Source organism: Pungitius pungitius, chromosome 7, assembly GCF_949316345.1.
Source record: "Pungitius pungitius chromosome 7, fPunPun2.1, whole genome shotgun sequence".
Taxonomy (NCBI): domain Eukaryota; kingdom Metazoa; phylum Chordata; class Actinopteri; order Perciformes; family Gasterosteidae; genus Pungitius; species Pungitius pungitius.
The window spans coordinates 15,436,013-15,546,525 of record NC_084906.1 but is presented as its reverse complement, the minus strand read 5'-3'; the positions used below and the strand labels follow the sequence as shown (position 1 = coordinate 15,546,525).

The 110,513-nt window shown below is 42.0% G+C and overlaps 2 protein-coding genes across 6 annotated transcripts; one reads left to right on the top strand and one right to left on the bottom strand.

The window, feature by feature from the left end:
* Positions 1-25,648: 25,648 nt before the first annotated feature.
* pex5la (peroxisomal biogenesis factor 5-like a) lies at positions 25,649-80,800 on the top strand. 3 transcript variants are annotated; one of them, XM_037468921.2, is made up of 15 exons: positions 25,649-25,932; positions 52,147-52,251; positions 57,325-57,436; positions 59,694-59,903; positions 60,879-61,002; positions 61,316-61,409; positions 61,681-61,710; positions 63,631-63,726; positions 70,054-70,170; positions 71,740-71,883; positions 73,285-73,355; positions 75,008-75,226; positions 76,463-76,628; positions 78,693-78,850; positions 79,655-80,800. In XM_037468921.2, the coding sequence occupies exons 1-15, from the start codon at positions 25,912-25,914 to the stop codon at positions 79,854-79,856; spliced, it is 1,869 nt and encodes a 622-aa protein (XP_037324818.2). In that variant the 5' UTR covers positions 25,649-25,911; the 3' UTR covers positions 79,857-80,800. The 3 variants fall into 3 exon arrangements, with proteins under 3 accessions (XP_037324818.2, XP_037324820.2, XP_037324819.2); XM_037468923.2 differs by lacking the exon at positions 52,147-52,251; XM_037468922.2 differs by lacking the exon at positions 61,681-61,710.
* Positions 80,801-84,374: 3,574 nt separating this feature from the next.
* On the bottom strand, positions 84,375-109,984 carry usp13 (ubiquitin specific peptidase 13). Of its 3 annotated transcripts, none has more exons than XM_037468918.2 (21): positions 109,652-109,984; positions 107,627-107,752; positions 104,088-104,148; positions 101,215-101,336; positions 100,385-100,527; positions 100,112-100,296; positions 99,641-99,738; positions 99,359-99,549; positions 98,801-98,872; positions 97,904-97,997; positions 96,690-96,815; positions 95,228-95,381; positions 94,587-94,761; positions 94,382-94,470; positions 93,752-93,874; positions 91,430-91,453; positions 90,924-91,067; positions 89,058-89,227; positions 87,337-87,529; positions 86,851-86,935; positions 84,375-86,548 (listed from the first exon to the last, which is right to left on the bottom strand). In XM_037468918.2, the coding sequence occupies exons 1-21, from the start codon at positions 109,760-109,762 to the stop codon at positions 86,452-86,454; spliced, it is 2,583 nt and encodes an 860-aa protein (XP_037324815.2). In that variant the 5' UTR covers positions 109,763-109,984; the 3' UTR covers positions 84,375-86,451. The 3 variants fall into 3 exon arrangements, with proteins under 3 accessions (XP_037324815.2, XP_037324817.2, XP_037324814.2); XM_037468920.2 differs by having other exon boundaries at positions 97,925-97,997; XM_037468917.2 differs by having other exon boundaries at positions 97,892-97,997; positions 109,652-109,982.
* Between the last annotated feature and the right edge of the window lie 529 nt (positions 109,985-110,513).

Genomic DNA, 110,513 nt, shown 5'->3' with positions numbered 1-110,513 from the left:
AGAGAAAGTTGTGCTAGAAAAAGAGAGACTTGAAAATGAAAAACTGAATATTAAGTTGCAGAGAGAGAAATTAGAACTCGTGAAAGTGGGAAAAATGGATCAGAGGTTCTTGAGGGGTGAAGGTGGAGCTTCAAATTCAGAGAACAAGCATTTTGATTTGGTGGGAAATTTGCGCTTGATACCAAAGTTCAATGAGAGAGAGCCGGAAACGTTTTTTTCATTGTTCGAACGATTGGCGGATGCAAGAGGTTGGCCTGATGCTGATCGGACTGTCATGCTGCAATGCGTCCTTACTGGGAAGGCGCAAGAGGCTTATTCAGCGTTATCGGTAACTGATAGTTTAAGTTATACCACCGTTAAAGCTGCTGTTCTTAAAATGTATGAAATGGTGCCCGAGAGCTACCGTCAGCGTTTTAGAGATAGCAGAAAAGACCTAAAACAAACGTACTTGGAGTTTTCACGGGACTTGGTGCTCAACTTTAACCGTTGGCGAGGCGCTGCAGGTGGAACGACATATGAGACGTTATGTGACTTGGTGCTGTTAGAACAGTTTAAAAACGCTATTCCACATCGCATAGCAACGTTTCTCACCGAACAGCAGGTTAAAACTGTGGGGGAGGCGGCCGCCTTGGCTGATCAATATGCTTTGACTCACCGAGATTGGGTACCGCGAGGTGCGCAAAATACGCACCGGGGGGACACTGCACCCAGTCAATATAGTGCACCCAGCTATAATAATAACGCACCGTTCACCAGTAGGGTTAAAACGGAGGATGAGAAAGGTTGGGCTGCTCGTGACAGGGGAAAAACGTGTCATTTCTGTGGGAAGAAAGGTCATATCAAAACTGATTGTTATGCACTCCAACAGAGAAATAAAACAAACGTGAAATCGGCAGCATTTGTGGCACCTGCTGTGGCTGATGTCGGTTCTGGGGGTCCGTTACAGGTGAGCGATAGTAGTCTTGGTGGGGTAGATGTGGCTTACCGACCATTTGTGGAGAGGGGCTTTGTCTCTCTTGTCGGGTCCGGAGAAAAGGTGCCTGTGAACATCCTGCGAGACACGGCGGCGTTGGGCACATATGTTCTGCAGTCTATTCTGCCGTTTTCATCTAAATCAGCGACGGGGGATGCTATGTTGAGCCGTGGGATGGGCATGTCCATAATCTCTTCTCCTACACACAAAATTGAGCTAAACTGTGGCTTGGTCCATGGTGAGGTGGAGGTGGCATTGCGCAAGGAGTTTCCGATGGCGGGCATTGATGTACTCCTGGGAAATATGCATGCTGGTGGCCTCGTGTGGGCTAATGTGCCCCCAGCACCACTGGTGAGTCCTTGTCCAGTTGTCGGCAATGGTCCAGATGAGAGCGAGCGGAATTTTCCGCAGGTTTTTGCGGCAGCGGCTGTGACGCGCGCCAGGGCTCGTGAAATTGAGCGTAATGAAGTTGATACAGGTTCAAAATTTTCTTGGTCTGATGTGCCTATTTCTGTGTTGCGGGAAGAGCTGGTTGCAGAGCAACTCTCCGATCCATCCATCAACAGCCTGTTTGAAGGAATTCTGACAGGTAGTGAGGTGCAGGATAGTGCTAATGGGTACTTTCTTGATAATGGGTTGCTGGTGAGGAAGTGGGTGCCTTGCGGAGATTATGGGGTGGGGGAACCGGTGTTTCAGGTGGTGGTGCCAGCTAAATACAGGGATTTGGTTTTGAAACTTTCACATGACCAGTCAGGGCATTTAGGCGTAAGGAAAACATACTACTGCATTTTGCAATATTTTTTTTGGCCTAGGCTAAGACGGGATGTTGCGGCATATATTAAAACGTGTCACATCTGTCAAATGACGGGTAAACCAAATCAAGCGATTAAGCCTGCCCCATTACACCCCATACCTGCTATCGGACAGCCATTTGAACATATCATAATTGATTGTGTTGGTCCTCTTCCTCCATCGGCGTCTGGTGCTAAGTATCTGCTAACTGTGATGTGCCAGGCGACTAGGTATCCTTCTGCCTATCCGTTGCGTTCCATTACAACTAGAGCTGTGGTTAAAGCTCTGTCACAGTTCATCTCCATATTTGGCATTCCGCGGGTTCTCCAGAGCGACAGGGGTTCAAATTTCACTTCTCACATGTTTGCCCAGATTTTGAAACAACTCCGGGTAAGACATGCCAAGTCCTCGGCGTATCATGCTCAAAGTCAGGGGGCGCTAGAGAGGTTTCACCAGACCTTGAAATCGTTGCTGCGGGCATATTGTACAGAGTTGGGAAAAGATTGGGGGGATGGCTTGCCATGGTTAATGCTGGCTGCTCGTGAAGTAGTGCAGGAGAGTACCGGGTTTAGTCCAAATCAGTTGGTCTTTGGTCATTTAGTTCGTGGGCCGCTTGCACTGCTTCATGACAATTTTAAGGCGCCCGACCCTCCCAAAAATCTGATTGACTTTGTCAATGGGTTCAGGCAGAAGTTGTATGTGGCGGGTTCAATGGCTAAAGAGAACCTGGCAAGGGCTCAAGTGAAAATGAAGCGCTCTTATGATCAGCGGGCTGAACGAAGGGACTTCAGTCCGGGTGATCAGGTTCTGGTTCTTTTGCCAATTATCAACTCACCATTTCAAGCAAAGTTTACAGGTCCACATACTGTGGTTGAGAAACTTTCAGATGAAAATTATCTCATTGCAACTCCTAACCGTCGTAAACCTTCTCAGTTATTTCATGTGAACCTGTTAAAGCCATACTATGGTCGTGAGTCTGAGGAAATTCTGCCTGTGTGTTTGGCAGCCAGCATGGGTCCTGTCTCTAAAGTGGTTGGTGAGGGCAAGGACACCACCACATTTGATGACACATTGGTGTATGGGCGTTTGAAAAACACTGAGACCCTGGGCAGGTTAGATAACCTGTTGTGTCATCTCTCCATGTCGCAACGCGTAGAGTTGGTTGATTTGATTGCGGAATTCCCAACCTTATTTAGTGATGCACCTTCGCAAACTCATCTCATAGAGCATGATATTGCATTGACTGATTCAAAACCCATTCGACAGCGTTTTTATCGGGTCTCTGTAGACAAACAGCGGGTTTTGGATGCCGAGTGCCGATATATGTTGGAGAATGGTATTGCGGAGCCGACAATATCTAGCTGGGCTTCGCCATGCATTTTGGTTCCTAAGCCTGATGGGTCATTTCGTTTCTGTACAGATTTTCGGAAAGTTAACAACGTGACACAACCAGATGCCTTTCCGTTGCCTAGAATGGATGATTGTATTGATCAGGTTGGGTCGGCCAGATTTGTCAGCAAGTTTGATTTGTTGAAAGGATATTGGCAAGTCCCGCTTTCAAAGAGAGCTCGTGAGATTGCATCATTTATTATTCCATCTGGTCTTTATTCGTATAAAGTTATGCCATTTGGGTTGAGAAATGCACCGGCAACATTTCAACGCCTCATGAATAGGGTCGTGGGTGACCTGGAGGGCGTGGCCGTTTATTTGGATGATTGTGTAGTTTTCAGTGACACCTGGGAGTGTCACATTGCTCGTGTGCGCGCTCTCTTTCAGCGGTTGGCTGAAGCGCGGTTGACAGTGAATCTGGCAAAATGTGAATTTGCTCGTGCAACAGTCACATACCTTGGCCATGTGGTCGGTCAGGGTGAGGTCCGGCCGGTACAGGCAAAGGTCGCTGCTGTGGAGTCTTACCCTCCTCCTACTACTAAGAGGGAACTTATGCGCTTCTTGGGGTTAATTGGATACTATAGAAGTTTCTGCAAAAACTTTTCGTCTGTTGTCTGTCCTCTTACTGATCTTCTAAAGGACAAGGTCAAGTTTGTCTGGTCCTCCCGCTGTCAGCAAGCGTTCCAAAATGCTAAGATCTTGTTGTGTTCTGCTCCAGTGTTGGCAGCTCCTCGCATGGATCGACAGTTCAAGCTGCAGGTTGATGCGAGTCACTTTGGAGCAGGTGCAGTACTGTTGCAGGCTGACGGTGGAGGGGTGGACAGGCCGGTCTGTTTTTTTTCCAAAAAGTTTAATAAGCATCAGCTTAATTATTCTGTGATTGAGAAGGAAGCATTGGCACTGGTGTGGGCTTTGGGGCATTTTAGTGTGTATGTTGGGTCTGGGGTACCAGTTATAGTTTATACAGATCACAACCCACTTACATTTCTCAATTCACTTAAGTGTCCGAACCAAAGGCTTATTAGGTGGTCTTTGCTTCTGCAGTCCTTTGCTCTGGATATCAGGCACATTAAAGGGAGGGATAATGTGGTGGCAGATGCATTGTCTCGTGCTCCTGTTTAGAGCCCTATCTAATCTCTGATGTTCTTTTGTTTGTTTGTTTGTTTTTTGTAGAGACTGGCGGTGTGGCCCCTGGCCTGTTCTTCTCCTGACAGCCTTATTGCTAGCTGAAACATCAGGATCCAGCTGTCAAGGGGGGAGGAGAGTCCAGGTGGTGCAGGGCTAAGAGTGGTTACACTCTGAGGGTTAAACTTCTAGGAACGTCTAAAAGTATTTTAAGATTTAGTCAAAACTTAGTATGAGGTAATGTTAACATTGTAAATTTGATGGATGTGCACTTAATTGGTTATTTTTTAATTTTATGTTAATAGAAGTGATCACTCCGGTATTTTTGTTAGTATTGAGTGGGGAACTGTGGTTCGTAGTGAGACCACGACTTTAAGGGGGGGGGTGTGATGCCCCACACACATAATGAGTGTGTGTGGATGGTGCCTACCTAACTGTCTCCCTACAGGTGAGCCTGGGTGGGGCATTGTCCTGATGGCTAATGGAGAGCACCTGGGCCCGGTGTCTCTCCTGAGGTCTATATATGCCAGGCTCCTGCCAGTTGGAGGGGGGGACTCGAGAGGAGGCAGCCCCGGCCTTCGCTCCGGCAGTATTCTCCATGCGTTTTGAGTTGTGTTGAATTATTCTCTTCATGCATACACGCACCACACCATTTTGTCACACATCCACACTTACAACACTGACTTACTGACTACCCACCTCATAGGATCCTTATGGCTTTTGGATATATGATTTCAGTTTATTATTGAAGTTCTTTCTGTTAGGGTTATAATTTAATAAACATGTATTCCTTTCATCTTGTAAACTGTCTCCTGCTCCTAATGTTTTGGCATAGCTTGAGCCAGCTATGACACATAATATTGGACTAATATCAAATAGCATAATATAACATAATAACAAGTTTTCCCTTTGCATGATATTTATCAATGAATGAAGACATCCAACGAACTGAAAAACAAACAACAGTTCTTGGAGTCTGAGGTAACAGGGATACTCTCCACCAACGCTTCTCTCCAAGAGGAGCTGCAAGAGCAGCGGGCCAAAAACAACCAGTTGGCTGCAAAACACAAACTGCTAAAGATCGAAACAAAGGCTCTGGCTGCTCGACTTTAAAAAAAAGACGAGATGCCCTTTTGGGTATAACATAATGTAGGAGTAATATCATATAACATAATATAGGACTAATATACAACATACTATAGGGCTAATATCATATAACATAATGTAGGAGTAATATCATATAACATAATATAGGACTAAAATCAAATAGCATAATATAGGACTAATATCAAATAGCATAATATAGGACTAATATATAACATTATATAGGACTAATATCAAATAGCATAATATAGGACTAATATATAACATAATATAGGACTAATATCAAATAGCATACTATAACATAATAACAAGTTTTCCCTTTGCATGATATTTATCAATGAATGAGAAGGCGGGTCCTCAAAAGCAAAAAGTTAAATGTCTGGACTTGGCTTCAATTCGGCCGTGGGTTTTTCCCCTCTTTTCTGGGTTTCCCACATTTAAAAAAAAGAAGTCTCCCCCGTGAATCGCCACCTTAACGTGGTGGAGGAGTTTGCGTGGCTCCGTGATCTTGTGATCTGGTGTCTTAACAGGTCTTAAGAGAGTCCTGACTAGGAGCGATTCAAAAAAACATTCAAAATATCTGTATTTCCCAAAAAAACACAATCCAACACACAGAAAAGAAAGGTTCTTAAATGGCAGTGGGTTCTTAAGAACCATTTCATCTATTCGATGGTTCTACGCAGGTTTCGAAATGACTTAGGACTCTTGGGGGGTCCCCTAAAATGTAACTATGATAATACTGAAGAATACCTTGCTACACTATATACCAGAGGTGTGGACTCGAGTCATGTGACTTGGACTCGAGTCAGACTCGAGTCATGAATTTGATGACTTCAGACTCGACTCGACAAAACGTACAAAGACTTGCAACTCGACTAGGACTTTAACATCGATGACTCGTGACTTCACTTGGACTCGAGCCTTTTGACTCGAGAAGACTTGCTACTTCCCATGAACACTGGGGGAAAACATTTTCACACGGCCGCGCCGCTCTGTTTATCTGCATCTGTCAAAAAATGTGCGCCACCTGTATGCAGAGAGCGCTGCCTGCACGACATCCAATCACTGCAGTCCCACCTGGTTTTGATTCGACAGCATCTAAACAGGCACATTGCGAGACAACCAATGAAGCGCAACAACGCGCCAGTTGGAAAAATGATACGGAAGGTAGTTTAGTTTGGCTATAAAAATTATGAGGTAGTCGACAAAAAACGAGTTGCTATTTGCAAAACATGCGGGTCGAAGATTACAGACGGAGCTGCCACAACGTCCAACTTTGTTCGACACCTGAAGTTGCACAAAGAAAGGTAAGTTTTGAACGAATGCTGAGCACCTTATCGAATGTACCGTAACTCACAAGCATTTTACCGTATCAACGAGACAGCTCGTTCATGCTTACAAAAATCAGGATTTTTGAACCCGGATTCAGACTCTGATGGAAATCCTCGCCAACATTATGTCAACGTCCGTTTTAAAGTACTATAACACAGTCGATCCACCATTACCCTTCCCTTCCCTACGTAGTCTAGGTCTGTGAGGCAGCGCACCATCACCCAGGGTTCCCCGTCCCCACTATAATAAGAGGACTTGAAATTACTCGAAACTAAAATGGTAAGACTTTGGACTCGACTTGAGACTTGTTGGCTTTGACTTTTGACTCGACTTGGGACTTGCCTCATCTTTGACTCGACTTGACTCGGGACTCGAGGGCGACAACTTGAGACTTACTTGTGACTTGCATAACAATGACTTTGTCCCACCTTTGCTATATACTGAAGGCAAAATTATATTGACATATTTTGAAGGTGGGATAATGGTCTATTTTTTCTGTTTTTCATGGTTTGGGCTAGTCCCAGTATTGTAGTGGTGTCTGGAGGAGCGGATTGGCTATAATCAAACAGGTAACCCTGTAATTCTGGAGCAACAAAGTTACAGCACCTTATATAAATCCCTGACATGACAAAGTGGATAACAGGTCATTCTTTACTTGAGCAAGGAAGTTAACTAAGTTACCGTATTTTCGCGACTATAAGGCGCACTTAAAATCCTTTTTTTCTAAAAAAAACGACGCGTGCGCCTTGTAATCCGGAGCGCCGTATATATGGCTCAATTGGTTGATCCATACTGGTTAACGAGGATCCATTGGAGGGAAAGTCTGGTGCCCGCAGCCGCTGTAATTCCAGCTCCAACAGCGTATTGTAACGGACTGTGTTTTCATGTTCTGGAGCGGCGTTGCACTTTACAGAGTTTTGGGATGGTCAGTGAAGGGCGCACAATGTGACGTCACTCATCTTAGTGCCACCTATGGGGACGCGGGAATTGTTGTTGTTTTGGAGAGCGATGGTGTGTTTTTGTTCGGCGTAGGCTACGGCCGACAGTAGCCTGTTTCTCGACAATAAAACCAGAAGATAAGGACATTGTCCACAGATTCATTAGCGAGAGTCGCTACAGTACATTAAAGCTCGTAGTTGGATGTCGGGATTGCGCTGACGGTCCGCCGCGAGGCGCCACCGTCTGTTCCAGCGCTGCCTCTCGGTGCAAGATGCACCAAAGCATTTGCCAAGAATGTTTTCATTAACCAATAACGAAAGAGATATTGTTAATATCCACATTAACGTTTGAACAACGTTACCATGGGAGTGAAGAGTTTTCAGAACGCTTAATAACGTTTGATTTAGCACAGCCCGATCTAGTGGATGCATAACGCAGCCCCAGTAAAAACGTTTTACTGCAGTTACTTCTATGCGCCTTGTGATCCGGTGCGCTCTATATATGAAAATAGTTCTAAAATTGGCGATTTATTGAAGGTGCGCCTTGTAATTCAGTGCGCCGTATAGTCGCGAAAATACGGTACCTAAATCCACCAGGTGTACTCATTATGGCAGCACCATGCACCTTCAAAAGGTTTGATCAAATACAACTGGCATTTCTCATCCCTTATGTTAATGGGATTTGTAAAACAACTAGCCGCTGGATTGAATAATAATGATGTCTATAAAGACTGTACCTACATTAGATGCTTTACTTTGTTTTAAAGTAGTCAATCTATAACCTAAACTAAAATCTTTAGGGACACGTTTAAAAAAAAAAGTAAGATATTCTAACATGACCGAAAGCCATTTATGACAATAATCCAATAGTGACCACATTATTCGAAATCAACATGTTAAGTGACCAGGCACATATTTTATTTATTTGTTAACAACTTCATCAGGTCAGTGACCAATTGACCAATACATCTACAATTTCACCCAACAACAGCCATAATATAACAAAGGCACAATTTACCCTTGACACACCCCCATCACAACCACCCCCCCAAAAGAAAAAAAAGGAGGAACACAACATTTTCCGGGTGCTAACAGAAAAATGTTTTTATATATAGTATATATACAGTATATTATAGTTAGTGATATAATAACTGTTTATAATCCAGGATGTTGTTTCCTCAAACAACAGCCACAGACACAGAATCAAATTGCTTCCGGTGATATGACAGGATTGCTGCCTTCTGCTGCCGCAACAGAAAATCAACACTAAACTACAGCAGTGTGCTGCTCTCAGATGACCCGCAGGCTCACACCAAATAAAACCACAGGCCACCACAGTCAGCAATCAAGCTCAGACAAAATTCATGGTATGTTTCAACAGGGACACAAAACAAAATTGTTGAGCAATTAGCAAACTACAGACCCAGATTCTTACCCAGGATTTAAAGAACCTGACCAGAGAACTCTGGACTTTCATTTGAACGGTTAATCTTGCTGTGAGGTTTCATTGGAATCTTTCCATCCCATAACGTTCAAAGGTAGGTTTAACTACAACATCATCCATGAAAATATATACAATGCAATGGTGATGTCAAAGCTGCAAAACCAATTTGTTGCTAAAGAAATACATGGCATCTTTGGCAAAAGTTCTGCTTATTTTTTGCTGGTGAATTATGCTATTATGCCTTGACTCAAACTCAACTGAGACACAGAACAAAAGACTTCTTCTCTTGGATCATTGGACTCAGTCCAGCTGCCCTCGAGCCTCAAGAAGCCTCCTCCTGCTGCCATTAAAAATACAAATGTCAACACACACACAGAAAAATAATATATTATCTTAAAATAAATAAATAATATATATATATATAGTAATATGGATTGTAAGCGGCCTAACTGCCGAGATGAGTTACAATAAAAAAGCTTAGAATCCTTATTTCTTACCAAAAAGATACACATTACCTCAACATCTGCAATACTTAACAAGTTAAAGGCCCCTGCGACTTGTTTTGTTACAGAGCACAGTGGGGACAAAGACAGCCTGGAACAAGCTGTTCAGTCGTGAGGTTTTTTCTTCCATGATATTAGACTCAGGGTTGTAAGAATTAAAATGTTCTTAATTTGCATAAATGCTCAAAATTACTCTTATCTCATAAGGACACCTGTCCCTGGTTGAGTCACATTCGGTTGTCTCCTGCTTTAACTTTTAATTCCATGTTTGATTCTCTATTATGACATTGAACCACAATCCTAAATCTAATCCCAAACCAAAACGTTACACCCATATCAAGTCTTTGAATCACTTTCTCATCCCCACATTGCTTTGAGGCAACGGCCTCCACAAGTAGAGATAAAACCCAAACTCACATGCACAGGCTGTCTCGCACAGGCAGACGGCGCTGAGGGGCGGTCGTGGCCTCTGGCACGGGAGGACACAGACGCCTCTGCTCTGGTGTCTCACCCCCCCCCGTCCCCCCCTCCCCAAACCCCTCCCACCACCTGACCAGTCTCCAGCAGTGCAAGCTGAGCCCAATCTCTGCCTGCCAGCTGCATCCCCCGGGCAGTGCAGCAACATGGAGCCCCCTCACTCACGGCTAAAAATGGAATCTGTCAGGTGCGGAAATCTTGTCCTGCCGGCATATTGGAACGCAGCATTTTTTGAATATTTTTTTAATTCTACGAATGGTATAGTCCCTCAGCGAAGAGCTCAATTATTTTATTGTCTCCAAGGATGGAGATGTATCTTTAGCGTTCAGAATGAAGTCTTTTACATTTTAAGATGACCCTTTTGCGGGAAACATGCGTATGACGCTCAAAATGTTGTTCCTAATAAAATTAATTAATTTTATTGTGTATGGATAAAAAAAACTGTCACAAAGTGCCAGCTGCAAGAAAACTATCTGGGTTCTGTTCATAGTTAGGTTCTACAGTTAGAAAATCTTTAATTGTATGAAAATCTGAACAAATTCATTTTAGAATTAGGCAGGATTATTTATTATATTATAAAGCTGACAAGTTCCCCTAAAATCGATAAAAAACTAAATAAAATTCTGAAGTAGAAAATTCCACAGTAATTTTAAGAGTGTGGCCTAGACTTAGGTTTCAATTAATCTGCAAGGAGCAGGGTTTAAAGTAAAAAACATGCAACTTCATGCTGCCACCAGGTGGCGCTATGACTGGGATTGAAAATCATCACATGGATGTCTACATATGACATATGAGAAATACGGACTAGCTAAGATCATTTATGGCATATTTAAAACCACTTCAAATTTCATTGGTGTCTGGTATTTTGCACCACTAAGAAGCATTGTCTGTCTTTCTCCAGAGGAATCCTCTGCTGCATGTCTGATATTAAGCATACCGTTTGTACAAAGACATCCAACACATTGGACAGGGGGCCTTAAGCGTTGCAGCGGAACTTCAGGGACCAGAACACCAGGCTGACGACGACCACACGGTCCAGTCCAGTCAACTCCAACCTCCATGTGGACCTGCAGTTAAAAGGGTTCAGGTTAAAGGGTCTGTTCGGCAAAAAGTTTAAGTTCATATGGTCAACATTTCTACAGAGCTGAGTCATTTTCAGGTAATTATTTATATTTTTTAACCTTGTTGTAAATATCACTGGTTTTATAACTTCATTCTTCATTCATATTCTGGGTGAATATGAACAGCTATGGCATCAGAAAGAGATGCATTACATTCCCAGAGAGCCAATGAATTAATATATAGGGAACAGAGAGCTGTGATGTATAATCATCTCCCTAAAACATTCGTTTGATCACAACATGTTAGCAAATGCCCATGATATTCAGACTAAAAAATGTACAGGCCTCTCTGTTAGTTACATTATGCTTCTGATACGTGCACTTTGAAATAAACCCTCCCCACATTATTAAAAACTTAGTGTAATGTGAGATACGGTTCATGTTGACATTGTCCCATGTAGGAAATTAAGGTCGTGGTAAAACATAAAATGACTGAATTAATTTACTGTACTGGGTCCTCCTGTGCCTCGTGTTCACGGAGACTCCAAAGTTGCGGGGTGGACTGGTTTCCCTCAGTGGTCAGTGGGACTGGTTTCCCTCGGTACGTAGTCGCAGCAGGTCCAGCCATCCTGGATAACCTAAAGGTGTTTCTGTACGTGGGGAACAGGGCATCAGTGCAGCATAGAGATGAGTTTCGTTTGTCAGGTTGAGGAGGCCTTCTCCCTTCAAGGTAAAGATGGAGTAGAAGAGATCAAGTTATATACGTCTCTCCAGACCTTTTCTATCCTGATGGGGAAATAAATAATTTAGTCTGCTTACAATCTGTGTTAATCTCTTAAAAAAGGATAAGATGACTGGCTGCTACTTACAATCTACTTTAGCAAAGCTCTCCTTCAGACTTCACAATAGAAATAGAAGGTATAGAGTATAAATATTATACGAACTTATTCCTTAACTACTGGGATCTCAAGGATGTTCAAGGAAGAGAAGATGAATCTTGGATAATACTTTGAATAATGATGCCAATGACCCAGCTGCCAAAGACTGGAGAAATAATGGCTTCAAATAATGACTTGTCAGGATTTGGATGAGGAAATTGGACAAAAATAGCAATGCTTGAAAGCAAGACAAAGCCTATTTTTAGCCTGTCCTCGTCTCCTTTGTCTAATTTTAGTTAAGAATTACTCTTGCTTGCTGCAGAGGCAGAGGTGTCATCAATCTGCACAGGGGTGTTGTAAAAACTTTTTACTGGAACATTCATCCATTATAAAACAGGATTCACACACAAAACTGCTTAGCCCTCAAAGTCACATCATTTTGATTGAATCATTAGATAAAGGAAACGTTTAATATATATTTTTGGATCTACGCATGATGACTCCATTTCTAAAACACACCAGTGAAAATGCTGTCATTGACTTGATGAGCTGTTTCACCTTCGCTCAACCCCAAGCAGATGATACGGCTCGGCACAGCGTCCAGGACACCAGCCAACGCTTTGCCATTCAACCTCCAGCTTTATGTGCAAAGCATTTCACTCATAAAAGGCCTTTTACTATTAGAGCGATTGTGTCTGTTCTGCTCTCCAGCCCCGCAGGCCTGCTGGTGTGCAAATAAGCTCTTAACATAAAATATTGATTTGAGTTGATTGGGTTTTGTATGTTTTTAAGTCTTTGTGTCTTTTGGGATGTTGGAATATTCACGCGTGGTGTGTTGGAGACAGATTCAAGTCCGAACCAATAGCGTAATGCCTTATCGTGTCGCAAGGGGCTGGCTTAATGATGACAAGTGACCAACCAGTAGCGATCTCTTGAAACTAATTACATTCCACCGATATCAGTCAAAATCGTAACAGACTTTGACGTTAAATCAAATGGCCCTATTATGATAATAGGGCTGCATCTTTTAGCTTAGTTCTCTTGGTTTTAGAATCCCAAACTCTGCTATTCAGCTTTAAAACAGCTCTGAAAAACTTTTCTTTTCTCCTCAGGACAAACTTTCAGGAGTTTGTGGAGAACAACAACTAAAAAGGGAGAGCAAAATGTGATCTCTTCAACCTGTTATTGGTTTTATTGAAAATGTTAATGAATGTATCAAGGTTTGGACGCGTATCAGGCCTGAGCAGGTCTCAAGCAACACTTAACGGAGAAAGCGCCTTTTTTCCGGTTGTGCACCTAAAGCCTGATGATGAAGCAGCCTGGATAGCAACATGTATGATGATGTGTAACCTCACCCTGAAATCAATCGACATCTCCCTCCGAGCCGGTCTCCCAGGAGTTGGATGCTCCTCTACCTTGCATTCCCGGCGCAGAGGAGGGTTCCTGCTGTCATGGCACTCTGGAATGTGAAGGTGTACAATCTCACACAAAAGTGTGAAAGCATTGCATCTCTCTTGGAGCACACAGCGTCACTTGAGGTGATGAAGACATGCAGGTTTCGTGTGTAGGTCACAGGAGCCTCTTCAGTCACAGCGAAGGGAAACCGCAGGGCTGGGGTGAACTGCAGGTGATTCGGAGCCCTCGTCACACTGATTTTACACTCTGGACGATAACAGCATCCGAATGATTTGTCGCTACGCACGAGATTCTCTGGCGAGGTGCAGATAAATTGAGTGTTGCAGTCAGACTTGATGTTTCATTTTAGATGTCAACTTAAGACATCAGATTGAGAAATAATACAATGCAACCCACTTTCAAGTCCGCTCGTGAAGTGTCAGCATTTGATTCAGCTCTGAGAATATCTTTCATTGTGCTCTTCAAAGCGTCTTTGCTTTTGCAAAGTTGAATGATTTAGGATGTTTTGTGGAACTTTTTGGAACTATTTTGGTTTCACATTTAGTAAATGTATATCTGTAACCAATCTTTAGTCGAAAGGTATATTTTGATGGTACATTGGGTGTAGTTTCTCACACGAACCTGGCAAAACAGACAAGGAGCACTGTGTGTCAGTCTGATAATAAGTGTCAATGCTTTATGTCCTTTAACCCAGTAGCTCTGATAATCTATTATCGTGAACTTAAAAACATGGAACCAAACCAGCTTCATTGAGAGTTTGTCAAGCAATTGCCATGATAACAAAATTATCAGGCACTGGTTTTACTTTCATATCAAGAAGGAAAGTTGTGCTAATTGACTGTTTTTTTCAGTCTTCATGCAGTTATCAATCAATCACTGACCTATATACTATATACCACTCATAGATACCTTGATGCATAACTCTTCTCTCACTTCCACTGCCTTTGAAGAAACACACTTAGACTCTACTGGACCCTTCCCTCTCACTGACATTGCAGTGACCCACAAGGAGTCTTCTTGGTCCACCTATGGACAGTGTTGGACCAGCGAGGGGCGTGTCTGCTGTGTCAGGGTGCACCCAAAGTTGAGCTCACCATAAACATTAACTAGCAATATAAATGTAGATTAGGTCCTCCAGTGTAGAGAAGATAAAGTGCAAGAAAACAATATACATTTCTTGATAAATCACAACGATAAAGACACCATGGAAATGACTGCCTGCTATATGCGATTGTCCAGAGGACATCATCCTTCAGAGGGAAAGCCTCGTTTGAGAATGGTGCAGTTAATATTGACGCGTGCGTCTGCTGTCAAATAAAACACTTAATTAATTCATTAGGAAAAAGACGTTCCACTTGATTTAGCAAACTAAAAATTGAAATACTATAATTTAGATAAGTTTAACAACTAAAAATAATTTAAAGTTTCAGTAGTGAAAGCATTTACTAAAGTGTTAAATTATGGAGCCTTCCAAGGTCTTGAATGTATAAAAAAAACAGTTTAGCTTTGCGCAACCCAAACCTCATAATGGAAAACCCCTGTGAATATATCATATTTTAAAAATATATAACACGCTTAGTGTAAAAACTTTTGCAGCTTAAAAAAACAGTGTAGTAGGGAAGCATACATAAATGAGCATGAACTGGATTCACTTCAATTGTATTAAGATAAAATCGCACCTATAGTAAATATATTTAGTTACTTTTAGTTTTGAGTGACTCCTCTGTGTGAATGTGTATAAGACGGTTGACCTGACATGAAACTCACCTCTAACACAAGGTGTGCTGCACAGATGAGGCTGCTTTTACGTTGCAACCACATGAATGAACAATTCATCCTCTAAAAGAGCAATCTAACTCGCTAATTCCTTCCTTCACCTTTCTTATAGACTTAAGTCTTGCCTATTGCTGAGTGAGATGATTAGTAAACAACACAGGCTGCTGTCAGCAGCTTGCTAACTGAGGATTGTATTAAAACTCATTTTGAACTCCTCATATTTTTCATTTAACCTGCAGCTCAATCCCCGCTGTCCACCTCCATGTTGTGCAGGATTATTTTTCTAATTTAAATTAATACCTAATATTTCACTTTCAATTGTTTTCTGTAAAACCTTCAAATAGCACATGAATGAACACAGTGGCAGAAAGGAGACCCGACTGTTGCCTTCTGCAAAATTCAATTCAATCTGCACAGATTGGCTGTGTGAGTGTATGTAGTGTCCATGCTGCATGATGGTTGTTGCTCACACACAGGAGACCCATACAAAACTAGGAGAGATGAACTGTGACCTCCCTTCGAGGCGATACAGGAGACTTCCAAGGGTTGTATAAGGGAGGGATTGTTCCTTTTAAAGGGGATCAGCACCTCTGTGCTTTTCTCAACCCCTTGCTCACCTCTTTCTACAGAGACGCCCGCCTCAGCGTGCTGAGATGTCAGTTATGTAGGGATTTAAAATTGTGTTACACAATGTAGTGAACGGGCCTCATTTATCACGGATTTGGTTCTTAGGCCTTAAGAAAGATGGACATTCGCCATTTCCTTTAATATGTAAAAGGATTAAAGCCCCCACCCCCCGCTGTGAGGGTAAGTAATGCGCACAATAATCCCTTAACACACAAGTTTATCAAAGAAAGCCTCAGAGGACATGCAGTTCTACTATGATGCTGTCAGTGATCTTCTACATAGAAAATACAGGTGATCTTTTTTGACATCCACTTTCTCTTGATTTGTCTTATCTGCTTGAACTTGTTTTTCTTAATGTCTCGTATTTTCCAACATGAGATAAATGAATAGTCATTGGACGCCAGTGGACCCTCAAAGCTCAAAGCCTTCATCCCTCGGCCTCCTTTATATTCAATTCAATTCATTTTATTTTATATAGCCCAAAAATGACAAATTTGCCTCAGAGGTCTTTACAGTCCTTACACATGCAACATCCTCTGTCCCGAAACTCTCTCATCGGCATAGGAAAAACTCCCCAAAAAATGAAAAAAATATATATTGCCCCTTAAATCCAACCCTCTCTGTTATGCAATTAACTTCATGAATTTATTAGCTTGTCCTTTCTAAGTGAACATATGTCAATGCGCTGCCCTCCACAGGCCGTCACAGGCCCTGCAAATAATACACTGCCTTTAAGGAATACTTCAACTACAAAGTATCTTTTGTAAAATTGTGTACTCAGTGTGTTAACGAGAGGTAAAGTACTGCAAATGGAAAATGTGGATTTCCCTTTGTGTTCCATTTTGCAACAGAATGCTACACTCTTATTTTCTGCTTTTCTGCCAGACTTCTAAACAACACAACTTCATAACAATAGAACCACAGAGTCGATCCAGTAAAAGTGATGAGTCACTTTACCAAGTGTTGGACATCCATGCTATCCCTGAACGCCTTCACTTTGCCACATTAGTTAGAGATCGATGTGATGTCAGGTCCTTTAAAGGTCACTAAAGGTCACCAGTAATTGGTCTCTGATGAATTAGGGGTTTCCAGTCTAATCATTATGTAATCCGAGGCGCTCTAACTTTCTAGCTGTGCAATAGTGGAATAAGATGTTGCTGGTGAGACTTTGGTAGCATATAAATTAGATCCTGAGACACCTGGAGTGCAGACGACACAACTAGACTCATTTACATGTACTCGTGTTATTTTTAACTCTCATTTGAGTTTATTAAAGGCACAAAATGCCTTAGGAAAAGTCAACAGTGGTCCATTGAACCCCACATGGCAGAATGGATTCACAAATGACACAGCGTATTTGGGTGTTTTTGTGTGATTGAAGAAGATAATGAGAACGCAAAGTTAACAGAACAACAAAACGGTGGGAGGAAACTAAATCTATCCCTTTTTCTCCTCGACTGTAACCTTAAAAGCGTTTCTGAAATAGGAGCGAGCACAACAAATATCTATTTTTATTTATATATTATATATATCCTGCAAACGTGCTGCTTCTCCTGTCTCCTGTCGCGACGGTGACAAGACCGGGCTCAAAAAACGAAGGAGGGACAGACGGAGAGAGAGCGGTTCTTTGCTACGTTGATGGGCCCATCTTTTCTCCATCTCATTTAATTTATCAGATATTGCCTGGCGGAATCACCCAACCTTGGCAGTGATTATGCTCACCTTGTCAGTCATTCTCTTAGGATGTCTGTGGAATCACGCACGGGTCGAAGCCATTATAAGAAATGGAGCTAGATATGCAGTAGTATAAAAAGTATACATTGTGTAGATTTCTATAGACAGGGTTCATTTGGCAATGCTATATTCATACATTAAATTTGATTAAATAAGCTCTACTTTGTGGCATTACCTATCTAAATGTTTTTTTTTTTTTAACATTTTACCAAAGACGAGGGATAATGCTGAAATAATATCATATAATTAATATCATTAAACAGTACGACAAACTGCAGCCTACGTGATCATAATGTTGAATCAATTGCCTTTCTTCAAAAGTCTACATTCTTTTACAAACCTCATGGTTGCATTAGACTGCGTTTAGTCTCACAGACCTGTCTCCACAGAGCTAGTCCAGAGTAGACTAATAAACCCCCAGAATCTGTTCGCTTTAAAAGAACATTGAGCACAAACTCCGTTTTACGACTGACGAAGCAATTAACTGTTGAAACATCTTATGGTCGCATTACTTACTTATTACTATAATTGCTTACTTACATGTTTAAGTCCCCCAGTGATAATTTGTCAGGACAGCAGCCAGATGTTGTGGTGTAGTAAGTCAGCACAGGATTGTCACGACTCCCTGTGACACCCCTCAGCTTACAAAAACTACCGGAGTGGGGGGGACATGATGGGACAGTTGGGATGTGAACTTCTCGGCAGGCATGCCGATATCAACCGTGCCTGGATGAGACCACTGTGCATGAGAATACAGATTTAACAGGGATTTTAAACCAGGAGCATTCATGCATGTGTGCTAGGTTTTTATTTAGCCTCAAAGCCATGAGTCCTCATTCTGATTCAAATAAACAGGGGTATTTGAGCTTATTGTCTATTTTATTCCACCTGTAAACTGTATTAATTGTGTGCTCAGTCATCATATGATTGTTTTTAATAAAAACACATTATATGCATACAAATCTAATACAAAGTTATTTATAAGGTGAGATTAGTTTCTAGGATGATGATGTTAAACATGAATGATATGTGTGATCACCGGGAGTCTACAAAGCTAATTATCCCATTTTTCTGTTGCGTGTTGGGAGGTCACAGAAGTTATTGGCTGTCACCACTGACAGGCGGCACTGAGAGATGATCCCACCATCTCTGTGTCATCCTGAATATACACCATACACCCGGTCAGAACGCGCCCGGCATGCAGCCAACTCTGATTTACACAGGAAGTAAAAAAAAACATTCATGTCAAATCCTTTGTGAGCCAAATACATGGATTTCAAATATCTGTGTCCCACTTGGAATAAAAGTTACTTTTAAATTCAGCTTGAACCACAAAATACTGCTGCCTACGTCATAATCCAATCTGTCTAATTTCTCCAAAAGAAAATGTATTTCTTTAACACATGAATCATGATGTTTCTGCATCGTGCAAACTCGGTACGCAGGAGTCCCAGATCTAACAGGACGCCCAATTAGCGTCTGCGTGAAACTCAGGTAGTCATCAGCCGGCTGCTTCAATTAACCACCCTCAGGCGAAGCACGCTGGAGCGGCCCCGTCTGTCTCATATCTCATCCCATCATCCCTCAATCCTTTGGTTCTGAAAGCGTCTAGGCTCTCTATTCATCAGAGTGAGACAACGGGGTGAGCCGGGAAGGGAAGAGATAAACAGGCCGATCGGTTGCGGGGCAGAATAACTGCTCATTGTTAGGGGCTGGAAGCTTGTTCACATGTCAGCCAACCGGACGCCACGCTGCCATCACAACTTTTTCAGTGTGCATATGAGTTTCTTCTCTCTGCTGAGAAGGATTCAGGGTTAGGGTTAAGTCGAGGAAGGATGAAGGTTCTGCCAGCCCCGTAGGCAGTCAGGACAGGTGCACGGGCTCACAATTTAGTTCTAGTAGACTGGTATCTTGTCTGTGTTTCATAATTAATAGTAGAAGGTTGGAATATAAAACCTTTATTAAAAAGTTTTTATATAAAAGATTAAAAAAAATCTTTAAAACATATTTTTTGTTCCCTGGACAAGATAAGTGCTGCTAAGGAGAATCTTGTGATAACTCTATGTATGCTGCTTGGTCATGGTCCTGTACCAGTTGTGGGATCCAGTCCTCAAAGATGAATGCAGCGGTTTATTGTGGTCCATTGAGCTGGATCAGGTGGCTCAGGGTTAGCGTTAGGGTTTTCTGTCTCTTTCCAAGAGTAAGATCTCAGTTCAATCATTCCAAACTATAGTGCCTATACCCACATTAAGCCACACGTGTGAACATTCACATAACTCCTACCATAAATGGTTGATCAGTTGAGAAAGAGGGCGTGGCTTCACCAAAGCGGCTAACCAACACCACTGAAACATCATCTCTCTGCCTTGACGATTGGCCTCACTGCATGGGAAGTTGTATGTCATTATGTTACACTACTTAGAGAAAGCTCTCATGATGCGTTCACCTCATAAATAAAAATATATCGCTCTCACAATAGCGTTCAGCTGCTTAGTTCCTTGAGTTACTTGGTTTTGGAATTAAACAAAACTGTGTATCACCCACTCCTAGTAATTGCACCGCTTCATCCTTTACACTCTCTATTGTTTTTAAGGAAACAATAGAGTATGTGCACAATTATCTTATGGCTCAAGCTGTTCAAGCTTGCAAGGGGCCTGAGCCCATCCCAGCATGCATTAGGTGAGCGGTAGAAGCGGTAGAAGTACCCTATTTACATTTATATTCAGAGCCATGTCGATACAGCAGAAACACAACCGTATATATGGATCACGTACGAGCACCAAAAACTGTTTGATGCAATATTTGTACAGAGCTCAACAGCACATGGTCAACAACGGTTGTGTTTTCTAACATGTTAGGAAGAATAAAGGTCCCCTTTGACATTTGTCTAAAATGATTGTTAATGAAAAAGAATAATCTCTAACGCTGCAGCAATTGACCGTACCACAAGTAGTAAATTGCGTAGATAAGAGGAAAGGCACGGAGGGGGTCGACGGCGTTTGAAGGCGCTCGCAGCTCAGCGGGTTCGTGAATGCAACCTGCTTTTATCGGCTGCTAAACAACTGAAGTAGCAGAAGCAGGCCGCTGCATTTGCATTCTAATCAGTAACAATCAGCGGTTAGTGATATCAAAGCACTGCAGACCCCTTGATCTATTCTTGTATTCATCGTGAAAATCCTGCATTCGCTGATTAAATAAAATTCTTCTATATATGAATATTCCTAGTTTGGTTAATCTGGAGCAGCTCGGCTGACATACGAGTGTGTGTTTGCGTTTGAGATGAATGAGATTTCTGTGTACGCCGCTACTCATCTAAGGGAATATTTGAGAAACATGAATTATGAATATAATGCTGTGTACAGAAAAACGTGGTAATGAAGCCGGATGAACAACTGGATGGGCTACATATTTAAAGGGGCTGCTTCCTTTGTGGACATGTCATGTGGGCATTAAAGATTTACACGTTGTGATAGCCCGACATTAGACTGCAGGGTGAGAGGTTGCAGATGAGGGGATTATTTGGCCGGCATGTTTGGCCTTCTACTTGCAAGAAACTAGAGCAGGCAGGACCAGAGCCGACGACAAATGTAGGCTTTACTGTGAAGTGTTCATAATACCACTGCCAATACTTCACATTATCCTGCATTTTAAATGTTACACTTTTATGATGCTAAGAATATTCACGTCTGAAATGTATTCAGCATGTGTGGGATTATTCACTGCTGCCAATTTATTACAAATGATTAGACATTCCTGCTTGAGTGGGAAGCTTCTACGTCGACACTGTCTGGTTTCTCTGTAAATTTAGCCTTAGATGATCCTCATCTTATCTGCGGCACCAGTATACAGATGCTATAATTTACCGGAAGAGAGAATGAGGCCAACACGGGCTGTTTCATCCTTCAACACATCATTGTTAACCAAAGCCATTTGTTTAATCAAACTCCAAGTGGAGTCCGATCAGCCGAGAGAATCCACAGAAAGGACCTGCGGGACATTAAAGCACCGAACATGTCCACCTTTGATGAGGTGAGCTTCGGTTCCTGCTGTGTAGATGACTGGTAGCAGCTAAGCTCTTTGTGTTGAGGACTTGTTAGGTCAGCTTGGACTGCTCAACAGACACACATGGAGGTTTTTTTAGCCCCATTCTGCACCTTTCCAGAGAAAGGAAACAATAGTGATTCCTAAAGTAAGAACAGACAAAAGGGGCAATTTGTTTGTATATTGCTTTTGAAGTGAGGCCCATTGAGTGTCGTCACTTTCAGAACATATCCAATATGTTTTTCAAATGAGCTCTTTTTGTCTTCTCCAGCATGACAGCGAATGAAACAACAAATTCAACACTTTACATACATATAATATACTCCCATACATTGAGAGAATTTTATATCACTATCCATCAGAGAAGTCCTATATCCCATCCCTAAACTCCCTAAATGCTGGAAGAAGAGGGTTATTTAACATCACCTAAAGTTGTTGTCAAACAGTTGTGAGCATGACAGGATGCCGATGTTAGCATTTAGCTCAACTGCTGCCACACAGAGCCGCCAGCGGGGGGAAAAACACTTACTTTCCTTTCCAGAAAAAAATGATGCAGGGCTTTGCAACTCAAATGCACACTCTGTATTTACCAAAATCCCGGCGTATTTGTTACCTCAGGCAAAGGGAAACATGTTTTTTAGAGGGTAAACAGGTGCAAAATCTCTACCGCCAAGATCATTTGACTTCATTTCTCTGCTCTATTAACTTTTTGTCATTCTTGCCTTCATGCCCTGTGTTTGGTTGGGTCACTGTTAATGACTTGTCCTCCAAACAGCCGCTTTTCATGTATTAAAGAGTTCTCTCTGTAATTCAGGGTGGTGACGTCCCTGGTATTTTGTATTTGTGGCAGAAAACACAACACAGTCATTTTCCTTTGATTAGGACACAAGATGCATCATTTTGTTGAGAGGTCTGTGCCCCGAGGCTTGTGGGAGATTGACAGTTGCGGACGACCATGCTTCAGTGTAAGAGACGTGTGCCTAAGCTTTCTCTTTAAGCTTTCTTAGGCACCACTTACAGTTTACAGCGTTTTGTCCTTTTTACTATATGCCATATTCATTGATGTACAGTATAGCAGCGACCTGGAAGGGTCTCAGGAACTGTATTACAATCGAACATGAACCATGAATACAGTTCAACGGGTCTTGGCGATATCTTGTGCTTCATATGTGCTTCTCCATGTGTTCAGCTGCACTACATTTTTGTACTCGGCTTAAGTTGCCTCATTTCAACTGTGAGGTCACATGATTTACCCATCAGCCAGCGGATGATACATGACATGAACTTGAAAATCTACATTTTTAATCAGTTAATTTGTCTGTTGGATTTGGTATGCGTCTGCTATTAATGGGCACACCAAATGTGGAAACTCTGCTATTTTTGTCCTCATTCATAATATTCAGGCACTACTTCATTTGAGATACTGTGATGTCAGAGATCAGCAAATTCAGATGTATTTCCCAGATGTCCTCAGTGGCTATTTCGGAAATGAGCTTGTCTGTGATACCGTTTTGAGGGCAGGACTGTAATAATTATGGAGTGAATACATAGAGCCTTTATTGAATAAAAGGCATTCAATTATTGCGATTATTATTCATCTAAAGTGCCTTTTCAGATGGAATTGACTAACCAAAGTATTGAAGGGTTTATGTATTAAAGTCTTTATTTAAACTCAACTCCAACACACTGGGGTGTTTTTGCTTTCATCACTGACTAATGAAAACCTAAACATCACCAGGTTTGGTGATTCTAACATATTATGACGAGCTGTGGAAAAGTGTTCCGATGAGCAGGTTGAGTGGGATAACCTCACATTGAGACATTCGCTTTTCATGTTTTAACATGCTGATGATTAACAAGTACTGTAATGTTCACATCGACTTGTGAGAAGAAAGACGGCTGAAAATAACATAAAATGCTTGTGGTTTAAGCAAACTGCATTTTCATGCATTGGGTGACTTTATGATCTAACCATCACATTTCAATTAATTGTCATACAAGCCAAATGTGTCGTTTATATTTCTTCTAAAATGATCATAGTTTGGCATTTTTTACTCCAGCTAAATTACAACTTTCTACTTCATGGGGGTGAACATACCATTATTACTTAAAATGACTAAAAAGAAATTCTGAACTTTGTTCTAAGTATAATAGTATCAATTATGATCTTTTTTTCTTTTTCTCTATTCAACTTCCCGCTCAGCATTAATGCAGCCTCAGTGACTCTCTGTTACAGCTGGTACATTTCAAAGGAATACGTCTATTTCACTGAAATAATTTGTCTGTCAGAGCGCGCAGGCCGTCTGGTCCCTTTTACGGAGAAGAAATTCCCCCCTTCTTAACATTAATTATGTACACCTTCTGTCTCTGTCAACACAAGCAAAAAAATAAATGTAAAGGCCAGCATGTGCACGTCTGTCTTCTCAAATCAGGTGAGTTTGTGATCATTGAGAAAACACGTCTGAGTGAATATGCAATGTTCTTTTGACACACAGTTGGGAAATGTATGTTTGTATATTCCTGCGGTTTAATATACAAACAAACATAAGGGCTAATAATCATAGTGACTATAATGCCTGGTGGGTCAATTTATTTTGATCTGGTGAGGCTTGAAGGATATGAAAGCACTGCAGATTGGAAGGACTGCTGTGTCCCTGTTGTCGCACAAACCATAAAAGTGAGAAGTTTGAAGTTCAGGTAATTGACACATAACGTAGTTCGGATAAGTTAAACCTTCACTAACTAATATTCTAAGTGAGAATATAGGCCTTACACTCCTACATGTCTGATGACCGGTGGATACAGGTACGTACGACAGGGTTTGGACCTCATCGTGATTCATTGTTCTTGCTCTCTGATTGGTGGAAATTAGAGGCCATCTACATGTTTAACCCAAAAGTTTTCACTACGAACAAATGCATTACCGGGACCACATTTTGCCGTGATGACTCATGCAGACTCACTAGTGGAAAAAAATACCAGCATTGCTGTTGAGACTGAAAAAATATTAGAAGGACAATCTCTGTACAACCTGCCCCTAATGGCCTGGTAAATTACCTTGTGTTGTAACATGTTAATACATGTTTTTATTCATGTTAATTTACTGGTCAGGAGTCTCTTAAATCAGACTGAGGTATGCAAACTGGTTTGTCGTCTAGTTGTGCAGAACTTTGATCAAGCCGGATGGAGAAGATGAAAAAAAAATTTAAAAACCTGATCAACAACGGTTTTAATACTTTTTGCTGAATAGGTAACCAATACAGCAAGATACATTTGCCAAAATGTGGTTGATATTGAAGAACACTTCCACCACATACCTATTACCTGGAAATTATTTGACTTGGCAGTTTTGGTTATATAATGGTTCCATCCACTAATTGGACAACTGGGAACAAGCTGATTTGCTAAGTATCACACTCCTTCAGACCTAATTTGATGATGTAAGCAGTTGGCTTTTTGCATTTAATTAGGAAATTACACAATATGTTGTATAACAACTGAGGAACTGAACCATACATGTTTCAATGATTGCTCACAGAAATGGATCCAAAAAGAATTACGAGGAGCACTTTTAATAAACTCGATGTATGCGCGTGGCAAACAGTTATACGCTTTATAACTACAGTAGACCACAAACTGAATTTAGATTTAAATCTTGCGCGCACTTTGTTCACTCTCCACGTGTGTCTTCTCAACCTGCCCTGCGGCGAAAAAGTGGGAGATAAATGTTCTTGTGTGCCTCCTTGTGGAGCACGTCAGCACTGGAGGAGGCGCCGGAGGGCTGGGTGGACAGGGAAAGAAGGAGCGCACTATAAGAGGAGAGAATGGACCCGGAGGAGCCTCAGAAATAGACCCAAGCCGATAGAGGAGGAGCGGGAGACACAAGTGCGCGCCTATACCGACGATGCGTTCAGGGCGGACGACTTCCGTCGCGGGAGAACAGTGACTCCGAGGGCTCGTGCTCATTAGCCCGGCGGCAGCGCGCCGCGGGGGGGGGGGGAGGGAAGGTGAGGTCCAGCGCTGCACTCCTCTCGCGCCCGGCGCGCCCCTCCTTGTCCACGCGCGCACACACACACACACAGACGCGCACACACCCTGGAGGAGCAAAAGTGTCATCTTCAGCACCCGAGGAGAGGACAGCTCCTCCCCGTGAGCTCCTCCGGACCTCCTGTGCGTTAACAAAAAAAAGAGAAGAGAAAGAAGAAAAAGAAATCCGCTACGAGCTTTTTCATGTCAGTACTTTCTGGAAGAAGTCCAAAGATCCGCTGACGGAGAGATCCGCTGCTGACCGCGTGCTCAATATGTACCAGGGGCATTTACAGGTAAGAAAGACAGCCTCGTTTGCGTGTTCCTTTTCCACGGGCTACGGTAGCTGGGACGGGAACAGGGCGGCTTCTACTTGAGGCTTAGTTTAAATGTCAAGGGTATTGTTTTATGGGATATTTGGTAATAACCGTCGGTCTCATCGAGATTAACCAACTATGCACTGCCCACAGAAACATGTATGCTTTTGTTTCTGAAAATGGGCGACCCTAAATGAGGGACCTTTGCTTTGAAGGCGTAGCTGACTAATTCAATTGATAGAAAAAGATGACCATGGAACTACTGATGCACAAAGTCTACTTTGTCAGCCCTACTGTATCGTACTGTATCTTGTACGTGCAGGTTGCATCTCACAACGTGAAATGGGAAGGATGCCTCTTTGACACACAGATGTTTATTAAGCAAACTACATTGTTACCACTATTCTCTGTGTGACATCATGCATAGAGACAAAAAAGTGCAAAATGTTTAAAACAAGATCGTAGCTACAGTAAGTCAATGTAACTGATCTGCAGAACAAAATTATCTTATGGTTCAAAACAACAATCCATTCTCAACGGATAATGAAGCCTTTCCTCTGTATAAGAGTAATTTATTGTTGATCAAAATAGAAACTTTGACTCCCAGACGGTTGATTATGTAATAAAAGAGCATTCCTGAGTCACGACCCGGGAGCATTAAAGACCAAACGTTAATATTTTATGATATATTACTCAAGCAGCAGTGTTCATTGAAAATGCATGACAAGGCGGTTGGCAGTCCTTCTCTGGATCACCCCTGCTGTGTTTGTTAAGGGTCAATGAAAAGCCTGGACACTGAGTTATACAATGTGAATAAACACAAAAGACAGATTCCATTTTAATCACAGTTTTCCATGTTTCATCTCATATTGGTTAAACCATCTCCCCCGACTTGTATATGTTGTTCCTCACATGCATGCATCATCATATTATTGTGCCTTATCGGAAAACAAAAGATTCGGCTCCCCTCCTGACCATTGCAGGGCTAATTTAGCAGCATTTGTCCGGCTGCTGTATCTGTCGCTATCAGATCTTTTGCCATAACACTCGCTTGTGTAACTGATGGATTTATCTGGATGTTGACAACAATTTCTCCTTGAGTGCGTGTGCGTACGAAATCAGGGCAAACCTGAGATTGTACAGACAGAACTTCGTCAAAGAGTAGGAATCACATACCTGTGTGGTGAACGGTGCTTTGTTATATATCGTGAAGGCTAGAAATGCTGATAATCAACACGGAACTTTTTTTGCATTTCGTGTTTTGAATCTCGTCTTGTTTTTAAAGTTACCTTCCTCTTGCGTCGCATGCATTTGATTTGAATCACATTAACCAATCACGGGACCGCTGGGTGCGCATCTGAGATTTTATTTTTCTCCATGTTTCGCTGTGTAGATGGGACCTCTGAACGCAGACTTCAGGCAAAGGTAAACTCATTTATAGTTGGATGCCATAGCTTGGATACACCTGTAAGTCCATATTTATTACAATTTCACAATAATCAGTAAGTAATCAACTAATAGTGTTGCCGCTCAGGAGGCAGTTGGCTGTGTAAAAAAGGTATGTCACGTGCATTTCTGCTGATTGGCAGAAATATAACGCTGGACCCGTGTCTTCAAATCCTCCAATCAGGTTGTGTGTCTTAAAGATTTCACAAACCTGTGAATAAAGGTATTTTTAGCACCCTAGAGTACAGACTTGTGTTGCACGTGAAACAAAGTGTGTCCGTTTCTGTCAGCAGGGGATCCCCTTACTGTATCGGTGGCTAGAAATGATTGATGCAGTTAAAGAAAAGGAAAGCGTGGGTGTCAGCCTCATTCCTCTTCCTGTGAAGACGCTGCAAGACGAGCCGATTCAGCGCGGCTACTAATCTACGTCAAAGAATTACCTACAAAAGAGTCAATGTACTGTATATTTTCCCTTCAAACTACTTATAAGAAAGACCTTGAGATTGTCAATTCATACTCTCTTGACATCATGTGTTGAAGAGTAATGGTTGTGGTCGTTTTCCATGCTTTGCTATTTCATGTTTACAGTGAATCTAACTACAGTAACCTTTGTGCTGTGTAAAAAACTATCCTGGATCAATGGAAGTGATGCTCCGAGGCCTTTGGATATTTGCTCTGTTAAGCATAACACGATTACATCATTTGATTTCCCCATTCCAACTTCCCCGGGGAGGGAGAACTTGGATGGATGCTACCGTTGATCAGAAGTAGATGAAGATCTCATTCCCTCACACCAGGCTTTGATTAAGCTGACGATTTACCGGGTGAAAGGTAATTTGTTCAGAGGTTATCCTTCACAGCTCTTCAACATTAAAAAGGCCACTTACACGTTATTCAAATGGTTGTGTCGTTCAGAATTGATTTTGCATTCAATTTGTATTTTGCAACTCAATTTGCCCTTCTGTTTTTTGTTCTGTTTTGGTGGTATTACTTTTTGAGGCAACTTAGTGCATCCCTTTGTGTTTGTCCTCACTGAACAACAAAGCCTCGGCAGATGGATGGCGTCCACATTCCTCTCTTAACTTGACTTTCCGGAAACATTCAAATGCAGTTAATTACCATCCATCAGATGTGGTTTCTGAAATGCAAAATAACGTGTGTTAATAAGTTCTAATACATATTAAAATATGCTTAAAATGCTGAAATGACAATTAAGAAGTGTTTAATGGAGAAATAGACCGTTGAAGAGTCGGAGATGCAGAATAATCAACATGAGGTCCATCGGGCCATCATTTGTGAACTCTGATTTAAGTCTAGTAAAGCGGCAAAGTGGCATTAAGAGGCTTACGTCAAGACTTTGCCCACACAGACGAAGTGGTCAGCTGCAGGCGTACACAAAGGGGCCTTAACCCGCTTTTCCCACAGAGAGCATTTTAAAGTCCCCCGGATTTTGATGAACCCCGCTCTTGATTGAGAGTGATTTAATAGCCCTGACTATTTCAGGAGCCGGGATAATGAGTGAAGTCAGGTGGTATCCGGCTGGAACCAAAGGGCTACGGACGGTGCTGCTCCGTTGGAGTGGGGAAGGAAAGTAAATGTCTACAAGACAGATAGCTGAGTGCAAAGCTCATTCCTCACTGTATTGTGGAGAGTTGCATAAGTTCTTTGAGAAAGGCGCATGGTGAAAATGTTAGGTAGAGAGACTAGAATAACTGGAAAGAGATGAGTCGTCTATGGTAACCGGCCTTCGGTCACAAACAAAGTTGATCTGGGAAGTCCGTGGGAATGGGTGGTACTTATTTTTGTCTTTTTTTTTCTTCCTTTGGATATAATTCCCCACAGAAAATGTCACAAATAGTTTGACTGAGAAATCTTATTCAAACAGGATCTCGATCTTCCGTATGAGTGAACGGGGAGGATTCGGTTGTCTTTGACAAGGGGCGGTGAAAAAGAGGGATTCAACCTGTTGTTGCATTGGATTATGGTATTGTTAGGGACTTTGTATTTGCAGTGTCAGAGCCGCGTGGATCACACAGATTCCCTGGCAGATGTCGCAGCTGAAGTTCAGCACTGTTCGAGGAGCCGGCAGTTATGAAAACAGCCATTTTCCAATACAGTAGAGAAGAGTGTTGGAAGAGTTCACTGGTTTTTAAGGGTCCGATTAAGAACTCGGGAGAATTTGATTCTTAATACCCGTATTGGTTGAGTCGTAGTCAATAGCATCCTAGTCGTCTGTGTCGGAACGTTTTTTCACAAACTTGAGCTAAGATTTTCATACGATCACTTGATGCTGCTCGCATGTGTTTTGTGCACAAAGAAAGCCACAAATGTCGAAAAACACGGTGAAACCAGATGAACGACCTGGAAGGAACCTTTTCTGTTCTCTGTTTGCTGTCATCGGTGTCTCGCTCATACGTTGTGCTACAGTTTGTGATAATCCTAATTTGACAGTAAGACTGAATTTAGGACAGTAAAAAAATCACTGACAGAATTTAAATGATAAGATTGGGCCCCTCACAAGGCCGACTGTCTGAAATGTGAACTCGTTACAAACCAACAAGGCCGCTTTTTGTTTAGCTTTTTGCAACTAGACACACTCATACCTGCTCAAAAGACACATAATGGCATCACGTGCTCCTTATTTTATGCTCAAATAAACACGTGCTTTTGTGGTTTGACAGAAAGGGGCGAAAGAGGATAAGTGTTGTCCACACTATTACGCAAAACAGACAAAATTATAAAATTATGTGACGGCACTGAGTCTGCTGCACACACACACTAAATGTCAACGCTGTATATCAGCTTTTCTCAAACAAGACGCACGCATCTGAAAAAGGGAAACAATCAATGGGAAGCACCCACATTCACAGCTCCACATCCCTCTCTCTGTTGGTAGATTTCCTCTGGGTGTCTTTGTGCTCCAAGTCATTTAGCACGGCAGCCCCACATGGCGAGTCCCCTGAGCTACTGTACAAAGCCACAAAAGTAGGACAAGGCTCAGCATCTTTGTCACTGGGAGCGCAGGGCTGTGCAGTATGAAAGGGTGGCCCATCCGTCTCTCTCGCCCCAAACCCATTCATTACAGTCCTTCTCCAACTGGGAATTAATTTGCTCCAGAAACCATTCGTCTCAGCGGCGGAGTGGAGAGAGCATGTGTTTGGTCCCCCCGTGGGGAGATATGAGCTATTATGGATGAGCAGAGTTGATAAACAAACGCGCAGTTCACTGTGAGCAGGACTTTGACTTCCCATCGATAGGTTAGTGCCGACCCTCCGCTGGTACTAAGTACGTAGATTGTGCACTACGTTTCTGCCTCAAACATGCGGTAGGGCCAAATGATCATTTGACATCTACTTAAAAGCTTCTTCTTCCACTAAATAAATAATAAATCGGTATTAGTAACGTACCTTTTGTCAAATTCATAAAACTGCAAAATCTCACTAAATAAAATGTCCCAAAAACTCAAAGAAAAATTCCCTTTATTAATTCTTCTCAGAACCAACAGTGCATTTTTAATAAACAAACACTCCCTGGCATTTAGTGAAATGTCGTAATATGTACAATGAAATTTGATGTTTCTCCACACACACACACTGTTTCTACACAACTGGTCTTGTTAGAGTAGCAAAAGGGTTTCCGGATTTTTCGACAGATCAACTTTATATTTATATTTACGACACAGCGAGAACAACGTGCAACAAAAATGAGCCACGGCCAGAATCGAACCCAAGAAAATGCAGTCATGTGAAATGCACTCAAACCAAACGTCAATGCTCTCAGAATCAATTTCACATTTAAATAAAAGCTTCATAATCAATCAAAATGATGTAATCTTGTCAAAAACTGCCGACATCCGGCCTCTGGGTGTTCACCAAACACCAAACACCTCCATCTTCCCGCTCGGCCCCACACAAGAGCTCCTTCTCTCTGAGTCGGTAATCTTGCCAGAATGCCTGCGTATTATCACACCAATCATCATGTACCCACTAATACCAATTACCTCCCTGTGTTCGCCATTTTTCACCCTTTCAACACTCTCTGTCACTGCCCTGTATTTACCAACGAGCGCCACCACCAAGCTGTTTACAATAGTAAAAAAATAAATAAAAGAGCCGAAAACTGATGGTTCTCTAATTCCCCTTCAATTAAATTCAAGAGCTTTATGCCGCATTAACCGATAATTTGTCCCTCAAGAAGCTCTCTTGTGTAAGGCTGGAGTGGAAATAGGAATCTTTGATGCTATTTGTACACGCTGAATGAGGAATGAAGAGTGGGGGATAATGATGCTGTGGCCAATTTTCTTTGCAATTTAACATTATTCGCAAAGACGGACACAGAAAATTTGCAGCGGTGGAGCTTGTCTAATGTTGGGTATGGATTCACAGCTGGCAAGAGCAAAGTTTGAGACAAGAGGAAAGGTAGAGTTACAGTAGAGTGTAGAATATTTCAGTGTCTGTGCACCATAACTAATGAATTCTTTGAGGCCTGGGCTGCAGAGAAGAGCACAGATGGAACGTATGCACAGTTCAAGGGTAAACCAGCTGAGAGGTCTAAGGGGAGGGAGGCAGTGCACCACCAGCTTTTCTCAACTGTAGCCGTCCCGCATGGCTTCAATATTACAATGACTGCATGTGCTTGTCCAGAAGTGGTTGTATGTTCAAGGTTCTCAGAAATATACCAACAAGCTACTAAGTGCATGCGTGCATCTGAGCGCCCGCCTACGGCGTGAAGGCGTGATTAATTTGTATCCACGTGACAGGGGCTGCAGCCGTGTGCCGGGTCGAAGCCAAGGTCGAAGGGCCTGCTCCCTGCTGACTTTCCTCCATACATGAAAATGAATGCATTCCTGGCAGCCAAGTGAACGATGAGACATGCGTTCATACGGTACCAGTGCGGCACGGATCATCTCCTGAGGACCATTTAGATCACACAATCGCCTTTGTGTACACTGAAAATAATTAATAATTTTAGACAGCTGTTTGACTAGTTGATTGGTAGGTCTTTTGGCATGATTCTATTATGTCTGTGATATATGGTGGATGAGTTGGAAATAGTGAGTGGGTGTTCTTTTTTTTATGAGGTTCTCGAGTTTGAGATCTGGCAGAAGACCGACCTGAACACAAATGGATGACAAATACATATAATAATGACTCTGAAATGACCTTCTCCTTTGTCGGAATAATAGTTATCTTCTACTAGCACACATGCAATGAGCCGCAATACAATGAGGGCATTAGCGTTACATCCGGCTGAACAGAACAACCACCTTGAAAGAGACAAACAAATGTTTCGATATGATGTGACATTCTAGTTATTTGGTAAGAAATACGTTGAGGACGTCAAAATACAAAGATATATTTTACTATACGCCCTCATTTAAAAAGCTACGCATTCATTTCAACAACACTCCTCTCTTGTGGCGAGATGAACCTTGTTCCATTGTTTCTTCCAATTCATTGCTCTGTCAGGATAATCCATCACTGACGGAGGCAATTAGAGTGTTGGTGTTCTTACGTGTCTGTGACAGTGTCTGCCTCCCAAGGAAGGAGGCGTGTGTGGGAGTCGGGGGGCTGGCTGGCTTTAGGAATGTCTATTTCAAGTAATATAAGTTAGATACCAGAGTTTGTTGTCATGTTGGTGTCGGATCATTCCACACAGATTAGATTGATTAAAGTGAATCTCCCGTCCCTCATTCCCCTTCATGGGGAGAAACTCAGAGATACATTACAATAAAAATGGAAAAAACAACTGTTTTCCCTCTGCTAAATTGCCACAAAGAGAAGGAGATGGAAGCCAGTAACCACAGTCACCAGTCAATGAAATGACAGTCGGAAGGACATTTTGGCTCGACACATTCATGATGTATTTCTACTTCTGCATCTCTGCAAGTCTTCGCTTAGGGTATGAACCCCACTATGAAGCAAGTAGGAGATCACACACTCACACAGACACACACACACACACACACACACACACACACACACACACACACACACACACACACACACACACACACACACACACACATACTCTTGAAACATTAAACTCTTAATGGAGCACTGCAACACTTTGACGTGTGCTTCTCTCCCTGCGAGGAGAGGAGGGTGTTTTCTTTCATTGGAAAGTCACGGGCTGCAACCTCTGGACTTAGGAAAGTTTTTCACCACATTTAAAAAGTCTCATCAAGGTGAAACCTGAGCATGGTCCTTGACTCCCATCTAAAGAGGACAGTGGTTGTACTGGGAATCTCCCAGATGGGAAAGTGTGCAAACAATTTAGGCCCTGCCATTTCTTTCATCTCTAGTTATTTCTGTTTATTTGGTTTGATCATAAGAAATGTTAAGAGATGTGGTAGGTTACTTCAGATATATAAACCATTTTGAGGACAACCACAACACTTGAAAGGTGCATTGCGTGATAGAGACAACTCTTGCATGAAATTAGATTGCCTGTTTAAATTATTTAATTTGGAATCAGAGATTATGCACATTGCCACTGTTGGTATTAGTTGTCGCTCGATGAATGGAACGAAACATTTCTCATTTTCTTGTCATCTCCTTCATAGCAGCTAGAGGTGCATATGCCTTCCGCTGCACTGGACAAACACCCACCAGGCCGGATGGCAACATTCGCGCCACGAGAACCCTCAAAACTATGAACTGTGATTCAGCTTTCCCAACAAAGCCAAATATAAGTTTCTTTAGATACCGGGATATAAATGAACAATTAGCACAGTCACACATGATTATGGTGAGTACATTGTTGCCTCGCTTTATGTGGGGACAAACTGCGTCTCATCCGCCGTCTCATGGCCAAAATAAGCACTATTACTGCTCATGTTCAGCTTTACATGTTAGTCCGATACGCAGCCCTGTCTGGGTTCATAACATCACCCGGAGGCGCTCCGTGAATTCCATAGAGCTTCTTTTTACTGTAACTACCAAGCCACACGCCAGCTGGTTTACAAAAGCAATATGAACCTCAAATGAACAGGTTTGCTGTGATTAACACATAATACTGCAGAACACAAACAAACCAACTCTGAAATGGTGCATTGTTAGGTCTGTCTGCAAAATGACAGACACATTTTTTCAGATAAATCAGTACTAGGGTATGCTGACATTGTAGCTGCACCATTAACGCGGACAATAATGCCATCTGGGAAAAAGCAGTATATAGACAGGATATGGTTTGTATACAGCGATTATTATCTGGTGAGGTCACAACACAGTTTGCATAGATTGCAAATGTCCACTCCCATATTTGCATTTGAGTTCATGTAAACCCCTTTGTTGTGAACACTCCTCTGCGCTTACTAAAAAAAATCAGGCAGACATTATTAAGATAAGTGTCTTTGTACACTTGTGCAGCGTGTGAAAGAGATTAAATGTTAGATTTGAGATAAATACAATCAAGTGTTACAGCTCTCATTAATGCCCAGCTGTGGGAGAAAGTAGTGATGTGGCTCAATCAGGAAAGAAAATCAACACACGATGCACTAGTCTCTGGATGGGTAAATGGAAATAAACTTAAATAACGATCCTCTTCTGTTCATGGCCTGCTGAAAACTAAACTGGTATTCAATTTACATCAAGTAAATTGTAGACACCAAATGAAGAATGCATTTTTTTTGCTTCAGAAATTCCATTACTAATTATGAGTATGTGTATATCTATCTATATATATAGATTAATATATCTATATATGTAAATAATGCCATTTATCTTGAAATCTTACACAAGAGGCAAGCATGAAGCATGGGGATGAGAGTTGCATGTCTGTGGTACTTGAAGCAGCCAGTTGAATATTTTTCTCTGCTTTGCCTGCAGTTGAAGAGAGAGATGAATCTATACCGTGTCGTAAAAGAGACCATTAGGTGCAGTCAGGAAGTGAAACATGGTTCTACTGAGGAGTATTCGTCTTCTTTAAAGTAATGAACTCATCATATTTAGGTCTGTACCGAATAGTTCAACGCTTCCTTCATTACGTTGACGTCCAAATTGTGTACCACCGTTTGAGTGTTGCAGTCTAATCATTCAGTTTGAACCCAATATTTCAACATATTTGCAAATAAAGATTAGGCCACCCCTAATCACTTTTTACTTCACATTCCTGCTGCCACTTTAGGATCATTAATAGCCTCTGCTCTTGCGTTTCATTCCGCAAAGGAGCATTAAATGCCAGTGTTGGTGCGATTAGCGTCAAAATATTTTTGCTACCTGCTTGCCGCGTGAAAGTCTGCACTGACAGAGTGACATTCATTAGAGAAAGTTGATTCAATACAACGCTAACTATTGAGAGGAGATTAGTAGAATTTATTTTGACTCTAAACTGCTCACCGCATTATATCTCGTGAAACAGTGGCGTGAAGCCAACAGTGCGAAAGCAAAGGCAACAGTGATATTCAGCAAACCTCAATAGAAAGTAGTTACTCAACACAAAGCTTCAAATTAGACCAAAATCCATCTGCTTCCTGTGAAAATATTGCTCAAGGCTTGAAATGTCTTATGAGTTTAGATAACAAAGACCACTCAAGAGCAAAACCGTTCTCCTTTCAACATTCCTCCAGTTCCCACCTACTCCTCTCCCTTCTACACCGCTAAGAATCCCATCATGTCAATTAAAGCCCATCCTCCAGCCGTCACATGCTCCAGGGTAGTTAGACAGGCTGCCACAGAAAAGGTCAGTGAAAGTTTTAACAATGGTGCAAGTCAGAGAAGAAAGAAGGGGGTTGTTGCTGGGCAGCAAAAACTGACTCAGTTAAGAACGGGTGAGATAAGCGCTTAGTAACGGTTCTAGAACATTTTGTGAATTTATGCCTAAGAGTGGTTGGATTGGATTTTGGCCTTTCTTGTGCATTTAAAGGGTTATAAAACAGATTGGACAAATGCCTTGCTAAATTTTGGAAGGGTTTGGGCCAAAATATGGAATGACTGACAGACTTCCCCATCTATCAATGGTGATTGCATGACAGAAAGGACTGGTCACAAAATGGTTGTTTGACTAATTAATTCATTTACTTATCATTTTCTCAATTATGAAGTGAAGTGAAGATGCAATGGAGTTAAGATGAATGTATTCGATCCTATTCATGCATGATTTAATATCTCCTCTCCTGCTTTATGTCAAGTAACTTGCATTCAAAGAGTTGTGTCTTCAATCTTAAATCCTGCAGATTCATCAATCTGTATTCCTCCTCGTAATGACAAAATCTATAGAAAGACCTTACTCTTCATATCGACTACAGACAGAAGTGAATAAGTACTGTGAATTCAAATTAGCAAATTATCCAGAGACATACACTCACCGGCCACTTTATTAGGTACCCCATGCTAGTAACGGGTTGGACCCCCTTTTGCCTTCAGAACTGCCTCAATTCTTCGTGGCATAGATTCAACAAGGTGCTGGAAGCATTCCTCAGGGAGTTTGGTCCATATTGACATGATGGCTTCACACAGTTGCCGCAGATTTGTCGGCTGCACATCCATGATGCGAATCTCCCGTTCCACCACATCCCAAAGATGCTCTATTGGATTGAGATCTGGTGATTGTGGAGGCCATTTGAGTACAGCGAACTCATTGTCATGTTCAAGAAACCAGTCTGAGATGATTCCAGCTTTATGACATGGCGCTTTATCCTGCTGAAAGTAGCCATCAGAAGTTGGGTACATTGTGGTCATAAAGGGATGGACATGGTCAGCAACAATACTCAGGTAGGCTGTGGCGTTGCAACGATGCTCAATTGGTACCAAGGGGCCCAAAGAGTGCCAAGAAAATATTCCCCACACCATGACACCACCACCACCAGCCTGAACCGTTGATACAAGGCAGGATGGATCCATGCTTTCATGTTGTAGACGCCAAATTCTGACCCTACCATCCGAATGTCGCAGCAGAAATCGAGACTCATCAGACCAGGCAACGTTTTTCCAATCTTCTATTGTCCAATTTCGATGAGCTTGTGCAAATTGTAGCCTCAGTTTCCTGTTCTTAGCTGAAAGGAGTGGCACCCGGTGTGGTCTTCTGCTGCTGTAGCCCATCTGCCTCAAAGTTCGACGTACTGTGCGTTCAGAGATGCTCTTATGCCCACCTTGGTTGTAACGGGTGGTTATTTGAGTCACTGTTGCCCTTCTATCAGCTCGAACCAGTCTGGCCATTCTCCTCTGACCTCTGGCATCAACAAGGCATTTCCGCCCACAGAACTGCCGCTCACTGGATGTTTTTTCTTTTTCGGACCATTCTCTGTAAACCCTAGAGATGGTTGTGCGTGAAAATCCCAGTAGATTAGCAGTTTGTGAAATACTCAGACCAGCCCTTCTGGCACCAACAATCATGCCACGTTCAAAGTCACTCAAATCACCTTTCTTCCCCATACTGATGCTCGGTTTGAACTGCAGGAGATTGTCTTGACAATGTCTACATGCCTAAATGCACTGAGTTGCCGCCATGTGATTGGCTGCTTAGAAATTAAGTGTTAACGAGCAGTTGGACAGGTGTACCTAATAAAGTGGCCGGTGAGTGTACATCGTATCAATGAAAACACCAGCAGGTTCCAGCTCCATCAACCGTTTTAGAGCATTGCTATACAACGTAATTTTCCTGCAAAAAGTTTTAAAAAGGCACCCAGACAAAGCGGCGCTGGAAGGAGGGTAAGAGATGATAACAAACTGAGCCGTATGACGTGATTGCGTGTGCTTTACAGACCCTTGTGTAATCAAAACCACTGCCCACATCTAATCAAGTGTGAAGAGTACCCTGCCCATCCCCTACACACAGACGCGCACACACACACACACACAAACACACACACACATTACCATCAGCCTATTCTAGATGACCAGTCAAGAATGTGTCCCTTGATGATGAACTACTCAGATTTACCCACTCGCGTCCACTCAATAATCATACCTAATTTATGTTTGGCATTGATGAAGGCAGCTCTTTACACTGATTGGTTGGTCACAAGATGTTTCCTGTCCATCTTTATCCAAAGCATCGTGGTTAAAGGTCCAAAGCCGAATCAAGCAGGTTTCTTGACTGGTGGTTGATGAGGTAACAACTCAAAGAGATAAATGAAAAACTAAAAAGAGCTTTGGTCTTCCTTTTTTTTAAAAATATAGATTTAAATTGGCCCAAAAGCTTTGGAATCTGCCATTTCCCGTTAAATGATCTGGCATGAAGGCTGTTCTGTAAACTTTGGGCTGCAGTACCCTTAGCAACACCACTGTTACCATGCAGAAAACATCCTTCTTGCTCAAGCACACAAGACTTACTCATCACCAAGTGAAACCATGCGTCCGGTTAAAGGACATCCCTTGATGTTAAGTTCCTCCCCCGTTTTATTTAAGGAAGATGGACTTATAGCTCCTTTATACAAAGCAACGAAGCAGCATACTATGACGATGCTGCTTTGCTAATGAGCTGCATTTTGCTAGTTTATTGTTTGACAATGAATGAAACTAGTGCTGTCTGGACTGACTGCTGCTTAGTTTTAAAAATAATAGATTTCTTCAGTGTCTAAATCTGGACAACAGCAAATGGAACTTAATGAGATAGTGTGCAAAAAAATAAATAGAAATGCTAGCAATAAAGCCGCCATCGGTATGTCACCCATCTCACAGTTGCTCTGCATGAATGGCCATGGCTCCTGAAAATGCGTTTTTGTGACGTTCGACTTAGTGCTAGATGCTAGAAATCCAGCCTGGTCAGATTTTTGCCAAAGGATAGAAGACGTAACCCCCGTCGCTGCCTCTCGATCTCTCCTTTTCTTTCAGTAAATAGCATTAGGCCGCATTGACCCTTGATCACATTTTGAGTTACTGTCATAGACTTCTCGTCGCTGATGCCTTGTTGAGTTAGACGGCATCCTGCCTCCATTGAGATCAATGATACTGTGAGAGGACATTTATCTGGATTCCTTTTGATTGTGCTGAACGGATAATAAGCTGCCCGTGGGCGTCTCTCCTTCTTTTTGTCTTTGTCACAGTTTCTCTTCATCCCCAACACACAGATGAAATGAACACACACGCTCACAAACGTACACTATCACTGAAATGTACACCCTAAAAGACTCAAACGCACAAACACAGCTATTCTGAAACTACAGTCCATTGAAACGAATTATCACTATAGAGAACCAAATGTAACATGTGGCAGTTTGCATTTAAGGCATGCTCCTCTCTGTGGGTCATATCTCAGTTTGATAGATTGATGCTACGCATTACAATGTGATGATCACATTACAGCCATTAGACGGTTGACTGCACCCTTTCTCAAAATGAAATGACTGCATGCCTTGCTGGTACAAGGACATTGGAAGCTAGTCCCCAAATAATTTCAGTTCATTGCATCACTACATCACTGAATCACTACATCACTACATCACTGCATCACTACATCACTACATCACTGCATCACTACACCACTACATCACTGAATCACTACACCACTACATCACTGAATCACTACATCACTACATCACTACATCACTGAATCACTACATCACTGAATCACTACATCACTGAATCACTACATCACTACATCACTACATCACTGAATGACTACATCACTACATCACTGCATCACGACATCACGACATCACTACATCACGACATCACTACATCACTGAATCACTACATTAATGAATCACTACATCACTGAATCACTACATCAATGCATCACTACATCACTGAATCACCACATCACTACATCACTGCATCACTACATCACTGCATCACGACATCACTGAATCACTACATCACTACATCACTGCATCACTACATCACTGCATCACTACATCACTGCATCACGACATCACTGAATCACTACATCACTGCATCACTACATCACTGCATCACGACATCACTGAATCACTGAATCACTACATCACTACATCACTGCATCAATACATCACCACATCACTGAATCAGTACATCACTGCATCACTGCATCACTGAATCACTAGATCACTGCATCACTACATCACTGCATCACGACATCACTACATCACTGCATCACTGCATCACTGCATCACGACATCACTGAATCACTACATCACTACATCACTGCATCAATACATCACCACATCACTGAATCAGTACATCACTGCATCACTGCATCACTGAATCACTAGATCACTGCATCACTGCATCACTACATCACTGAATCACTACATCACTACATCACTGAATCACTACATCACTGCATAACTGAATCACCAGATCACTACATCACTACATCACTGAATCACCACATCACTACATCACCAGATCACTGCATCACGGAATCACCACATCACTGAGTGTTTCAGTGAAGTAGTTATTCAGTGATTCGGTGATGTAATCTGGTGATTCAGTTATGCAGTGATGTAGTGATTCAGTGATATAGTGATGTAGTTATGTAGTGATTCAGTGATGTAGTGATGTAGTAATGTAATGATTCAGTGATTCAGTGATGTAGTGATGTGTTGATTCAGTGATGTAGTCATGTAGTGATGTCGTGATGCAGTGATGTAGTGATGCAGTGATGTAGTGATTCAGTGATGTAGTCATGTAGTGATGCATTGATGTAGTGATGTGGTGATGTAGTCATGCAGTGATGTAGTGATACATTGATGTAGTGATTCAGTGATGTAGTGATTCATTAATGTAGTGATGTCGTGATGCAGTGATGTAGTCATGCAGTGATGTAGTGATGTCGTGATGCAGTGATGTAGTGATGTGGTGATTCAGTGATGCAGTGATGTAGTCATTCAGTGATGTAGTGATTCAGTGATGTAGTGATGTAGTGATTCATTGATGTAGTGATGTCGTGATGCAATGATGTAGTAATGTAGTTATGTAGTGGGTTAGGGCCAGTGTAACAGGGAACCGACACTTGAACTGGAGTTGCTTGTTAATGGATTAACAGTGAAACAATGACTTGTGACTTTTAATCATTTGTTATTGATCTGAATCAAATCTGACTGTCTGGGGGTTGTACGCACACAAATATGACGTTTTGCAGCTCCACTTGATTTATTTTTGGATCGTCTGTAGGTTTAATAGGTGTGTAATCAGCCAACCATGCATACCCAAAGCCGGAAATTGGATTTGCAATGATGACATGGATTGTATTTTGATCAGAGCTGTAAAACATTTTAAAGGGACGCTCAGAAATTAGTTATGATCAGCAGGTTAGGAGGTTGATGTGGTGCTGACGCTGATGCTTGCTCATTAAAGTGCACATTGAAATCCTTCCTACAATTTTCCATTTCTGCAGCCGCTGCTTTAATTGGCCAAAGTCGCTCAAGATAAGAAGGGCCTCATGGGCCTGTGTCTGAGCAACCTGGTTACTGTGTGTGTGTGTGTGTGTGTGTGTGTGTGTGTGTGTGAGGGAGCTGCGGTTGGGTAAAGGTCCCTCCACTGGGGCACTAAAGTCAAGTGGGACAAAATGTAACTGCTCGTGGCGGTAGGATGACTTAATAAGCCAAAGCTTTGCTTTGGTTAAAGGTGTTGCATACAAAATTGGAAAGATTTCTATCGCATCTTGGCGGCTGCTCGCAGCTAACAAAGCCAACAGTGCTAATGGCACTAACAGTGGCCAAATCACTGACAGAGGAAAAAAGGGTCGGCGCTCGACTAATGACTATTAGTTCAAAACTTGTCTTTGGATAAAAACCTGCTAAACGAATAACATTAAGCACTTTGTGTTTTAGTTACACTAAACCTTGGTTTGGCCATTCTGAGCATGCTAGCAACGCTGATGATAGCATTTATCTCAAAGCATCATTGTGCCAAGTGGACCCTCATAGAGATGCTGGCATGACTGTACTCTGACTCTCGGGTGTGTTATCAATACATTTCGTATTCTCTCCCTCTCCTATTCCGACTCTCTCTCTTTTCTCCAAAAATAGCTCTAGGTCTATTTCAGTACCACAGAAACCAGATACAAAACAGACAAATGAATAGGCCTGGATTGAATGTCAGATATCAAATTAATACAAGGCAATTTTCTAGTTTTCGTAAACTCATTAGAAGGTCGCCTTGACAATAGCTCTTGACTTGCACAATACCGTGTTTTTTTTTCCTCCTGCCAATCTCTCAACTATGTAATGGAAAGACACATGGACCAGCATCTCTAAATGTAGGAGGCTAATTAAATCAAAACACATCTTGATGGGCTGAAATAGTAATGCATTCAGAAGACAGAGAGCCACATCTTGAGATCCAAGCACTCAGGGGAAGACAGATGCCAAATAGCTGTTTGTACGACCGGGCGTCACAAAGCCAATAACACAAACACTTCAGCAGAGAGGAAGACAGCGCGGCCACCCGAATCTAGAGCACCTGGAGGCTCGAAGGGAGGGACCGGTCCGCAGCAAGAATGTAATGCCATTTTCCAGGCAGCCACCAGTAATCAAGTTACTGTACTCTCCTGCTCAATGCACAGAGGGGCTCCTCCTCCTTCTATTGCCGTCCCTTATCATTAGCAGCTGCAGGCCAAGCTCCAAGTAGCAACACAGCTATTAATGCAGGTAATGACTTTGGCAGGCTCTGCAAGCTACTTCACCATAGTTTTGTCTTAACAGGCAGGTGATGATGAAATAGCAAACTAGGCTTGAGAGGGCTTTTGTTCTGTCAGGAGATGAGGATTTATGTAAGAAATTCTGAAATGAAAAAAAAAAAAAACGTAATATTTTCAACCTGCAGGATAATCTCAAATCTAAACAACCACGTGGAAAGGTATGCAGTTTGTATCCTGTGTTGTAGGTTGTGATCCTTCAGCATTGATCTGTTCTCCCCTCATTCTCCTCCCTCATGGATTCATTACAATGGGAGATGTGCAGCAGCACTTCATCAGCAGAGACCACATAGCACATTTGCAAGACTATAATGTCAGCTTTGTTTATTACCGTCCACCTGGTGGCTCTGCAGCCGATACAGAAATTACAACTCCGAGTTCACCTCGGATGCAGAAGCCCTGCAGGTATTTCTGCAGCTCTCGGCACTGATGAGAGGGAATCTACGAGTCAGCAAGTGCAATTAGAGGCATAATGTGATGTCTACCGATTCTAAAAAAAAAAGGATTTCCTTTGATTACAACAGCATGGGCTTGGTCGAATGTCAGGATGAATTGCTTCATTTATTATCATTTTTTGTCCCTTCAAGTTCTTTCTGTCCACCCGGCCCTTAGATATCGAATCAGACAGAGGAATTTTTGTGTTTTTTTGTGTTGTTGATTTGTTACTCACGACAGATGAGTCTTTGATCTAAAATTCTACTTGATTTAATCTGGGTTCAAGAACCATCTGTATTTACTTTATTTTCTGTAAGACTTACTACGTATTAATAATTTATTTTTACTATCTCAGTCCATAATTACTATACTTATCTCCATGTCATGGTAGACTTTTTTAACTTTTGAATGTTGTGGTTCATGTAAAGTCAACCTTTAGTTCCACTTCCAGCAGCAATATTTCATTTTTGTTGTACCCATTATGTACTTAGCTCAACGTTGTCTTTATATCAACATTGTACGCCTGAAATACCCGATCAGGTCATGGTCGATGATGCAGTGTTTAAACTCTGCAGGGAACAGTTGCGGCCTTGCGTTATTTTTTTACAAATAAGGATTCAAATTAGCTCAGTTATAAACGCTCAGCCTATTGGTGACCCCTGAAGTGTCACGTAGCGTTAATGATTAATGGGTGACAGCAGGGTGACATGCTTGTACGTCCACCATATGGTCATGGCCGCTCACATGGAAGCGTGCTCCCTGTCCTTGTGGCTGACATCCCATAAAGAACCACCGCTGGGTTCTAGCAGAACAGCACGATCGGCGCTGCGAGCTGTGGATGGACGTCACTTCACTTCACTCAGCGCTACAAATCAATCTCACGCCCACAGTGGACAGACATAAGGAGTAATATAAAGTCCAAAGGGATCCATCTTCCAGCGGAAGTCAAAACAAAGCGTCTCATCTGGTGCCTCGGTACCTGATAGTGGAGTCCTCTCTGGGGAGTACTGCTTCAGGGGGGAAAGAAAAGAAAAAAAGAGCATATTGAGAGAAAAGTAAACAAAGCATAGTGTGAGTGTGCAAGGAAGTGTTAACACAAGTTAACGCAAGACTAGCGCAACTACACAGATTACAGTGAACAGAAATTACAGCACTAAGTAATACAGGTTCCAGAAATGTTTTAAAAATCAACACTATGAAACATGAATGCCGACAGTCTCTAATTGTTTGCTCATGAAACAAGAAAACAACTCTTAAATACGCATTTATTGACAGTTTAACTGCTTTTATTTGCATTATTTTGTATTTTTGTATGTGCTCAATAAAAGTACCCCAAGTTATACAGTATTAAAACATGCTAATAAATACAGTTGCCATGAGAAGAGGGAACGCATTATCCAACCAAGCACACCGGGAACCTCTGCCAAATCGGATTCTCGTTAATGAAATATTCGACTGCCAGTAAACATCTCATGTGAGCGCTCCGAGTGGGAAGGGCCCGACGCTCTCTGTAACGACACCTACGGGCCACACGTAACACCCATGGCGACGAGTCCTTAGCCGTCCAAAGTCAATGACGACTTCTCTGCCAAGCGGATTCAGTGTGCAGCGAGCGCACACATATTAAAGGGTAAAACTTACACCCTCCGGTGTTGCCTCGAGCGTCTCTGTTGTATCGCCTGATTCAAAATTCACATTCTTTTTACATGCTCTGTGATCCGATGTTAATGTTTCACGAGCACCAGCCTGAGTGTAATGTTTCAACACGAGCCCACAGTATTCACAGAGATTATATACACATCGTCAACATCCGGCCTGGAGGCTCTAGTTTCATGTTGCCCATCAGCGGGCTTTTTTCTCTCCACCTGACCAACAGTGATATGTTACAAGTGCCTTGGTAAAGTTGCGTCCTTTTTGGATTCACTTCTTGAAGTATATTTCATACGAGAATTGACGTTATGTCGGGAGTTCAGGGCCCGCGCCAAATATCTACTTCTCAAGCTTCTTGCCCATGCAGGTTTAAATTTTACAAAGTCTACAAATGAAAGTACCACTCAGTGATCCAGGCATCAATGAACAGCAGAATAAAATCCAGAGATACAAATGACAATGTTTTTTTTATTATCAGTGCTAGGATGTTGTGTTGTGTTACTAAGTCATTTTCTGAAAGACGCCGAGGATTGGTACAGATCACATTTCATCCATTCTGTTGATTATTGTTTTATATATGGAGTATTCATTAGTATTTTAACTAGTAAAGATATTTTTTTTAAATATTTATGAGGTACAGCTTATTGTTGATCTTTTGGTGATTTTTGAGTTTTACCCCTATATATAATATGCATACATCTACAGTCTTTCTGATGTATAATATACATTATTGACCATGGCCCTGTTCCTGGCTGTGCTCCCTCTCTTACACGTCCTGCCAATCACTACACTGGCAGCTCAGCTATAGCAACAGTAGCTCAGGAAGGGCTGATCCTAATAGAGTGAATTCAGAGGTACGTCCGTGGGTTGCTGGGCCATTATATTCTGGCACACTTTGGACGGCCTGACGCTTTCGCACTGATTCCTATTCAAGCCGTATTTGCTCAGCTGTCCTTGGGAGCGGCCGCCTGTAAACACCTCGAGGGACTCTTCTCCACCATAAATCCCCATTATGAAGCATTACAGTCCTCCGCCTCTCCCCGAGTGTCACTTCATTTCTGTGAAAGCTCTGCCATGGAGCATCCTCTTCATAGTGACATATATTCAGTTGTGCTGCACTGAAATTAGGTTTTCTTGGAAGCGGTGGAGTATTTGTTTCTGTGTACGTTATTCTAACGGGGGTTGACGTATCCGTCCTATGAAAAGTTTGCTGTAGTTAAAAGTATCTGTTTTTGTGTGTTCACTACACCAGCTTGTCTGGGCATCTTTCTGACATTCCCCACAAAGCTCGGTTGAGTGTTAGTTTGCAGATGCTCATTGTGTACCAGGATGTTTGGGCTTCCACACAAGAATAAAAGTCGGAACGCAAGGAGATGGTTCAAAAGTAACAGCCCCCCTAATCTATCAAATCTGTAGTGACTGTCACAAAGATGGTTGTTAATGGATCATCTCAAAACCTTCTGTGTTGTTTCTGCATTACTGAGACTAGTGAAGATGTTCAAATGATTCAAATCCTGACAATTAATAATAATATTCTAGATTCATAAAGTTAAAACTAGACAACAATCAAATAAATTATTCAGATGAATAATTTAGTGAACTAAGTGAACGGTTCTGTGTTAAAGCTGCAGCATCAGCGAAATGTACAGAATCAGTGAGCTGCTGGGAGCATGTGACACCACGGCTATTGAGTTTAATCAAAACCATTAAATATTTAAGTTTTACTATCTTAGTAGTTAAACATCTGCTGTAAATCACAACAGAAAGGGCGATCAGCTTGGTGTTCAGCTTTTTCAGTAATTCCTTACGTCGGTCTCACACATTCTGGTTGTGTCGCAGTTCTGCATGACAAGTATCCCTAATGTGACCCCCGAACAAGCTAAAGCCAACCATAAAAAGCATCCGCCTTGGGTGTAATTGACAGCTGCAGAAAAGAGGGCATAGTGTTGCTGTCAGGTAAATCATCCCGATGCTGCTTTTGTTGACAGTGGGACACAAAGCGACACCAAAGTTTGAATCCATAAAGATGCGTCTGTCCCAGCGCACTGAGGGGCAAACACTTTTACACAGATCCCGGGACGGTCACTGCTTTGTCCGAGCAGTCTGTGCAAACTGGTGGAGCTGATTCACATTAAAGGGACCGAAGAGTTGAAAAACAGGAGGATGCAGAGGTGATTGGTTGATTCACCATTTCCTGTGTCTCACTTTGAGGAGATCAGATCAATTAATGCAACTTGTGTTCCAGCATGAACTATTTCATCGGATGATGAGGCGATGTTTGTATGCAGAATATGCTGATATTAAACTTTAAACTTTTTTCTTGTTTTGTCTTAATGTATTTATACCGGTTACTTTAAATACATAACATAAAAATGTGTTCTCGTTCGATGAGAAGATAGATAAAGCAAAGAATATTTCTTATTTCCCGTAGTGTCACTATTCCTTTAATCTAATGCAGAATTAAAGTTATTTTTTTATTTGGGTTTGGAAAACTTTTTCAATGAAAATAGTTTACTGAAATGAACTGCCTGTGGCCCTGTGATAAATATGGTCCTTTGCTGCATTATGGGGCATTAGATGAGATTCTATGCACGCACAAAACAATTAAAATCCTTGCTGTTGCCTTCGATGCCTCCAATTAGTTCTGTGGCCTGCATTGCTCTTTTGTTCTTGATAAAGTAAGGTAACCAATGAATCATAAAACTGATTAGAGATGAAAAAATGAATCCACCATTCTGTTTTTCAGGGTTACAATCATGTTCACGTTAGAATAATTGCGTAAAAGTAAATGAGATAATTTCGCCGCTAGCACAAAATAACATTGCTTCACCAACCAAGACATATGTTTGATCCTAAATGCGGTTAAACAAATTTAGGCTTTGGAAATTAGATGATGTCTAGCGCTTAGACGTGTATATTTGCCTGCCAATGACTTGTCACATTTTTCAAGTCTTTATAAACCACTCAGCACACGAGGGCGTACTAAATGCATCCTCCGGAGATGGGACTTGGTGTTGAGGGCAGTTATCCGAACGGGAAAGTAAATTTCCCCTCGGCTGCAGACTTTAATCCCGGACTTCATTTTTGCTGTTGTCACCATTAACAAAATCTTATTTGGTCTGCCGCCACCGAACCAAATTCCTGATAATGAGCAATCCCCATAGAGTTGATGAGTCATGGCAGCAATACAGTTGAAAATCAAGAATCACATTTATAGATGTTAGCTTACCTTATCGGGTGTTTTGATGCAAAGTTACACACTTACACCACTTGTGATACTGCGGTTTACTCATTGTTTGTATTCGAGCTCGTCGTTATCAAGAGCCTGCCACATATTTTCCTCTCAAGTACAGAATGTGCTCGTCCCTGAGTGTGATCCATGTTCCATCTACAGAGAGGCATCCCAGCTATTGCTATTATTTGAGGCATTTCTCTCTGAAGCCGAGAGCGAATCATGTCAGAGGTTAAAGGTCGGCCAGTGGGGATGACAGACGCATCAAATGCTGCGCCGCATTAACACAGCCAGCTGATTCTGTTGCCTGTGGCAGAGGCGGCCAGCAGATTGTGGCCCTGGTATAGACATTCCTTGTTTATACAGTGGGGAATTTATGTTAACGTTCATACTTAATATATGAAATGATGAGTGAGGTTACATAAGCAAATAGCTATTCTCTTCCACATGTGTCTTTTGATCCCCTTTCTTTCTTCCTGTCCACAGCTAGTGCTTTGTATTTATCCCCTCTCGCTCCGAAAATAGATCTTGTAGACTTACATTTCACCAGTTTGAAAACCCGTAGGAACCCACAGTGAAGACGTTGTCACAGACACTTTGAATATCCTGGAAAGTTCCTAATTCAGCACTATCCTGGATTCTAAAAAAACATTGCCATCAGGCTTTTAAACACATGAAAAACTTGTTGTTGAAAGTTTTCAAATTAGGAATATAAAATTATTTTGTGTTCTTAGGAGTTAACACCATAAAACCAATCTGGATCAACAGAAACCACCAGAACCACCACATTTAAATACATCATACAGCTTGTGAAAGTGAAATATTTGGAAATACTGAGAATAAAATATGTCACTACTGAAAACCAGGTCAAAGGAACAGAAACCTCTGTTTTATTTCACCACTAAGGTTCAAGTGTGTCCATCAACCCGTTTTAAGCAGCGACCTTGAGTTCAGATATTCAAAAAGTTTACTAGTCATCTCTTGAGAGGTTAAAAGGGTAACTTGCTTTTAAAGAAAATCTTGTCTATCTTGCAACCATTTACAGTATTTCATCTCTGAAAAGGTTGAATAAACGTATTCAATTTGTATTCATTAGAAACAGTGATCTTTGACATTTGGATTATTTTTGCACTGTCTTGTGAATTTCCCAAAAGATGTTTGAATGAAGCCCGCCTGCATCAAAAATGTATTTTACTCATCATCAGTCTGAGCCACAATGCCATGAATTACCTTGTAATTGAAACGAGCACAGTCTCTTTTTAAATGTAAAAGGTCAGACAAAGACTTAACAGTAACAATAGACATGAAAATATGAAAGTGCAGGTGTCCCTGCTTGATTCAATGCAAGATTGCAAAAAAATCTGCCATTCATTTAAAGCGGTCTGCAGAACTGCTTCATGTGGAAATCAAAGCCGCTCAACTTTGGCCTCAAACACACTCACATTGGATGCAGGTACAGTCTTTTGATGTAAAGACCTTTTTTTAAACCAGGTAAGCTCGTTATTTTTGGTTGTCTACGGACCAGTAACTAAGACTAAGTAACTAGGACTCTTCATTGAGACCATTTCCAAGATTTTTTTTCCCCCAGAGCAAATAAAACTGCAATCGGATGTGGAACAGACTCAATGTCATTATATCTTGTGAAATTCAGAAAGCGTTTCAGTCCTACCTGTGAGAACGCCTGCGTTACTGCTGTTAAACGTGTGAGTTTGGAGTGATGAAAACGCTTCGGTGAGATTGAAACAGCAACACTTATTTCCTCTGGCAACAATAGCCCCTAATAATTATTGGTTTAAACTGTTTGCATAATGCTGCAGTCAATCTGCTTCGCATACTTTCTTTTTTCATTTTATCTTCCAGAACAGGCCCACAGTCACCAAATATTTAATCCGATGCCGTGTTAGGGAAGAAAACTATGCAAGTAAAACGTGTTTTAGTGGTTCCATTCAAATCAGCCACTGAAATCAGATGTTGGAACTATTCACTCTGTCTTAGCCAGCCTCAGGCTCACTACATTTTGAGCGTATTGTTATGGTTTCAAACAGCCGTTCGACAGGACAATGCACTGCTAAAAAAAAAAAAAAAAACAATAATCATTCCTAGAAAAAAAAAGGATCAAGTTGCAGAAAAGTTGACACAAAATCATCCAGCAGTCGAGCCGAGGCTGTAAGCCAACACAAACTGATTGTGAGGCGTGAAAGACATGCTCTTTCAACACAACACCTGCACATACGGCACAGGAGGAACATTCATTGCTTTTCAAATTGCATCAATTGCTATTCAGAAAAACAACTAAAAAACAAATGTTCAGTGTTTTTCTGAATCATCTCTCGCCGTGTGAATGGTGCTCTGCTGCTGGGGGTCGTCTTGGCAAAGGAAGCGGTTCATTTATACGGAGCGAGAGTGAGCCGGAGAGTGGGCGCAGGTGGCTTTTGGGACTTTATTAGCAGCATTTGGATTTCAAGGGAACTCCCCCCAGGCAAGGCAAATGCACTTTGTGACATGATCAGCCGAGGAAATCAGTGGAGGAAATGCCCAATTCAATTTTCTGGCAAGTGGGAATGTGAAAAGGCCTAATAAGATCCAGCTAAAAGGCTTCCAGTGTGCTTCACATGAAGTCTGGAGAGTCTACAAAACGTGTGACGAGCAGCAGTTTTGTCTGTCTTTTCTGGTCAGCAAATTTAAATGCAAGAGGATGAGCCCTTTTCTGATGAAATGTGTAGTTTCCTGTGAAATCTATAGTGCCATTGTGCTACATCTGTGTGTCATGAAATGATTAATCCGGTATAATACGATGTGTCTTCCGGGCTGTGGGTAAAATGCGAAGTGAATAAATGCCTGAGCCTGGGGGTGTCCGCCTTAAAACGGAGGTGCAAAGGATGACAATGGGCTGGTTAAATCTATTTAACCTCTTATGTAATCAAATTGTACTTGTTGTGTAACGTGGCCGCGGCAATCACCGGGAAAAAAAATCAAAAAGTGATACGGGGGCTGTGGGTGGCAGACGTAGGACGGCTGTCAGTTAGTCGGTGCTTGAGGGTAAGTTACATCCTGGTTGCCTGGTTACCACGACTGTTGACTAAAAACCTTGCATAGTAAAGCAGCAGCTCACAACGTGCACATTAAGCATCCAGTACTTTACGATACAGAAAACCTTTACGAGTAGTTAATAACATGACAGCTTTAACAATCACTTTGTCATCCACTCCCCAAAAAATGTATCTTTGTTTCAACTTTGATCACTGGTATGAAATGTTGTGTGCCGATTAGAATCTAAAGTTACCCGAAGGTACTTTCACGCATCAAAACAATATCAGCATTCGGTGGTAATATCCAAAACGCCACTTGGCTTTGCAAAAAATTACATTTTTCACAAATGTAATTTGTTTTATTACATTACTATTGCATCACTCATGTTGACAAATCAGCAGAACCTCTCGGTTCACTGTTTGTTGTGATTCTAATGAAGCTTTGATCAGTTTGTGCCAAAAAGACCTCGGCCAGCTGCTCAGCACACATGGACATTCATCTGACTTACACCGTACCTAATACTTAGTGAATAATATAGTCTGTGCAATTATTCTTATATTCTGTCATCACCAGCACGGGATACGTAGTGCTTCGGACAACCATGCTCATCAGTGTCTACAGTCAACCCTCTCCACATTGTGCAGTGACGCTCTTTTTCATGACCATAGTTTTGTGGAAGTGTCTTCAGTCGATGTGTTTTTTGCCGCAGACAGTTTCCCTACACAGTACCTCCATCCTCATACGATAAAGTCTTTTCTGTAAGATGCCCTGGACGAGTCAAAAAGCACTGAGTTGTCAAACTGTCCTGACACAAGTCATTGTTGATTTCACTGTTGTAGGGGAAAGACTCTAGGGCTGCAGATAGGACTGTTGCCATGGTGCTGAAGGAGATACCAAGTAAGGCGTCATCAGAAGGGAAGCCCCTCCTCACAGTGACTACCAAGGTGGGCAGAACCATTTCAGAAACTCCCTCTCCCCCCCTCCCCCCTCCCCCCTCCCCACACCCTTCTCCTGCCATTCAAGTAGAACGTCCTCCTGTGTCATACCGAACAATAGCAAAGCTTTGAGTGTACTATAACTGACCTCCACTGTCTACTAACTCATTTAGTATGGCCTTGTGACCGTTATATCTAACAACGAAGCAACAAATACTGTGTTTCCAGCAGCTCTATGGGGTATAAAACCATCCTACATCATTAGAGTTACGCTCTCATGATCTATACAGGAGCAGCCTCAAATTGCTGCAATAATCCACATGACTTTTTATCTTTTCAAATTAGCCTCTGAAAAATTCATGGTGCTCTTCTAGTTACCATCTATTCTGTATTTGGTAGGTATGAGGGTGGATTTAACAGAGGGTCGCACAACTTTCCCCTCTCATTCATAACCAGGATAGAAGCAATCCTGCGTGAACTTTTTACACCTCATGAGCAGCTGAAACTCAACACAAACAGTGTGTGAATGCATTGCTAAGAGGCAACGCCACACCGCACGGCATTGAGCCACTGATGGAGCTCTCAGTGTACAAAAACAATGCAGCAAATGGCTGAGCTTTTCACTCCTCTTTTGCTTTTTAAAGAAATGTTGTAGCTGGATGCAGTCGGTGCTCCAGATGGCAATATGAGTTTTCTTGCTCTGTGCTTGATTGCTTTCTGTAATGTGTACAATGTGTAATTGTGTGTGAGTGTGTGTGTGTCCTCTTGTATGTCTGTCTGTGTTTAATGACCTGTAGCATGCTTATTACTTGTTCAATTTTTTAACACAATGTCTAATTTTGATTAGCTGCCATTCAGATAATGCTTCCACTCAAGTTGAAGGGATTAAATTATGTCCCTGAATTTCTGCTGAAGGATGGAAACTGCTGTGTTCACACAAATGAGATATTACTTGTATATCTATAAATAAATGTATAGTTACATTTGTTAAATATGTTAATGTAATTTGACATACTTCCTAAACCAACAGTGTGTTTGTAATAATTGCAGTCCAGGGTTTTAGTGGAGTCAAAAATGGAAATAATCCATTTATAAAAACATGCAGGGCCTAAGGAAGCCAATGTAACCAAAGCAAGTTAAAATATCGGTCATGTTAAGTTATCCGTGACTACGGATTTATAAGAACAAAGCCCTCATTTTCTTTTTGCTGGACTGAGTAAAGCAACAAAAAAAAAACTTTAGGTTGCCGTAATTCACTTCTCACTCATTCTTTGTTCAAACCCTTTGTTAAAACAACTGAAGCCCACTTCAGCCCATCTTGGACGTTGCCTGAATGCGGCCAGAGGACACGACAGCGACCGAAGCTGCAGATTTAGACGCCCATCTCGATGTCACTTAGCGAGTGAGAAAGGCTCCGTGACAGTGGCTGTGGCTCCTCGCGCCAAATGTCGTCTCAAGTCAAGTGCATTAAAGCCAAATACCACATAGCAAGTCTCATTGAGCTTCTACGGAAGCTCTCAGAGAATCTTAAAGGAAGCAGTATGGCTTGCACCTAACTAATTATCTATTATCCAGTTATCTATACCAACGTGCAGTTTGCTTTTCCTGGTGCCATGAAAACGACCATTGAATTGTATTCCATGAGCTACATTTTTAATACGAAACATTCCTTCATAACAAACATTGGCACTCTAGTTAATCCTGAGTCAATACTATGTGTTTACATGAATACTTAGATAAATTACCAAATGTACCACGAGGAGTCATAAAATACCCAACTACGATAACTGAACTCCTTCAGGCAGCTCTGTGGAGAACATGGAAGAGCTCTGACACAACTGTAATGACCAATCCTCACAGAGGACATCTACTAAGACACATCAGAACAAAGACACTCAAACTTATATTATTTTTAGTAGATTTTAAAGAGTTAAGTGTGGTACAATTCCCGATCACATCTCATTCCATGTGAACAAAACACACCGAAGGGCGCTGTGGTTATTTCTCAAGACAACCTCCCCTATCAGAGCCTCGAGCCTGTGCTGCCCTCGCCTCTGCTTTGATATTTTGTATCCACCTTTCCCTTTTGTGTAGTGTTTTCCATGCGCTCCACCTCCTCCTGTCCTCACCTCGACCTCCCCGCCTTCAAAGCTCTGACAAGTTTAACCGCTACGCGGCTCCATTAGCAGCAACATCTGAGAGATCTCTTGGAGTCAAGCCCAAGCGGCACAATTAGCTCAAGTTCTCCATTACGTAATTTTCTACGCCGCTCCTTAAAGCGGAACAAAGTGGCAAAGTGATTTGCATAGGCGATGAGCAAAAAGGTATAACAGAAGGGGGGGGGGGGGGGTAGCAAAAGAGGGAAATGATAACCCTCCTTGTAGTGAAAGTAATGGGCAAAGAGCTCACAGAGCTGCTCTCTTGGTTAATTGTTTGCAGGTTACCGGCTACCAAAGTGCTTGTTTCACTTCCCCAGACGGATGCGGTGGGCCGTCTGTCCCCTTTATTTTCTGGATGATTAGAAGAGCCGAAAACCTCATCTTTTTATGAACATTAGCTAAATTAGGCCCCCGATGGCAGTCACAGGAAGTACTCAGAAAAACAGCGCGTTACATATAAGAAAAAAATGCATCGTTTATTTACAAAGCGGTGGCTTCCCGTACCAGAGATTGTGTTTTCGTCGTCCTCGACAAGTCAATTGAGGGACCAGCTGGTTGCAGTTTGTGGTGAAAATTCTCATTTCACAACCAAACACAACGTAGAATATGCCAACGCTGGCAACTTTCAGCAGTGGACACGACTCAGCGGGGCCATCCGTGTTTGAATCAACGTGAAAGATGGCCGGTAACCGTGGCAACACCGCTAATGGACATTGAACAAGGGTTCCGTTCAGTTGCATGATGGTGTGTTCAGGCTCTGTTCCCCGAAAACGAGTGTTTCCACATGTTAAATGAAATGTTGGTGAGAAACCTGATGTCCATCAACGAGTCAAACGTTTTAAGTGTTATCCTTCTACTGTGTATGTTTTTCTATTTCTCTCATCACATTTTCACATTGAAGAAGTTAGAATTTTTGTTGAAAAGTGACTAAAAGGTTATCGGTTTTCAAAACTGACGGCAATTTTTCTGTCAATGAGACTAATCAACAACTTTTTACCAGATTGTTAACAACACCTGCCAGATATTTTTGAGTGAACCAGATTATGAAATATTCCAAAAAATTTAAAAAAAGAGGCCAGCAGGCTACACACAACACAGTGAGCCAGAGCATCATACCTCCCTCTCATTAACAACAACAAAGACAAACTCGCAGGCTAAAAGGGAAATATTGTTTTGATGTGGTAAATAATGACAGGAGGGCTTCTCTCATCTTGTTACCCTCATTGTGTCCTGTGTGTTTCATAATGTCACAAGTTTCAGGTTGAGTTGAAAACGGGCAAAAATCCTTTCATTCATGGATTTTTTTTTTTTTCTTCATAAAAGACCAACAGTTGACTAGTTTTTATTCAGGCTTCATGAATTTTGAAGGTCAAGACGAAACGAGGCATCAACTTTAACAGATACACAGCTGGCTCAGCCTCCTCTCAGACTCAATCTCGTAACCCACCAGGTCAATTTTGACCTTTAAAAGACTACAACGGTGTACTTTCACCCGATGCTTTGTCGCCGCAATCCAAAATTTGGTGGCCCGGCAGCAGCAGAGGGTGAAATTAGGTTACTTCACACTGTGACACTTCCCCCAAACCAAAGCTGTATTCTAATACAACAGCACAAACCCTAATTACCCACGCTGGGTCAGCGCTCTTGCAGCGCTGCACGAACTCTAGCTCAACAAAGCAATGTCCCCCCTTTTCGTTTTTGTTTTTTATAGACTTTTTTGTGGCTGCGGGGAAGGTTTCCTCTGTATAATTTCTTTCATAGTACTTTATCATCTTCTTCATTTCACTTATCTTAGTTATTGATTGCCAACTGCAGAGACACTTTTGCATGAAGTAAAATTCATGAAATCCATTTAATAAAACATCAATTAGTTCTCTTTTATTTAGCCTTCGGTCTATATCTTACCGCTGAATAATGCTAAAACCATTTTATGAGAATAGATAACAAACACAACTATATATCTGTGCACACGTTCAATCTTAGAAACTATAGTAACTCAGTTGGGACTTTCTAAGATGCATCTAGATAAAACTAATGCTTTCTAATACAACAGTCCTGCAAGAAGTATTGCTCTTATGAATGTTATAATGTTAAATTGCATTTAATTAACATTAAATTGTTCCGTACTTGGTGATGTTTTATGGTCATTTCTGTATTTTATCACCTTTTTCTAAACCTGAATCCAGTTTCTTTCCACTTATTTACTGAGTTTTAGTCAGTTCAGAAGAAAAGTTATTAAAAAATAACTTTTCCCACTACTAATTATGTATTACGTTTAAAGCTGTTTGGTCGGTGAAATGTTGTAGAGAATCCATTCCATTATTGGTAATTAAACTTTAGCACCTTCATTTAAATTCTGCCTGCGATGGTGGCCTGGAGAGCTACGATAACAAATGTCATGTTTCCTCTCCGCCAGCATCACATACACAATACGCAGGCAGAAGAAAGTGCTTGTGCTTTACCCTTTCTAAGAGACAACGAAATGATGGGGCATTGGTTGGTAAATTGTGGCCAGCTGCACCTGCAACATCAAGGCTTCAGGGTACCAATAATTAATTGGAATCTACTGCAGCTGCGGAGGCGAGCTGGTTTGGAATATTGGATTGATAGTTAATAATGGTCAAACAATTATTGTGTGGTACAGATCCAGCAGGTTTCTCTTTTCAGTAGTTCTCTCAATGACTACGAGTAATGCACGATGGAAACCTGGGCGTCTTTCTGTGGAAAACCGATTTCTTGAATATATTATAAATGAGAGACCCAGTTTACTTAATTATGTACAAGTGGCTTGGGTTCATAATGGGGATTTTTGTCTGACTTTTGAAAGATGTTTTCCCCAAAGGACTGAACTTATTATACATTACCAGGGACTTTTAGTATGATGAGCGACAGCCTGAACTGTGTTGTCTGTTTGCCCTTACAGCTGGTCGGCGAGCAACAGGAGAGCCGCCCGCTGTTAAGTCCCTCCATCGACGATTTCCTCTGCGAGACCAAGTGCGATGGGGTTTCCCGCCCAGTGACTTCAAACACAGCTGGTACAGTACACCACAGTATTGAAAAAAGGACATGCGGATTACAGGCCTATTAGGACAGAGCTCAATGTCAAAATAATAATATGCTAATCAATTAGTATCTCTCTCTCTCTCTCTCTCTCTCTTTCTGTTATATATTAAAGTCATTCTATGTATGATGTGTGTTTTCAACCACTACCGTTACACGCATTGGCGCAAACTGGAAAATCCGCGTCAGTGCTTGTCCATTATGTTTACTTGCCCACGTTGTTGTTGTATTAATTCCAACCGTTTATTCCACCCAAGAAATTGACTTAAAATCAACTGGGTTAAAGCAGGCGTTGAGGAAATCAATGTTTTGACAGATGCCTTGTTTTAAAAAAAAGCCATCTTGCTTTCCACGTGGAGGCGGGACCTTGATCACTGAGCTGTACCATCTTTTGAACGACGATGATTTGCACAAGCAGATTGCACAGCTGACATGTGTCATCTCCACACCGGCCCCTGACTGCGCTGATTCAGGCGGTCAAAGTCCTGCACTAAACCTTCTGTCTCCCCAGTGCCGATGTAGGCTTTATATAATTGGTCATTTACAACTAAAAGGAATAAGAAACTAAAAAATGAACGATGATCACTTTTTCTTTCAAGGAGCCACTGGTTCAACAATTACTATAACGTCTTAAAACAAACCTGCTCGTAATAACTACAGACGATCGTTGCTGGTAAAATGCCCTTGAGAGCATCTTGGTAACCTTTGATAAGAATACTAATTGAACCGGTTTTACTCATGAAGGTCACATTAGAATGCACACATTTCCTCTTCTATCCAACCCATAATGACTGTTTTCATTATGCATTATAGCTGAAACCTGGACTCAACTAAAAATGCTCAGCACTCATATTTATTTGCTCACCATCAACCCATTGGCCACCGCAGAAACTCATTACTCGTTTGATTAATATACAAGCATCCAGTTAATATATCCAGTTGATGAAGAAAACTTCTGCCATTGTCTTCCCGGCCTCATCATTTCAAGTACACTCGAGGGTGCCAAAACATTTTTGACATCATTGCACTTTCATGAACAGCTTGTGCTTCCTTTCGGTGCTGAAAACTCTTCAGGCAAACCTTCCCCACGAGTGAGTCTGCCTTGATTTTTAATTTGACTTGCCATCTAAAGAGCACAAGGCATGGAAGACAAGCATGCTCTCTAATTACGCAGAGATTTCAGTCAAGGAATGCTCTCAGTTGGTTGTCATGAAACAGCAGCACGCCAATTACGCACTCACGTGTGCTAGTTTGGAGCTAAAAGGGCTGTTTAAACAGGCGCTGTGAGTCTGAAGTTGACTTTAAAGGCAACGTTTTCCATCCCTTCTGTTTGGATAACTGACCTTTGGCTCATAAAAATCAGGACGCAATGAAAAAGAGAATTTGAAACTGCATAATTATTCCCCCTATAACCAACAGCATAATGTGCCGCAATGAACAAGATGTGCATTACGCAGACAATGTAATGTAATAATTGTAATGTTAACCTTTGAGTGTACAACCACAAGGATGATTAGATGATATAATCACAATGAATTATATCTAAAGAAATAAGCTTTACATTCTATCTCTTACCCAAGCATTTCAATGTATCTCACTAATTACCCATTTTCCCTTCAAGAGAAGAACTATGATTTGAGTATTAGCTCAGATTTACAACACTAGTCCAGAGTCTACAGTCAACATGAAGCTGGACGACATCACGGACAAACGCCATCGCACTTTGACCGACGGCTCTGTGCCTCTTTGACGCTTGAACAACCTGCGATGGAATTGCTTAAATGAACAAACCGGAGCTCCTCAAGGGGCTGTCTCATCCTTATCGGCCTGTGCAGTGAGTGGCCTGCAGTATATTTAGATTCACTGAAAGGAGCAGAAGTATATTTTTTAGATGCCCACCCTGGGGGCAATCCAGTGGCAGCTTAACCACCTTTGACAGCGCAACTCAGTGTCGGAAAATGTGCAGATCAAAATCGAAGCTTCATGCAGGACTTGAAGTTAAACTTTCCTCCCATCTCATCAGGAAGAGAAAGGACAGTTTCAAAAATGTGGAACCCTGGTAAAAGTTTTTAAAAAAGCACTTTTTCTAAGATTAAAGGGCGCTTAAAGTATCCATTCATACCAGAATGCTCAGTATGTTGGAAAATGAAAGTCTCTCCACGGACAGACACATTATCCACCCGAAAAGGTATCTGTCAACGGTCAACTAAACCTCCGTCATGTCCCTCGCAGTTCTATCTTCAACGCTGGACCTGCTGGATCTCAGCGAACCCGGCGAAAGGAAGAGCAGCAAGGACAAGAGGAGCCCTCAGTCCTCCCGCGGCAACAGCCAGAAGAAAAACTCCCACAGGAAGAAGACGGATGAGACGGAGCTGATCCAGGTGGAGGTTGAGCAGGCGGGAAAAAGCACCAGGACTTCAGAGAGGGCATCGATAGACTCAGGTACAGGCGGATTGTTGAAGGATTCTTTTTCTCTTACGAGAAGCCAAAATAATTCCTAAAATGCAATTCATGGGCAAAAGAAGGTCAGTCTCTTTGGGAGAGTGGTGCAGAGCGGCTTTCAGTTAGCTGGCGTCGCTCAATAATGCACACACAAGAGTGGAGGTATCATACCGGCCGACGCGATGTGTCTTCACCGCCAAGGCATCCGTGTTCTGTGCATCCAGCATCGATATTTCTATGACTGCCGATGCCTAAATGGCCCATGGAATTATCTGACTCCCAATTTTCCCCACAATGACTTGTAAAACTTTAATCATATCTTTGTGCACATTCCTTAACTTCATTATTCACCAGCAAACCGCCACACGCATACCCACTTTCCCCAACTACTCAGACTCCTATCAAACCCCCGTGGGAGCGACTACGCACACCATGAGGATAGAGCAAAGACGGATCAGGCCAGTGCACTGTAATGAAAGGGATCATCTTAAAAGACATTAAGAGGAAACGGCCAATTACTTTCCTATTTGCCAGTTGAAAAGGTTAAAGTCTTCATGAGAACTAATTATGCAGACTGTGTCCGACCACACTGTGGACGGTAATTCGTGGTGGTGAGACTATAAGCCTTGTGTCATTTAAGCAAAACTTTACTTTCTGTTACGATTGAGGTTATATTCTTTTCATTTAGGCACCAAAAGCACTAATAGTTATTCATTTTAAATTTGGCTTATTGCTTAATGAACATTTTAAATGTACTATCTTTGCCTTGATACAAATCTCAAAACCCATTAGAGTTTATCCTAATTACCAGATAATAGATTGACCTAAGGCTAACTGATATTTAAGAGGTTCAATTTCAATTTATTAGTGACTTATTTGATTAAAAATTGAGGATGTTTTTGATCTGCAACGAAGTTGCTTCTGTTGCTAATTTAGAGTTTAAAGATTTTATTCTTACTTTATTCTTGTCACTAGTTACCATTGTGTCAACGTTGGATAAATGGGAAGAGCTGAACCCGAACCCCGAGAGTATTGGCAACAGGAAATGGAAGTTGGAGAGGCGGCGTTCTTCTAAGCATTCCTCCAATGAGTTCCTGTGGTAGGTGTCGTCTTGATGCACTATGCGTGCCATCTGCTGAGCTCTAAATGGCAGCCAGAGACCAGAGGGTGAACATAGTGGACTATGCAACAGCTAAAGAGTCCGATTCTTCACTTGAGATTCATATTTGCCACGCGCTCAGAAATACATTCTAAATGGCGTTTTGTGTCAAGTTTGAACTCACCATGATGCTTCCATAATTCATTTTCCATTCCCAAACGTAGGTGTAGATCTACTAGGGGATACTACTCCCAGGAGAATCAGAAGTGTCTGTCTGTATGACGTAAACCCTCCTTTTCCTCTTCTGCTTTAGGTCCATAGACTGTAAAACCCAAATAGAGCCATTAAACAAGAATGCCTTGGAAGTACATGCCAAGGGGGAGCCAGATTCTGCTTTAGCATCTCAAGTAAGTGCTTAGTAAGACAGAAGAGAGCCGTAATCACTGTCTGCTCTTGAAATCAACATCCTTTTGAAATGAGAAAGCGTCACACATCTCAAACATATTCTTCTGACTGATGGTAAAAACCTCCACAATGAGTCCACAAAATTATGAAGCAACTGCATGCCAATGCACGATAATGTAGCCCTAAAAGGGAGGTTTGTTCCCAACGAGTCGCCCTGTTGAGTAATTGCTTACTCTGAATTTTGTTCTAACAGCTACAATTCTTCCATTTCAGCTCAACAAGCAGTATATTAGTGGAAGACATGTAAGCCTCGCTATGCATCCTTTGATATGATATTGGAAGAGTTATACATTTGCACCGGGAAAAAAGCATCACGTCTCTCAAAAAATCTGATTTAAAGGGCCAAATAGAGGAGATTATTGAGGCCAAAAGGCAGCCTTGACAAAATCCAGATACATTGTTGTTCTTGAGATGGTTCCTTTGTGGTGCTACAAGGTCCAAATGTCAAGCGCTCTTCCTCTGTGTAAGTTTGCATTAACGGGGTCTTGTTCCCAGACACCACTACTCTGAGCCCATTAGGGTTGATTCCGTCAAGCTAGTTCAACACCTTTCCAGCACTCTGATGAATAATAGACCATCGGATTAAAGATAACCGACAGGGTTTTGTTGGCAAACAAACACGCTACATTCATTTTGCTCAGGAGTTACCTGATAGCTGACAGTGATACTGTAAAGGGTGGTTTAAGTTTCCCACCTTGCAGGTACAACACAGACACACACACACACTCAAACACATAAATGCATGCGAGGAAGGGAACCGTGTGTTGCATGATATACAGCATACAGCCGATGGCCCACTGATGAAAGTATTGAATTATTTGTGTATCTTTAGTGCTATGATCTGGCCGTGGCATTATTCCTGGATCAAATTCTCCATTGAACTGTGTACACACGACAAATTGAACTATGCAAAGATGTGTGTAAATGTTCGGACACAGCCCAAAACTCCAGAGTGCTAAACTCAAAGCACAATCCAATGTTTTCACACAAATAGAATTTCTTCCAGTACTGGTATATTAATGAATGCCACATTGAATGAAAAATACTAATTCCTAAATCCTAAAATAAGCCCTTGTTTCTGAAACAACCAGAGCCTGACATCAGCTGACATCTTCCTTCCTATTGCTTTATCTCTTTTCAGGATGCCAAATATTGCCACACTTCAGATGGATTTAAGATGAATAAATAGATACAACAAAAATTACCTGATAACAACAAATGTTTTAACCAAGCATACAAAAGAGTACTTAAGTGTATTAAATACATCAAAGAGCTTTGAGAATGTAGTAGGATTTTTAACAACACATAAAACATGTTTGTCCTTTAAATAGAAGAAATGTGGTTATCTACAATCGATGGAAGAGTCCATTAATACTGAGATGAAGTTACCTCAGTTAATCTTGGATCATGCCTCTCTGTAGAGATTGTTGCAGGTACTGGCTGGTCCATTCGGAGGGAAGCCACTGACATGGAGGAATTCATTCCTCTACTCTGTGTTATAGATTTTCTGCATTTCAGCTATTTACAGAAAATCCAGCCACCATGTCACATCTGAGCATGAGAGGCTATATTATATTATAAAGTAATTTACCCTTTGTAGGTGCATTGTGGAATCATGGAGACTGCACCGTAACCAAAACGCAAAACCACATGTGTGTAATTGGTGTCCTTTTTTTTTGCACAGCAGCACGATGCTTTTTCTTTTTTTTTTTTCCATCAGCAAGTTCATAACGGAGAGGCTATCAACATAATTCAGATTTTGCATGTGCAGGTGCACGGGAACAGGGATTGGGTGGGGGGAGGGGGGGGGAGTGAAATTGCAAAAGGCTGGATGAGTAGCATGGCACTCGGATGAGGGGCTGGACGAGATGCTGACAGCAGTGATTCTGCTGGCCTTCCTAAGCATGTCAGAGGCTTTGTCGAGGCAGGGATATTTACTCGTCCCTGGGAAAGCGGAGACGGCTGACCCTGCACACTCTCCCTGCCCGTCTCTCCCTCTGGCTGATCGGTTGTGTGAGTGATGTGCTGGGCTGATATGTGTGTGTGTGTGTGTGTGTGTGTCGGCGGATCTGCTTGGGATGTGTTGTTGTTGTTGTTTATTAGACTTTGAATGAATGTATGTGTAATGAAATGTGTGTGTTTGTGTGTCTGTGTGTGTGACAGGCTCGCCTAGTCAAGGAGCAGCGGTTGGGCAGCGCCCTCCTTTCCAGACATCAGTCCCTGGAGGAGGAGTTTGAGCGAGCGAAGGCCGCCGTTGAGGTGAGCAGAGGTCGACTCCCATCTCCAAAGCTGACTTAAATATGCCATCTGCAATGTCGTGTCTGATTTTGAAGTTGACGATAGCGGTGTCCATGCACAACTTACCAGTTTAAATCCTGAATGGCAGAAACAAAAAAAACAGGAGACATGCCTGCAGTTAGCGGTCGGCAGGAAGCTTAAGCATCTAGCAATAAGCAGCGCAGACCCACGCCAGTGATGGATCCAACCTGTGTAACACCTGCAATAGAAAGGATCAGACCCCCAGGGTCAGACCCCCGGGACCAGACCCCCAGGGTCAGACCCCCGGGACCAGACCCCCGGGGGTCACTGATTGGCCCAAATGGGGCGAAACCCGGACCCTTGACCACCCAGGACTGATCATATGAGATTGACAGATTTTGATCACAAATGGTGATGTAGTATATGGTTTTAATAATCTTGTTTGTAAAGACAGTAGAAAAAAAAAAACATCCTGCCAATAAGTATCCAACTTAATGGAACAGTGCCTTGAGTGCTTTGAATAAAGAGCCACGAAGCCTCTCTTTTAGTGTCACATTTCCTTAATCTATGCCCATGTAGCCTCATAATTGTTTGTGCAATTTGAATGCATCTAAATGAGGCCCCGTGGAGCTGAATTCCATTCGCCTCGAACCGGTCTTTTTATGTCCTTGTCAAATGAGCCCCGCCGTGTGTCGTGCATCTACTCACCCCTGTGGTGTTAGCTGACAGTTTAATAGTCCATGCTAAATTCACACGCGCTAAAGTTCACAGGGCATTTGACTCAGAGAAAGGAAGCTGGCTCACAAAAGGGAGGTAAATAGGTCAGCAATCTCACGGGCCTGAAATATGATACCCGAGGGGATGGTACAATTGCAGAAATTAGATGAGGCTCAATTCTTCATAAGACTGTGTACCTACACACTCCACGTGTTGAGTTGTAAAGTCTTCCTGAGGATCTCAAGGGATTGTTTGCCATGACAACATGGAAAATGACTCCCACGTAAGATAAAAGTAAGTTTTCAGCTTTTTTTACTACTTTTTTGTAAGATCCTTCTCAGTTGAAAGGTTTCATCACACTGGCACAACAACGGCCCCCCGAGTGACTAAAAGAGCAGTGTCTGTGCTTTACCAAAATTTCGCTATGCCAAAATTCTTTAATTTTTTTCCTTTTACAAAACCACTCTACCACTAAATGCACATCTCCGTTCCTGGGAAAATGGGAGCGAGGCTTTCTCTACTGAGTTGCTTCAGCTTTACTGAGGGCTACAGTAGACCTTTGCACACTGAGCTACGTGTATGGTCAATAAATAATAGAGCAGGGGCCAACAAGACTGCGAGAAAGGGAGAGGAGCAGCAGCAGACGAGTGGAAAGCCTATACTTGGGCAACCCTTCAACAAAGTTAGCAAAGATGTCACTTTGTTGCACGTCCTCCGAAAACGATTCAGAGTACAAGCATCAGCCAGCGGGGCAGGTGAGTGACGAGAGTCCGAGATGCTCCTGGACGGGCGTCTGAGCATGGAGCATCGATCCGTAACAGTATCCCGCGCCGTCGATCGAGCGGCCTGAGTGCAGGGCCTCCGCTCCAGAGGAGCTCCCATGCAAGTGGTCGGCCATTTTGGCTTCAACCACCACCGATGTCGAAGCCCATAATCCGATCATTTCCATTATGGTAGCTGTGCATATGCATGCTTTTACATACTTATAAAGAGAGCGATAGAGACTGCTCAGATGGCTGGAGGGGAACATTAAATCAGCGCACAATTCATTCAATTAGATGAAGCGGCCGAAGGGAAGAGAATTAGGACCCACAGAGGACATGGATTACGCTCCCAAACATCCATTTGAAAAAGTTGGCACTGATGTGGAGAAAAATGGCAACAGGCCATGAGAAGGAACTTTAAATTATTTTAAAATAAGAGTCTGATAATAAATTCTGAGGAGGTAAGTTATTCGGGGTATCGTCATGGACAACAACTCTGAGCTTTATGACACACTGGAGCAGCTACGGCTTTCTCTTTTGAAAACAAAGACGAACTGTGAAAGCATTCATCGTCATCACCAGGTGACAACAAATATCACAACTCTGCTCGTGGGGCATAAAATCCCCAGAAGCTCTATGAGTTGTAATCACAGACGTCCACGTGTAATCGCGTTGTCTGCCAAAATGTATCGGTAGCACTTTGGCCTGCATACTTGTATTGTATTCATCTCTGAGTGACATTATCGGGATCCCAGCTTGCTATTTTTGTCTCGCTGACCAAGGACTTGGCCCACGCAGCAGAGCAGTGGGTGACTCATTAACATTAAAGGCCAGTCTGGCTCTGGAAATGAGAATAGGTTCTTATTTTTTGGGGGGGCTGCTCCATGTCACTGGTAAATAATGAGATTTTCAGTAGTTCAAGTCGCACGGAAAAAGTGGATAAGTAAACGCTATGCATGTGCTTAATTTTCCTCCAAAGGTTGAGTGTCAAGTTAACACAACTCAAACCGAAGGAACCGGATGAGGTCAAAGACAAATACTTTTATTGAACAGATTATGGCAGCAAAGCACTCATTACAGGAATTTCAACGAAATGTTAACGAAACAAATTAACAGCATTTCTTAGAATTAGTTAGTAGAAGTTTAGTTAAACAATGAGAAAGTAGAAAAATGACTTGAAATAACGTGCTTTGGTTGGCAAACATTTCAAAGCCTGTAGACCTATATTTTACTTTTTACTTTTATTTATGTATGGTTTACAGATTTACGAAGTGGTTGTGATTTATATTTCACCCACGCTTTGACCACATAGTACTTTTGAATGCTGTTAAAGATGATCATTCATTCGTTATGTAGTGGGGGGGGGGGGGGTATTTTGTTTTCAAGTCAACGTTCTTCCCATTTTGAAGCAATTGTTTTTTTGCATCCTTTTTCTGTATTTTTGCTGACCAGAGTAGACATGATTATCAAGTTCTGCAAATTACTTTTCCTGGCAGTGTATATTTATTTTCAGTTCAGTTCAGCTGACTAAGACACACTAATTGGATTCCAGAGGCAAAATGTGAATGAATATACCTTTTGCTAATGTGGGTGACACCAACAGCCCAGGGTTTGTGTAACCTTGAACATTATTATCTACGTTTTCAATAATGTATTCACGAAGTAACTAATGAATCCCCCACCCATCCTCCAAGCCACAGTTAATTTCCAAACATTGGTGACATATTCGGCGGCAGGAAGTGCTCTGGATTCGATCCATCTCCTGCGACGCTTCATCGGAGCTACTGATATAAATTACATCGCTGTATCTTGCTCTTGTTCCACATAATTAAACTGCCAATGCCGGCGAAAAATGCTCCCGTCACAGCATTAATAAGTTACGACTAGATTTCTTGTAAATTAAAAAACGTACACATATTTTTCCCCATTTTAATACTGCGAGCAATTAAATGTCACCCGTGACGCATTAGGGGTCGAACAAGTTGCACACTAGACGGATGCGAACAACCCGTCGTCTATGAGCTGCAAATAACAAGATGATTGCTTAAGGATCGAGGCGCATTGTTGATACGTTGTTGATCACAACAATGGAGAAAATATGAAACCCAAGTGTAGACTCATCCATTACAAAGGAACCGCCATGAAAAGTATTTTACTCTGTACTTCCACTGGAATGTCCCCTGCGTTGACCAGAAACACATGATTACGTAATAATGTTACAGGTTACACTACATGGATCAGTTTAAAAATAGCTCCATATTGACAACCTACTGTACATCACAAAAAAACGCTGCGAGCACCTGAATGAATTGTGTTGTTTCATCTCACGGCCCATTCCTCATGAGCTCATAAGGCACCTTCACAATACATCAATGTTTACTGGACAACAACAAGAACAGCTGCCAGCTGTCTGGTCACAAATCATTCTAATAATAAACGGGAAACAAAAATAGCGTAGTCCCCCGATTGATCCACCGCAAGGTTTTCTTCCATAACGTAAAACAACCATCTCAAGCGTCTCAGTTGTGTTCGGCATACAACACTGTAACAAAGTCTATCGTGAAAGGTCTGTGAAAAGTGTTTTTTTCATCCTTTCCGGATTACACCGCCAAAGGATTTGACCTTTCACGGTGCAGCAAGCAGCCCTAATGTAATGTCCTGTCACTTTGCAAATTTTAATCATTGCAACCTCAACTATGAGATCGAATTTTCAAAAGCCGTTAAGTGTGTTACTGAGACATTATATCATATTCATGTGCGTTGGACTTAATTAATATTGCATGCAAGTAAATAAATGAAACATAAGGGTTTTACCATCATTGGTGAACGTGTAATGTTTCAGTGGTGGAAAAAAAAAACACTGTTTAAACATGGAGACAAGATCCTGCTAGAAATTTTAAAGGTCTACAGCTGCCACCATCCACACAGCTTCTCTAGCTCAGGATTTCAGACAGCAGCGACTCACCTTCGGGGAACTTGTGTGAGATTCAGCAGCCTGCGATTACCTGCCATCTCTCCGTGTCAGGAGCCACGCTATGGCCTCCGTGTCAGTCACAAGACTCTGAAATGCGATCACCTCTGACACACACACACACACACACACACACACACACAGTACACGTTACAGTCATGTACTGGTGAGTATCTGGCCATGGAGGACTCCATTAGTCACAGGAGGCTGTTGTGCTCCGTTTGGCGTTATTCTTCTTCCCGGTTTGTTCTGCCTCTGACAGGAAGAATGCCAGAGGCATCGACTCAGCCAGCTGGAAGAAAACTCTCACGAAAAAACACAAGCGTGACGTTCACTTTATCTGGAGTGACGATGCCGTACGCTGGCATGACTCACAAATAACAGTGAGTGCGTTTTTCACCACGGTGGGTGCAAAAGAGGAGGACGGGAAAAAGAAGCCGTGTGAAGTGACGAGTCCCTCGTTTTGGTTTTACACCAGTACTGCGCCGGACTCAGTTTAAAAAGTAGCCTTTTAAATGCCACATTTTGTGGCCTTAGGACGCAATTTGGCAACGTGTGACCATTCATTTGGCATTCACGGAACAAGTGTCAGGATTTGGCTCCTAGTGTTCCCGACAGGAGTAACAGGCTAACCAATTTTCTGTAAATGGTTGCTGTGCAGTGGATCTCATTTCTGTACTAAAGTTGAGCAAATATGTACATATATATACTGCCAAATATAGAATATTGTGTGCAGTAAATGTCAATACGCGGGTGCGAGGGCAAGGCGGGAGGACTCAGACGCAGAGTAGTGTTGAAAAATAAAAAGGACTTTAATAGTCAAAACTCAAACTCAAAATCACTCCAACCAAAAAGGAGAGGAAGGAGGAGAAAACAAAACAGACAAAAACAGGGAGCTGGACTTGAAACCACAGACTTGACTTACTTGCCAAGAACACATGAACGTTCGACATGTAATGACGCCACACAAGACGAGAGACTCACAGGGCTTAAATACACAAGGGAGGTGCAGGTGATTGGACACAGGTGGAAACAATCAGGCACGGCAGACAATCACAGGGGAAGACAGGACAAGGCAGGAAGTGAAGTCACCCAGGAGACATGAAAACTACAAAATAAAACATAGAGCAGACCCAAACCGTGACAGTAAATATGTATGTGAAAACAGTGGAGAAGTGCAGGGTTAGAAAACATCCATGGAATCAAACAATCAAATTCTAAAGAAAGATTGTGTATTTGACTGATTTTAAAAGTGCAAGGCTTCATTTCTATTTCTCAGATAGAGATTGAAAAGCTATTCCAGAAGTTGGATTGGCAGATTGGATTCGTAGCCTTCACGGATCAGTCGGCCAACTGCCAACACATGTCAGTTCAAATGTCAAACCAATAGAGAGGTTAAGGTCCGAATCTGACATTTTTCACCACCTTAATGTGAAATGTATTCTCATGCATAATTAGAAATGGTTGTCTCTCAGATGAGAAATGAGCATTGTGCCTTTTCTTATATTATTAAATATAAAACTACCAGGACGATTTATACTAATCTAAACTCACCTTTAACCACATCAGAAGATATTAATACTTAGATCTAGCCACTTTCATTTGTATGGGAGCTTTAAATATGTTTATTGGTTATCTGTATTCTAGTCCGTTGGCATTGTGCGTGAGAGTAGCTCCTTGTACCTGTTGAGGTCCATTGGTTACAGCCAGTGAGCCGGACAGACGTGACATTTCCAACGTTTGGACATTACAGAAGCTGTTATTCCACTGTGCACTAATCCCTCATTCGCTCTCCCTCCTTCTCCCCCTCCCTCTGCTATCCATCTGCCTGTCTCCCTCTCTCTCTCTCTCTCTCTCCCTCTCTGATGCCCGTAGTCAGATACCGAATTCTGGGACAAGATGCAGGCCGAGTGGGAAGAGCTCGCTCGGCGGAACTGGCTGACTGAAAACGAGCAGGCGCAGATTCCCTCGTCCGTCTCTCCCCATGAGAAGGTCACTATCACTACAGCATGTGCACAGATGTGTCTTGATGACGATGATGTGGAGACATGCAGTTCTGACAGCGAGTTGACAATGCATGTTTGGGGTTTAACTGTAAACAGATTTAACCATAAATAATCATGTAGAACTCCATAAGCGGGACTTCAACGGACAAAGCACACAATTACCACCCCAACTTAAAAAGAATAGCTCAACATATAGGGACTTAGTCCACCTACTAGCTCACAAGATCAATATGATCTATGTCTGAACCAGCTCAGCATCACGACTGGAAGCAGCGCTCACAAAGCTGCAGTGAGCACACGGCCGAAGCTAACAGTTAATTAACACGTTGCCGGGCAACCAGTCGAGACTACGCAAGGTCAACATATCTATTTACTTGCGTGAATTAAACAAATTAGACAAATTGTGTGTGGTACTGGTAGGTGATTTGGATGGTAGACATCGGCGTTAGCTACTGGCTCGCAGTGCCGTTTGCTCACAGTTAAGGGTCTTTGTCGGTAAATTCTCTGAATGCCACAACTCTTTAAGTACCAGGACCAGTGTCTGGCTCACCACATGAGGGAGTATTACACAAAATACAAGAGGTGAAAGGCAGCCCTATTAATGTTTAGAATTACTTACAGCTAATTTCTCTGCACGATAACAAACCCAACATGACAGCAAAGTCCTTTTGCTGGCTGCTTCCAGTCTTTATGCTAAACTAATGTGATCAACTCAAGGCCCTAACGGCATACTTAATTCACGGAGAGAGAAGAGATGACAGTTTAATCGATTCTCTCACCTGCAAAAAGAGAAAAGAGACTCTCAAATTGTCAAACTATACCTAAAACGCAATGTTGTGTTGTGTTTTCACTGGAAGTAAAACCTAAACTAACCAATTGAAGATGGAAGTGAAAGCCGTTGTATTATTTGGCCTCTAAGCATTATAGAGATTTCTGAGTTATATTTTGTTAGTTTCCTGTTATTCAGAACCCCAAAATGTATACAACTGTCTTGTTTTAAAGGTTATTGAATTCAGGTTCTCAACATTACTTTAAAGGGTTGAATGATTCAATTTAGGGTCAAGTAGTATATCATCCCCTAATGAATGCACATTATGAAAAAGCAATACTACATGGGAAAACGTCGCTTCCTGTGCATTCAGCATCACCCTCTATTTTAAAGTAGTGACTGTGGGTCTCATGATACTTTATCAGCTGGCCTCATGTAATGAAATCATGCAGAGATCAGACCTGTGGGCTTACTGATTGATCCCAGTGCAGAACTTGTTTTTGAAGAAGAAAGACGTTTCAAAGTCATCTCAGCTCAGAAGCGGTCAACAACACACCAGGGGGTTCGGAGTTTGAAAAATGCAAAGTGTAACATTTAAAGAGAACGGACAAATCCCGGGGAGCTCAGCCGCGGTTTGATGTTCAGCGGAAAAGATCGATTCCTGCTGCTGGAGCTTTGCCTCAGCGTACAACTGCACAGGGCGGTCGCCCTGGTTTGCATTTGAATACGGAAGAGAGAGAAACTGACATTGCCACTGTCCCTACTTCTTTTTTTTTTTGCTGACAGGGCTACTACTTCCACACAGATAATCCTTATAAAGACTTGCCTAACGCATTCGAAGAGGGACAAAAGAAGTCACGAGAGGGAGACTTGCAGAACGCTGTGCTTTTGCTGGAAGGAGCCGTCTTGCAGGACCCTCAAGATTCAGAGGTGAATTGATTTAGCACATTTTTTCATGTTTAACCAGGCAAGTTAATCATGAATGCCTTCATATTTACAGCAAAGATGGCGAATACAGCTGTGGCTTTGGGTTCCCGACCCCAATAACTCTGCCTCCTAGTGAGAGAATCTGGAGAGGAGAGAAAGCCTCATTGTGCACACAGCCTGTGTGAAGCAGATGTAGTAGCAGCACCCACAGGCTACACCCTGATAGCCTGTAGAGGGCAAAAGATTTCCCCCCCCCCCCTCTCATTAAAGGAGTTATTTACCGGAGGAAGAGAATTCACATTGTTCATACCTTTTGATGGGAATTTTCCATCAAAAGGTGAGCTGAATAATGGCTGAATCTGCAGGTGCTTTTTGTATTCTCCATGTTTCTGAATAAGTGACCCCTTTGCAGGCGGAAAGAGCAAAGCATTCATACAAAGTACTTTCGGAATCCCCTGGAATGTAGAAATGTGCCAGTTATTCCGGGGAGAGGATTATCCCACAGTGTATGGAACTAATACGATTCCAAAATTCCACCTAGGGCGCTTAGTGGCTTATTGCCCCACTGTGAAGACCTCTGAATCATTCAGAAATAATTTTGACCTTCATTTTGAGTGGAACAAAGATGAATCCATCTATTAGCTTTAGAGCAGGTTATTAAGTCTGCCCTTACAGGCACAAATACAGAGGAGCAGTCTCATAATCTTACATTTTTGGATTTCAGGGTTAGTTATGTCATCAATGGTGCGCTCCATTTGCATGTCCCCTGCAGGGGGGACCGACCCTGGCACAAAGATCCACCGCCATGCCTCTCACAGGGTCACATTCAGTCGCATTTACTGAAACTCCACCACTCCGGTGGCCGGTTGATTTATCTTATTCTGGGGAGGATTTAATGATCCAAGGTTTCAAGCAAAAATGCCAAAACATTGGCTTATTTAAACTTCCCCCCCCCCCCCCCGTTGTGATAACTTGGAAAGTGTGATTTTTCATGTGTTTGTGTTGGGCTCCGACCAGCCGTCCAAAACCCAAACAACAACTAAAAATGTTCAGTTATTGTCCTCACTTAAATTGTCTTTTTCTTTTTAAAAGATAGAGAGCTGTTTCAGCAGGTCGTCTCGTTGAATAATAAGTGCTTTCCGTGGCTCGGCTGGTTTAAGTATCGAAGGAAAAGCCTCCAAGCTTCCTGTTTGACGGCGGATGTGGAAACGCACACGGCAGCTGTTCGGTTGTTGATGTGTCTGAGACACTGGCAACGTTATCTTCATTGCGCGTGGCGTGACGATGCTGAGCCACGGTAACGGTTCTCGTCCCCTTAGCGATTACCGGCTGTGGCGTCCAGGTTTTTTTTTTTTTTTCCCCGTCCGGCTGTTTACTGTTACCTCGTGTTTGTTTCCCCCGCAGGCCTGGCAGGTGCTGGGGACAACGCAGGCGGAAAATGAGAACGAGCAGGCGGCGATCGTCTCCCTCCAGAGGTGAGCAGAGACAACTGCAACTAATTCCCGTTCAGAATCAAAAATCAATAGACCGTGAGCCGCTGTCGCTCGGAGACACCATATGTTTTTGCACGCGTGGGACACTACTGTGAACAGGGAATAAAGATGAGAATCGCTTTGTATAAAAGACAAAGTCCTGATATCCATTGTCCCTTTTCACTTTTTCTGGTTTACTTTGCCGACTGAATAGTGGAGGGAAACATTCTGCGGCTTTTCCTCCTAAAATAGAACCACTCCACGTGGATGGTGATTGCACAGAAGCGGGGTATGAGTCCTCAATGGGAAGTGGCCCACTTTCATTCATAACATCGCCGAAGCACAGGAATTGCACTTATCCGAGGGTGTGAACACCGCCGATGCATCTGACAGCACAGGAGGCCGCCATTCAGGAGGAAATGCATCCTTTCCTTTTTTTATGGGTTCTGTGAAATAGAAATACTAATAAGATATCCATTTTTTAAATGTAATTACTGTCCTTTCCAAAAGGATGTGAATAATTCATTCGTCAGTTCCTGCAATGGACTCGTGAATATTCTAAACGGCATTCCGACAGTTTGCATGGTGTACATGAGTTTGTTTACTATGTACCGGCTCCATCTGTGAGGGGGACGGTGTTTTGGTACGAAGTGAGTTTAGATGTTTAACTGGCTCTACTCCTGTTGTCGCTACACTGGCTGGCTAAGCTTTAGTTGGCAAACAACATGTTATACCGCTCTAACTCTTTTTTTTTTCTTCTTTTTTTTTCACCACTTCACAAAATTTTGCCACGGTGACAAAAGAAACCTTTGAAAATCCACATTTTGTTTGGCTAATATCTAGTTCTGTTTAGTTTGGGGTGTTCTGTGCTTTACTTTAGATGCAAAGCTTCGTCTCCTCAGGTGCACACAACATTTGAAGCATGTTCTGAAGCACTGTGGGTAACTGAGGAGGAAAATGTGACTGATGTGTGGTTGTGTTGCGTTTTGTAATGAACAGCCAGTTCTCTACACAAACAAATCTGCTAAATCTGGGACATGTCCCTGGGTAACATAGTTCTCTGGTCACTTTGGATTTACTTGAGGATTCAATATGGATTAATTTAATTTATCTTCTCTTATTTTTACACTTTTGGAGAAGCGCATCTCTTAGTGTGTCCCGTGGATTTTATTTGCCTTAACCAAAGTTCATGTAATCTTCAAACACAACTAGTTGCAGTGGGGAGATTGAATTAATTTGGTTTCGACTGAGATTACGAGGGTTTTTCAAGAATTTGAAGCAAATCTGTCTCTGAAATCGTTTTTGATGAAGTTAAACTCGTTTTGGCCTGTCCTTGTTTTGGCCGGTTTTCTTTACTAATCCAAGTAGTTCCTCTAGCGTAGAGCTGCTTCTTCTCCCCATTTCAATCACCGAAGCAAGCGTACATCTTAGTGGCAGTTGTCCAAATGATATAACCAGTGATATAACCTAAGCACCGATCCCTGCTTGGAGTTCTTCACCAAACAGCCTGATGCACATCATGTGACCCTGCTGCTGAGGGCAGCATGCAGACCTTTCTGTCCCAATTATTGCCCGTCACATCTAGACTTTCCTATGAAGTGCCCAAACTCACGCCATCCTCTCCTCGCCCGTGCCCGGCTCCTGTCTGCCTCCAGGTGTTTGGAGCTCCACCCAAGCAACCTCCCGGCCCTCATGGCTCTGGCGGTGAGCCTGACCAACACCGGCATGCGGAACGACGCCTGCGAGGCGCTGCTGCGCTGGCTGCGACACAATCCAAAGTCCAAGCACCTGCTGAAGGGCAAGAGCCACCTGACGGCTTCCCCGAACTCCCAGCGCAAGATGTCCACGGCGCCCAACGTGGGCCGATACGAAAGGTGGAGTATTGGGACTGAACATCAACAAAACACATAGGAGGAGAGTGTGGAGCAGTATTCATAGGGCTTATGATGTGAACGTGACACATCATGAGATTCATGACTCAGACAGGCTTGTCTTGCCTGAGTCATGATGCACAGGACAAATCATTGGATTTAGGGATGGTAAAAAGCCGGTGTTTAACGGGCCGCATGGTACTTCAGCAGTGTGTCTCACAAAGAGAGATGGATTTCTAGCACCCGTGAATGATTTTTCTGGCCGATTTGTCTGTGTCAGTTTGTCTTTGACCTTTCAACCACGAGTTGTGAGCTCCTTGGACCGAGTAAGTTAAATAGTCAGTCGGACGGAGCATGCAGGTGTGAGGAGAAAATGTATCTGCCAGCTCAGATTCGTTGTTTCATGAGATGCGGTGCATGCTGCAGCATTGAAAAAAGTCGATCTATTTTTAGCCACCTTTCCCTGAAAATAAATGGACTTTTGGGAACGCTTGTACGCGGCCACGGTGTCAGTCTCACTTCTGAACGAGCCTTCTGCGCGTCTACTTTAGATGGGAGGGGCCCCGATGGAGCTAATGTTAACTTTATGTTACATCAGGACATGTTCAAGCTACACTCAAAGTATTCGGCATGGATTAATTTTTCACATCGTTGTTTGTGTATATGTATTTTGTCCAATTGAGCTTTGACGAAAATCTGGAAGAAGATGTTTTCAATGCAATTAATAATTGAATGTTGACCTGTTTAACTCCCAAACACTAGCTCTAAGCAGCGTACATTAAATAATTACTAACACTAAGGCTGAGAAGTAACATTTTGAACTTTACTCTGGTTAAGCCTTTTTATTATTTACAGTGTCATCAAATTGGAAATCAAGAACGTGGAAATCGCTGCCATATACTACTTCATTTCTGATGCTGAGACATCACTAACCAACACTTAGGATTTTAGCAAATAATCTGAAACAAAGACCGAAAACATTACCCAACACCACCAGACCTTCTTTTACTCTGTGAGCATTTCCCTTCTTATTACTCTTTTCTTCCCTCACTCTCATTCACCTTCCTGTTAATCTCTCCCTCTTTCTTGTTTCCTTGCACATCATAGCTCTGAGATCTTAAGAGCGCTCACTCAGGAGCCTTAAATCACATTCATCTGTGTGTGTGTGTGTGTGTGTGTGTGTGTGTGTGTGTGTGTGTGTGTGTGTGTGTGTGTGTGTGTGTGTGTGCGCGTGCACAGCTCCCTGCTACCAGAGGTCAAGGAGCTCTTTCTGGAAGCAGTTCAGCAGAACTCTGACAGCATCGACCCGGATTTGCAGACAGGGCTCGGAGTGCTCTACAACCTCAGCGGGGAGTTTAACAAAGCCGTCGAGGCCTTCAATACAGCCCTGTCAGTGAGGCCCGAGGTAGGACACACAAGCACGGAAACACACAAACATGCAGATCGGGAAAGAATGAAAGTGAAGTTGCACAAACACTTTTCGGAGGCAGAGATGCAAAATGTGCCAAAGAGACGCCAGTTAAAATGCAAATGACCTCTTTGTAAATAAAAGGCAAAAAATACAATAAGTATTAAGAAATACAGTATATTGTGAAACAACAAAATTGAAATATTCAGGGATTCTCATTTATAGTGTAATGTGCTATTCATATAGGCCCTGACGTTGTAGGTCACCATATACAGTCAGTTCATTTCTAAACATACGGTACTTCACAATTACACCCAGCCTTGCAATTACTTCAAATCTGAACATCTTTGCTTCTTTTCTGTACATACTGGGGTCTCACTGTCGGGGATGTGAAAGACAGCCCGACTACTTGTGCGCTGTGGTTGGTGAACACATGGACGCATCGGTTTCCTTTCAGAGACAACATGTCCGACAGCTGGTTGACTCCAGCTGGCACCGAGTTGTGCCAAAGATGTAGACTCTGCGCCTTTCATGAAACACTGTTTATGGGTGATCAGAGGCTCATTCAAACATTCACAGCGGATGGATTTTACAAAATTGTGGGTGTTTAAACACACACACACACACACACACAAACAATCTTTTCCAAAATCTTTTCTGTACAATATTATTTCTGGCATTACAATTTAATGCTATTTTATTGCAATAATCCCGCTATTAAAAACAGAAACTACAACCACTGTTCTGCAACAGTGCTTTTTTCAAAAAATGCCAGGGATTTAGAACGCGTGACATAAAATATTGTGCTATTTCTGAATTACAATAGACTGATACTATACTGTTCTACGTAAAAGCTATTTTAAATAATTGCACAACATACTTGTATTACTCACACCAATGAGGACATTTTCTAATTTCCATGCAATATTGTGAATAAATATTAGACCTCCAAATAGCAAATATGATATACTTACTTCCTTTAAATAGAGCATTTGTTATAATCCGTTCCATTTATTATCTTGGAGTGCTCAAATACATTTTTTTATGGCTTTTACTTTGTAGTAACAGTGCAATAATACGTGCAACATTAACTAGAATTGGGATAAAAAAAATAGAGGATGTTTGTTACGTTGGACACTCAACTGTTTTGCACATACTTGAAAACACGATGTGTCACACAGCCCGTGTTCCCATGCAAACACATTACAGCATGAATGGCTTGTGCACATCCTCGGAGAGATGCAGCAGCTAATGTCATGGGAGAGCTCATGCAAACAGATGCGATGAAGCACACCAAACTGTCACAGCACTATGTGGAGCAGAGAGCTGGCAAATCTGGCCCCGTGAACTCGGGATCATTACAAACTTTCCCCCCCAAGCTCTGCATCCCCTTCATGCAAATCAGCGTCTGTCCTCGCAACCGCTGTCCCATGCCGGCAAGAATATTACTCAGTGATAAATCCAACCTCCCCCATTTGACTTGGTAATATCTGTTTCCCTGCAGGGAAAAAAAGGGAGATAATTAGATCCTACTGCTAGGCTTAGCTTAAGATGAAGGACCCCCTTACCGTAGTAGACCGTGACCTCTGTATGTGTCTACCTGCAGGTGGGCAACAACAGCAAGGACACAGGGTGATCCATCTCGGCTCTCCTAAAAATACCCGTGTTGGTTTACTCCTCGGCAGGGAGCCACGGGGGCGCTCTAAACATTCCCTTGTTATTTGTGCATACAAAATTAACGACATAATGATGTCTCGCAAGCAACCTGCTGTGTTTGCATATGCGAGTCTGACTGTTGTGTAGTAGTAGTAGTAGTAGTAGCAGATTATTCATCTGCACTGTCAGCCGGTAACTAAAGAGGTGTCGCTGATTCGCTTTTGATGCAGAAAGGAATTTGCCAGTGCGTTAGCCAATAAAATACATATTTTATAATATTCATGTGCAAACAACATTATCAACCCTGACAGCGTCTAACAACACTGCACTTGACAAAAAACAAATGTCTCATCTTCACCATTTGACTTATTATTCAACCGACACCTCCACTCACCCTCCATCCAGGACTACTTGTTGTGGAACCGCCTGGGGGCCACGCTGGCCAACGGGGACCGGAGTGAGGAAGCGGTGGAGGCTTACACGCGAGCCCTGGAGCTGCAACCGGGGTTCATCAGGTCCCGCTACAACTTGGGCATCAGCTGTATTAACCTGGGGGCACACAGGTGAGTGACCTGGGACCAGGAGAGGTAGTTTGGGTGGCATGAAGAAAAGAACTGCACGTCCAGTACAAGCTAGTGAAGTGAGATGAATCGATCGAGCCGGTTATGCAGCAGCAGGCTCTGACCCCAACACACACACACAAATGTGCAAATCAAGGCTGTGATTAACGATACTTTGTTATTGTGTTATTATGCTCAATAAGTGATTAGAATACAATATATCTAATACTAACCTTATATATGTCAGCATCAAATCCTTACATTTTAAGCGGCAGCTATCAGGTAATGTTTGTCATTTGTACTTGAACATTTCCTGAAACATCAAAGTATTTATTAAAACGATCGCTTGTCAAATAATGCAGTTTTTATGCAATCTCCTAAGTTACTTCATGTTGTGACAGGCAGATGAAAGGGTCAGAAGCACAGAAATGAAGCTAAACTTAATGTTGATTGTAACTATTTCGTGTCCAGTCGCACTGCAGAGTTCATCTGTACATCCCTTTGCAGTAAAAGACGGTGCTAGACGACTTTTTTTATGAGTAGTTTTGAAATGCCAAGCTTTAACATGCAGAAACAAGTCCGTCCCTGAAAGCTTTCTGTGCTCACAGGGCTCACAGGGCTTGCTAACTGTCAGTTCATGCAGCAATTTAGCTCAATAAGTTCACTCAAGTTTATGTCCATCAAAATTGAGAAATTGAGTAAATGTCCCTCATCTGGGACTAATAAAGGGTTATAATCTCTGACCTTCTCTCAACCCACACAGCATACCCTAAACCTGACATGTTCCTATCATTGTTGCTTCCCCAGAGAGGCAGCCAGTAACTTCCTGACTGCCTTGAGCCTTCAGAGGAAGAGCCGGAGTCGCCAGCAGTCCCACCAGGTGATGTCTGGAAACATCTGGGCTGCGCTAAGGATAGCTTTATCCATGATGGACCAGCCCGAACTCTTCCAGGCTGCAAATATCGGTGACCTGGACCTCCTCATGCGGGCCTTCAACCTAGACATTTGAGGGATGGGAGGTAGTGACGATAGCATTTCCTCCCTTTCCCTTAACCCTTCAATTTCTACCCGACAGCCAAAAGCCCAAAGCGCACTCATGGGAATAGATCCAATCAGTGTGGCTGTTACCCACGTCAAAATGAACCTAGTCGCCAACAGTTGTTTAATTTTTACCGCCCGAGTACTTGGAGCACCTCTGAGTACAGGTTCTTCCAAGTGCTTGAAGTAACTGCTTTGTGAGGAATTTGCACTGCAATTTGTGATTTCCCCGAAGAGCACGAGGACGGGGCAAAGATTGCACTGGCAATGCCTTAGAGAACACATCAATTAAAAACTGACTCATCCAGTGGAACAGAGCCGAGCCAGAACAGACAGGCGGGCAGACAGTAGGGGAATCTCACACAGGAGGCCTGCTGTTTGCAGAGGAGAGATGAGGCTTTGAGAAATAAATGAAAAGGTTTGTTATCCAATTACTTTCAAAGACTCAAGACCGTATACCACCCGAAAAGCCCTCCAAAAGGATGGATTTAGTAAGCAAATGATAAAGACTGCACCTTATGACCTGGAGCTCCGAATTCAGTCGCTGGCTTGTTTTGGCCACGTTGCGATGGAGAATAATGACGCTGCATGAATAAGCATTTTAATACACGAGATGGATTCTTGTTTAAAATGAGCATTTACTTTTAGAAGCTTTCCCTTTGCACTTCAGACAAACTGATCTTCCACAACCCAAACGGAATGTGCAAGCCAGGTTTTAAAGCCTTACTCAAAATGCATGCCAACAACAATATTTCTATTTATACTCTTTTAACGGCAAAATGAACACACTAAGCATTTAAGGATGGTTTGGAATTCTTTAAAAAACTGCCATGTTCTGAACTTAAAAGCGTTCTGAGCTGTTATATTCTGCTTTTTGTTATTTTTGTTATTTTTTTTGGGGGGGGGGGGGGGGGGGGGATGTTGGCTCCAAGCTTCTCTCTGTTCCCTTCCTGCTGACTGGTTGGAGAAATCGGCAACATTGATCTGCAAATCCCTCCATTAGTGTGGAAACCTTCAACAAAACAAAAAGTTTTCGCTAGTTTAAAAAAGGTCTCTTTCCTCTTCTCTGATGGCTTTAGCAACCCAAACATTTTCTTTATGGCAGTATTTTCAATAAAGAGTCCCATCCTATCGGGGAGTACACGAGTAGCTGCAAGCCGAGACCTAAGAAAAGCTTGGACTATTTCTTAATGCAGTTATTTGCATCCTCCACAGGCAACAAAGCTCATGCATTGAATTAAATTAGTCTGCCTCATCCACCACGCATGTTTTATATTTCTGCATAAGTGCCGGCACACATCTGGTCTAAACTTTAAATCACATGAAAACATTAGGATGTTGTGAATCCAAAAAAACACCTGATTGCATGGAACCAGTTATAATTACCTCCACCAGGGATGTTGTGCTTGAGTGTTTGTGTGGCAGCAGGATCACAAGAGGTGAAAGAAGAGAAGAGAAAATGAAAGTTTGCAGAACGGTCTAGCACAGACAAAGAACGAACCGAATCCCGTGGCAGACGCACACACGCGAGGTCCGTGTCCTCGGCCCACAAAACGTAGGTTCTTGTTCTCAGATCCTATGCAAGAGGTCCTGCTTTTATGTGGCCATTCCCAACGTTCAGTGTGCCTCGGTGGGCCAAAATGAAGCCACGACTCTGTGCTTTTGATGGAGCGCTATCAGGGGACGCCAGAGACCGGTGCGACAGCTATTCATCATCCCAGCAGCCCGGATGTCACGCTCTGAATGAGAGGAAGCGTTTCATTAGGAAACTGGGGGAGGGCAAAAACTTTTTTGCTCTTTTTTTTTTTTTTTTAAAGAGAAGAATCGTGCTCGATACACATGCAGCGGCCATCTAAAGGTCTGTCGTCACGATTTACAACAATACAACTTTCAACCCAACAAGTTTACTGACGTACAATGTGTTATCAGATATGAATGCGTTTATTTGGTTATCTTTCAAACTCGCCGGGGAGGAACGTTGACATGGAAACTTTTTAAGTGCAAAACTGGCAAACCGTGAACTGCGTTCCAGCAGAGGCCCATTAACGCTGTCCGCATAACGGGTCGGATGATATTTCAAGCCGAAAAAACAAATACTGGAAACGTTTTTGGCACAGTGACAGTCTGTGGCCAGCCGTGATGTTTAATAGATCAAGGAGGCAGAGGAGCCCAAGGGAGACACGGCACATATGTGCACGCCACTAGCAATCCGCAGCAGTGGGGGCCGACCGAGGGCTGCACGCTGGCAACGAGGCCGAAAGCATATTCTGATGTTTTATTATGTTGAAAGAATCCCTTTCTGAGACGATATGGTGGTTTACAACATTCCATCAGTTGAATGTTTCATTCTCATTCAATTACTAAACTCGCTAGTTTAAGCCGCTCAATGCCCATCGGTGGGTACGACACTTTGGTTCAGATTAAATATAATCAGAGGGTGTTTGATGGATCGCTCTAGAATGTGGTACCCGAACTCATGTTCCCCAGAGGATGACCAATGCGGACTCTCTTAGCTGTGGGACGGATGGATTGGCATGGATTTTGTTTACAGAGATTCTAGCCGCCCCCCTCAGACGAGGATGGTGATCCCCCGGCTCTTTTTTTTTTTTTTTTTCAAACAGCGTCACCATCAACCAAACACCACCAAACAAGATGTGTGCTGAGTTGTGATTTCCAAATCAACTGTAGCTTTCTTATGAAGTTGTAGGCCTTTGCTTGTTTCGTTGCATTTCAAGATACTGTAGTTGTGTTAAAAATTGAGAAGTGTATTTTTTTAAAGAAACTAAATGGCTAGATTAAAATGTAAACGTCTACATCATACTGCAGCGTATTGAGATGGGATGCCTGGTGACATATTTATATTTGTAGAACCTACCTGCTGTACCTTCTCAGGTGAATTGACCTAGCTTAACGCATGCTCGTGAGGAACAGATTGAGGTCGATCGCATGCTAGAGCCTCTATATTTATTTTTCTGAATGCAGTTTTTCACTTGTATGCATGGAAAACATGACAGCGCTTTTCTTTGCACCCCACTAACGTAGAAAAAGGAAATATATAGAGGAACTATGTAGAGGTTTCCTTGCAATATTTTTACAGTGCACTTTTTACAGTGATTTATGTATTGATTCATTTATGTATATTCTACACAAATTGCTTTTTCTTGCATAGAAGAGCAGAGCAGCGAGTGAGACTTCATTTGTTCTCTCACGAACCTGCCCTTTCTTGAGCTCGAATGCTGGTACATTGCTAAAACTGGTTAATCATAGTTACATACCGTGGAACTTTTGTAATTATGGCTTCTGAAAATGATGAATGTACTGGTAACACTTTCAATGACCCCAGCCAGTAGAGCTCGCGCCCTGCTGTTCCCCTCTGCCTTTCAGTGTTGACACTTGATGGTGGTTAACACCATATCGATGAATTGTTTTGCACACATTCCTAAAGTGAAAACTGAAAAAACATTGTTTATTTATTATCATATGTTAGATACGTAACAAAGCATTTCAGCTCCTTAAGTTCTGATTATGTAGACGGAACCGAACAACGATCCAATATGTTCAGTGTTGAATTGTTAAAAGAAGGGCATTTATGAAAAAGAATGAACATGTTAATCCTGAATAAATAGACATATTTAGCCATTAAATCATTTGTGAAACAATCCAGAACCGCAGAATACACTTTTAAATACAATAAAATGTATCTGCAATGCAATTGCACGGTTTAATACATTTCAGTGCTTAATTATTACGTTAGTGTACATGGCAATATATAAAAATTGTTTTTATCAAATTTGATCTTATTTCAGACTAGTTCCATTTAGACTGGTTCAAGCCTGTAGGTACAATATGGCTTTAAATTCTTCATATTTGTATTACATTGTTACAGCACTTCCCAGCAATGTATGATAACTTCGTATACTTTAATTATTGTATAACCGAAAAAAATATTAAAGACATTTCTTGATTACATTAAGATTTTCTATTATCTATTTTTGAGGAAACTGACAAAAACCTAAAAGACTAATTTAAGACATTTTGAGATCTACAGACGCCATGAGCTCTCCCCATCTACACAGCTTTGTGATACAATCAATGTAGTTCTCACAATATAAAATGTTATTAGAGGCATCATTGGTTGGGGTTCTTAAAGGTTATCAGTACATGTTGTGTACATTTCTTTCTTCAATCCTACAGTTTGTTCAGGTTTATTTATTGATGAATCAGACATGTATGAATAAAAGGATATTTTGATGAATGATCGTAGAATATTATATACTTTAAATACAGTATGAATAACTTCATCACCTACTATAATGCATATTACTCTCCCTGTATAATCACCAGGAAAGCATTAGCACCTTTAAAACATACAATATCAAAGTACTCTTTTTAAATAAACTCTTGTTATATATTCTATGCTCTTGTGTCTTTATTTTCGAAAAGAAGGAACTTGTACTGCAGCTTCTTGTTCAATCTTAAAGAGGCCAAGTCTCAACAAAGGTGTAGTTTATTAAATTATCCAAACATTGTAAGTAAACAGTGAGTATATGGTCATGACTCTATTCACGTACATCTAAGCCACATCTGGATGAACACATACATTACAAAAGTCATCTTAAAATAATTGCTTATAACATATGTAATGGAAACTACAGAATTGGCAGAATTTTTTTGACATTTAGTTAAATGACAAAAAAAAGAGAATACAACTCGCAAAAGTACACTTGTACAATCCAAATGACTAAATGTCAACGTCTAGGTCACATGCTGACAGCGAGCAAGCCTCTTTGTGGCAAACTGAACCAAGCTGAAGCTGATACAAAACGACCAAATACAAAACCATTGACACTGCCAGGAAGATGTGTGTGTGTGTCTCGGGGGAAATCAAATTAATTGGACATAAAATCTGAAGACATGATGACTAAATATTATCGAGCAAGATGACGAGTTCACCCACGTGATGAAGGGGAGAGACGCTTTTACAGACCAGGCTTTGAGAGGGTTTCTGGTTAAAAAAAAAGGAGAAATCACCTGCATAGAGAGCTTTTTTTAATTCCCTGCTGCAAAGACAAGGAGGCAACAAGCAAGCAGCAGATCAAGTAGTATCAGATGGAGTTGAAACCTGGTCAGGACAGCTTTGTTGTTCAATACCGCACAGCTTCTGGAAGATACATCTAATCAGTGGACTCTAACGATCACCGGCGTTGATGAAAGGGAGCAAATTGTACCTTTAAAAAAGGTGTTGGCTTTAGCAGAATGCTTCAATGTTCGGAAAGCATTTTTCAGTGAGTGGAAACTGGTATTTGTGGCAATGAAAAAAATATTTTGTAATATTGCTCTGCAACAGAAACAATAAAGATCCAGTCAGAGTCTACAAATGCACTTATACCTGCCACACCAAAGCCACGTAATGTGGCTCCGTCTCGTACCTCCTGAACACATTGAGTTGATAATGTGAAGAGTGCAGAGCCAATGAGAGTTAATCCAGCAGCAGTGGAGCTGTGCAGGAGGCTTTGGTTGCGAGCACCCTGTAGTCATACATTCAGCACTTCACCACATCTGCTAGTAAAAGAGATACTGGTCAGCGTCATATTACAGTAGGTTCGGAAGTAGGTTTGGTTGTAGTTGTATATATTGCTTTCGACGTGAAAAGCTGAAGGCAAAATCATTCTTTTTAACATTTGGGTCACAGTCTGAATCTGTCGAGAGCGATAAAGGAACTAAACTGGATCACTGCAGCTGAGAGTTAAGGTTTTGCCTGCTATGAAAACATATCTGGCAATTTGTGCCAACATAATTAATTAAAGAGGTCCACTGCACTTAGGATTTTATAACAATCTAAGATTATGTATAGCATGGTTTATATTGGTCTTCAATTATATGCAATGCTGTCGTCGGCCAGTTGAAGGATTTATAGGTTCAGCAGTTCTGAAATCTATATGTTGAGCTCAGCCACTTTGCCTCAGATGTGTCTGGTTAAAAAAAAGGTAGAACTGGAGCAGGTCTGAGAGATGTTTCCACCAGTAATGCTGTGTTTTTAACTGCAGTCGTGTTAAAATCCGGTTCTTTTGGGATTCAAAGTGAATTCAAAGCCAACATTTGCCATGATTACTGTTTTCTTTGTTGCACTTTCACAGCATCCCAGGACCGGCAGTGAAGCGATTTCAACATACATTTATAAAATGTACCACTTTGAAAACACTGGCACAGTAGCAGAAGGCATTGAGGAGGAGATTTGATATGTGACATTATTTTGAATACAGAAGTGGCTGATTGCACACATCCGTCCGCACCTGCACTGCCAAGAAAAACCAATTTTCCTTTAAACGTAAACTCTGAACTATACATTTAAAGCTGAACATAACACAAATGCACAAAAAGCTCATTGCTTCCCCTTTTGTGACCAGGGCTGCTGGTCAATGACATCACGTTAAGGCGAGTAGCTGGTCTGAAAGGTTATCTCAAACATTTCCAGTGTTATTAAAGTCGTCTGCCGGTCTTCGAGGGGTGAAAGACTGCTGTTTCTTTCTAAGGTTTCACGGTGGAGGGACGGTAACTTTTTAAGTTTAACTGCTAGACAGTCGATGGTAAAAGTAGATGTAGCCCAAGTCTTTTGGAGGCCTTTCTGACAAACACACTTTGTGGTCGTTGTAAATCACCCACCTGCGGGGGAAAAAATACATTTTGTGGGAAGATAGCAAATGCTTTCAACGTTTCACTAATTAAAAAACATTATGTGAGGAAATGGGTCCATTTATTCTTTCTACTCGGTTTGAATGAAATAGACTCTGGTGGCATAAAACATTATGTAAAAAACCCCAAATATTTGCATTTAAAAAAATATATATAAACACATTGAAGGTTAGACCATGAAAAACATGACTGACTGGGTATAATCAAAATTAGTGTTAATCAATATTTTCTGAATGAATGAATATGCAATGGAGAAGCTGAGGGATACTCACCTCCCTTCCTTTTTGATGTGACAAACATAATGTCCAGACATTGTGGATGATCCCATGTGACTGATGAAAGCAAAGAGCTCGTAACCTGAAACGGGAAGCAACACAAATCAAATCAAGTTTCACAAATAGCAAATATCTTATCTAAAACATACAAGATTTCAAAATACTTTCTAAAGCCTTTACAAAGGTGAACACAGTACGATAGAAATAAATGTCGCTGTTTATGCTTCTGTGGGTAGAAAAGAAAATCAAGACAAATCTAAAATGCCAGGACGACCCGCGTTGTTTAATGGTATTTATGATCTCCCCCACCCCCCCACCCCCCACACTTTAGTTGTGCATTCATTCAAGTTTTAAGGTCCATCACAACTAGGCGAAAATCAGAAAAAACACAAAAAGTGAATCCGTCTTTACTCAAAGAGTTAAGGATTAAAATCCCGATAGAAACGACAGCGACAATCAATGAGATTATGCAGAGTCACTCACGTCCCGGGCCGTCTTTGACCCGCGGGCCCGACGCGTCTCTGTCTGGAGAGAGCGTGGCGTCGCTGTGCGTGTTGTTGCCGTTGGAGAAGGCGTTGTCATTAGTCTGCGTGTCAGCCGTGTCGGAGAGAGCGTCGCTCTCCTCCTGCTCCGGGTGGATGAAGATCCAGTCGAGTGCCCGTTCCAGGTTATTGTTCTGAAAGGGAGTTTTAAAAAGCTTGTTGTTATTCCAAAGAAGAAATGTTCATGTTCTATCTTTTTTGTTTGTTTGTTCTCCCGCATTGCTTCTTATATTTAATTTAGGTGGCTCCTCAAAAAAAACAAGGCAATGGTAAGCGTGACAGAGTCTCTTGGGCAGGTGTCAGCAGGTATATAAATTCTGCGCTAAATCCCCCTTTAAGGATGTTTGCTTTTAATCCAAAATAGAGGTGTGATTCCTGGATTAGTCTGTCTTGATTGGCTGATGGTGTCTGATTGTTTTCCATCTCTCACAGTCAAGTCACCAAGGTTGAAAAGAAGTGGCCCCTCTCGGCCTCACGGCTGCATCCACCTCATGAGGAATGTTATCTTTTTCCAATTCAACAACATTATGGATGTTTGTTGGTATTGGGGATGATGAACAAGGATGCTGGGTGTCTATTTTGGGGCCTTAATAACAGTCTGCAGTGCTTTTTTTTGGTGAGGGGGCAGTTTGACATTTGAAATGGGCCCCGATTCTCACATTTCATTTTTCATAAGAAAATATAATGAACTTGCTGCAGCGGCTCCTTTTGATTCACACGCACACACAAGACAACGCAATTTATTTGTTCTTTGCTTTATTCTAAACTCATTTGTAAGATGTAATGATAAAATGTTTGAATTAGTGTCCACATGCTGCTGGGACTATTGGTAAATAGTCCCATTTGCAATGAGAACACATCTTTCATCACTCTGACATGTTAAATTTGCAGTCTGTAAGGAAAACAAGTGCAGCAGCCAAGCCCATCTGGGAGCGAGCTGGGTTTTTCATCATCTCGGCCAAACTCCTGCTTTTGTCATTAACTTCATTCTTTCATTTTTTTTTTTTTTTTTGGAGCGTGATGGATAAATGGCATGAAATCACAGATCCTTGGCAGCGAATATTTTGTCATTAAAACCATTTGTACCAGCAGCGATACAAATGAGCAACAGTTTTCACGCTTCTTCAATAAAAAATTTGGGTTGATTCCCACTAAAGGACCCACAGCCGCATCTGGCATCTATTGGAGGTAAATTATTGTGTAGCCTCGGGTACTGTCAACGATTTTATCTTGGTTGGTGCATGTTCTTAGTGTTGTTGTACAATATAGTGTGCGTTTTAAAAGTGTTCGTTCTGCACACCGTGCTTGGTTGATGTCTTTGTTCCATGTTTCAATCAAAAATGAAGTCGCTTGTTTTCACTCTGTAAAGTTCATGTCATATGAGAATTATTTACACGAAAGAAAAAGATACTGTCAGATGTCTCAGTTATCGTGACTTTCACTGCACAATGACTCACCGTTCATTTCTGCTCATTAAAACAAAATCAATGTTACCACACTACAGCAAAGGATTAAAAAAAGAAAATGTGGAACAACAAATGTAAAAACTCCTGAAATGGAGTTGATTAAGAATAAATATTCCACTGTATAAAAACACATGTTTGGGATTTAGACTCCCTGCCTGCTAATGACAAGTATCAATCATTTTTGACGTGCACTGACCGTGGCTTTGAGTGCCTGGATGCTGTGAGTGCGGGGGAAGCCCATCGAAGTGAGGATGGAGATGCTCTCCTCGGGGGGCGAGTTGGCCAGCGGGGAGGCCCCCGTGGGGCTGCCGCTGGTGGAAGGACCAGGATCCATCATGGAGGGCAGAGCGAGAGGTTCTGCAAAGTCTGAGAAAAGAGGCAGGGAGAGAATAATAGTGAGATGCCGTAGCTCTCATTATGCATTGTCGGTCAAAGATAGCAGATTCTAGAGAAGTATTTTCTGTTTGTTTGTCATGGCGAAATGAATATTAAGTCTAAACATGAAGTAGAAAGTCTGAAATAATAGGCTGAAGTATATTATGGGGAAAAAAAGTTTGTTTGTTCCAAAAATGTCATGAAAAAAATTATTTGGTTACTTTCCCATTTTTAAGTGAACTTCAATGCTCCGTCCACTTTCAGCAGATACAAGTGAAAGTAAAGTGACTCTCAACACAGGAACAAGGGCACTCTTGATGTAATCACCGACAGAGCTTTCATCAACGTCCCTGCCATCAAGTAAAATGCTGCCCACTTATCTCACACTTCTGTGTCCATCTCAGCCTTGTTGTCTCGTGTCCTTTTGATTTCCCATATTATGGTCGTTTGTATGCGACAAGAAAAATACTGACTTGCCGTGAAAGAAATTCGAGACAGAACTGAACAGCTTATATTTGCACATTAAGTGAATTTTTGCTATGAAAAAAATAAATAAATAAAAATTACCTTCAAACACAACCTTTGACCTTTTTTAGTTTGGGTTTAGATATTATCAAAGCCTTCAGTTTCAATAAGATATGTGGAAATTAACCTCTTGTAAGAAAGTATCATTGTTTATTGATGTAAATGCAGCACTGAAGGTTCACCCAGGTTCAGTCAACAAGAGATCCATCTGAAAATGATTAGGTGAAAGGTTTAGCTAAAAGGCGACGTGATGTTAATTAGAAAGTAATGAAGCCAAACAAATGTTGGGGGGGTAGGAGAAGTATTCTTTGTGCAGCAGGCAGGGAGGGACCGTTTTACTGAGGTTATTGAGCCTGAATGAAGCGCTTTCTGCCGATGCATTAAGCCCATTTCAAAACCAACAGCCTGCTGTAATTTCCCTCCACTGTAGAGGCCCTTTACAGCCCAACAGGGAAATAAAAGTGACACGAGTCAATGCCTCGGGGGGCCGTCTCCTCTGCTAAAAGGCTCAGCCAGACACAAAGTCAGCCTCGACAAAGTTTCTGCTGAGGATCACACACGTACACAAACACACACACACGCTCACATAGCGATTAACACCTGCAGTACACAAAGGGATGCAAAAGTCTGAACCTTGCAAAAACAACTTAACTCTAATGGAGGAAGTGGAGAAATGACGTGTCACTTTGAATTACCTTTGTGCTCAAAAGGTCCCATACAAATAAACTTGCTTTTGCTTTGTGCACGCGCTGCAGAAATGTCTTTCAGCAGGTCTGCACAGACATTCTTTTGCAGAAAAGACTTATTAAAAAAGGGAGAGAACTCTCAGTGCAGCTGCTGTCCTGATTATTTGTCACCAGTATTTTGGGGTTACGGTTTCTCCTTCAACTCTCAACACTCACTAAACGCTCTCACACCGTCGCCCTATTTCTTCTTCTCATGACTATTTGGCCTTTCATGATCATGAGATCCGTACCGTGGATTTGGGCAATTCTTTTTCATTAATTAAATCAATTATTGGACATCGTTGAAAACAAAGAGGCCAGATATTTCTAAGGACTCAAACTTTTTACTCAGACTTTGATGTGATATATATTCATGATCAATTTGTTTCGATCTCTTCATATTTACGTGGCATTTGAATGCCGTAGTGTTCCCTTACCGGGCTCCTCCATGTGGGCTATGATCCAGTTGAAGGCCATCTCCGGGCCCATGTTGCCGGTGTAATAGACGGCCTTCCTGCAGGCCTCCAGTGGAAAGCCCATTTCTGCCAGCTGCATCACTGCCGCCTCGTCTATTTCCGGAGCTGTGGACACGAAGGACCGACATCAATTACTGAAAACCTAGCTTTCAGTTGACAGTACTGTGGTTGGTATCTCTTTGGAGCTCATTAAACAAAGAGACCGTGGGAGAATAAAACCCCGGGGGGGGGCGTCTTTATTGGGGGAAGATTTATCAAGGAGAAAAATGAGAGCGGGCCAACATGAGCAGCCGCCCGAAAAAAGTTTGTTGGGAAGTTAAGAGCAGCTGCTGCACCTGCACAGGTATACGTGGTCATAGGTTTAGCTACACAGCATTAATCAATGCTTGGTTTCCAAAATACATTTTCTATGGCTACAGCTTTTTCATATAGAAGTAAGATCTGTTGAACATGAATGAAACACTCACAGTCTATGGAGCCCATGGAGTTGTCTGAAAGAGGAGAAGAACTTATTTGAGGTGACGGCACACAATGAGATCACACACACTATCACTGTGTTTGTTTTTATACACTTACACTTGCATTAATACAATAACAAGTAATATAGAATAAAGCCGGGGAGTCTTTACCATAGTGAATAATAAACGGCTGGATATATTTCTGTAAAATGGACACAGCTGAATAAGTTGGCCTACATGGTGACTCATCGCCATAGACGGGGCCGACCAATTAGATGTTAGAAAATACTTGGGTGGGGAGGGGCAATGAGCAGATCGCCCCAACTCTACGCAGGCACTCCAATTACAACTTGAGCAATTCCTACAACAAAACAGAACGCATTCTCCAGTTACCCTCCTTGACAGATCATGGTTCATTTTAAATAGAAAAAGGATTGCATTTTTCTAGTTTAATCTTGACAGAGACAATCAGATTAGCAAAGAAACAAATCAATATCTACACAGGGTTTTAATTGTTTGTATTGTGTTTCAAAGAAGAAAAATAGAATTACAGAAAGCCACGATGAAAGGTTTTTCTTCCATTACCTTAATGACCTGGAATAATTGAGTGAATGGATGAAACACCAGCTGATGAGAAATAATGTGGTTCAACCTGCATACAGGAAAACGCATTTGGGCTGTACCGTGTAATCAATAGGAAGCACTGAGGCTTCTTAGTGATCAATCGCTGCTCAAGCTAGCTGGATGATCCTCATCATATGGAATGCATTGAAGACATCACATCATTTCCCAAAGATTTACACACTGGTACATGTTTAAAACTCACGTTCTATAGAAAGAAGAACACAACGAGAGAAAATGAAAGATTCAAATAGATGAAAACTACATCCAGACAACATTTAGGCGTATTTTATGCAGCGGTTTTACTGTGAGCCTCTAACATAGCTGTACAGTTTGCTGCTGTCAGACGTAGGCGATTTAATGTGACAGTCTGGACATTTTCAACTAAAAGCACTCCTCCAAGAAGCCATTACCACGTCTTTGGGGGTCTGAGGTAGCAGGAACAGCACATAGCAGTCAAAATATTAAGGCTTACTCAGACGTGCATGTTCAGGCCTCACTTTAGTCGAGTTTCCTGTTCTTAGAAGCAGCGGCCTAAACGATTCTGCAAAGCTCTCAGAGAAAAAAACCCTCCAAAGGTCTGTTGATGTGTGGGTGCAAAGGCTGCTCGCTGATGTTACTCTGACTTATTGTGGGTTTGGAGTTTCGGGACGGCAAAGAACACTCTGTGCTTCACGCCTGCTAAAATATTAAGGAAGACACTGATAACCTGATGTAGCTGAACTTTGCAAACAACGGAAGAAGGGACGGGGGGGGGGGGGGGGGGACGAGAATCGCAATCACACAAAGAAAAGAAAGACAAAGAAAGACGAACTGAAGGAGGGACGTTGCAGTTAGAGATGGGGAGAAAAGAGGCTCCGCATGTCATGCTGGAAATATAACTAAGCATCAAGCATTCTGATGCAATAAAGTTGAAAGAAAAGTAGTACATTTTGGGCTGCAAAATGCACTTGCTGGCTTTTTTTTGTAGTGCATTACAAGGGTATCTTATGAAACCATTCTAACTGATTAGGCTTAGCCACACTGTGAACACAACATATTTTCAGTAATTGATTGAGCATGCCTTTTCCTTGGGATTCCATTCAATATACCCTTCAGAGAAAACCTGGGTGGCTTTGAGCCGAACATCATATTAGAGACAATTTCACGGATCATTTGTCTCTGTCACAAAAATACCAAACACCCCCTGAAAAGGATGTTAGGAAGCCGCTTTGGAACAACATACATCTGAGTTAGCTCCCAAGGCGGCACTGTTTTTTTTACCATTACTTACTTTATTTACTTTATTGGGAACACTGATATACTGTCTCATATTGAAAGCCTTTTAATAAAATGATACACAATGTATCTGATTTGAGGGGACAGAATATGTTTGGCTAGCCGGGGCATTTTTTCATCTGGTGTTTGGAGAAAACGATGCCCTTTAAAATGAACATGGACATGGGCAAAAACTGTACTTAAGGGCAGTGTATTTATGGCAGATTGTGACTAGGGGATCATTCTCTGTAAATTCTGGGTTAGAAAATGGATGAACTGTCTGATTTGAAAGCAGAGGAATAAAGAACAACACGGCAGATTAAAGTGGAAAAACATTTCCTTTACGTGATCATAGTTGGGATGTAGTAATCCCAAACGGGATCGACATGTCTCTTAAGACAAACATCTGTATCTCTACACATACAGACATGAATATAGTCACTTGTTCAGTACCTGTGGTGTCTTCTGGAAGCACAATGGGAGGCAGGAGGTCAGGCAGCTCCTCTTCACTCGTCTGCAGCCCAGTAGCCCGAAGCCTGCTCAGATCCAGGAAGTCTGGAACATCAATGGCCAAGTCTATACGGGAGTAGACATGTATACAACTTCACTGAGGAAGGCCTTGAGATTCATGGTGATCAGAGAGACAAGTCTCCTTAAGCAATGGTCTTAGTATACATACTTACAAGGGGAGAGTCAAGGCAGTATTTTTTTATTTTATTCTTTTGAGTTTATTACTCATTTCTCAGCACATGTATTAATTGTTCTTTTATCAAGGGGTTGGTTCATTTCTTCATGAATTAGTTGCACTTATTTTGAAACACCTCTCACGGATCCCATTGAGGTTTAAAACCTTGTGGTTGGAAGTCATGATCAGTGGGAAGTGTTTGTGTAAATTACACAATGGTCATATTTCATTAGTGAAAACTGCACAGTTTAAACATTTTTTACTACACTTTTGTAGTCAAGACACTACATTTTCACTTCATAACTTGCTGTTTGATGGTGTCCTCTGCTGGACATTTACAGCACTACAAATGTCAAAACACATTAGTGACGTAGAGGTTTAAATCAACAGATGGTTACCTATTTTCTTTGGCACCCAGTCAACCCCAAATGTGAATTTCTTGATCTGCAAAACCAGGTACTCTGGAAAGGAGGAAAAACGGGAAGTTCTGCAGAGGAAAATAAAAATAATAAATTAAAACAAGGGAATTTAAAAGACCTAGAATGTCTGAGGTAGTGAAAAACCACATATTTGGTGCCCAACAACAGGTGGACCTTTGCTTACTTCACCCCAGCTGATTTGGCCTGCAGGGCTGAGCTCCAGAAGTTGGGGACGTTCTCCGGCTCTGTGAAGGCCTGCAGGCAGGCGGTGAAGGGGATCCGTGCTGTAACCGGCTCGGGAGGAGCCTGCGTGTTCTCCTCGGCCTCCCTCCGCTTGGTCTCATATGCCACCAGCTCCTCTGGGAGAATCACAACAACAAGATAAAGCACATTTTGAGCAGCACAACGTGTGCACAATCTGCAAACCGCCATGGTGTTCTGCATTCAAACAGGCTTGATTTGAGCAAAATAAAGTGCAATACAAGTAACATTTTTATATAAAGAAATGGTTCAAGGTGTTGTGTGGCTTCTGATAATAAGTAAGCATCCAACGAAGACAATCATCTGAACCACAGTCACGAGATCATGACCATGAGAAGTAACTTTAAGAGAGAAACATGTCCTCCATCACTCCAAGCCTTCCGTTTGACACACGAGGACCTTCTGTGCCCTTTCAGAAAAGGACCCGTTGACTCCCCAGCGGCTGATGCCACCGGAGCCCAGCGGCGTGCAGCTGCGTCGAGCCGAGGCTCCCTGCTGCAGCAGATCAGGTTTGTGCGTGTGTGTGTGTGTGTGTATGTGTGTGAATGCGGCGGCTCCTTTTACCTCGATTGGTGGCCGCCTCAATGGGAGCCGGCAGCTGGATGCAGTAGTCCACTCGTTGCGTGTAACGAACCCGACGTGTCTGGCAGCACTGAACTCGCTCTTCCACCAGGAAGCGGAAGACGTCGCTTGGGTTCTCTGAGCCGGCACTGTTCCTCTGCGAGACGACAACGTGCACGGAGTCAAGAGTTTAGTTTAGGATATTATTTGATATGGTCCAGGTCGAAACCAAATTTCCTTATTCAAAAACACTGCATGCCTGGAGCAGAGCGGTGTTGAAGCTTTACATGTAGCATGAACATGTGAAGCTTCTGTGACATCACCGCCTTAGGTTGCAAATTCAACCGCATCTATAAATCTATTATTTGCTTCGGTCCATTGGAATGACTTCAGCCTGCTGTTTGACCCACATCTCTTAATGCAGTCATTTATAACGTAGATGACTCAACTGCTTCAACTGACTGCACAACCGAGTGTTTCATCAATTTAGATTCGCTGAGCTCCTTTGTGTCTCCTCACTGTTATGAACAGGGGTCACAGAAGTTTACACTGAAAGACAGTGATGAAGGACAGCATCCGGACCTAACACACTGGTTCGCGCCGCAGGTTTCTGCAACACAGCCCTTCTATTCTAAGGGATAACAGAAATACACAAGTTATAAGTTGACTCAGGTGGAGTATGCAGACTGACAGAGAGAGAAGAACTCGCTGCTGTGTGGATAACTAAAGATGTTTACAGTTTGCAGACAGCTGTAGAGGTGAGCAAGCGGACCAAAGCAGGGTAAGAAAGTAATGGCCTTTTTCTGAATGACAGCTGTGAGATTTTGACAGATTATGGAACACACTAGAAATGAGGGCTTGGCGACTCTTGGCGGCATGTTGTTGGGAAAGTGTCACGGCTGTGGTAAAATAGGAAGCATTATCTGCCCTCCTTGCGGAACAGATATCACGGAGCTATTTATATCCAGGTTGAGAAAGACACGTCACAGCGCCTCATGTGTACGTACCAACCAAAGAGAGTGAGCTGTGTCTAGTCCAAAACTGACCCTCCCCTCCGGATCAGCTGCCTGACCATGTGTGTCAGGGGTCAGATGTAGCTCAGACAAGAAAATTTGACATTTCACATCCCTTTTTGTAACATTAACTACTAACTAAGATGATCTAATGAGAACATTCACATGCAGCCATGTGCTCAGATATAAATATATAAAGACCATGAAATGACCTTCCAAATACTGCAGTGAACAATTACTTTAATGAATCAACTGCAAACCAGCTGACAAAACATCTGGACTATATCTACATACAGCAACTTCATATTCATGTTCATTCAACAGCTTCTAATAACTCAACGCGTGCTTTGTTGACATGAATGTTAACCTTGGGATGTCAAATTCATTTCAACGACACCTCTCCACATTAACACTAATCGTATTTTTGACGTGCACCGGCGGGCTCTCCTCACCTCCACCAGGTTAACGATGTGCTGGAAGAACTCGTGGGCATCTTGCTGTCTGTTCGAGGACAACTCAGGGTGTCCCCTGCTGACCAATGCCTTCAACATACGAGGAGAGACGCCTTTCTGCTGGTGCTGGGATGACAGCATTCGGGCATCACACACATACACACACAATTAAGTTAACTAATTGATTAGTTAACGAATCCGCAGACCCATAAACGCATGTAGTGGAGAAAAAAAAACAAAGGTAAACATTTTCAAGTAAATTACAACCCAGAAATTGCACTAGAAGCCAACGATACTTCAGGGAATGAAGTTCACTACTGCCAGACAACCAGTCTTTGTGCTATTAGCCAAGCTAATCCCATACTAGGCAAGCTGCATAATGTTTATTATTAATTAATAATACATAAATCCAACATGGACACATACCTACATCACCCTCTAACACTGTGTGGGTCTTCTGGCAACACTAAGGGTATCAATGCCACACAGGGTGAGGGGAGTGGAAATAACTTCAATGAGAATAAATAATTGCAATAATACTTCCTTAAAAACAGACTGACCACAGCATGCCAAGAGAAGCCCATTCACAGCTGTCAATATATGTCCAAACATGACCCCACCATCACATGTGTAGGAGGTGCAGGATCACAGCTATCAATTACTGCGGCTTGGAAGCTTAAAAGAAGCCCGCGGCTTACAGACCAAGTGCTTTCACCCATTATGCTTTAATGGCTTTCCTGGTTGAAAAGGTAAGTATTACATATCATGATCACTCAATCTGTGAAGCATTACTACCGGAGAAATACCAAAACATATCAATTAACCAAGGGCTCAAACGATTACATGACGCACAGGACTAACATTAAGCCCAGCTTATATTTGTGATAATATTGAGCAGTGTGGGGAATTACCAACAAAATACAGTATACAGCTGCATTCATAAAAAATTTGGGTTGCATATTTGACAAGAGCTATTTTCAGACAAAAGGGTCACAAAAAAACTTGAGAATTTATTTAAAAATCACATTTTACTTTTGTTTCAATCTCCGTAGCTGTCGCGATTAATAAGCTCAGGTGTATTGACAACATTCAATATTTATGTGTAACCAGGGAAAACGTGATTGAAAGTGATTGAACTCAGCTTGGACTACAGGAAAACATGCTTCTGTCCGTTATGGACCCAGTTTGAGTGCTGGACATACCCAGTGTGATACCTTGTTTTCTTCCTTCATCACCTGTTCAATGAGCTCAGATTTCATGGGTGGCTTGGAGTACTGGCCTGAGAGCAGTCCATGTCCCAGTTTAGCCCTGACGGACAAAAACAAAGAGGCATAAACATTTCAACATATTGAGAGTCTTCTAGTGTAGTTTGGCAGATTTTTCATTTCAGTCATCCAATGGTGGGAAAACTGTAGCAGCGTCAGGTTTAACCAAGGAGTAAACCTAAAGTAAAAAGTTCTCATATTTATACAATATAATAACAGGACGGTCACTTCGCCGATTTCAGTTGCATTACTACATTAATTATGACTTATCTTAAGATCAATGTAAGCTTGAAGTGTTGTTTCCCACATATTAGGAATGATAAAAGCGGTATTGCCAGACAATCCACTGCGACCATTCACTTTCAGACCCCTACGGGCAGTTAAGGGTATGTCTTTGAACAGTTGGAGGAAGGCAGAGTAACGTCCGTGTCTGGCACTGTGCCTCAGAATATGGCACATTTGCTGCTTCACGTATCTTGATATGTGTCCCCTGCCTTGCTCAGACTTGTCCCCATCATGACCACAGCACCTGACCGACCTCTTGCAACACGTTGGCTTACGTGACACGTGTTTACCAGAACATGACGGGAAAAAGCCCTTCGACAAACAGAATGTGTTATTTGTTAGCTGTACGGAGATTTGCAGACAAGACTTGTACCTTTGATTAAACTGCGGAGTCATAACCTGGTTATCTCAAGCAGATACAAATAGATACAAATCTGAATGATCTCTCCTGTTACAGAATCTACTTTGCTGCTGTAATCTTGGAAATGTCCCCGCTGTGGGAGTAATGAAGGATTAGCGTCATAATGTCACACTGCATCGTGTAACATTGGAGTCACTTACATTTGTGTGGCAAAGTCCTGGCTGGGATCAAGGGGGGAATAGTCAAATATCCTCTGAAGGTTACCCACATACCTGAAGATCAAAACAAAACGTCACGGGCTCACCTCGGACGGAGCTCATGGGACGCAGAAGCCACACAAGACGATTCCAAACACATAAAGACGTAGTATCACTCTGAATAACTCTACATTTACCATCACACCTAATAACCAGACCTAGACAATCTATAAATAAAACAATTAAAGACTTCTGTCAATGATTAATAATACTTTGAAGTAACTAAATCTGCATTGCAAAAACAACGGCATAGGTGGCGCATATTAAGTGTCAATCGGCTCATCACATTGCAAAGCATGGAGCGGTTTGGGATTCAGCATCCAGTCGAAAAAAACAATTTGACACGCTGGAGGATCGATGAGTGGATGAGCCACTCTACCACAATTTACATAAATAACGGAAATAAAAGCCGACAAACCAATTGATACATAGCTGATAGCATACTGTACAAAATGAATAATGTGCTTCCAACTAAGTGAAAACTCATCGCCGTGTACTCACATCCTCTGGAAGTCCGGGATGCTGAACAGGACCTGGATCACCGTGCCGAGATAGCAGCTGTTTCCCAGGTTTTTGACGCCTGTGTAACCAGAACCGAACACCGCTTTGAGCTTCATGCCCGACTCTTGGATCACCTCCCATTCACTGACCCGCGGCCGGGAGCTATTGTCTGTGTGGTGACCGTTCTCTGTCTGCAGGGAGAGAGAGAGAGAGAGAGAGAGAGAGAGAGCTTCACTGTGGAGCCTAACATACTGTTTTCTGTTCACAGCGTTGATAACTTACCTTTTTCTGCATCTGTAGCATGTCGATTCCAAAGTGTGACAAGTGTTCCGATATGTGAGGGTCCAACACGGCTTCCTCCTCCTCAAATGAGTAGACATCTAAAAGCAGAGGGTCAGTTGAATCACTAAGATGGGCTCGCTTTTCTGATCACACTCCCCAGAACAAGCTTAACATAATATGGCTCCAAAAACAATTCCCCACACAGTTAACCTAATCCGAAAATGATTAGATCTATGGATATCATCTTGAATGATACCATTCAAACACAATATTATACAATTATAGCTACCGTACTGTTTTGTCCATTAAAGATATTACAAACAGTATAAGGACACTTTACCTGAACATTTTTGCATTGGTAACACTAGAACAATTTAAAGGACACTGAGTGACTGAAGAACTCCATCTAATAATTTAGATGGGCTTATAATCTAATAATAAGTGTAGATAATGAAGTCCTGTGTCTCCGACCTGCTCCGTCTGGGGTGATGGTTTCCATTTTGACAGCCAGGGGGTATTTGGTCTCTTTGAAGTGGTCCAGCGCGTGGCCGTTGCCTCCGCTGCCATCGAAGAACCACTTCCCACAGAGCACTGCTCCATCTGTCAGGTTCAGCCACAGGTTTTCCCTCATCTCGCACTTCTGACACTTCCAGCCACTGATGGCAAAGAAACAGTCACTCTCTTTACTGTTTACTGTGTTTTTAGTTGTTTTTTTTTAATCCTGCTGTCTTAGTGCCTTTGTACCTGGGTGGGATCCTGACCCCATTGTCCAGCTGTCTGAGACTTCTGGCATGTTTGGACACCTGGATCTCCTCCTCCCAGGATTCAAGCTCCTGCTTCTTGTAAGCTGATGGCGCATTGAGCACTGCATCACAGGCGATGGTCACCTGGACGTCGCAGAGGACAGCAGAGACAGAATGAACTTCTGGAAGTGGAATTGATTAAGGCCACGTTAAGAAATATGCTGTGCATCTACTTCCAAGAACCTCTGTCTCTTTTTTAACAGTGAATTTGTCAGATATACACTTATTTTTTTACCACTGCAGAGACATTAAACGTCTATGAATTAACCTTAAATGCAGGTAATCAATAGCGGTTTATAGACAAGACAATAGTGGACGGGGAAGACGGGATCAATCCAGCATTGGAGACAGGTGTAGTGCAGAAACAAACCATGCAAAACAAGAAGGGTGGCAAAAGTGCTGAGACACGTATAAAACAATTTGATAATCCAAACCCGATGACATGCATACACCAGGCCTTGATGAGAGTAGAAGCTCAAGCTACTTAATAAATGTGCCTCCAGAGAATCCCAAGAATCATCACTATCTGCCACCGAAACCCATCCAAAAGAAAGCATCGTGGTGAGCGAACATTTGAGCTTTCACAGAATATAATATACTGTTGAGTGCGGTGTTCAAAAGCGTGTGACCAGGAAACACAAAGACAGTTTCAACGTTAACAAATAAACAGAGTGTGGCATGGCGGCACTTCAGGAGCGAGCACTGAGTGCCCCCTCCTCATCGCACATGCATGGAAACACACAGGAGCTCGTGCAGCACCGACTCACTGACCAGGGCGGGTAACTCCTCAATATTTGGTAAGGGGATCTCGAAGTGGTCTGGGAAAATGACCAGCTTGGCCTCGTCTTCGTATTCATAGTCCTCTCCGTTAAAATCACGGTTTAGCTCTAAATCTACAGGAGAGGAAGTACACATTGTGTTACTGGGTTGTTACTCTATGTTTTCGTCTTTTCTGCTCTCAAAAAAGTGAGGTCTGTACTTTTGTTTTGTTCCTGCTTTGTTTTTGTAGTCAATATCATAATAGTTAAGAGGGGAGTGAGATAAAAACAGATCAACGCTCGAACAAGAAAATCACCAATCTTTTTTTTTTTTAACAGTGACTTCATAAGATGAGGATGACGCTTTGGGTAACATGATATTTTATTTCTGTAGAGCTAAATTTAGCCATTTATCAGACAGTCTTCTCACCAGCAATTTATAACGTTACCGCTGAGAAGTATCGAGGACGGCTTGAATCTGAGCAGCTAGAGTACCCTCATTATGGATTAGATAATTCCACTAAATGGTCACAATTTTCCTCATTGATCGAACTGCTTGATGTTTTCTAAACGTTTGGTCTTTAAAAGCATCACACTATCCCACGATGACATCGTATTTAAAAAAACCATTGGTCCAAACCCAGAGACATTTAGTTATAGTTTAATGGATACATTAAATCCATTTTATCGATCCAATTAAAATTGCGGGCAACACTATTTGGGGATTGTTTAATGTTTTTTCTATTCTCTTTGTATGTTTTTTGGGTCTGTCTGTCCTGTGAAACAAGGCCATTGAAGACATTATCCAGGGTTGTAAGATTAAATGGATATGTTTCCGTCCTCTACTATGACAGTACGGTCGGCAGCTACATCGAGTCGCTCATGATGATATATTAACAATTATCCAACGGTGGAAATTCACAATTATGAAACGTATTATGAGTGTTTCTCACCGCGGCCTGCAATATAAATTCCTTTAATGGTCAATTCCCACAGCTCAGTCATCTAATCACTTAATGAAATGACATCAACCTGTTGGGAGGGTAAATCTAGAGTCTCTCTTAAATTACTCCACACGGAGTTGTCTGTTCACTCCAGCCTAAAGTCGTGTAATGACTCATGAGAAACAGCATCATAGGTTATCCCTGACAATGTTATTGTCCATGTCCAGGGGTACACGCTCAATGAAGTCATTGGACTGGTATGTGGATGACGTTGGATACACCAAAGATCCAAAATGGACGACAGAGAGAGAGTCGTCCTTGCTGGATAGTCAGATGTCAGGTGTTGGGTGGACCTCATTGGACAGCAACCATCGAGAGGCCCTGGGTAGTAAGTCCATCATTAGGTGGATGAGGATCACACAGGAACAGCAATTACATTGAGGGTGAATGGAAGGAATTCCTCCCCCTGGCCCCCAGGCCGGCAGTGGGGAGGGCGGGTCAAAGACACCTGGTGCTCGCCGAGGAGCGTCACTGCTACAGTGGAAGTGTGTCAGAGAGGCTGACAGGTGGAGGCAGCTGAGAGCCCCCCCCCCCCACACCCACACACACACACACCGAGGAGGAAGAGGGGGAGGAGGAGTGCACCCGGTTTGATTTGGAACAGCTACCAACCACATGTACAAATAAATGGGCTATACTTGGACCACGAGAAGAGAGGTCTCATGGGAAATATCTGCCGCGTTGGGTGAAGACGTTCTGGAGGGGCAGGTGGCGGGTCACCACAGCGTAACAAACAATAACAGCAGCAGGACGAGCTGTTCTGGGCCATAGAAATCACAATTGCTGCGCTACATTTATCCACATAATGACTATTTACTTAAAATAAGATTTTAAATAAGAAAGATTCATGAAAAACAATGGTTAAAGATAAAACCAGTTTGGTTATGAAACCTGAGTGTCTGCTTTGGAGCCCCCTCTTGTCAGATGAGCAGTTAGCAGTTCCACCAAATCAACGTTTCCTCTAAGCTCTTTTGAGGGTTTACAGGTAAACTATTTATGTCAAAACTTCAGGACTAAAGCAAAAAACCTGCAGAGAAAGGTAATTGTGTCACCCGGACCCGCTACAACATTATAATGCTTTAGTGTTATCTAATGTCTGTGAAATATATAATAATATATCACTCAGCAACGACATTTTTCTGAGTACATTACTTTTGATACATTACTATTTGCAAATGCAAATTTCTCCTCTTGCCTTTGAGCATTTTCAAATAGTACAGTTGATACTTTTACTTAAGGAAGCTGTGTGTGGGGTCTTTTGAGTCCTGTGCTCACTCCTCTTTCAACAAGCTTTCTTCTTTAACTTGAATTATTTACTAAATTATTTATGAGGAAATGAGTCACTTGATTTTTCAGCCTCAGACATGAGTTTATGGTCTCCATCTCTGGTTGTGCGTATTCTTCATTACAGAATGATACTCAGTTGTAAATGATGGTCCCGATGATTATAAGGCAGGCTATGCTTAGGGCATGACTACTGAATGGATCACATTCAAAGACATTAAAGTTAATTGTAAAATGTTCCTATTCTGCGTAGCGGTAGACATCACCCTCTGGTGTCACTTTCTGGTTCTCATAAATGAAACCGCCAAACCTCAAACCAATAAGTGACCTCACGGTGACCACCTTTCTATCTACAGTCGATGGTGGTGGGCCGCTGTAGAAACATGGCGGGGCAACATGGCGGTCTTGGTGGAAGAAGTCCCGCCCCCTTTATTGATCCGAGGGGCTCTTCCATGCGAAACGAAAACAACAATTACACTTTCAGGTATTTAGTTGAAAAATATATTATTCCACTTGCCGATTAATACTACTAAATCCTGCAGTCTGGTGCTTTAAGTGAAGGGTCTCAGTACTTCCTCCACCGCCGCCTGTAACTTACCTAGAAACACTTTTCCGTTCCTTCGTCTGGGGATGGCGCCTGCTGCTGCTCCTGTGGCTTTCTGTGGGAAGCAGGGAGGAAGACGTTAAATTGGATCAAAGAGCCCTCATCCCAATGAACGCATCTATTAAAAAACACCTTTGAAGATTTCCTTAGTGAAATGCTGGGAAAGGGTTTCGCCCCCTGCTGTGACAGAAGGTGCAGATGGTGGTCATTTTGAAATAGACGCTGGATGTTCCAAGGTCGGGTTACAAAGGCGTGGGGGGAAAACCCATCCGTGGCATGGTCACAAATGAAGACTGATTAATGAAACTGATGCACAGTTTGAGTTGGAGACGTGAGACGGACAGCATTCACGTTACGGTCAAGCGTTGTGTGTGCCTGTCTTTTTTGATGATCATTTTTCTCTCCGGGAAATTATTAACAAACGGGACAATATTTCACAGATCTATAAATAAACACTTTCAGTCTGACAACAACAAAAAACGTATTTAAAAACACCAACATTGTTGGTGAATCCAGATGAGCAGATGAAGAGGAAAGACCTGTCAAAGTTACTGGCAGAAAAAGACCTCCTTGCCACCGACAGGTTTGCGATTAATCTCATCCCCTGGTAGCTGCCTTCCGTTCACGCAGCAGGGAGGAGGAGGAGGAGGAGGAGGAGGAGGAGGAGGAGGAGGCGATGGTGGCAGACGGACAGAGAGACAGAATGCTGACACACTTGAGACCAAGTGGACTCGTGGGTGGGTGCAGCGGGGGTGAAGCAGACACAGGAGCCTACAGAATGCGAGCAGCTGTTTCAGGCCCGATCTCGGCATGGAAATAGCAGCTCTTTACAAAGCTGCGCTTATCTCAGAGCAATTAGAGCTGGTGAGAAAACACGGCAGCAGCTTTTGTTGTTAACCAACTTTTAAATAAGTGGCGGCTTGTTTGGGATGATGTGGGGATTTCCATTCATTTGTTTTCCCACAAAGAAAAGGTAAAAAAATGTTTATACATATAGGGATGGACAGAAAGCCTTACACTTTAACGCAACAACCTGTTAAAGTTATGAAGTTGACTTAATTCCAACAACAAATATGACAAACATAAATGTCTTAATATGTTTTTGTTATTTGTCCACCGTGTGTACTGATATAAATATATTCTGTTAAATTTCTGAAGTACCATTCAAAAAGTTGTAATGATTCTTTATTTTATTCTATATGTTCCCTTAATTATTATCCTTAATTATTTCAATGGACGTTTCTAGGACCCCACTGTATCAATTGGTAACAAATCATATGGAAAATATGTTAAATTAAACTTTCCATTTAAACCCAAAAAATAATCTTTAATTTAGTATTTTAAACTTTGGTATATAATACAATGCTTGCCTGCAAAACAATTTTGTATTCATGACCGGACTAAACATTGAATTGCTGGTAATTAATTTGCATGAACAACTCAACAACTTCTTAGGATATTATAAGGAAAGTTGGAACTGTGAAATAGGTTAGCGATTTGAGCAAAAACAGTAGGGAAGGTTAAGTAATTTAGAAGTAATTTGGGCAGCACAGATAGATACAGAGCATAAAACATATTAAGTGTTGTGGATTACACGCATTTGACCTCCAATAGTATGAAGCGAGCAAATTTAACTTTAATTACTAATGTTCAAAGTAATGGCGCGGGCCCAGGTCACTCAGTGTTTAATCTAAAGTACCTTTAAATGCAGCATCAGACCAGTGATCCTTAATGACACGATCTAGTTATATTAACAATCCAGATGTTTGCATTACCTCAAAGCTTTGTTAAAGGAAGAATGGTTAGTTTAATCTTCCCTGTTTAGTATTTACAAGCAGTGTGCAATAACATTTAACAAATGGTTTATATCACACCACAATATTACATTACATTTAGCTGACGCTTTTATCCAAAGCAACTTACAATAAGTGCATTTCAACCGTAGAGATACAAACTCAGAAGAACAAGAAACAAGAAAGTGCAATTTCATCGAATAAGCCGTTTTACAACTTGTTATAGAAAAGAGCCATTATAAGTACAATTTAAGTGCTACAATTTGTTAGCTACACTTATGATTGTATTAAGTGTTACTTATAATATAGTTGTAAACTGCTATTTCAAGTAATTATCAATAATATTATCGTATAACATATGTCCAAAATGATAACTTCAACCACTTATGGGTGGAGGAGTTTGAGTTGTTGGAAAATACATTTAAAAACATTAGTAGTGTGTAGAGCTGCAACTAACGATTATTTTAATAATCGATTCCTCTGTCGATTATTTGTTCGATTAATCGATGAATCGGATAAAAAAATTAAAAATGTAAAAACATTAATTTCCAACCCTTTATTGAAAAATAGAACTGACTGTGCACTTCCTAAATATGTTTTGCACTAACAGATTGCTCCTTGAACATCCCTAAGTAAGCAAATAAAATGGACTAACACAAAAAACATACACACATCGCATGATGTATACTTTACAGATGTTTATTTACAGCTTTAAATATATTAGGCACAAAATCATGAATCGTTGCCGTGGTGCTCCCGTGCCAGGCCATATCGCTTTTGCATATCTTACAATCAGACATGTCAACCCTCCCGAATTTCAAAGCCCCTCCCGAAAATATCCCGGACCGACCTTTCTCCTGATTTCCACCCGGACATCAATTTTGCTGCACCATCCGTCACTGGGCGCGCTGTTTCAGACCGGACAATAATAAAGGTTACACCTTGAAGTTGAGCGCGGCGATTAGAACGTAAAACTACTGGCGCTGCAAAGAAAACCGCAGCACCCCCCCCCCCCCCCATTTCAGTGTGAAATATTTAGATCGCATTGGCTTCTCTTCCTCCGCATGTTTCAGAACAGTAGTACGTGTCTCTCCGATGTTCTGCTGCGCGAGCGCTCAACTTTTTTTTCCCCAGCTCTGCGCGGCGCGCGCAACTTTCTTTTAAAACTCAAATAGTCGCGCGACACAACGAATCGATAATGAAATTCGTTGCCAACGCTTTTAATAATCGATTCTAATCGATTTCATCGATTCGTTGTTGCAGCCCTAGTAGTGTGTCACAATCGAGTGTTAACATACTGATTACACATTTTCTTGATCGACCCTTTTTTAAATTGTATTTTTATGTAATTGAGATCCATCTATAGCTGGCAGAAATCTGCCATATCATTGAAACAAAATGTAACATTTGAGGAATGTTTTACAAGTTTTATTAGTTGGAACCACTTTATCGTCGGTGCTTTTGATCTTTTTCTTCTATTATTTATTGATATCTTTTTTACAATCAGTTTAGTGTTACTCACTTTTATTTTATGTTGTTGCTTTCTTGTGAATGGATTCCATTTGTTGTTGAAAAAATACAAACACATTTTCATTTCTCTTTCAATGTCTCTACAACAGATTGAGGTCTACGGTGTCATTGATAGCAAAGCCCTTTGTAAAAATGAATACGTAACAGCACAATGCAAACAAAGGTGTACTTCATGCTGCCTGCTAAAGGCGGCGCGCGTGTGAAACGTACCTCTTTGACGTGTCGTTTGAGGTGCATGTAGACGCTCTGTCCTGTTTTGCGATAATGTCTCTCCACATGTTCTCGTCCAAAGCCCAGGAATGTGTTCATGCACACATAAAGCCCTCCCTCCGACTCCTGCAGGCCGGAACAAACAGCGGCGCGAGGTGAAGAACGATCAACGCAGCAGCACAGCAAACACGTTGAAAACCAAATGGCACATCACAAAAAATCTACTTGACTACATTCTCTCACCACCCTTTTCACACTGCCTAATTTTAGAGTAGCTGAGAGGCAGCTTTATACCTAATGCAGTGTATTTAATATTTCCTCACACAAGTATTTTAAATCTGACTTGGTGAGAATAATTTCAGTAAAAGCGAATCACTTTTTGTGACAATTAAATCTTTTGGGGTTTATCAAAGATGAGGCTTGATACTTGCTAGCCACAGCTGTGGAGCGTTCTCTTTGTGGGGTACCACTGGGCCTCTGGCCTGTGTTGGTTATGAATGTTATTTTTTTAATCAATTCATTGTTTTGCCTCATTTGGACCATGAATCTCAAATAAAGTTTGACTATTCAACACACAGGCTAAATCTGTCATGTGACTACCTGGTACTAAAACAACACAACATGCACTGTGGTAATGCAAGTGAGGGAGATGTGCCAAGGATTCGGAAAGCACCTTTTCAAATACTCTTCTGCTCCGACACAGAAATAATATCTCACTTTAAAACAAGAAAATGCCTGCTTTTTTCAGTTTAAATTTAGGTTAAGTTATTGTACGGGCCATTGTCTTAGCCAAAATTTTGGGGGCATTGAGGAACACGTACGTAGGTTAAAAACACACTAACCGTATTCCTAATGAAAGTGCTGGTTAGTGCCTGTATTGGCTGAGGCTCACACATGTCACATCATCACATAAATACAGTGGGACCTCCTTCACAGAGATCTCTTTAACTGTCACACGTGGGTTGTTAGAGACAAATCACATTATGAATACCTCTTTAAAAGTAACATAAATTTGCAATCAGTCTTGGCCTTAGGAACCACTCTGGTAAATGTAGAAGTGGCCCACAGTGACATATGAGCTTCAACAGTACAAGGACAAAAATAAACCAGCCCTCGTCGGGCCAACATGATGAACTCCAGACAGCTGAGTCACCTTTAAAAACAGTTTCAGTCAATAAAGTATGGGTTTTTTATGATGAATGTTGATGCAGGTAATGTAAATTCTCACTTAAAAAAAAAAATAACAACAACAAAAACAAGATATGTATGTTTTGACAGTTTATCACTGTCTAAATTACAGAAGAAATAGAGCAAAATCAAAAGTCAATTAATATGTTATGATTTTTTATTTACTCTCTAGTGATACAATAGCATAAAAACATATCACTAATATGAAAAAGGCCTTCACAGAGACACTATTAAGTAAACACATACCATAGTTTTTACAATACCACGGATAGCAAGGGATTGGTCATGATCGCTCATTAAAACAAATTGGTGAATTTAAACCGTGAACAGACGTGAGTAAACAATGATGGAGACATACTATCAATATTACAAATTTCCAGCTACCAATTTTTGACAGACCTGACCAAAAACGACCCTAAAGGGGACTGGAACTAATTTTTTCCACACACAACAACAATAACGCACCTGCAACCAGGTCTTTTAAAGCCTTTTAAGACAATTTCGAGTCAGCGTGGTGTATTTATTTGGTGAACTGCACCGTCTTCCTCTCCCTGCACAAAGTGAAACCCCCTCCATCCCTCTCTTCTGAGACGTAAACAACGTTCAAATATTCATTATTCTCTCAAGTCCAAGAGGCAGGTGTCCATGGCGACCCACGAGCCCATTCTCACACACGCACACACACACACACACACACACACACACACACACACACACACATTACAGCAGATTCACGTGCGCGCTGTTGAGCAGAGACAGGCAGCATTCAGACCGCCCCGCCGAACCCGTCTCTATATGCGCGTGTGCGTTCGTGCGCGTGGGCGCGCGGGCACCTACCGGGGAGTCGAAGGAGAAGGCGCACTCGCTCTTGTAGACCCTGTCCCCCGTCCTGGGCACTCTGATGGTGGGCATGTAGGGGACCAGCAGCTCTCCGAGGTCTGCAGCCATCTTCGCATTCCTGCTCCTCGCGCCACAGTGCCGCGGAGCCGCCGCCGCAGCGCTGCCACACGAGAGGATGCTATTTTTAAAGACCTCCGTCTCTACATTCCTCCATCAGAGGGGATGTGACGCAGCAAAAACATGAAAAATAAAACAAGAGGGGGCGACGGCTGGTCGCGTTGTGGCGATGAAAGCTCGCGAATTAAAACGTTTTGTTAGCGTGGCTGCGGCGAAATAGTAGTGGTGTCACACCGCGGTGAGGTTGTCTCACAGTCTTGGGTTATTGGCTTGTCATTTCCTGCTTTATTTTGAAAGTCTAACTCCCCTCTCGTTTCACACCACTTGCCCCACGACACCTCTGCGTTTGAGTCCTGTTTTGGGTCCCGGCCTGACAAGTGGTGTTGGTATTAAATGTAGTTTTAGTACTGAAGTGCTAGTAGAAATACTAGTAATATTAGCATTGGTAATATTAGTTGCAGTATTAGTAAGAGCATTATGTATTGGAACAAAAATATTTTGTCTGAGCTTTATTTTGATCTTCAAATAAAATTAATTTAATCTGTGGTATTTTAAGTGGAGTGTAAGTGGAGACAGAACCCTTGTGTTCGGCACACAATCCCATTTGAATTGGTTTATAAGACAGGAAAGAGATACGTGCAATGGATTTAATATTACATAACGAATGTGTCAAACTGCACTAACTAGCTGATATCAGACACCTGTGTGAGGGAGAGAGAGAGACAATAACAGCATACATGTG

Bases quoted from the DNA above. Each gene is read 5' to 3' on its own strand.
- pex5la (XM_037468921.2), top strand. From the start codon at position 25,912: ATGTACCAGGGGCATTTACAG. The intron at 52,252-57,324 runs GTGGGCAGAACC...TTGCCCTTACAG, and splicing joins TCCTCACAGTGACTACCAAG to CTGGTCGGCGAGCAACAGGA. The intron at 76,629-78,692 runs GTAGGACACACA...CCCTCCATCCAG, and splicing joins CCCTGTCAGTGAGGCCCGAG to GACTACTTGTTGTGGAACCG.
- usp13 (XM_037468917.2), bottom strand. From the start codon at position 109,762: ATGGCTGCAGACCTCGGAGAGCTGCTGGTCCCCTACATGCCCACCATC. The intron at 98,873-99,358 runs GTGAGTACACGG...TTTGATCTTCAG, and splicing joins ATCCCGGACTTCCAGAGGAT to GTATGTGGGTAACCTTCAGA. The intron at 93,875-94,381 runs GTAACCATCTGT...ACTCCCGTATAG, and splicing joins CTGGGTGCCAAAGAAAATAG to ACTTGGCCATTGATGTTCCA.